The sequence below is a fragment of the Rhinolophus sinicus genome, linkage group LG05, assembly GCF_036562045.2.
Source record: "Rhinolophus sinicus isolate RSC01 linkage group LG05, ASM3656204v1, whole genome shotgun sequence".
Taxonomy (NCBI): domain Eukaryota; kingdom Metazoa; phylum Chordata; class Mammalia; order Chiroptera; family Rhinolophidae; genus Rhinolophus; species Rhinolophus sinicus.
The window spans coordinates 21,021,041-21,165,219 of record NC_133755.1 but is presented as its reverse complement, the minus strand read 5'-3'; the positions used below and the strand labels follow the sequence as shown (position 1 = coordinate 21,165,219).

The following is a 144,179-nucleotide window of genomic DNA, read 5'->3' as shown; positions in this document are numbered from 1 at the left end:
GAAGCATGCCTAGTCCAAGAAGAAGGATGAAAGGTAGAACTATACTTTACCTTGGCAGGGGCAAGGAGTGGAGTCCAGCATAGTTTAAGGGAGGAAAAAGTGTTGAAACACTTTTGCACAGTTCTAAGACCACAACAGGATATGCCTTGAGAATTGGGAACTATACTTTGGTAGGTCATTTTGGTGACTCAGAAAACCCAAGAGCTAGGATCCTTAGGTTCCTGGTAGAAGGGAAAATAAATATCCCCCCTGAAGGAAGATAACACCATCTAAGGCCTCAAATTATTTCTGTAAGCAATTTAAAAAGAAAATGACCTGATAACTATCAGAAACAATGAGATGCACCAAGAGATAAAACAACATAATCTGGAACCAGCAGAAAAAGTAGATCCACAGAGATATCAGATGTTAGAATTATTAGATATAAACTGGAGAACTATTATGCTTACTAAATTCATGGAGATAAATTTGGAGCTTAAAAATTTCATCAGGGAACTAGATACTGTGAAGAGTGACATGTCAGGAACAAGAAAAAGATATTTACTCTTGTCACTCCTATTTATCATTGTACTGGAGGTTCTAGCAAGGACTATTAGGAAAAATAAAGAAATAAATAATAGGCATTTAGATTGGAAAGGAAGAAGCAAAACTATTTACAGATGGCCTTGTTTATAGAAAATCCTAAGTAATTCACCAAGAAACTATTGGGACTAATAAACAAATTCAGCAAGGTTGCAGGATATACTTGCAAAGGAAAAAAAAAAAGACAGTTGAAGGGGCTAGAAATTAAAATAGATTTAATTAAAGAAATTAAAATGAGACATATCAAAGCACAAAAATCCATTGCATTTTTATACAGAGCATTCTGAAAATGAAACTGAGAAAGCAATTCAATTTATAATGGCATAAAGAAGAATAAAATACTTGGATATAAATTCAACAAAAGAAGTGTAAGACTTGTATGTTGAAAACTGTAAGACATCAGTGAAAGAAATGAAACAAAAATCTAAATAAATGGAAAAATATCCCATGTTCCTGGATTAGAATACTTAATGTTGTCAGGATGGCAATATTCCCTAAATTTATGTACAAATTTCCCCAAAACTTATCTACAAATTTAACACAACCCCTATCAAAATCCTAGCTAACTTTTTTCCAGAAATGGATAAATTGATCTTAAAGTTCATGTGGGAATGCATGGGACTCAGAAGAGCCAAAAACAATGTTGAAAAAGAACAAAGTTGTAGGATTTATAGCTTTTCATTTTAAAACTTACTACAAAGCTATAGTAATTAAAATAGTGTGGTACTAGCACAGGATAGACATATAGATCAATGGAATAGAATTGAAAGTACAAAAATAATACCTTACATTATGATAAATTGATTTTTGACAAGAATCTCAAGATAATTCAATGGTAAAAGAATACTCTTTTTAAAAAAATGTTTTTGGGGTCATTGGAAATCCATAATCAAAAGAATGAATTTGAATCCTCACCTCACACCATACATGAATATTAACTTAAAATGGATCATAAACCTCAATGTAAGAGCTAAAACTATAATATTCTTTGAAATAATAGGAATGAGTCTTCATGGTTTTGAATTAAGCAATTTTTTTTTTTAGACGTGACACTGAAACACAAACAACAACAGAGAAAGTGCGGGAAAAGGGGATCAAATACATGGTGATGGAAGGAGAACTGACTCTGGGTGGTGAATACACAATATGATATATAGATGATGTATTATAGAAATGTACACATGAAACCTATATAATTTTACTAACCAATGTCACCCCAATAAATTTAATCATGTGTGAGTATGTACGTGGAAGTGATAGGGGAGGGAGAAAAGGAGGAACAGAGACAGATCTACTCACGAGAAACTCTGATATACGGCGAATTAAGAGAGGTGCTACTGAAAAAATAATAAAATGGGATGGAGAGGAGAGAAGGAGAGATTAACTTTGGGAACATCAAGAGAAGCCCCAGGGCAGAGATGTGCTAATGCTGGCTTTGGCTGATGAAAAAGACTGTCAGAGTGCACACGGAGTTTTGAGGAGGGAGGGTAAAGAAAAGGCAGTATTGATAAGGGCATGAGCATAAGTGGAAGAAAACAGGGAGGGCCCCAGAAATGGTCTGGACATCAATATGGCCAAAACATGGGGGGACAGGGAGCATTCTTCTCTGAGATAAGGTTGTAGAAGGCTAAGACATTTGGATTCTATTCTCTGTGATACTGAAGATTTATTGAGCAGAGCCATGATATGATTATTAATGTCTGTTGGTGAAGTAAAGAAAAAAGATTGAACAGAAGTTTGGAAGGAGTACAGGGTCAAGACAGAAATGATCTTATAGCATAGAGGAATCTCCCCACCAATAATCAATAAATAAGTTGCTGACAGAGGAGAGGAAAACAGAGCAGCATATTTGAAAGACAAGAAGTGAATTGCTTTTAATAAACTATTTAGGCCTACTGTGTGCCTGGAGCCCAACTAATCCCTCTTTAGTAAAGATCTAGACTAGGGCAAACTTTCACTTTAATATTTTATTCATTGTTCCTGGGTTGCCTTTGTGACACTGTGAGTGGGACTCGGATGGGTTGGGTGGAGGTACATGCTTGTTGAGTATTTTGAGTTACACTCTATATGCTGGAACAAGATGACGAAGGCCCAGCTTATCCCTTTTTCCACTAGGTTGCAGTGGTACAGAGGTCTTCCTGAATCTCCTGCCTTTGTTGACGTTAGTAATTCAGGGCTCTCAGGGACCCAACACTTTCAGAACTAATAGAAAGGAGGTGAGATTTAAAAGCAATCTAAAAGCAGTCTTTACATTGGTGTGTGTGTGTGTGTGTGTGTGTGTGTGTGTGGTGTATAGAGAAACTCAGTTGGTAAGACTGTCAAGAGCTGGAAAGGTTTTCTGTTTTGTCTTTTGTATGTTCCTGCTATGTTCTTATCTCTTGGATGATATTCCTCAGTTTGCTGGTACTTGTTTTTCCGCCCACCTCCTAAGTGATCTACCATCAACATCTCTTCCTGCTTCCAAATTTTTCTGGTAGCCTCCATGGCTTCAAATTCCAATTACAGACTGATGACTCATAGATCTTTATTTTCAGCCATGACCCTCTCTGCAACTGTATGCTCAGTATCTCTACCTGTGATTTGTCCCTTAGGCACCTTGAAGCTAAGATGTCTCAAACACAATTCCTTATATCCCCCAAATCTGTGTCTTCTCTATATTTCCATGAATGACAGTATCAATTCTATCCACCAATATAGAAACTTAAGACATATCCTTAGCTGTTGTTTTCCTCAACCCTGTGGCAATGTGATGGAAAAGAAGTGGGGAGAAATAGAGATGGGAAGTTTGACAGTTAAATCTTTCAGTAAGATTTACTGCAAAGGGAAGCAGGGAGGTGCTGAGTGGTGAGAGAAGTAGGCAGGGGCCAGTTCTCAAAGGGCCACATAAGAAATTTGGACTAGATTCTGGAGGCATGAACAATCCATCCATTGGAGGGTTTTAAGGATGGGGCATATATATTATAAGCTTGGGATTTTAGGAGACTTAATATGACTGCAGTGTGAAGAATGGATTGTAGGGGCTCACATTTGAGTCAGGAAGAATGTCAGGACCTGTATGCAGATGGGGAAATGATGAGAAGACAAAGGGGAGAAGATGAGGTCCAGAACAAGGGCCAGGTGTGGGGGCAGCAAGGTAAAGTTGGAGTTTTAGCTGAAGAATCCTTGGAGGATGGCCACTTGGAGGGCTAGTCCTACTTCAGCTGGGGAGACAGTGAAGGGGGAAGGCTGTGTGGGTGTGAGAACATTTAGGGACAAATAAACTGGCCCATGAGGATGAGGGCCGGTCTGGGCTCTGACTCATCTTTTCCCTTTAGCATGGTTAGAGTTTATTTTGTGTGCTGAGAATACAAGAGAAATAATTAGGGGATGATGAATAAAAGTAATTTTGGAATAATCTGCAGAGGACAGAACTTAATATTAAAAATTGGTGCACAACAGTTGAAATAGGAACTGAAAGCAAAGGATTGTTTCCTTATGAACTATAGTTGATTATTCACAAATCCTTAATGTCCTCTTCAAGAAAGTGGATCAATTTCTATTTCCAGCTGTTGTTTATGGCCCAGTTACACTGTACGTGGATACAACGTTGTTTTGTATTGCTCACAAGCCAGTCTGTGAATCATTCCTTGAAGATAAAGGGTTTTTCCAAAGAGGTAATGTTAATAAATTCAGAGTCCTTCTCTGCTTATAAAAGAGTGGAAGGAGAAACTGAAAAGTCAGGAAAGAGAAATTGGTCATATAGAGTGTCTCTGCTATCAGAGACTTGGAATTATACCAACCAAGCAAAATTTGTCATTTTTGTTGGAATAATTAGAATAAGGGAGGAGAGAAAAGTTGATTTCTTTTTCAGTGTGACCATGGGACTGATAAAGGAAAGTGTGATGTGACAGAGAGTGCAAAGGTCAGTTTCCATTATGCTCTTTTATGTTCTAGAAAAAGTTACTCTATTACTATTTGTGAAATTTAGGTTACTGGGGTAGAGTTTGGAATAGCCACCCTCCTACTTGTGTAGTAAAGTGGAGGTGTTCCCCATTATCTTGGTTAAACAACAAGTTTTTTCCTTAAAAAAAAATCAATATAAAATTTAGCAACTTCTTTCTCCCCATAAAAAAACAACTCATTGAAGATTAAACTTCCTTTACAAACTCTTCCACTTCACATACACGTATGATCCTCATTAGTGAACATCCAGACACATTTGCTTTGTTACATAGTTTCAGGCACTGCATTTAAGAATAATTTAGTCACTGAGCTCTATTGCCTCACCTGCTTTGCAGGTGCACTGCAAGAAATGGATCCTTAGTCTTAGGTGGTCAAGTCATTTCAGTAGCTGAGGTTGCTGCTTAAATTGCCCATAGGTATAAGCATTTAAAGGCAGCATTTTCATTTTTATATATTTGGTGCAATTGTTCAGAAGTATTCTTCTTAAGCAACCAAGCTTTCTATTTATTGACATGCCCTCCATAAATGCATCTAAGCAAACAGAAAAATAGATCTCAAAATTGTTTAGTCAGATGCTCTTGGATAAGAAAAGAACACAATGATTTCCTAAGAGGCAGAGGACCTAGGCTATAGCTAAGTTTAAAGAGAGGATGGAATGTCATTTAAAATGGGATCTTGACAGCTTCACCGAAGTACATAATTATGCTCACTGGAGGCAGGAGCCACACGATCCGCAACCCTCACTGCGCCACTTGCAGGCTCAGCCACCATCTTCTTGCTAGCCCCCATTTTTCTGCTAGCATAGCCACAGCAGTTATATTAGTGGCCAATGGCTCACTGGTTATAGCTGACAGCCAACTACCACAGCTGATGGTGATCCAATCACCATTGATGGCTGTTTACTACCTGAGCCACCACCTTTCCATGTGAGGCTGAGAGCCTGGAAACTGCACTCCTGGCTCTGTCCCCCACTCGCTTTTAAGTGAAGACCCATTTTATCGTATTAATGTTACAAATGTGGACAAAGTGTTCTAGAGATCTAGGCATCAAGCATTGCAAAGATCTAAATCTTAATGACTATATCTCTGAAATTCAGTTAAAAAAAAATCAATGATTGTCAGTAACTTTGGGAGAGCAGGCCCTCAAATGTGTCTCCTCTGTAGCTTCTAAATCCTATTGCTGAGCAGTCTCAATTCTATTAATGTCTCATCCTAACATCAGAATTGCCCTTCATACATTTTTGTTCCTTCCCTTCCTAGTGTTCTAAAATTAATGAAAAAAGAAAAACTAAAGAAATGACCCTGAGTCAACAGGCCTGCTAGATCTTGTTATTTTGTTAATTGAGAACCTAGCAGCTGGTACTGTTGCCTTTCATGGAAAGATCAGGAGACTTAGGTGCAAATTTCCATTTCAAATATAATTTTCTAAAATGAAAGTGGGATAATTTTTAACTTAATAAACTGTGTTTTGTTTAAATGAAGGAATATTGACACTCAGTTAATACTTTAAATCATGTCAGTACAATGAATAAGTCAGAGGAATGGTGTGAATTTTAATTTATGGTTTATTCCAGTAAGAATGGAAATTACTGCTTGTGTTGCTGAAATAAAGGAAAAGGAAATGGGCTTCCTACCCTTGGAAAATGTGGCGGCTCCCACCAGTTGCAGGTAGTGTATTCTCGACTGTCTGGTGGATTCCAAGCTGGTTTGTTCCAGATGTTTGGAGGGTTGTTCAGTCTGTGTCAGAAGGTTAGATACAGGGAATCCTTTTGAACATTGTGTTATTTTTGTATTATTACTATAACAAATTACTGCAAACTTGGTAGCTTAAGACAACACACATTTATTCTTTTACATTTCTGGAGGCAAAAGTCTGAAATCAGTTTCACTGGCCCAAATCAAGCTGTTGTCAGGGCTGCACCCCACTACCAGCTTCTAGAGTGGCATTGCTTTCATTTCTTGGCAGGTGGTCATTTTGTCTATCTTCAAAGCCCACAGTGTAACATCAAATCTCTCTCTCTCTCTCTCTCTCTCTCTCTCTCTCTGTCTCCTGAGGCCATCACCTTGCCTTTTCTGTAGTAGCATCTCCCTCTGCCTGTCTCTTATAAGGATAAATAATCCAGGATAATCTCCCCATCTCAAGATTCTTAATCACATCTACAAAGTCGCTATTACCATATAAGGTAACATTCTAGGTTTAAGGAATTAGAACCTGTATATCTTTGGGGTCATTTTGCAGTCTATTACAGTCATGAATCCTTCTGTCCTTCCTTTCCTTGACTGCCTATAATGTATCCAATGCTATGATGGTCCCTAAAGACGTATAGATCAATGAGAATTTATCTCTACCCTCAAGAAAGTCAGTTTAGATGGGGAGACATATATACATATAATAATGGCTGTAAGGCATAGACACCACTAGAGAGGTTTACAAGTAGGATTTTCATAATTTTGAGGAGGGATGATTAATTCTCAGTGAGAAGCTGGGAAAGCTTTAGAGATTGTCCTATGAGAATATTTTAAGTGGAACACTAGCTCTGCAATCCAGAGAAGGGTGATGAGGATGAAAACATGAAAACTGCCATCTGAGGAATGATTAAATAACCTAGAAAAAAGAAAACTTGTTAGAGGATATTTATGGAAGGAGAATTGTTCTAACTTTCAGTTGCATGGGAGAGAAGAATCAGTATTAATGGGCAGAAACAATAGGGAAGCAGATTTGGCTCCACTTTAGAAAGTACTTCACAGTACTTCCCCACAAGATAGTGCATGCCCATCACCGAGAGTGGATAGGCAGGGCAGGGTGGTTGTCTGCTGGGATTGGGGCAGCGTGCACTTGTATTTTTTAAAGGAGTTTAGGATGGACATCCTCCAAGGAAGCTTTCTGAATCACACAAATTAAGAAGATTTCAAAATAACTTGGAGATCTCGTGGGAATACTAAATCAGTCATGATATGCTATGGTAACACAAACACTGCAAAATAGGTTTATTTCTTGCTCACGTTACGTATCCTTTTTAAGTTGATAAGTGGCTGATTTATATTGTCCCCATTCAGGAACCCAAGGTGACAGAGGCTCCATTTGGAATGTTGCTGGTTGCTGAAGCAGGGCAGGGATTCTATAGTGCCTCACACTGGCAAGCAGTTAAATACTCCAGCCTTAAGTCACTGCCCTATATTACATATGCTCCAAATTATTACCCACAACCTACCATATATCCTACCATATATCTTGAAGGGAGAGAACTAGAAATACAGGTGAATAAAACTAATGTCTACCATAGCCCACTTTCCAGACACTAAATATTTGGTTCACTTTCTTCCTCCCCCACACAGAATGCCTCCATCCACTCCACAAGAGACATTATCCCCAAACCAAGACTAGAGCCTCTGCATGTAATCCTTATGTGGCTCTTGAGTGTGAAATTTATGAGCTAAAAACACAACTAATCTTCTGCAACTTGACCTGAGTCCAGTGGTGGAATAGGGATAGCATAACTATAATAAACATTTCCATTCAGAGAAAAAAAAAAAATGGGAACAGCAGATATTGATATGTAGCAATTCTGAAATCCACGAGGGTAGATATTTCTGAGAGCCCTTTACGCAGTGGTGGTCTGTAAAGACACAGAGATGAATGAGAGTTTGCACTTAGCCTCAAGAAACTCAGTTTAGATGGGGAGATATGCACGCATATAGATGACTGGCATGCAAGAGAATTTTAAAAATAGTGTTTTGACAACCTTAAGGAGGAATGGTTAATTCTCAGTGAGAAACTTCGGAAAGCCTTAGAGATGTGTCTTATGAGACTGTTTTACGTAGAACATTCCTAGATTAGGCCCTAGTCAGGCTGTCTGGGAGGGCTGTGTAGTCCAGTCGCTGTAGCCCGGGGCCCCACCCTCAGGGAAGTTTCTTCCCTTGATATTAGTTTCATTGGCCACAGGTGAAATGAGCATTGGGAAAGGGTGTGAACGGTTTTCTCAGACCACTTGTTGTCTCTAGCTATTTGGAGTCCTAGGGTTGTTATAAGCTATATATACACAATGAAATACTATTCTCCAGAAGAAAAGATGAAATAGTACCATTTGTGACAATATGGATGGATCTTGAGATTATACTGCTAAGCGAAATAAGTCAGACAGAAAAAGTCAAGAACCATATGATTTCACTGATGTGTGGTGTATAAAACCGAAAACAACAAAAGAAAAAGAAAAACAAATGAAGAAACAAAGCTCATAGACATAGACAATAGTCTACTGTTTACCAGAGGGTAAGAGGGGAAAGGGGTGGTAGATGAGGGTAAAGGGGATCAAATATATGATGATGGAAAGAGAACTGACTCTGGGTCAAACACACAGTGTGATATATAGATGATATTATTGCAGAATTGCACACCTGAGAGCTATGTAACTTTACTAACAATTGTCACCCCAATAAACTTTAATTTAAAAAAAAAATTTTTACACAGTCAGTGACTCCTTCAGTCCAAGCCCATGCTTCCTTTGATAGTTCAGATATCTCAAAAATGTAGTAGTCTATCAATTTGATTAAAATCAGTCTCAAATGCTAAATAGGCATATCTGTATTTCCTTCTAAGATATAGTTCTCAGATTTTCTATATTTGCTTTCTTATCCCGATATCTTAATTGCAATGGCATATACCTTGAGTTTCTTGGACTTCAGAAGGAGAACAACACTTTTAGCACATTTTCCCTGAGTTATTTTATCTAAATGAAAGAATTTCCTGGTGGCACACCTATAATAGGATTATTTTGTTTGAGATGCCTTAATTCATTCATAGGTGTAAACCCTCAGGTGTATGGCTCTTGATGTGATTCTTTCTTCAAGCCAGATTTTAATTGTTTCATTTCTCAAATTTATCTTTACTGTTGAATTTAAGAAGCAGGTACCTTTTTCAATCCTGCTAGATTTTCAATATTTCGTTTTGTTCCAGTTTTGGGGAAAAAAGCCAATTCTTTCATGAGCTCATCTTTCTTGTTCTTTTTAAATTAAACGTATTGGGGTGACAATGGTTAGTAAAATTATATACGTTTCAAGTTTACATTTCTATAATGCGTCATCTATATATCACATTGTGTGTTCACCACCCAGAGTCAGTTCTCCTTCCATCACCTTATATTTGACCCTGTTTTTCTCTTCTACCACCCTCCTCCCCACTTACCTTCTGGTAACCACTAAACTATTGTCTGTGTCTATGAGTTTTTGTTTCTTTATTTGTTTGTCTTGCCTTTGTTGCTTTCAATTTTATATTCCACATATGAGTGAAGTCATAGTGGCTCTTGACTTTTTCTGTCTGACTTATTTTGCTTAGCATAATAATCTCAAGATCCATTCATGTTGTCACAAATAGCAGTATTTTATCTTCTCTTATGGCTGAGTATATTCCACTGTGCATATATGCCACGTCTTCTTTATCCAGTCATCTATCGAAGGACACTTTGGTTGTTTCCATGTCTTGGCCACCGTAAATAATGCTGCAATGAATATCAGGGTACATATATCTTTATGGATAAATGTTTTTAGATTTTTTGGGTGGACACCCAGGAGATGGATTGCTGGGTCATATGGTAATTATATTTTTAATTTTTTGAGGAACCTCCATACTGTTTTTCATAGTGGCTGTACCAATTTATATTCCCACCAACAGTGTATGAGGGTTCCTTTTTCTTCACAACCTCTACAACACTTATTATTTGTCTTGTTGATGATAATCATTCTAACAGGTGTGAGGTGATGTCTCATTGTGGTTTTGATTTGCATTTCCCTAGTAGCTAGTAAAGTTGGAGCTCATCTTTTTTTTGTAATTCTTTGTCAAAGTAGCAATAAACACATTCAACTCTTGTTCTGTTTTCAAATTCTACATACAAGTTCACCGAGTACATGATTGCCTCCCGAGTGACTGTTACCTATAGTTTTACCAAATGGTACACAACTAGGTAACTGAAGTCCCATCTTTCCAGCCTCCAGTATCAGTTTCCTCACTTCCCACTGCATGCTGTTTCACCCAAGGCCACAGATTTTAGATTATTGTTTAGTAACAACGTTTATCCCTTCTGTAATCAATATCTGTATCAGTCAGAACAGGTAGATTATGTTACAGCAATAAACAAGCCCTGAATCTCTGTGGCTTAAATCTATAAAAATTTACTTCTTGTCCATTAGTTCCCAGTCCATTATGGGTTGGGAACTCTCCAGAACATGTCTTCTGTATGATGATTCAGCAACTCACCTCCATATCAACATTTGCCTCTATGATTACTCCAGTAGTGGGACAATAGGGTGGAGTGTTGAGCCTTCGCAATTAAAAGCTTCCATGGGGAATTAAAATGCGTGACTTCTACTCTACATTTTTTGACGAAAGTAAGCCACCTTTCACCTTAAGGAACTCAAGAAACATTTCTAGTTGAGGGCAATGGTAACATGGAATGGGTAGTGGAAGAAGGAAGTTATAGATACTTAATCATGGATCAGTTGTAGAAATGAGGACTCTAGTAGCTATGGATGTTTCCTTCTGAAGTACCTCCAAAGTAGCTTCCATATCAGTTTCATTTTACAGATAAGGAAACTAAGATAAACAGAATTTCAGTAACATGCCAAAATTCACAAAGCTGGCAAGTTGCTGAGCCACGCTCAAGCAAGATCTATCAGACTCCAAAGCCCATGTTTCTTCAATTATACTTAGAAAAAGACAAAGCAGGAATATAATTTAAAGGAAAGTGGGTAAATGATTGGTACAAGGAAATGATGATATAAGAGAAAGTGTTCATGTAGAGTTTCAGTTACCTGGAAAAATCAAGACAAAACTCAGTAGGATAATTTTGCCATAATTTCAAATCCTGTGGCAAGGAACACAGAAGTCTGCAAGGAAGGAGAGTTTTAGCTGAGGTGCCTTCTAGCATGAAGGGCAAATGAACCCATCACCCTTCCCTCCTCAGAAAACCATTTCTGTGCCTGTGGTTGTTACGTAGGTAATGCTAGCACTGAGCCCAGCACCAATCCCACAGAACAACAAAGCCATGTGTTTTTCAGGCACTTGGCAATTCTCAAGTGTCATGCCGTTGCTAAGTGAGCAGGAGGCTAAATGCTTACTTGGGATATTGTGGGGTGAGACTTCAAGGGAATCTGTTAGGCACAATTTTGAATTCTCTTCAATCTGGGATGGTGCTCAAAATGATCCAAGACCACAAAGAGCATTTTTGGGTCTCAGCCTAATCTTGTTTGGAATTAAGGATGCTCCTGGTGCTCTGGAGAAGCTGGAGGGCACATCTGGAGGTTTGCCTGGCTGCTCAAAATGCCCAAGAAAGCTCTGCTGTTTTATCTTCCTAAAGCACTGCAGAAGAAGTTCCCAAGCTTGTGAATGGAGCGTCAATTCCAGGCTTTGTCCCTTTGGGAAAGCAGAAATCTTTGAGCCTTCTTTAAAAACAGAAGATTCAGAGTCAAGAAACAGAAAAGCTTTAATATGTGAGGGAACTTCTCACAAAACGCCTCTTTCAGAATGGGAGACACTGGGTATTAATAATACTGAGGTGTCCTCATCAAACTCCTGTTGCTTTGTATAAGGCCATATTTTGGTAGGTGCTCAGAGGAACTGGATAGAGTTAAGACAAGTATAAAAGGGAGTGCTCCAGGCTAGAAGACAGCAGCACCCACTGCTCTCCATCTCTCCTTCTGGGCGTTGCCCTTACAAATTGCCCCCGGGTTTTCACTTGGCTTGGGGAGTTGCCACCACTACATATAACCCTCAGGACAGGGTTCCCTATAGAAGACTCTTGGATCACCTGCATCGGTGTCACCTGGAGTGACAGATTCCTCATATCTAATCCAGACTCCCCTGGCATCTGTATTTAAAGAAGCTTCCCTGATGATGTTACACATTAAAGTTGAGACCCACCTCTGCAGGGGCTTCTCCTTGCCACCCAGTAGTAGCAGTTACTATTTATTGAATGCTTATTATGTACCACACATTATTCTAAGAGCTTTATCTATATTATTTTATTTAATCTTGACTCTGTTCCTCAAGGTAAGAGCTATTATTACCTCCAGAATTATTATAGAAGCCGAACCTGAGGCACAGGGGAAATAATAAATAATGTGTTCCAGGTCACACAGTAATTAATGGAGTCAGGATTTGGACCCAGGGAGTCTAACGACAGAAACCATGTTCTTAGTCACTGCATTATACCCTGTGAATTTATCCTTCTTTTTCTGACTTTGGGCAAGGCAAATAAATTTTTTTAAATATGAGCTTTCCTAAGAGATGAAGGGAAATTGCATTTCCGAGGGGTATTTCTTTATCCCTACATTACAAGACTGCGCATGGTTGGTTTGGTTGGCATAGCTTCCCTGGCACAAAGTCCCCATTCACTTCCTGCCCCTAACTTGGGAGGAGACGGGTTGCCCCCACTCTGCTCCAAACTGCCTTCCACCCTGACTTCCTGCTGCCTTGCAGGGACCCCAGCTCCAAGTCGGCAGGTCCACGTATCTCCTCATATGTACATCTTGGCCCAGTGTTTGCTTTGGTTTTCCCACCTAATGAAAGACAGTGGGTCCTTAGACAACCTTCAAGGACTGGCCAGCTCAAATCCTCCTTTCTCAGAGAAGCTACCAGGAAACCCACAGAGGACATTTCTCCTGAAGGTGTCAGGCCCCCTTTTCAGCCCTGGACCAGCTTTCTGGGTTCTTCTTTTCTCTCCTGTAGCAAGTGGCAGCCCTTAGTTACCTCTCTCTTAGAGCTTCTCTAACTGGAGAGGTTCAGTTCTCTTTATGACAAGTGGTGTGTAGGACTCAGTTTCCTCATTGGCCTAAAAGCAGAAACACAGCCTTTTTCCTCTGAAGAGTTTTAGTGCCATTTGTTACACAAGCAGGGCACAACATGCGGTTTAAGGAACCTTACTCTTACGTTGTTGTGCCTGGTGCACAACTGTTCGTTCTCATCCTGAGACGGACTTTCGGCTCCCTGTTTCCCCTGAGGGTGAAGTCTCATCAGCCTCTCTCCAGCTCTTATCAATATCAACAAGGTAAACACAGTGCAGGCTCCTTGCCAGGCAGTTCTCTCTGTCCCAAGCAGGGTGCTTGCATTCCAACTACTTTAAATCACGTTACCAAGCTGGTGTCCTACTCAGGAAGGACTGCTCTTGGACATTTGCTCTCAAAAGTCTTCCCTGCCCATTTCTTCCTGAGATGAACTCCTCAACTCTTAGGTCAGGTATGAGAGAACAGCCCTATTCTATTTTATCATCACTGTTACTGTAAATGGGATAGCTTCACTTAAATATTGTGATACTCTCATAATTAAAATTCTACAAAATTAAATAAGATAAATTAAAATTTAATTAACCAATTAGTTAAATTAATTCATTAAAATGAATAAAATTAAATTAAGTTCTGTAAAATTAAAATCCTGACTATTTCCCTGAAAGAAAGCCAAGAGTACAGGAGAGGGTGGTGAGGCCACACCGGGCCTCATGATTGAGCCTTCGTGTCTTAACGGACATTTCTCCAGGAAGGACAAGGAGGAAACCTGCTACTGTTCTGGCGTGGGAGGTTACTGAGTGGTGTGAGGTAGCAAAATCCTGGGGAAGATGGAGTGGGCCTTGGGGGGCACTACAGCGTAGGGGCTGAAGAATGGACTCTGGAGTCGGACAGGCTGGATTTGAATCTGGCTGTCCCATTTAACTAGCTGTAGAAACTTAATGTGGACAAGTTCATGAATTGATGTGTCTCAGGGTTCTTATCTGTCGAAGGATAAAAATCATACCTACTTTGTAGGGTTATTGTAAAGACTAATGAGTTAATACACGGGAAGTGCAAAGGGCAGTGCTTGGCACGTAGGAAGTGCTGTATAAATGCTAGCTGCCTGAAGTCCACAGGCCCAGAGAGATGGATGCATCTGGGGAAGAAGACAGAACCTCAAAAGTGGAAGGACTTGTAGGACGATCAAAAAAGCATCTGCTCAGCTGCTAGTGCAGAAAGTCAGGAAAGGGTGCTTGGAGACAGGGAGGAAAATGTCTATCTGGAGGAAGAAGGGGGCCAGGGACTCCCCTGAAAGGAATAAATGGACAGAGAAGTCATGTTGTACACCTCGCTGGTCCTGGAGGAGTATTGGGAGACCTAACAAAGAGAGAAAGGAGATACTGAGGATCTCATCAGACTTGCATTTGAGTCAGCCAGAGACCCTTTGGCTTGGGTAACCAGAAACTTGGCCAAGGGTTCAAACTGATGGAGTGACGAAGCCTTAGGTGCCCAGGACACTGTGCCGAGCCATGCTGAATTTCAACCAGATTTATTACTTTAAGATGAAGAAACTCTGTTCAATAACTTCTTTAGCACTTAGGAAGATATTTAAAATTTCCTCTTTTCCTTGGCAAATGAAAAAATTACAGTCTGGTCTCAGCCAAAGTTCAAATTGTGAAGAGAAGCCACCTTGGCAGTGTTTCTTAGGTTTTGATCTGGCCCAGAAACACCTCTTCATCTGGGGTGGAACCTGGCAGCTGCATGTTTAAGGTGGTCCCACATGATTTGGCATTTACCAAAAAGTTTGGGAAACACCTCCCAGTGCTTCTCACTCTTGAGTGGACACATAAATCACCTAGGGGATCTTGTTAAAGTGCATATTCTGAAGGTTTGAGATGGGACCTGGGATTCTGCATTTCTAATCAGCTCCCAGGTGAGGCTGCTGCCTCTGGTCTAAGGACCGAGTTTTGAATAACAAGACTGAGGGCAGGTACCAAAGTCCAGGAACTTGCAAGGAAATCCTGAAAAGGTTGCAAGAGGAAATGAGGAATGGGAGAATTGGATGAGATGTAGCTGCAAAAATCACCTGACATACACAGGTAGTTACAGAGTCCTGGTCCCACCCTGGATTCACTGAATCAGAATGTCCAGGGGAGGATTTTGGGAGTCTGTGTTTTTTATAAGCGTCCTAAGTGATCTGTGTCATTAGACAAGTTTAGGAAACACTGACAAGAGTGTTGAGGAGAAAAACAATTAAAAACTAGTAAGCTAGATTCAGACTTTGATTTTATAATGGAAATCTGAAATATCAGGGAGGTTTTCCCAGTCACCTGTAATTGTTTTACTCATTGCCTGAAGGAATTTTCAATTTTACTGAATACTTGCTGAATGGTTTACAAGCAAATTCACATTGTTTTATGGCTTTAAGTTCAGAAGATGATAGGAAAACTTTGGAGATGAGAGAAAGTGGTAACAAAATATTGGGACAAAATATCTTGGAAAAATGTGAGTTCCTGAGAAATGTGAGTTCCCAGAAAGAAAAGTGGCATTAGCAAATGAAACATTAAATGCCTAGAGCATGTTGTATTAGGGAATCATTGAAACCCTGGGACACTCTGGATTTTATTAATAGTTGTGGCCTTTGAAAATCAGTGTTAAACATTAAACACCGGAAAAATGTCTTCAGGGATGCTTCACAAAGTTGAAAGCCTTGGTTAATGAGGTAGCCAATTACATTATGTTAGGGGTCACAGAAATGTTTATAAATGTGATCCTGAGAAAAAATAAGGGAAAGGAAGGTTCTACGTCAAAGAAGCTCCCCCACCCCAAGCTTAGAATGGAGAGTTGATCTCATGAAGAAAAGTGACTTTGAGTCTTCTGAGAATACTTGGTGTAGCTCCGTAAAGCTCAGCTAGTGGTGTAGGCTCAACCTCAAGGTTTCCAAACATCATTGTCATCTTCCACTTTTTTTTTCTTATTTTGGTAAAATACACATAAAATTTACTATCTTAATCATGTTTAAGTGTGTAATTCACTGGTAGTAAGTACATTCATACGGTTGTACAACCATCACCACCATCCATTTCCAGAACTCTTTGCATCTTGCAAGACTGAAACTGTTTCCATTTAAACATTAACTCCTCATTTCCCCCTCCTTCCAGCCCCCGGCAACCAACATTCTACTTTCCATCTCTGTGATTTTTACTACTCTAAGTACCTCATATAAGTGGAATCATACAGTATTTGTCTTTGTGTGTCATCTTCCATTTTTAAAAACTTTGTCTTAACTCTAGTTTCTCTCTCGTGCTCCCCCCTCATGTATATGCACCATGCTCTCACATATTCTTCTTCCTCGTCTTACCACTCTTTTCTCTTCTGCAAAACGTTTCAGAATGTTGATACAAAACACACATTAACAACATTTTTGTTCTCACTAAACTGTCAAGGATTATCAATTGTAATGGATATTTTCCTAGTGGGCTGTTAATTTTTTTTAAAGTTTCTGTTGCTTTTATTAGTTTCAGGCATACAAAACAATGTACTAGTTAAACATTTACACTCCTCACAAAGTGATAATCTCCCTCCCCCAATATACTACCTCTCTGACATTGTATATAACTGTTACAATTCCATTGACTCTATTCCCTATGCTGTACTCCACATCCTGTGACTATATATGTATTAAATTATAGTTGACATTCAGTATTATTCAGCTTCAGCTTCAGGTATACACTGCAGTGGCCAGGCATCTACACCACCCATGAAAAATATGGAACGCTTCATAAATTTGCGTGTCATCCTTGCTCAGGGGCCAGGCTAATCTTCTCTGTATCATTCCAATTGTAGTATATATGTGCTGCCGAAGCAAGCATGGGGTGGGGAGGGGTGTTAATATTTTAACAGAAACAAATTCTTAGCAAAGAAATAAATCTCAGACTTCGTGAGTAAATGAAACATATTTATGTTGGATGGGGAAATAAGGGCAAGGGTAAAAATTCCAAGGCCCAGGCCACAACCCAGACCAATTAAATGAGAATCTTGAGAGTGGGTTCCAGGTATCAGTGTTTTTTCCAGTTCCCTCAGTGACTTCAATGCGCAGCCCCGGTTGAGAGTCGCTGTCCAAAGTAGGCTCGAAGACAGTGACTCTCAGTGATGCCTGCACATAAGAATCAATTGGGGAGCTAAAAATATGCCCAGTACCTGAGCCTGTCTCAGACTAATTAAATCAGAATCTTTAGGGAACAGAGGCTGGACAATAGTATCTTTATAAGAGCTCCCCAGTGATACTAATATATAGCCAGGGTTGAGAACTGCTGAAATAAAAGGTGGACATTTTGAGAAGTTAGTAATACATTCATCATTGTCTTTAAAGCAAGCCATATAATTTAGTTTATGCATTAAATTTTTCAACCTTAAAACGAAAAATAATTTTCATGCTTCATGTATAGTTTCTGCTTGTGGAAAAAAACGGAATGATACTATAAAGCAAAGTGGTGAAAACAGTGTAATACTGGATTATAAAGGAAATATGGAGCAGTATCAGCCTAGAAAACTCAGAAATCGGCCCTATTTTATGTTACAATTTTAGAAGTTCTTATTACAAAAGTAATTTGCTTTTAGTGCAAATCAAAAAATGGAAATAAACAAATGATAATAAAAGTGATCAGATATAACCACTGTTAACTTTTGGATGTGTACAATTTCTTTTTTTCTATTTTTTATTTCCATATTTAAATGCATGAATATTGTACATAGTTAAAAAGAACTTTATTGTGGGGAATTTTGAACTTACACAAAAGCAGCCTGAATAGTATAATAATCCCCCATTTCCCAATCACTTCATTTCTAAAATTTTCAACTCATGGTTTACCTGGTTTTATCTAAAATGTTTCCACTTCTTCCTCGCTTGAATTGTTTTTAAAGCAAATCCAAGACATTTTATCGTTTAATCTATCAATAATTTTTTCAGTTAAAATATTATAAATATTTTTTCATGTCACTATTTTTCTATCACTCACTTTTAATGCCTGTATAGTATTTTGTCCTATGACTGTATCATTATTTACTTGGACAAGCCCTTATTGTTGGACATTAAAATTATTTCTAATGTTTTATTATTAAACAAACCTTTAATTAATATCCTAGTAAGTGAATCTTAGTGTACATTCTTGATTATTTAGCAAAATCAATTCTTAGAAGGGGAACTGGTGGCTCAAAAATTTTGCATGTTTTAAACATTTTTTGGCACATTTAATCAAATTGCCATGTTCTGTTTGTTAGAAATGAGTCATTAGGTCCAACCTACACTCAATGGAGAGGTATTACATAAGGAAATGAATAATAGGAAGTGGGGATTATTGGGAATCAATTTAGAAACTATCCATCACAAGTTCGATGTCAAAGTTTGAAGCTTGACTTATCTCTATGAACATGATATAAACATAGTTATTTTATAGTCTGTATCTAATATTTCTAAAATTTCTGTGGGCCTTTTTATGTTGACTGTTATTTCTGCTGGTTCCATCTTACGGCATCTTTTTTCCTTGCATGTCTGATTATCTTTGATTACGTGGATTATCCTATCATTTAAAAAATATTTTTAGAAAGAATTTGAGGTCCAGGAAGATATTGTCATTCTCTAAAGAGAATTTTTAAAAATTTGGTTTTGTTACATTATGGTGGTATGGGGGAGAAATAGCAATTTGGATTCACCTTGATCCTAGTTCAGGGCTTGAGATTGTCATATTATCTAGATAACTTGAAGCTATTTTGCAGTCCATGTAAAGGCTTCTTTATTTCTAGTTTATTCTTCCTCCTGAAATATAAGCTTTCAAGGTTTCAGTACAAGATGGGGGGTTGTTTCCCAAGCTCCCACTCCTTCTGTTCTAGATTCTGACATTTGTATTCTATTCTCTAAGGCATGACTCTGCCTTTCACTTACCACTTCCAGACAGATGAATGTCCCCAGGACAAAAACAGTCCCCAGGACAAAAACAGTCCCAATTGCAGGGATCACCTTCTTAGATTTCTGTCTTCCTAGATCTTGGTCCAGTAATTACTCTACTCTCATGTTAGCTCTTTGACACTTAAAAAAAAAATGTTTTAAATATTTCACTACTTTTTAAAATCTGTCTTCAATGGAAGGGTTAGTCTGAATAATCCAGTCCATCATTCAGAAGTTGAGGTCCCAGGTTGCTTTTCTTTAAGTGTTACCACACAGGTTTGTATTTCTAAACAATGTTTTATTTAGAAAATACTTTTAAAATGATTTAAATAAATGGAGAGATATATCATGTTCATGGATAAAGAGATTCCATATTGCAAACATGTCAGTTTTCCCTGAATTGATTGTTTTTATAGATTCAATTTACTTCTAAAACCAACTAACAAATGAAAATCTCAACAAGCTCACTCATTATTTAAAAGGGGCAGAGCATTTAAAATGGGCATCCTGGATTTAAAAGGGGCAGAGCTAAGATTTCTTTGAACACTCTTTGGTTGACTTTAAAGTCCTTAGTTTTTCTTTGAGAAATAGTGGTTACATTGCATTTGATATCAGCAAGACACTTCATCTTGGGGAGAAGGAAAATGAAACACTAAGGCAGTGAGTTGCTTAAAGCCATACAGAGAGTGATGGTGAATCCAGGATTGATCCCAGCACTCTTAGGTCCTGTTTTGGGGTTCATTCTATCAAGCCATGCAGGTGCTTGATTATGGTAGGAAAGAAGGATGCTCTGAGCCCATCGAGGTCTCCTGCACAAAGTTCTTCCTGGTGGAAATGCCCCCCCCTGCAAAAGTTTGCACTCTGGACGGTTATGCACTTTTTGTCTGGCTTCCCTGACCAAACTCAAGCCTGAGTCTCTCTGCCATGATCTCAGACCTTTATATTACCCATCTCTTGTTTGCTATCTCATACATGAGAATAACTAAGAAACTACACCAAAGCACACGTTTATGAGTCAGCTCTTTACAGGAGGTTTTTAAAGAAGTTTCCCTTGAAATAGAAGTCAGGCTTTTTGTTTTAATGGCTGACTGTAAACACTTAGCTTGTACTCATTAATAAAGCAAAAGAGGAAGGTTGCCAGGCCAGGGCAGGGAATGTGGAGAGGTGACCACAGGTGACAAACGATTCAGTGGGAAGCAGGCTGTGTTCTTTGATCTGGTGAACCAAGGCAGTTCTCTTTGAGTCACGGTTGGTGCCCAGCAGCCTCAGGACACTGAGGGGAGCATGAATCTTCACAGTCCTCTTTCTCCTCCTCATCCCTATTCCACAACCTCACAGTGTTCTGGGAATATGCTCCGAGTTTTCTTCTTTCCACACCTTCTCTCATGAAGTCCCCTCTGTCAGGGATACTTTTCCTGATTTTTCTCTGTAGTCAATTCCTATTCCTTCTCTAAAGTCAAGTTCAAATTCTCCCTCCTTTAAGAACAACTTTTCATCCCTCACATGGAGAATACCGCTGTCCTACTTCAGACCTCCCAGTGCTTGGTGTCTTACAATGTTCCACTAAATGTTGCCCTGTTTTGCATTGAGTTCTATGTCTGTCTTAGCTGCGGATCAGAAGTTCCTTAAGGACAAGGGATCCTGTCATCGCACCTATCTTCCTCTAGTGCCCAGTACAATACTTTCCAGGGCAACATCGGTGGTTAAGGAACACCAAGCTGAACTCCCACAACTGGATCTCCAAACATGGGGCCCAGCATTAAAAACACTTGGAAGGCTTTCCACTACCTAATTTCTGAGTGCCTTCTATCTGAAGAATGTTATACTCTCCTCACAGCCCTCAGCTTCTTCCCTTCTTTCTATGGCTCTGCTTGGGGGAGAACCCTTTCATCTAGTGGTCCTTTTATTTAAATTTTTAAAAATTGTATTTATTTATTTATTTATTTATTTTTTCAATTACAGTTGACATTCAATATTAGTTTCAGGTGTACAGCATAGTGATTAGACATTTATATAATTTACGAAGTGATCCCTCTTGTGATCCCCCCTCAATAAGTCTAGTACCTACCTAGAACTATACATAGTTATTAATTATTATTGACTATATTCCCTATGCTGTACTTTATGTCCCCATGACTATTCTGCAACTGCCAATTTGCACTTCTTAATCCACTCACCTTTTTCACCCAGCCCCTCTAGTGGTCATTTTAGAGCACATGGTTGGTGCTGGAGCATAAAGAAATCCTTTTTCTTTCTTGGTAAAGATCTATCTGGGATCCTGGAAGAGTAACTTCTGTTCTCTGTTGACTTCAGGGTACTTGAACTTGGTTCTCACAGGGAGTTGAAGGATAACTGTATTTCTGTGCCTGAAGCTGTGGAACTGACCAACTTGGAGAGGAAATAAAGACAACAGAATGAAGCACAAGAGGAGGGGAACGAGAAGGGCTAGGTGCTCCCCCATCTTTCCTCCCTGAGGACATTAGAATGGAGTCCTTGGAGACATGGTTGCAATGGGCTATGAAGAAACGGAAAGGACTTTAAGAGAAATTTGGAGGCAGACTAGGATGAAGGAGATGACACCAGAAGTGGTTTTCAGAGCGAGGACAGTTAATGGCAACCAAAGCCAGTGGCTGAGTAGTCAGAGATTTGCTAATTCTGAGACCAGAAAATGGTGCAGACACTGAGCTTAGATTCTAGTGGCTTCAAAGAGTGTTACTGGGACCCAACCAGAAAAAGGCTTGATTTTCCAAGAGACTGAGAGGACTAAGGAAAACATTTATGGCTTTGGACCGGAGGGTGACCTAGAAAAGGGAAATACCACATGAGGTTATAACCCTCAACCCTGAATTGACTTAATTTCAAAGTAGTTTTAACATAGAGTAACTTTCTAACAAAGCTATAAATTTACTTCTGGACTAAGCAGTTCATTGCTGGAAAGTGCATGATGAAGGGAGAACTGAGGGAGAGAATATCCTGCAATTCTCACCGATGCAGACAGAAAGTCACCCAAACAGTTAGTGAAATGACTTCAGGGCTTTCTGCATTTTGTCAGTGGGTGCACAGCATCAGGGCTAGATCCAGCGTGTGAGATGGGCTCCGTTTCAGTCAGTCTCACATACACGCCTTCTTGGATGTGCAGAAATGGAGGATTTCATTGGGAACTGTCTAGTTGGGTATAGACCACCACTGTCCTGTGTCCTGCTTAGGATCACCTGAAATTGTCAATCTAATTTTGAAGATCAGGATTAAGATCTCTCTTAGAGCTTTCCCCTTCACGGTTGTGGGTCCTTGCTTTTCATCGCTTTGAATATTTTGTGCCAATCCCTTTTGGCCTGCCAAGTTTTTGTTGAGAAATCAGCTGACAGTCTTATGGGAGCTCCCTTGTAGGTAACTAACTGCTTTTCTCTTGCTACTTTTAAGATGAGCTTCCCAGACAAGAAAAAGCTTTGAATTTTCATTAAATCACTCTAGATGATGGTTCTAAAAAACTTCCAAAGAGCAGAAAGTCACATAAAAAAGGTAACAAATAAGAACAGCATCTGATTCCTTAACCTCAACATTTAGCAACTAGTGGAAAAATGAAATTCTGAATGAAAATGTTTTTTAACCTAGAATTTTGTATTTGATCAAAGTAAAGGTAGAATGAAAGCTTTTTTTTCATATTTAAGATACCAAAAAAAATTTACCTGCCATATACATTTTATCAGAAATTTATCAGAAAATATGTTCCACCAAAATAAAGGAATAAATCAAGAAAGTGTTCAGGAAACTGAGGGTTGCTAGATGGGTGGGGGTGGGAATAAGGGGGATGGTGAGGGGATTAGAAAACAGTCAGTAACCACAAGACGGCCACGGGGTTTTGAAAATTAATTTGGGGAATGTAATCAATAATGTTGTAAAGATTTTGTAGGATATCCGATGGACACTTGTCTCATTAGGGAGACCACCTCAGGGATGATGTAGATGCCTGATCACTGCATTGTACACCTGAAGCTGAAGCTGAACAATAATGAATGTCAACTACAAGTTTACATATATATGTGTGTGTGTGTGTGTGTGTGTGTGTGTGTGTGTGTGTGTGTGTGTGTATGTATGTATACGTATATGTATATACTTGCAAGAAGCGGAGTACAGCATTAGGAATAGAGACAGTGGAAATGTAATGGCTCTGTGCGATGTCAGAGGGATAGTGGATGGGGGGAGGTGGGTTCATACAGTATGAGGGATATAAATGATAAACATCTAAGTATTACTTTGTCTTATGCGCCTGAAACTAATAAAAAAAAGAAAAAGAAAAAGAAAGAGTTCAGGAACTAGAGGATCCAGTTTAGAATAGCACTAATGGGAAGTCCCCAAATTATAGCTGTGCAGCAGTCCTAACGAAGCAACCTATGCAGAGAAGCAAGAGGTTGGGAGACTCTGGAATGGTTGGTTGTGCTTGCAAGAGAGAGAGAGAATGGTACATATACAAGAGAGGCAAAGAAAATTCACTGTTTATATAATTGGAGACCCTGAAAAAGAAAAACAAAACAATGAAGTAGATCTAATATATAAAAATTACAATTCAAGAAAAATCACCTGAAATAAAAGAAAACCTCCATTTACATGTTAAAAGGACACACCAGGACTTTGGGAAAATTTTTCCAATCATAATTAACTCTAGACATATCCTAATAAAACTGCTATATCAGAAAGGTAAAGAAAAAAGTCCTCTGGGCCTCTAGGTAAGCAACCAAATCACTTACAAAGGGAGTATCAGGGCTTCATCAGACTTCTCAACAGCCACATTCAATGCAGAAGTTGTTGAGGAACTTCTACATAAGGAAAGAAAGTGTGAGCCAGTGATTTTTATAGCTATCCAATTTATTCTTCAAGAATCAAGGATACATAAAAGCTGTTCTGAACATGCAAGTACTTGTTATCTTATCCTGTGCAATCTACTAGAAGATAAGCTTCAGCCAACAAAGAGATGACTGGAGAAACTTAGGCCAAAGAATGGATCAGATGAGCATTGAATACATTCAATAGTAGACTTAAGACTAAATCGAAGGAGGAAATAAGAGTAGGAGAATGGTATCTAAATGTTATGTGTCTGATAAAGTATAAAAATAAAAAGCAACCACAGGGAGGTAAAGTACAGCATAGGGAATATAGTCAATAATATTGTAATAACTACAGAGGTCTGACAGTTCAGTTCACAAACTTGTTGCAATGATGTTGCTAACCTTTTTTTTTTGATATCAGAGGGATTATTCATTATGAATTTGTACCAATCGGACAAACAGTTAACCAAGTTTACTATTTGGAAGTGCTGAAAAGGCTGCGTGAAAAAGTTAGATGACTTGAACTTTTCACCAACAATTCATGGCTCTTGCATAACGACAGCGCATGGCTCTATCTGTGTTTTTAGGGAGTGTATTTTTAGTGTGTTTACTGGGAGTTTTTAGCCAGTAAGCAAATAACTGTATTGGAACACCCTCCCTATTCACCTGATTTGGCCCCCAACGACTTCTTTCTTTACCTGAAGATAAAGGAAATATTGAAAGGAAGACATTTTGATAACATTCAGGATATCAAGGGTACTATGATGACAGCTCTGATGGCCATTGCAGAAAAAGAGTTCCAAAATTGCTTTGAAGGGTGGACTAGGTGCTGGCATCAGTGCATAGCTTTCTAAGGGAAGTACTTCGAAGGTGACCGTGGTGATATTCAGCAATGAGGTACGTAGCACTTTTTCTCGGATGTGTTCGTGAACTTAATTGTCAGATCTAGAATGTATAGTGTCAGATGGGTACTAAACTTATCGGGGGATTCAATACATAAGTTATATAAACATCTAATCATTACAAGCATGTTGTACACCTGAAACTAATATAGTATTGTATGTCAACTATAATTGAAAAAAATATATATAAAAAAATGAAAACTATAAGAAACTATGAAAAGAAAGAGGAAAGAAGAGGGGAAGTAAAACAACCTAAGTGATTGCCACACAGTTTTAATTAAAGAATGTAATGTAAAGCTGTCAAATCCAATAGTAGAAGCCAAAATAATATAAGCATGCTAAGATATGTACTAAAAATATTCAATGCTATCCTAGTAGAAGAGTTTCCCTAGTTTCCAGATTTGGGTTTCTTAGTACCATTTCCCACAAAAAGGCAAAAGACACCTTGGGGAGATGGCTGGTCTCAGGTCTGGAGCAGAGAATGTATAAGATAAGCTCAAACTAACTTATTTTGAGAAAGCAAGTGAGCACTCAAAGAGTAATGGGATCGTGTCAAAAGGATACGGGCAGCTGGAGGGCTTCCACTGGCCAAAGGTGGGGCAATTTGAAAACCAAAAAGTACAATGACTATAAATGATTAAAACATATTAAACATATACAAATCAATGAATCTCTAATCAAATTGAGAAAAATCCCAAACAAAGAAAACCTTGCTTACTAGCCATTGGAGTGGCTATGACAGCAACTTCTTACTCTGGGCATTAGTCATGAGAGGGAAAGAGTCAAGCACAGATGTAAGGGGCGTATATCAGGAAAACAACACTGATTGAGGTTTTAAGGGAAGAGCTTCCTTACTGAAGAATGCCTGCTAAAAAACACAATGAGTTGGGGAACTGGAGAGTCACAAAGGATCACTGCCCAGACCTAGAGCTGGTTCCAAAGGGAAAAATATGAATTTACAGGGGTGGGATCTGGTAATCACCACCTTGCCCCAGTGAGGAAATCAACATCCCAGGGGTAGGATGATCAGAGGCCATGTGCTCTCTCCAGATTTGATGCAATTTGATGCACAATGTTTAATCTAATTAGATCTAAGAAATACAGGAAATAGGATACAGGAAAAAATTTAAATAAAACCACAAGGAAACATAGACAAATCCAGAATGTATAAATGTTCTACAAGACAATTACTTTGGTCTCTTTAGTAAGAAGGAATAAAACGGAGGGGGTGGCTGTTCTCACTTAGAAGAGATTTCAGAGATACATTCACCAAATGCAGTGTGTGGTACTTGACATTGGTGTGAATAAACCAATTATATAAGGTATTTTTTTGGGGGGGAAACTGGGGAATTTAAATATAGACTAGGTATTAGGTGATATTAGAGAATTATAAATTTTATTAGGTGTGAAAAATGCTATAATGATTATGTAGAAACAGGTCCTTACTTTCCAGAGATGCCTACTGAGATATTTAGGGATGAGGTAGTGTAATGTCTGTTATTTACTCGAAAACACTTTAGCAGATGAAAACTAAAGGAAGCAAATATTGCAAAATATCAACAATTTAAAAATCTATTTGATGGGTGTATGAGAGTTCATTATGCCATTTTCTCTGCTCTTCTATATGTTTGAAAGTTGCTATAATAAAATTTTTTTTTAATGTTTTGTAGCTAAGGGTGTCTGACAACTGACATGTTTGGCTGCCTGAGCACGTTCCTGGTTTGTCTTTGAAATTAGTGGAGAGTTAACCAGAAGTTATTGGCCTGAGTGATGGAATTGTTCCATCACTGGCTGTGAGCTTGAGGCCCTTACTCACAAGGTTCAAAGGTGACCAGCAGGACAGCTGGCTAGGACAAAGGTCACAGGCTGGGACCAGGTGTCCAAGGACTTCTTCCTCTGTTCCATCCTGCCCTGAAGCTTCAAATTCTGTCTCAGTGGGGGTCAAACTGTCCTGGACAGAGTTCCAGAAGCAGTGGAGTAGTCATTCAGATGGCATTTCACAGCTTGTGGCCCCCCCCCCCAGCCCATTAGGGAGGTTCAACTGGGATCAATTATTTGTCTGTTACCCTGAGCCCCAAGAGTCATTTACCCTCACATGCTATGTCTCTGGCCCAATAGAAATTTGGGTGAAAGCATGGTGCCTTTATAGAACTAAATCACTCTCTTTCCCTGAAAACACTAGATTTGAGGAAAATAAAGACTTTGGTATTTAAATAATTGACACTCTAATTTTTAACCTTAGTGGATTATATACAGATTCACTGTAGTGTATACCTGAAAAATTGAGGTGATCCTTCCATTTAGAGATGAAGGTGCCGAGAAAGTAAGAAGTTCATTGGTAGAACTAGGGCTAGAACCCAGGTCTCTTCATTTTGAGTTCAAACTCTTCAACTTATCATACTTCCTACTCAGTTGCTTCAAATTCTTTGCCTCCGTCCAAATCCTTTCCTGGTGCTACAGGAATTTTTTCAGATGTTTCTGTCCTCTTGTACTTTGCAACCTACTTTGATAAACATTTAAAAGACCAGCCTGTGCTTTACTTGGAAAATTGGGGGAGTCACAACACCTGTAACAGGGCAGTGTATAGAGAGGGCAAGTAAGTTATGAGTGGTGATGTCTAAGAATGCTGCTGCCAAAAGGCACAGTGAGGCTGGTGGAGCCTTCAGGCAGTATCTTGGTGGGGTCCTCGAATTGTAGTCAGTCTTGTAGGGCAAGAAATTTGGTCTTGTCCGTGTTTCCAGAGAGCGCAAAAGTGTCCAGGCCCAATCCACCCAACTGAAATTAGCAGTGTAAACCTTTCTTGTAAACCAGAATGCCAATTTTTTTCTTTTTTTTTTTTGTCAGAGGACGTGCCTATCTAGAGGCCCAAATATTTGTGTCTGCATTCAGGGCATTCTCTCCCGAAGGGACATAGAATCACCACAACCACCAGCATTTTGCCTGGTGAATTTTGAATCAGAGCACAGGATGCTGGGTAGCCTAGGAGGGCAGAGTAACTAATGTGACCGCATCATCAACCCATCAAGTTCAGTGCATTCACTGTATCTCCTTTGAACCAGGTGGGATTAACATTTATCAAAACTTGCTCTTTGGTTCCTTTTGTTCACATACGTTAATACAATTGATTAGATAACAGGTTTTTCCCCCCTTAAGTTTATTCATACTTTGATTTGATTCCTAGGTCATTCTTTCTGCTTTGATCAAGCAATCATCATGCTCCTTTAGGTAGAGATATCATCCATTTCATGAGACCTTTGCTAGTTCATCTTCTAGATCGTAACTTAGTTCAAATGCCAGGGGCATTTCACTGTAGTTGCCAGCCAGGCACCAAGAAAATGGGAAGGGCTCTAGGTCAGTGGTTCCCAGACAGGGACCCCAATTGGGACTACGAATATGAGAAAGTTCTCCCCAGTCAGAAGTCATTTAGGAAGGTCTGTCAAAGGCCTTGATGGCTCTGTCAGTCATTTCTCCATCACTGCTGCCAGTACTTCCATCTCTGAAGGACCATTTTGAATAGGACTCACATGTCACCCATCACCTTGGCAGAGCTGTCTTCTCTCTAGGAGCCCATGTGGAGTAAAATGACCTATAAAAGGCCCATAGAATGTCATGCACATTTGGAGTAATGGCTATACCACCAGCAGGATTCTAGGGTTATTATTCCTACTGTATAGACAGCAAACTTGAGGCATGTAGATGTGAAGTGAGGTGAGATGGTGTGAGGTGATAATATCCAAATATAATACTATTATCACAAATCAATGGAGGAACTGACACTAGAACTTAGAAACATATGCTACCATGTTTTCAACTCTAAATTACATTCCCAGAAGCTGAAAATAGCAAAGGAAAAAGTTGACAATTCTAAAGATTTCTCACGGTTAGTTTACAGTCGGGAAGACAAAAGTTGAGGGCCAAAGAAGACCTATGTGAATTCAACTAAATATGCACTTGGGGAAGAGGGAAAACACCTCAATTTTGGCATAACAATGGCTTCCTCTTGTCTTCCCCATCCTGTTGCCCAGTGTCAGAGCCCACACAGCCTCTCAGGGGCTGTGCCAAAACTTCTGTTGGTCTGGCTGCCTCACAAGCGGGTTCAATGAGATGCCAAAGAGTATTTGAAACAACCTTCAGCTTGTGGCCTCTGCAGATGCTCTCTCTGACTTGTCTTTCCCACCAGTCTATTGGCTGTGTTTTGAAATCTTGCTTTCTGACAGAAAGAATCGCACTATGAGACAATAGCTGCCTTTATGCTTTGATCGTACATTCTCCCTGGGTCCAAATTGGGCTATCTCTTTGGGGAGAGGAAGAGAGCATGAGTTACTTTCCAGGTAAGAACCATCTGACATCAAGCCCTTTTTGTGTCAGGTTCCACTTGAGGTTTGAATACACCCTGGCACCACAAATTCTGATTCACACCAAAGGTAGAAGGTTTAAGGAAATGACAGCACAATGAGGCCTGCTGGTGAGGTCCAAAATGGCCACAGGCTTTTGTTTGAAGAAGCTATAGAGAGCCCTCCTGATGATAAAGCTACTTCAGATTCCTGGTGTCAAATAAGGCCATGGGGCAATGAGCCCAGAACTTGGTTCTGCAGCAGAAGTTCCAGCTGCTCACTTGCAGGACTGTGCCAGTCCACGGTGATGTTTCACTGGGCGGCCATGAAATGTCAGTGTCAGGTCATCAACTGTTCTTTATATAATTGGAAAGACTTTTTAAATTCTATAATTGTATGTTCCATTATACTTTCTTGATTTCAATTATTTCTTGTATGAAATAATTACGATGGAAAACGTTAGTTAACAAAATTGTATTCAATTAGCAAAGTAAAAATTCTTGGCTCCCAATTTAAAAAAATTAAGTATAGCTTGTGAAATTTTAAAGTGTAAGAACACTGTTTTTGTTTTTCCAATGAAAAATCGGTTCCCCAGAAACTTGGGACTGAGAGTGCTTTTTAGAAGAGGTGGCTTTAAAGCTCATTGCTTCTAGATTCATTCAGCTCCTACTCCCCACATGAACTGTTCCTTTATTAGACTTTATCTGCACGCAGCCTTGACCCAGATTTTTCCTTGCGTGAACTTTCTTCTCCAAGAACACAATGAACTTGGCCCAGAAGAGCTATGGTCTGTGTCCACCCCCATAGCTTATATCCTTTGATGTTTGTACTTCCCTTACTAATGGCCTGTCCATTCTCCTTCAGGACACAGAAGGGGATGTCTCCTGTCCTTTCTGATGATACTTTTGGCTGATGAATAGGGAAAAGGATCACATTAATACATAAAGTGTCCCATGAACAGATTCTGATTTGATGATATGATTTGAATCAACCTCAAATATCTTCCAAAAGGACCTGCTACCATGTCTAAAATCCTCACTGAATCATTATTTAGGGGTTTTCCAGAAAGAAAGATAAATTTTTTTGATGTTTGATATCACCTGGGAGTAGTAGCACATTTGCATAGTTTAATAGAGCTCAATAGCCCACTATCATAAAAGAATTTACTTGATCAACACTTTCATATCTCATCTAGAATATCACAGGGCCCTGAGGGAATCGGATAGGGGCAGGTAGGTTCTGACATAGGTTTGAGATGAAACGTGCGTCAGAGTTTTCTTTTCTAACTAGCTTATCTTTCCATTCTGGGTAGAGTAGTTTGCTTAAGATGTGTATGGTACTGTGTGTGTGTGTGTGTGTGTGTGTGTGTGTGTGTGTGTGTACTCATGAATAAAAGGACAGGAGCTGAAAGAAGTGATTACATGCCCCCAAATGTGTGGATTCAAAGCATTAGCTGCAAACTTTGCTTGCCTCACAATTCTGTCTGGGGCATCCCTCAGGATGAGGAGCATTCCTAGTCCGAATATCTGTGGGGGTGGGTGGGTAGAGTCAAATTGAAGCACCAATTTTATATACCTAAATATTTAAAAGTTATAAATCAAGCCAATTGACTATTCAATAAAATATGTTCTATCTTTTTAACTTGACAAATATATAGTTGATCCTCATTATTGTGGATTCTGTATTTTCAAATTTGCTTCCTCTCTGAACTTCACTTGTAACGTCCAAATCAATACTTGCAGCACTTTCACAATCATTTACAAACATGCACAGATGGTGAAAATTTTATGTTGCCCAATGTGTATGTCCCCAACTGAGGTCAAACAAGTCAACACTTTCCCTTTTTTAAAAAAAATTGAGATATAATTGACTTATGGCATTATATTAGTTTCAGGTGTACAATATAATGGTTCCATATTTGTATATATTGTGATATGATCGTCATAAGTCTAGTTAACATCCATCACCACACATAGTTACAATTTTTTCTTGTAATGAGAATTTTTGAGATGTACTCTCTTAGTAACTTTCAAATATACAATATAGTAGTATTAACTATAGTGACCATGCTGGACATTATATCCTTAGGAGTTATTTATTTATAACCGGAAGTTTGTACCTTTTGACCCCCTTCATCCATTTCACTCACCTTCTATCCCCTTTCCCCCAGCAATCACCAATCTGTTCTCTGTATCCATGAGTTTAATTTTTTGTTTGTTTGTTTTTTAGATTCAACGTATAAGTGAGATCATATGGTATTTGTCTTTCTCTGACTGATTTCACTTACTAGTGAAATTAATAATGCCCTCAAGGTCCATCAATGTTGTCACAATGGCAAGATTTCCTTTTTTCCCCGCTATGGCTAAATAAAATTCCATTGTATATATGTATATATCACATTTTCCTTATCCATTTATTCATTGATACTTGAGTTGTGTCCATTATCATTCTTTTTAACACTATATACATTGTTTTATATTATAGAAAATTTCAAACATACAAAAAGGTAGCAGAGTATAATGAATTTCTATATTAACTAGTTATCAAGATTTTGGTAAGGGGGGAGGGGGCTGGTAGATGAGGGCAAATGGGGTCAAATATATGGTAATGAAAGGAGAACTGACTCTGGGTGGTGAACACACAATTTGATATATAGATGATGTATTACAGAATTGTACATTTGAAACCATGACTAACCATTGTCACCCCAATAAATTTTAATAAAAAAAAAGATTTTGTGACAGGTTTTAAAAGGATCACTCTGTTTGCTGTCTTGAAACAGACCTTATGCACAGGCGTAGACTCATGAACTCTAGAATCAGAGAAACCAGTTGGGAGGCTGTTGTGATAATCCATGCAAGAAAAATAGTGATGGTGGCTTTCACTGGTGTTCTGGTGAAGGTTATAAGAAAAGAGTTTAATTTTGAAAGTAGAGGCCACAGGATTTGCTGAGTGACTGAATACAGAGTGTGAGAGTACTCAGGATGATTTGTAGTCACTGTTTAAGTTATCATATTTTTTTGCTCTTACTCTCTCTTTGGTCTTAGTGTTGATTTATATGCATTGAATACATATGCTGCAACACTGCTTTACTGGAAAATTTCTGCGGAAAAGCTGTGAGGTTAAGGTCAGAATGAGGGTTTTCATCTTCAAAATTGAAGAATGCTTAATTGAAGAATGGTCTAGTTCTTAGCCTCTCTCTGGAACTCTGCCTAGCTTGATTCCTTTCGATAGTGGGAATTTACTTTTATATTGCAGAGCATTGGTTAACTATGTGAAATGTTTGAAGTCAGTCTGGCTGTGCAGCAAGCATAAAGGGCAGAGGCAAGCTTAGTCCCATTTTTACCATATAATCCATTTTATTTGGCTTTTGTCTTTCGAAGTTCAGGTGTTGAAACAATCCCTTGTTCTTTATTTATAACTCCATGGGTGGCTTGGTCTTCCTCACTGTATTGTGGCTTTAGACTTCTGACATAGTGACCCAGGGATCCAAGGGCAGTTGTTTCAAGTCCTGGAAGCAGTATCACTTTTTATGATCCAGTCTCAGAAGTCACACAGGTTCCCTTATTCACACCATATTCTGTTGATTACCAGTTAGCACAAATTCTTCCCAAATTCAAGACTCTGGGAGTAGCAAGATTCTTAGAAAAACACATGGAATGGGAGATACCACCATGGTCATCTTTAGAAAAGACAATCTGCTGCAATCTCTTTGTAGAAAAGAATGATGTAATAAACATATTAAACACAACTTAATGGTTTGATAAGAGATGTGGATTTTATGAACTTTAATTTTTTTCTCATTGTTTTCCCCTTTTGTATGTATGGCACTTAAATAGCAATTTCACTGAAAACCATAGCACTTATTTTTCATTATTCTTCATAGGATCTCAGATTTTTTTTTAAAGATCTTTATTAAAATATAGCTAACATACAATACTATATTATTTTCAGGTATACATCATAGTTATTGAACAGTACCCACCTAGCACTATACAGAGTTATTACCCCATTATTGATTATATTCCCTATGCTAAAGAAGTGATCACCATAAGTCCAGCAGTGATCTGACATTGTATCACGCTATTACAATATTATTGATCTTTTCCCCCTTTTTAAAAATTTAAAAAAATTTTCAAGTAGAGTTGACATTCAATATTAGTTTTTATTAGTTTCAAGTGTATAGCATAGTGGTTAGACATTTATATAATCTAGGAAGTGATTCCCCTGACTACCGTGTTTCCCCGAAAATAAGACCTAGCCGGGCCATCAGCTCTAATGCGTCTTTTGGAGCAAAAATTAATATAAGACCCAGTCTTATTTTACTATAATATAAGACCGGTCTTTATAATAATGTAATATATAATATAATATAATATAATATAATATAATATAATATAATATAATATAATATAATATAATACTGGGTCTTATATTAATTTTTGCTCCAAAAGACACATTAGAGCTGATGATATGGCTAGGTCTTATTTTCAGGGAAACACGGTAGTACCACCTGGCACTATATATAGTTATTACCATATTATTGATTATATTCCTTATGCTTTACATCCCCATGACTATTTTGTAACTACTAATTTGTACTTCTTTATCCCTTCATCTTTTTCATCCTGCTCCCACCCCCCCTCCCATCTATCACCCCAGTAGATCTAGTACCCATCTGACACCATACATAGTTATTACAATATTATTGACTATATTCCTTATGCTCTACCTTACATCCCCACGACTACTGTGTAACAACCAATTTGTACTTCTTAATCCCTTCTCCTTTTCACCCACCCCCAACCCCCTTCCATCTGGCAACCATCAAAATGTTCTCTATATCCATGAATTTGTTTCTGTTTCTTCTGTTTATTTTGTTCTTTAGATTCCACTTATAAGTGAAATCATATGACATTTGTCTTTTGCTGTCTGACTTATGACACTCAGCACAGTACACTCTAGGTCCATCCATGTTGCAGGTGGCAAGATTTCCTTCTTTTTTATGGCTGAGTATTATTCTATTGTATATATGTACTACCTCTTCTTTATCCAGTCATCCATTCAGGGACACCCAGGTTGCCTTCATATCTTGCCTTATGTAAATAATGCTGCAATGATCATATGAGTGAGCATGTCTCCTCGAAGTAGCATTTTGGGTTTGTTTGGATAAATACCCAGAAGTGGGATTACTGGGTCTCTTGTTATAGTCTTTGTTTTAAAATCTATTTTGTCTAAGTATTACTGTTACTACCCCAGCTTTTTGTTTACTTGTTTCAATTTTCATGAAATATTTTTTTCCATCTCTTTACTTTCAGTCCGTGTGTATCTTTCGATCTGAAGTGCATCTCTTATAGGAAGCATATGTAAGGGGCTGGTTTTCTTATCTATTCACCTCCCATATCTTTTGATTGGAGCATTTATTCCATTTCCATTGAAAGTAATTGTAGATAGGTATGTAGTTATTGCCATTTTATTATTCATATTTTTGATTTTTTTTTTCATCTTAAAGAAGCACCTCTAAGATTCCTTGTAATACTGGTTTGGTGGTGATTAACTCCTTTAGCTTTTTCTTGTCTGGTAAGCTCTTTATCTGTCCTTTGACTCTAAATGATAGCTTTGCTGGGTAAAGTAGTCTTGGTTGTATGTCCTTGCTTTGGATCACTTCGAATATTTCATGCCACTCCCTTCTTGCCTGCAAAGTTTCTGTTGAGAAAACAGCTGACAGACTTATGGGAGCTCCCTTGTAGGTAACTATCTGCTTTTCTCTTGCTGCTTTTAAGATTCTCTCTTTGTGTTTAACCTTTGGCATTTTAATTATGATGTGTCTTGGTGTAGGCCTGTTTGGGTTCATGTTGTTTGGGACTCGCAGTGCTTCCTGGGCTATTTCCTTATCTTATTTGGGACTCTGTGCTTCCTGCGCTTATATTTCCATTTCCTTCACCAGGTTAGGGAAGTTTTCTGTCATTATTTCTTCAAATAGTTTTTCAATTCCTTGCTCTCTCTCTTCTCCTTCTGGTCCCCTATAATGTGAATGTTGCTATGTTTGACGTTGTCCCATAGGCCCCTTAAATATTCCTCATTTTTGTGGATTCTTTTTTCTTTTTGCTGTTCTGGTTGGGTGGTTTCTGCTACCTTATCTTCTACAACGCTGGTTTGATTCTCTGCTTTATCTAATTTACTACCGATTCCCTGTAATGTATTCTTCATTTCTGTTATTGCATTCTTTATTTCTGACTGGTTCTTTTATATGTTTTCTATATCCATTTTTATGTTTCCTACCTCTTTGTTGAAGTTCTCCCTGATCATTGAGCATCCTTATGTTTGGAACTCTGTGTCTGGTAGGTTGCTTGTCTCCATTTTGTTTAGTTCTTTTTCTGGAGCTTTGTTCTGTTCTTTTATTTGGGACATGTTTCTTTGTCTCCCCATTTTGGCTGCCTCCCTGTGTTTGTTTCCATGTATTAGGTAGGGCTGCTATGTCTTCCAGTCTTAGTAGAATGGCCTTATGTAGTAGGTGTGCAGTGGGGCTCAGGGGCACACTCTTCCTGGTCATTTGAGCCATGCACTCCAGGTGTGTCCTGTATGTGTGTTGTGTTTGCCCTTTTCTTGTAGATGAGACTTGGTTGCTATTTGAACATCAATTGGAGGGATTGACCCTCAGTCTCATTGGTTGTGAGGACTGGCTGTGACTACAGTGAGGGAGTTGTGGTGCAGGGTCAGACCCTACAGAGCAGGATCTGCCTCATCAAGACTCTGGTGCCTTCCTAGTCTGCCCCTTGGGTGTGTTCTTGGAGGCGACTGGGTGATACTCCAGCTCCTTTTGAAGCTGTCCACTAGGGGTGCCAGCCCCAGGACCACCTTGGAGGGGATCTGCTGCAGATAAAATTCAGCTGCAGCCTATGGCCCACCGGGGCCACAACTAGCTGCCAACTGTGCTGTGCTTGGAAGTGCCTCAGGAGGCCAAGCTGCAAACCAAGGCTGGCTGTCATGAGTGCCAGGCTTAGGGCTGCTCAGCCAGAGGTACAGGACATGCTCATGCCAGGTGCTGCTTGTCTGGGTACCACGAACTTATGAGAGTCCTTGGGAAAATCTGCAGTATGAGTTAAGGCAGTCGGTTTGTTCAAAAAAGCCACTGGAAGCAGCTGGGTATGCCTGAAAGTAGGTTGGGTGGGTTCTTGAATCACCAGGGTGTGGGAACAAATGGCCAAGACTCAGATATGGCAGCCGCCTGCATCTACATGCAGGGAGAAGGAAAAGATCAACAGAGAAACAATGGCCTTTGTCAGTCTTCCGTTCAGGAGAAAGCTGCCCTGCCAGCTCCCATCCCAGGCCAGACAACTAAGTCCCCCACCATGTGTCCCTGCTGCCTTTCCAGCTGTTGCCCCAGTAGTGGAGCTCAGAGCAAGTCCTTGTGCGGTACTTTTAAGAGAAGTGGCTGGGAATCCAGCTGCCCTCTGTCTCACTCAGTCACATTCTCCACTGGTTTTCACAACCAGAAGTTATGGGGACTTCTCTCACTGGCCCTGGAACCCTGGGCTAGGGTGGGACTGGGACCTTTCACTCCTGGGGGAAGGGACCTCCACAGCCGAGATATCCCTCTGAATTTTTAATGGTCACATGCGGGTCTGGGACCAGCCCGTTCTGCATCTCTGCCCCTCCTACCAGTCTCGAGGTGGCTTCTACTGCATGTCCTTAGTTGTAGGGCTTCGGTTCAGCAAGATTGTAGGCGATTCTCAATGACAGTTGTTTTGTAGTTTAGCCGTAATTTTGATGTGGTTGTAAGAGAAGGTATGCACAGCATTTACCTACTCTGCCATTTTGACTGCTGTTTCCATTATCTTGACAATTGTAAATAATGCTGCACTGAACATGGGGGTGCAGATATATATTCAATTTAGTGTTTAGGTTTTCTTTGAATAAATACCCAAGAGTGGAAATGCTGGATCATATGATAGTTCTATTTTTATGCCAGTACCATGCTGTTTTGATTACTGTAGCCTTGTAGTATAATTTGAAGTCAGGTATTGTTATACCTCCCACTTTGTTCTTATTTCTCAAGATTGTTGAAGATATCCGGGGTCTTTTGTTATCCCATATAAATTTTAGGATTATATGTTCTATTTCTGTGAAAAATGTCGTTGGTAGTTTGATAGGAATTGCGTTGAATATATATATTGCCTTAGGCAGTATGGACATTTTAACTATATTAATTCTTCCTATCCATGAACATGGTATGTGTTTCCATCTATTTGTATCTTCTTTCATTTCTTTCTTCAGTGTCTTATAATTTTCTGAGTACAGATCTTTTACTTCTTTGGTTAAATTTATTCCCAGGTATTTTATAGTCTTTGGAGCAATTGTAAATGGAATTGCTTTTTTAATTTCTCCTTCTGATGTTTTATTATTGGTATATACAAATGCAACTGATTTCTGAATATTAATTTTGTATCCTGCTACTTTACTAAATTCATCTATCAGCTCTAATAGTTTCTTGGTGGAGTCTTTAGGGTTCTCTAAATATAGTATCATATCATCTGCATATAATGACAGTTTTACTTCCTCCTTACCGATTTGGATGCCTTTTATTTCTTTTTCTTGTCTGATTGCTGTGGCTAGAACTTCCAGCACTATGTTGAATAGAAGTGGAGAAAGTGGGCAGCCTTGCCTTGTTCCTGATTTTCGCTTTTTAGTTTTATGTGGTCCCTCCTTTTTATTTTTGCTTTAGCTGCCTTTGCTTTGGTGTCAGATCAAAAAAATTATTACCAATACTGATGTCAAGGAGATTACCACCTATATTTTCCTCTAGGAGTTTTATGGCCTTAGGTATTACATTCAAGTTTTTAATCCATTTTGAGTTAATTTTTATGTATGGTATAAGATAGAGGTCCAGTTTCATTCTTTTGCATGTGACTGTCCAGTTATTCCAACTGTCTGAGATTATCTTTACCTCATTGTTTATTCTTGGCTCCTTTCTTATAAATTAATTGACCATATATGTGTGGGCTTATTTCTGGGCTCTCTATTTTATTGTCTTGATCTATGTGTCTATTTTTATGCTAATATCATACTACAACCTGATTACTACAGCTTTGATTACTACAGCTTTGTAATACAGTTTAAAATCAGGGAGCATTATACCTCCAGCTTTGTTCTTCTTTTGTGGTTCCATAGAAATTTTAGGATTGTTTATTTCTTTGAAAAATACCATTGGAATTTTGGTAGAGATTGCATTTAATCTGTAGATTGCTTTGGCTAGTATAGACATTTTAACAATACAAATTCTACCAATCTAAGCACATGAAATATTTTTCCATTTAGTCTTGTCTTCTTCATTTTCTTTCATTAATGTCTTCAGTTTTCAGTGTATAGGTCTTTAAACTCCTTGGTTAAATTTGTTCCTAGGTATTTTATTATTTTGATGCAATTTTAAATGGTATTATTTTCTTAATTTCTCTTCCTGATAGTTCATTATTAGCATATAGAAATGCAGCTATTTTTTGTGTATTGATTCTATATCCTGCAACTTTACTGAATTCATTTATTAGTTCTAACAGTTTTTTGGGTAGAGTTTTTAAGGTTTACTATATATAATAACATGTCAAATGAAAATAGTGACACTTTTATTTCTTTCTTTCCAATTTGAATGCCTTGTATTTCTTTTTCTTGTCTAACTGCTCTGACTAGGACTTCTAATACTATGTTGAGTAAAAGTGTAGAAAGTGGGCATCCTTTTCTCATTCCTGATCATAGAGGAAATGCTTTTAATTTTTCACTGTTGAGTATGATGTTAGTTATGAACTTGTCATGTATGGCCTTTATTATGTTGAGGTACATTTTCCTCATATCCACTTTGTTGACTTTTTCTCATAAGTGGATTTTGAATTTTGTCAGCTGCTTTTTCTCCATCTATTGAGATGTTCATAGGATTTAAAAAAAATTTAAATTAAAGTTTATTGGGGTGACAATCATTAGTAAAGTTACATAGGTTTCAAGTGTGTGGTATATAAAACTGAAAACAACAAAGGAACAAGACAAACAAATGAAGAAACAAAAACTCATAGACACAGACAATAGTTTAGTGATGACCATATGATTTTTATCCTTCATTTTATTAATGTGATTTATCACATTGATTGATAGGTGGATATTGTACCATCTTTCCATCCCTGGAATAAATCCCTTTTGATCATGGTGTGTGATCCTTTTAATGTATCATTGAATTTTGCTAGCTAATATTTTTACATCTCTGTTCAGCAGAGATATTGGCCTGTAATTTTCTTTTCTTGTGGCATTCTTGTCTGGTTTTGGTATCAGGGTAATAATGCTGGCCTTATTAAATGTGTTGGGAAGTGTTCCTTCCTCTTCTATTTTTTATTAGAGTTTGAGAAAAATTGGTATTAATTCTTCTTTAAACGTTTGGTAGAATTCATTAGTGAGGCTATCTGGTCCTGGACTTTGTTTGTTGGGAAGTTTTTGATTATTAATTCAATCTTCTTACTAGTAATTGGTCTGTTCAGATTTTTTATTTTTATTTTTTATGATTCAATCTTGGTAGATTGTATGTCTCCAGGAATTGATTCTTTCTTTCAAAGTTATATAATTTGTTGGTATATAATTGTTTGTTATAGTTTCTTATGGTCCTTTGTATATCTGTGATATTGCTTATAACACCTTCTCTTTCATTTCTGATTATTTATTTGAATTTCCTCTTTTTGCTCTTGGTGAGTCTAGATAAAGGTTGTCAATTTTGTTTATCTTCTCAAAGAACAAGTTCTTAGTTTCATTGATCTCCTCTATTGTCTTTTCAGTCTCGATTTGATTTATTTCCACTCTGATCTTATTATTTCCTTCTACTAACGTTGGGCTTCTTTTATTAGTTTTCCAGTTTCTTGAAGCATAAAGTTAGATAGTTTATTTGAGATCTTTCTTGTTTCTTTTCTTGTTTTCAATTACAATCGACATACAATATTATGTTAGTTTCAGGTGTACAACACAGTGATTAGATATTTATATACCTTAAAAAGTAATCACCCCGGGTGGCTGGATGGCTCAGTTGATTAGAGCACGAGCTCTTAACAACAAGGTTGCCAGTTCAATTCCCACATGGAATGGTGGGCTGCGCCCCCCACAACTAGATTGAAAATGGCGACCGGACTTGGAGTTGAGCTGCTCCCTCCACAACTAGGTTGAAGGACAATGACTTTACTTGGAGCTGATGGGTCCTGGAAAAAGCACACTGTTACCTAATTTAAAAAAAAAGGTGATCACCCCATAAGTCCATTAGCCATCTGACACAATACATAGTTATTACAATGCCATTGACTATATTCCCTGTGTTGTACATTACATCCCCTTGACTATTTCTATAACTGGCAAGTTGTACTTCTTAATCCCTTCACCTTTTTCACCCATCCCCCAACCACCCTCCCATCTGGTGACCATCAATTTGTTTTCTGTATCTTTGTCCCTGCAGCCCCTTGTTTTTCTTGGGTGTAATCCTTGCTGGTTTTCACAGCCAGATGATATGGGGACTCATCTTCCTGGCATTGGTGCCTCAAGCTGGGGAGCTCCGTGTGGGGCTGGAACACCTTGCTCATCGGGGAGAACTTTGCAGCCATGATAACCTTCCCAATTCTTAATCACCACACCGTGGGTGTGGAACCTGCCATTCCACATGTCCGCCCCTTCTAGCCGTCTCAGTGTGGCTTCTTTTTATACTTCGTTATAGAACTTTTGTTCAGCTAGTCTTCAGGTGGTTCTCAATGATGGTTGTTCCATAATTTAACTGTAATTTTGACGTGATCATGGGAGGAGGCTAGCACAGAGTTTACCTACTCAGCCATCTTGACCAGATGTCCAGCCTATGTTATTCTTCAGATATACATTGTGGTTGGCACTAATTCTAAAGAATTTCTTTAATTTTTAGCAGGGTAGTCATGACTTGTACTTCCTTGTTAGCTTTGCAAACAGTTATTTTAAAGAAAATATTGGTTCAGTCCAGTCCATTGGTTATTTTTCCCAGTTCAAGCATTCCAAAGATTTGAGGAATAAGAGGTACAAGGAAATTTCTCTAGGATGGCCACTCTGGAAGTCCATTTTGAAATGGTTCTGTTTATATTATTTTTCACACCTTACACAGGTGAACCATTTTTTTATCTTTTATACTATAATTTTACTGTACCATTTCTATGTTTAGATATGGTTAGATACACAAATACTTACCATTGTGTTACAATTACCTACAGCATTTAGTACAGTAATATGCAGTACAGATTTGTAACCTAGGAGCAATAGGCTATAACATTAACGCTTAAGTGTGTAGTAGGCTGTACCATTTAGATTTGTGAAAGCGTACACTATGATATTTGCACAGTGACAAAATTGCCTAATGACACATTTCTCAGAATCTATCTCTGCCGATAAGTGACACGTGACTGAAATAGACTTGTGTGATTTTCTTTTCTCTTGAGAGTGTGTTTCACTTCATTGATGCTTCCTATGCCAGGTAATTTTGGATTGTGTCCTGGACATTGTGATTGTTGAGTCATGGAGATTATACATTGTATTTGTATATTGTTTCCTTTGTTTTAGCAGGTAATTTCTTTGGCTGGGCTTGAACTTTGAACTCTGTTCTTATGTCTCTGTTCATAAACTTTGTCTTAAGCTGAATTACTTTCTGTCTGTTTTGCACATGTGCCATTCAGGATGTGGGTAGACAGAATCTGGGGGTTTTCCTCTTTGGCTTTTTCCTTTTCAGGAATGTGGTAGCTTTTGTTGCTGTTGTTTTTTTTGTTTTGTTTTGTTTTTTTAACATGTGCCTCTGCTGCTGCTGTATGCACTATTCAGACTGCACTTAGCCCAGGGTTAAAGTCTCAAAAAAGAGAAAATTATGTTTGTAGCTGTCCATTTCCTCCCTCTGTGTGAATGTGAACTCCTCATCAGTATCTGCCTGCAGATGTTAATTTTCTAGTTCCTCCAGGTAAGTTTTTTCCTCCCAGGTTTTATCAGTACTCTGCTGTGTGTGTGTGTTTGTGTGTGTGTGTGTGTGTGTGTGTGTGTGTGTGTGTGTTTGGAGGGGGGAATCAGAATTTTAAACCATCATGCCTGGAAACAAAACTCACCTTTATTTTTGAAGGATATTTTCACTGGATATGAAATTCTCGGTTGAAAAAAATTCTTCTTTCAGCACTTTAAATATATCATTTCATTGTCTTCTGGCTTGCATAGTTTCTGAGAAATCTGTTTTACTTACTATGTTTGTTCCCCTGTCTTTTCTTTCCTGGCTGCTTTTAAGATTTTCTCCTTTTTTACTGGTTCTCAGCAATTTGATTATGGTATGCCTTGGTGTGATTTGAGTATGTATGTTCTTTTTGCTTGGGGTTTATCAAAGTTCTTGGATCTGTAAGACGGAATTTTCTTCAAATTTGAAGTTTCCAAATATTCATTCAGTTATTTTTTGTCTTCTTCCTTTTCTGGGATTGTATTACATATACGTTCGACTTCTTGATATTGTCATTGATACAGGTCACTGAGTGTCTATTCTTTCCACTGCTCTTCTTCCCCACTCCATTTATTTTTTCTTTGTGTGCTTTCTTTTGGATAGTTTTGATTACTATGTCTTCAAATTTCTAATCTTCTCTTGTGCATTGTCTAACCTATTGTTAATCAAATCTAGTGAATTTTTCATTTCAAACTTTTTTCATTGTTAGAGGCTCCATGTTTATATATTCCGTTTCTCTCATTATGTTCATTTTTTAATCTCTAAGCATATTGAGCATACTTAAAATAGGTATTTTAGAATATTTGTCTGTTAATCCATCATCTCTGTCATTTCTAGGTCGGTTTCTAGTGATTGATTTTCCTCTTGGTTATGTGTCACATTCTTCTGCTTCTTGATGTGTGTGGTGAAGAATTTACTTTAGCCAATGAGAGTTCAGGTTTTGTCCTAGCAACTTGAGGGATAGCCTCTAAACTGTTGGGATAAAGAATTTGTTGACCTTATCCCTAGTTCCTGGGAAATTGCCTCTAAATCTGTGGAATTTCCTGAGTTACAGGAGTATCTTGCTATTCATGGGATCCCTGATAGTTTATACTAACTAGATGACCCAGAATGGGGGTTGGCTCTGACAAACTATGTGATTAGAGGTTGGGGCTTTGACCAGTGTGATATCAACCTGGCCTATGGGGAGCAGAAGGATGCTGGAGATTGAGTTCAGTCAGATGACCAATGATTCAATCAATTGTGCTTACATAATGAAACCTTAATAAAAACTCTGGGCGAGCTTTTCTGGTAGACAATACATTGCATATTGCCACATATGACATGCTAGTGGATCCTGATTCCATGGGGAGAGGACAAGGAAGCTTCACATTTGGAACCCTCCCAGACCTCACCTTATGCATCTTTTCATTTGGTTGGTTCTGATTTGTTTCTTTTTTTGCTATAATAAGTATAATGCTTATTATAAGTATAAGCATAATGCTTATACTGAGTTCTAAGTATAACTCAGTATACTTAGAGTATACTGCTTTCCTGAGTTCTGTGATTTGTTCTAATGAATTATTGAAACTGAAGTGTTAGTGGGGTCCTTCAAATTTATAACCAGCTGTTTAGATGTATATGTGGTTTGAAGACCCCTGAATTTGCTGGTGTCTGAAGTAAGAGCAATCTTGTGGAGGGCTGTGTCTTAAACCTGTGAAATTTGGCTCAACTACAACAGCTGGTGTCAGAAGTCAATGCAACGTGTTTAGTAATTTGGGGGGTGTTGGATACTGTGAAGGCTACATTGTTACTTGTCTGGATTTAATTGTCTTCCTTTCAAGAGGGTTTGGCTTTGTTAAATCACTTGTGAATCATTTCAATCCCTTTGGAGGATTGATTTAACATTTTGTTAGGGGTCTAGCCTTCACTCTAAAAATTACTACCACTAAAGCATGACCTTCTGGGTCATTACTGAATGTTCCAGGTGAGTTCTCAATCTCTCTCTCTCACACACACACACACCACCATACCACACCACCTCTTGTACTGTTTTCCCCAAAATAAGACTTAGCCAGACCATCAGCTCTAATGCATTTTTTGGAGCAAAAATTAATATAAGACCTGGTCTTACTTTAATATAACATAAGACCCGGTCTTATATAATATAAGCAATTTTTGGAGCAAAAATTAATATAAGACCGGGTCTTATTTTAATATAAGACCAAGTATAATATAATATAGTATAATATAATACAATACCAGTCTTATTATATAATATAATATAATATAATATAATATAATATAATATAACGTAATACCAGTCTTAATTTTTGCTCCAAAAGATACATTAGAGCTGATGGTCCGGCTAGGTCTTCTTTTCAAGGAAATACAGTCTCAATCCCCTACACACTGGACCACTATTCACCTGCCCTTGTCCCAGAGCCAGGTCCCAGACAACTGGAAATAGTCCCTAAAGTCAACAGCACATTGAAATTATTCAAACTAGCCAATCCTAAGCCTGCTGATCCTGCCTTGTCCATTTCTTCTGGTGGAAACCACAATAAAAACTTTTGTCCATGTTTTCCTCTCACTCCCTCTGCCTCCTGACTGAGCCTGGTTCTTCCCTATGTGGGCTTGTGTGGCGTACTATGCCTCCTATTTCTAGGGATCTGTGAGTATAAACTTTGTGACAGTCATTTCTGTGTCTGCATGTCTCACCACACCTGATTAAAACAAATCTCAGGCACCATTAAAACACACACAAAGAGTAAATACTATGTGATTAAATTTACATAAAGTTCAAAAGCAGGCATAACAAATTATGGTGTTAGAAATCAGAGTAGGGGTTATTCTGGGAGGAGATGGAAGGAGGCATGAGGGGAGCTTAGGTTTGCTAATCACCTGAGTGTTGGTGACAACATGTTCAGTAAATCAATCAAGTAGTATGTTACAATTTGGGCACTTTTTCTCTATATGTAATAAAAGTTGCATTATTGGTTCCGGTTCTCTCTCTCCCTTTATCCTGTCCTTTGCCATGTAACTTTGCAATACCTTCTCACTGTGATTCTGGAATCTCCCATGTTAACTTAATTTGGCCAGTAAAATGAACAAGAAGTAAGAGTGTACTAGTTCTTGATCTGAGCCTCAAGAAGTCTTGTGTGTTTCTTATACTCTTGTGCATCTATTATCAAAATTATATAGACATGTTGAGTAGCTCACTCATCCTAGGATAAGAGCCGTGTGGAACAGAGTTGCCTCAGCTAAGATTCCCTATCGAATCCCAGCCTGGAGTAGGGCTCTCAGGTACTCCACAGATGAATGAATGAGCAGTCAAGATAAGCCAAACCCAGCCCAGCTCAGCTGACTCCCATCTGATTCACAGATGCATAAGCTGAAGATAATTGGTTTTATTAAGTTACTGACTTCTAGGGTAGTTTGTTATGTTGCCAAAGCTAACTGGTACATTAGTGAAAAAATAATAATGAGGCCCAAAATTGGGCAAAGTTAGGGGAAATGAGAGGAGGGAATTGAGACAGGAGAAATTTCATTTAAAAAGAGTTATTCCATTGAGTTGGGTTTGAAATGTCACACTCCTCATTCTCCTGATACACATGGCATCAAAAAATCTATAGTTTCGTGCATCTATATGCCAGTGTCCCAGACTATGGCTATTGAAGACAGAGAAGAGGTCACAACCAGGAATGCCAGAGAGAGGATGTGGCTGTGGATGGGGCATGGAGGGAAAGATACGTTGGTTTAGCTTTGGGCACGGTTGAATTGGAGGTCTCTGAAGGACATCCAGGTGGAGTTGTTCAGCAGGGAGGAAATGCAGATCAGAAGCTCAGGTCTTTGCTGGAGATCTATATTTGGGCATTCTCAGCTAGCAGATGGTAACTGAGGAAGCTGCACTGTAAAGCCAGGGCAAAAACAGCTTCAGGAAGCTGTGAGAGCCAATCCCTGGGGTTACTCCATGAAAAGTGCTTCAGTCAGTAGAGGTGTTTCTTCTATGGTCATCAATTGAACATTGAAGCATGATTACTATTTAATTTATAACTTAACAGGGAGATGATAACTACCTCTTGGTCAGCAAGCAAAGGATGCCCTGTTGCACTAACGGGTCACCAAACACCACATGTCCCAGAACTGGGCAGACGGGGCAGCGGGCCTTTCATTGGAACAGCCAGTATAACAGGGCAGGAGTAATGGGGGGAAGTATTGAGTGGGGTTCCAGAGAGACAGTGAGTTGGAGCTAAGGGGGAAGAATGAAGAAGGCGCCCAAGAAAGGGGAGAGAGAGAACGGGAAGGACCGGAGTGGTGTCCGAAGTAGGTACCAGAGGAAAAAATTAACAGGGATAAAGTAATCAAGGCAGATGGCACAAGATGTACGAGAGCAGGTGGGCAGAGGAGGCCAACACGTAAGGAGGAAGCCAGGTTAAAGAAAGAAGGATGAGAGGAAAAGGGGCATAAAACACTGGAGGAAGGCAGCCAGAGAAATCTGGATGCTGACTCAGAGAAGGCAAGAGGAAATAATGAACGAGGTAGGAAAACGAAGGGGTCGAGGATGAGAGAAGAGCGGCGAATAGAAGGAAGAGGGAAAGAACCACGGCTGGGTGTTCAGAGCGCAGCAGCATTTCCAATGGCACCATCATATATGGCACTCGTCTCAACCGCTTGAGACGCTGGGAGAGGGCGTCTCACCGGAGAAGCACTAGACGTTAGCCTGAACCCGGCCAGCTCCAGGGTTCCGCGGAGCAGAGCTTAGGGCGGGCGACAGGGTCACTACTCTGGGCGGCAATGTGGGCTTCCACGCTCGAGCTCAGCGGATGATCCTCTGTAACAGGCTGGAGGCCCAGGGGCGTGCTCAGCCATGCATAGAAAAATCGCAGAGGAATTAAAGCCCTGGAGAGGTTGATACCTGTCTGAGGGCATGGTGGTGCAGAGATGGCAGTGATGCTAAGAGTGGCGAAGGAGGGCGGCACCCCCTTAAAGGGGCTGGTGGACATGGGAAGTGCCTAGAATCGAAGGGCCCAGGGTCGAAGTAAGAATGCAGAGTTGGGGGGAGGGAGCGGGCGGGGAGTGGCGGAGCACAGGGAACCAGAGGGTTGGGGAGATCCTGGCTTGGGGTTGTCGACGGTAGGTGCTGCCTAGGGTGGGGGCGCGGAGGATGTGTGGGGCGGGAGAAAGACCCCGGCTAAAGCATCCCTGTGCTTTCTCTCTTGATTTCCTGGTCCCAGAAGTTGCAGCTTCAGAGGTTGATGGGTGAGGAACAAGTTTTTGAAAGGCAGTCTAAGAGGGGACCAGTGGCAGGCGGTGGAGAGAGTGGCCACGTGTGTGGAGGTTAGTCAAAGGCTCGGGGGCCCCAGAACACGTTTTTGACCCCACGAAAGCTTCATCCTTCGCTCCACCCTGGCTCCTTCCTGAAGTGCCAGCCCCGCGAAAGGGGCTTTGCCATTGAGACGAGACAGGGCTGGCCGCGCCCAGGTGGGAGGCAGGATGGAGGGCGGGAGCCAAAGCTGAAGGGGCGGACACAGGGTGGTGTCTCGCGCTCCATAAAGGGGCGGTGGGGGCCGTGCTGTCCTCTGCTCACTGGTGGGGAACACGGCGCGATGCCCCTTCAATGCCAGCAGAGCCCGGTGCTGGCAGGCAGTGTCGCATTGGCCGCCCTGGGGGCCGTGCTAGTGTACTTGGGAGAGCCCTCCGGCTACGGGAAGTACACTAGGAGCCCAATGCCCGCGGCGAGCCGTCTGCCCGCCCGCGCCGCCTGGTTCCTGCAGGAGCTGCCCTCCTTCGTGGTACCGGCGGGGATCCTCGTCGGGCAGCCCCGCGCTCTCTTTGGCCCGCCTGAGACTGTGCTTCTGGGACTCTTCTGCGCACATTACTTCCACAGGTAGCGTTTCCCCTCTGCTGACGCGGACTGGTGTGCACCGCCAGGCTCCGCGGGTCCAGGAGCGCAGCGCGCGGCGCGCACCAAGGACCGCCGGGGGGCGGCGAGGGCCTCCGCCCGGGGCAGGGAGCCGGGCTTGCAGGGAGCACCTGTCTGAGCCTGGGCTGCGGGCGGAAAGCGGGCGAGTGGAGAAGCGGTCTCTGGGCAGACGCCGCCTTCACTGCCCCCGGCCGGTGAGCGTCTTGTTTCCCCTCCAAATCCTCTGACCGCTCCGGGGAAGGAGATCGAGCGGGGCGGGAGGCGAGTCGGTAGCCCAGGCTGGGCAGAGCTGTTGACCTGGACAGTTCCCTGTCCAAGTGCGCGCTGTGCCGAGTCACCTGTGGCTTCTCTCCGCTCCTCCTACCTCCCACGCCTTCGCTTTCTTCTTTCACCTTTCCTGGGCTGGGCAGGGGCAGGCTGGTTCTGAGCTCTTGAGAGAGTTGACGTGTTGGCACCTCTCAAAACAAACTCGGCTCAAAGGGACCGATCAACGTAATCTTTGCGAGTCTGAGGAGGGAGGTCGGCAGAGCCAGACTCGGACTTCATTGCGGGGAAAGAGAACTGATGGGAACCCACTTGTCTGAGCAAGAGACCCACTTCTCAGTCTCCACCCGAAAGGGACAGCTCTCACCACAAGCTCATCTACCTTTCCAGTTCCCCTGGGACATAAGTGTGCGTGGGTAGAAGTTAATTTGAGAAGAGCTCAAATGTTCTTCTAAGTTAAAAACCCCGAATTCGGGAGAACTTTGCCATCTGGTCTGAGAAGGAAAGACAGGGAATAAACCAAGGGCTTTTAGGATTCAAATGACTGCTAACTCCCCCTCCCCCCCCAAAGACGCACAGGGGAAGGGAGGAACACACAATGAAGTTACCTACCACGCCCAATCTTTTAGCATCTATTGTCTCATCTAACCCCAGTGGTAATCTTGTGAGATATGCATTTATTACGTCTGATTTACAGACAAAGACAGTGAGGCTGAGTAAGGTTAAGTGACTGAATGAAGATGATACCATTAGTGCTCAACCAGATTCAAATCTAAGCCTGTGAAACTCCATGGTTCAATACCTTTTCACCACGTTAAGCAGGCAGATACTCCAAGCAAGGAGAAAACAGAGTCCATAGACAGAGAAGGTTACCAAACAAGGTCAAGAACTTATCTTTGGATAGAGAATTACTAGGATCCAAAGATCAAGGAAATCTAGATTAGAAATCAGGGTAAAGAATGTCTCTGGAAGCTAAAAGGCGTCTCTCTCTCTCTCTCTCTCTCTCTCTCTCAGGGGAAAAGTTGATGCCCCATCTCAGGAGAAGGAAGTATTAGAGAAAGAATTTTCAACCTGTCTTTCCTTATAATCCTTTCTAATCCTCTGGATCTTTTTTATTGGTCAAGATTTAATATTTGTGCAATTTTAACTGAATTCTCACTCTTTTAAAAAACAAGTTTTGGCAAGCAATAAAAACCACAATTTCAGAAATGGGTGTCCTTTCCACAGATATTTACCAAAAGCCTATTATGGACAAAGTGTATGTCTAGTTATTAACTACTTTATTGTACCCAGATTGAGATGTTTTAATTTGCGCAGAAAGAAGGATGTTGGGTGCTGGCAATAAGAGGCCAGATTTTTTTTTTTAATTACCACAGTTTATTCAGATTTCCTTAGTGTCTACATAATGTCTTTTTTTTTTTTTTTTTCTGTTCTAAATCCCATCTACAATGCATTGTTAAACTTAGTCATGCTGTCTCCTGAAGCTTCTCTCCACTGGCAGTTTCTCAGACTCTTCTTGAGCTTGATGACTTTGTCCACACTTACTGAGAGGGAATTACTCCTGGTATCCTTCAGGAGATGCATTTGCTTACATGACTTGAAATTCTTCTGCATGGGAAGTGGGTCTCTTCTCTCTCCATTTGTTTATTTATAATTTTTATTAATTTCAGGTGTACAAAACAATGTAATAGTTAGACAATTACACTTCTCACAAAGTGATAACACCCCCAATCTACTACCCCTCTGACATCGTATATAGCTGTTACAATTCCATTTACTCTATTCCCTACGCTGTACTCCACATCCTGTGACTATATATATATATATATATATGAAATTATAGTTGACATTCAGTATTATTCAGCTTCAGCTTTAGGTGTACAGTGCAGTGGTCAGGCATCTACACCGTCCATGAAGAGACCACCTTTTGATTTCACTGTTTTTGGAACGGACATTTGACAGAAAAATATGATTCCATCAGACAATTATTTTTATCTTCAAATTTACTACTGCCTGTTAGCACTATAAATAATATTTTTTATGAAATCATTTCATCTTAATGATTAGTATTTTCTGAGAATCTTAGTAACATAATTTTTAGACTTGTTTTTAAAACCAAAAGGCACTTTGCACAATAAATTATGACTGGCACATTAAAAATCCAAAGAAATAATTATTACTTATGAAATGAATATCAACATACTCTTCATCTTCTTCTGGGGAAAATCTAAAATATCAATAAAGGATTTGAGTATTGATTCTGCCTGAAGGAAAATTGTCTACTGAAAACTCAACTCTGAGTTGTCCCTGAGGCATGAATATATGATGTTTGCTCACCTTTCCATTTCTGTGAACTCTTTCTTTTTTGTATGAAAGCACTGCAGTATTGGATCTGTTGTCATTTTGAGTGCTTATGAGGTATTCTGCTCTGTGCTAAAGCTAAACACTCTATATGGATTATCTACTCATCCTCATTTTCACCCATTTAGGTGGGCGCCAACATCACTCCCCATATTACCATTGGGAAACTGGGGCAAGCAAAAGTCACACAGTAACTTGGGAAACAGGATTCAGACCCAGAGACTTTGATTCCAGAATTCAGGATCTTAGCTACCATGATAAACTATTTTATACTTGTACTTGCTACCTTGTCCTTGCCTTTCAAAAACAGTATTTAGGCTTAAAATCTTTTTTTTTTTTTAAATTCTAAAAATAATGAATGTTCACTAAAAATACAAAAAGTAGAAAAACACCATAATTTCAACACCTAAGTTTATCAATGGTTAATGTTTTGGAACATTTCCATCAAGGCTTTTTATTTTTATTTTTTAAACTTTATTTTTCAATTACTGTTGACATACAATATTATATTTTCAGGTGTACAACAGTGATTAGACATTTATATAACTTAAGAAGTGATCCCCCCAATTAGTCTAGCACCCCTCTGACACCACACATACCATGTTTCCCCGAAAATAAGACCTAGCTGGAACATCAACTCTAATGAGTCTTTTGGAGCAAAAATTAATATAAGACCCGGTCTTATATTATGTTACATTATACAAGACCGGGTAAGTAAAATTTACTTATTTTACTTTTAGTAAAATAAGACCCGGTATTATATTATATTATATTTATTATTTTATTATATTATATTATATTATATTATATTATATTATATTATATTATATTATATTATATTATATTATATTATATTATATTATATTATATTATATTAAAGACCAGGTCTTATATTATAGTAAAATAAGACCAGGTCTCATATTAATTTTTGCTCCAAAAGACACATTAGAGCTGATGGTCTGGCTAGGTCTTATTTTTGGGGAAACACGGTAGTTATTACAATATTATTTGACAATATTCTTTATGTTGTACTTTACATCCCCATGACTATTTTTATAACTGGCAATTTGTACTTTTTAATCCCCTTTACCTTTTCTACTCATCCTCCAATCCCCCTCCCATCTGTCAACCATCAGAAAGTTCTATGTATCTATGAGTTTGTTTCTGTCTTGTTTCTTCATTTGTTTATTTATTTATTTAGATTCCACCTATAAGTTAAATCATATGGTATTTGTCTTTCTCTGTCTGATTTATTTCATTTAGTATAATACCCACTAGGTCTATCCATGTTGTCATAAATGGTAAGATTTTATTCTTTTTTTATGACCATTTACTATTCCATTGAATATATATATATGTACCACATCTTCTTTATCCATTTGTTTATTAGTGGACACTTAGCTTGCTTTCATACCTTGGCTACTGTAAATAATGCTGCTGTGAACATAGGGACGCGTACAAATTTTTAAATATTTTGTTTTGGATTTCTTCAGATGAATACACAAAGGTGGAATTGCTGGGTTATAAGGTAGTTCTATGTTTAATTTTTTGAGGAAACTCCATACTGTTTTCCATAGTGGTTGCACCACTTTATAAATCCACCAACAGTGCATGAGGGTTCCATTTTCTCCACATCCTTGCAACACTTGTTTGTTGATTTATAAACGATAACATTCTGACAGGCATGAGGTTCGAGCTTGTGGTTTTAATTTGCATTTCCCTGATGGTAAGTGATGTTGAGCATCCCTTCATATGTCTGTTGGCCATCTGTAGGTCCTCTTTGGAGAAATGTCTGTTCAGGTCTTCTGCTCATTTTTTTAAAAATGTTGTCACGTTTTTATTTTAAAAATCATCACTGTATCTATATCTATCTATATCTATCTATCTATATATATGTGGGTAAACTCTATAATAATATACACCATTACGACTGAATCAAAAAGTGATTCAGAGGAAATGGACTGTGAATGTGAAACAGTTTTATAAATATCTTTATATATATCTACCAATGTATCTTGTTGATATTTTCCTTTTACGTATATACAAAGAATAACATATAATAAAAACTGATGGCTAAAATCCTCTAAAATTATCCTTTCAATAAGTATAAAAATAAAATTCTACACATTGTATGATAGTTCAATGGCAGTTTTGTTTTTGTTTTCTTTAGAGATACATAAAAAATGGTGTGTCTAATAATTGATAATTTTGTACATTTTGTGAAATATGGTACATCTAGATTGAACTACTGCAGCAATATATATTTTTTTGAAAGCTCATAAGAGTTTATTTGAGCCATACTGACAATAATTGTCGGGAAGCAAAGTCTCAACAGATTGAGAAAATACTCCGCAAAAAATGCAGCAATATTTTAACTGGTTTCTTTATCTCCTTCCAATTCATCTCATCTATTCACTGCAGATTTACCTTCTAAAGTACCAACCTAGTAATTCTGTTTGCCTTTTCAGAGAATGGCAGTGCTTGTCCTTTAAGTACAGGTTAAGATCTGTTATGGACTGAATGTTTGCATTCCCCTAAAATTTGTGTATTGAAGCCCTAACCCTCAATCTCAATGTGATGGTATTCAGAAGTGGGGCCTTTGGAAGGTAATTAGATTTAGATGAGATCTTGAGGATGAGGTCCCCATGATGGGATTAGCGTTTTTATAAGAAAGGGGAGAAACACCAGAGTGCTCTCTCTCTCTCTCTCTCTCTCTCTCTCCCCCCCCCCCATGTGAGGGTACAGCAAGAATTTGGCTGCAAGTAAGGAAAAGGGCTCTCACCAGGGAATTGGCTGGCACCTTCATATTGGACTGCCCAGCCTCCAGAACTGTGAGGAATAAATTCTGTTGGTTAAGCCATCCAGTCAATGGTATTTTATTACAGCAGCATGAGCTAAGATGAGATATGAACTCTTTTAATAGGATACAGAAGGGGCCCTCCAAGATGGAGATTTTATGAATTCCATTCAACACGTACCCAGCACACCTACCATTCTGTATCCAATTCCCTCAACATCCGCTGCACCCATCCACCTCTGTTCCTTTGTTTATATTACTCTGTCTACTCAGATTGTTCCTCTTGACCCACACCCTGGTCTTTGCCTGAGGAAATCCCACTCCTGTTTCAAGATCACCACCTCCATGAGGCTTTTCAGATTGTCTTATTTATAAATGAATTGTCATTTTACTGGGAAAACATCATCAGACATTGATTATAGCACTTATAAAAATTAGTCACATCCAATTGTTCATTTTGAACACATCTGTGTCTAAATCATAGCTTATTTAGTTACCTCTTCTCTACCTTTTCACCTGTCCAGCATACTGTGTTCAACACCAAGCAGGTACATAATAAATTTTGTTAAGTAAGTATTGGATTTATTAAACTCTTCTATCAGAGTTCAAAACCCAATGTTAAAATATATTTAAATATATTTAGAAACACAGTTTTCTCCACAAAGCTAATACAGTTTGAACCTTCAAACTCCTTCATTTCAACATGAGAATCTCTGAACTTGGTTGGATAGAGGTTACTAACAACGAAACCACAACAGCAATCATAACGATTCACTGTGTACCAGGCCCTGAGCTGAACATTTTACAGGCATCAGGGCATGTAATCCAATAAGAATTCTATTCTATATATTAGGACTTGCATTTTATTGGTGAGGAAACAGGCTTTGAGGGGTCAAGTAATTGACCCATGGTCACTTAGAGAGAAGTAACAGAGTCAGCTGTCAAACCCAAATCTGTTTGAATTTAGTTTGTACTCTCAGCCTCCAAACTATATTGCCTCTTAATACATGTTTTTCTGTAACGTTTTACTCAGCCTTTATGAAACATAAAAATAAAAACACAAATGACAACATTTGGAGCTAGGCGTTACAGCAGCACAATCCTCATTATATCTGTTTGATTAGACTTGGCCCTTCTTGGATTATGAGTGTCTCTGACTATAGCATGGAATGATTTTTCCGCAATGCTGTGATGTTCTCCAATTAAATATACCATCATAAAAAAGATACATAAGCATGTCTTCACTTTCTGCAATTATTGCATAAATCCGATTTTCCACTGATTTCAACTTCCTTAAAAATGCTTCACCTAAGAATATTTCACATAGATAATTGTGAAATTTTCAGGGGAAAAAATCAAAACTTAAATCTTAGACTTGGATGACAGTGCCTTTAAAGATATTTAAAGACTGAAAAAAAAGTCCATGTACCATTAAACTAAATCAGATGAAATTTAAACAAATGAATAATACATTCCACAATAGAGAGGAAAATGTAGGCAGTTTATGTAAAGGCATATTCAGAGAAGCAGGGTGATGCCCAGTGCTTTTGCAAAAGCATCTCACCTGCACAGGTATGTCGATGCCTGCACCTCCGCCCTAACACTCAGGTTCACCCTGTACCTCAGGGCCAAACCACTATGCTGTACACCTGAAACTAACATAATATTATATATCAACTGCAATTGAAAAATAAATAAAAATTAAATTAGAAAAAAAAGAGCAGGTGTCTTTGTCTCCTGCAGCCCTTTGTCTTTCTTGGAGACAATCCCTTCTGGATTCATAGCGAGATGTTTTGGGGACTCTTCTCCTGGCACTGGTGCTTGGGGCTGGAGAGCTTGGTGTGGGGCTGGGCCCTGTCACCCCTCAGGGGGAACCTCCACAGTCAAGATATCCATCTTGATTCCTTTTTTTAAAAATATTTTTGTATTTTATTTTATTTTTTTATTAGTTTCATGTATACAAAACACTGTAATAGACATTTATCATTTATACCCCTCACAAAGTGGTAACCCCCCTTCTCCAATCTACTACCCCTCTGACTTCGCACACAGCCATTACATTTCCACTGTCTCTATTCCTTATGCTGTACTCCACTTCTTGTGACTATATATTAAATTATAGTTGACATTCATTATTATTCAGCTTCAGCTTCAGGTGTACACTGCAGTGGTCAGGCATCTACATCATCCCTGAGGTGGTCTCCCTAATAAGACAAGTGTCCATTTGATACCCTACAAAATCTTTACAACATTATTGGTTATATTCCCCAAATTGACTTTTGTATCCCCGTGGCAATCCCTCTTGACTCTTAATTGCCATACCATGGATGTGGGACCTGCCCCTTCCACGTCTCCACCCCTCCTACCAGTCTCGTGTGACTTCTTCTTTATATCTTTAGTTATAGGACTTCTATTTAGCAAGACTTCAGGTGGTTCTCAGTGATGGTTGTTCTATAATTCAGTTGTATTTTCAATATGATCATAGGGTTTGGTGAGCACAGAGTTTACCCACTCCACTATCTTGACTTGAAGTCAAGGCTTTTAGGTTTTTTTTTTCAAAGTGGATTTTCACACATGCTTGTTATATTGACTGTACATAGGCTTTCCTTTTGCTTGATTACAAAACAGTTTATAATAAGTATTTTCACACATTATCATAGAGTTTTGCTAAATATAATCTTAATGGCTGCTTGTGATTTCATCTCATGAAAAAATGATAACTTAACCTGTCCATTAATTTATAGTTGGACATTCAATTTTCCCCTTTTTTTGGTAGGAGAGGAGGAGCTTGGTTAAATAAACCCACGATGTGCATTTTTGCCCCTAAATTATTTTCAGAAGTCTGCACTATATTCTTAGTCAAGATTCCCAGAAGTGGTTCCAAGCCTATGAGCATTTTTGCTTTGAGACTTTAGGAGTCATGTGGCTTGATAATGAGGGTACGTTAAAAAAAGCATCAGGCTGCCTTGGCTTTATCCTGTCCTGTACATAGCTATGACACAGAATCTGATGGAGGGACAAGGGCTCAGGAAGAAAGTTGGCACCGGTGTGGCTTAGACTAGACTCTTTTGCAAAATGTCCTCTGGGGACTGTTCAGAACAACAATGTATCCTGTTAGATAGAAGTTAAAACTCTTTCCACTTTTCTCCATACAAGGGTGGTAAACTGGAATGCAAGTTCCACAAGGGTAAAGGACTTTTGTCTTATTTTTTGCCTGTGTCCTGAGTGTACAGAAAAGTGCTTATACATAATTCATACTCACTAAAATTTGTTGAATGCATGAACGATTGCTGCTTCTGACATCAGTACAAGCAGTTAGAATTGTGGGAGAGCTAGCAATTACTTAGGAATCATTGCTGAGATTGCGTGGCTGTGTTAAGTCAGATAATTCTCCTCCCTTCAGAATCTATTGTTGTGGATGTTTGGATGGTTTAGCCACATGAAAAATGACAGCTGTAAGCATGTTGCCTAATCCCACTGCCAAGATAGTTTGAAGTTTGAGTTATCTCACCTCTCATTGACCTTGATTACAATCCTGAAATGATCCTTTGTCCACTGTCTCTAACTATTTTCATTTCCCCAAGAAACCTTGGTGTCCCATGCAATGATTATCATATCACCTATACCTATAGCAGCTGATGTTTATTCAAGACTTGACTGTAACCTTAGTATCTGCATGAAAAAGAAAAAGAAATCTCTTTTCACCAAAAGGTGATTGTATTGTGAAAAGTTGCTGGGCAGTGTGGCCTTCCATAATATACATGCAGAAGCAGAGTGGAATACATATGTTAGAATCTGTTTGAATTTAGAGAGATCTTTCTTGAGCTTTAGATGCTTGAACCAGATGACATTTTCTAATTAGCCACATAAAACAATGGCTTCAATATGATACCTTCTGCTTTATTCATCAGTTCATTCTCCAGCAGCATGAATTCTTTCCCATCCTTCAAGACTCAGATCAGGTACCACTTCCTCCAAGAAGCTTTCCCTGAATCCTTTTTCCTCTGTAAATCCCACTGTGATGCGTTTCCTTAGGCTTGCATAGCAGCCAAGGTGGGCTTCCATGAGCTGCTTCACACACTGGATCATAATGATCTGTTTTAAGGAATGTCATCCTCATCTGTCCAGCCTGCCCATTTTACAGAAGCAAAGCACCAAAAGGTTTAATCAATTAGAGGCAAAGAGGGGCCTGGAACTTCAGTCTCCTGATGTGCCCTGCCAATGTTTTCCCAATTTCATAAGAGGTGAAAAAAATCTCAAATATTCAGAAATAATCAAACATCACAAAGGAAATTACTCATTGGCTGAGAACCAAAATGATGATTAATGCCCCCATTGGAAATCATCTAGACAAATCTCCCGTCCTACCAATAGAGAGGAAAGGCCCAGGCAGGATAAGGCACTTATCCTGGTTACTTAATCATGTGTTAAGGACATTCATGAGGCATCATTTTGATTAATGAAGATTAACTGAAGGCTTCTTTAGAATGGGGGTCAGCAAACTTTTGTAAAAAGCCAAATAGTAACCATTTTAGGCTTTGCAGCCATAGAATCTCTGTCACAACTTCTAAAATCTGCTGTTATAGCATGAAAGCAATCACAGACGATATGTAAACAAATGAGTGTGATTGTGTTGCAATAAAACTTCATTTATAAAAACAGGCAGTGGGCCATAGTTTGCCAGCCCCTCCTTAAGAAAGCCACAAATAATAGAGCTTTATAGTCAGTGCTCTGGTAATTCTATAATAAAATTTTGTTAAATTCTATAGTAAAGCAGTGGGTATATTTTCAAAAATTTCTGCTACATTTAAGTAGGAATTTGGGAGTAGACATAATTTTTTGAGAATTTGTGGGTTCCAAGTCCTTTATTTGAACATTGTGGGAAACAGTAGGCATCTTGGAGTTTACATTGTAAATAGGATGACATCCTAAGCACATCTGAAAAATATAGAGCTATGTTTGCCAAAAATGCAAACAAGCGTTAGAGGTCTTGACCATTTCACTTTTACCACATTGAAGAAGGAATCAACTTATTGCTCATTTAAAACACACCTCAATGTCTCTTCAAAAGAACAAACAGGATAAGGAAACAGTGATCCAAACTGGCCAAGTGATATGTACAAAGTCACATGGCAACGAAGGGCAGAGTTCATAGGGGCTTGAACCCAGCTGTCCTGATTCTTTTTGAGCTCCACATGTTCAGAATTGTGCTAAGTCCTGTGGGGGACACAAAAGAAGGACAACACCTGGTGCTTGCACTGCAGGAGGAAGGCAGAAAGCACCATCATTGCATGTCTATCACTCTTTCTGGTGTGAAAGTGGTGTGGCAGCAGTGTCAGTCTGAGAGGCCCAGAATGGTGGGAAAATGCAGACTGAGGGACATGAGGACATATGGGAGACCGCAGTCATGCCATTGAACATGCTAAAGTCTTTGGTGCCTGTCTGTGTGTGAGTATGCATGGAATAGAGGGCAAATGGGTGGGTGGGCTTTGAGGGAGCCCAATAAATGGCATCCTTCTTCCCCACCCAAGTTCAGAATCAACTGAGAGCTAGACCTAGGAATTAGACAATTAGAGACAAATGACCACCCTTATTAGTACTGAAGCTGGTTTGGGAGAATGCGTATTACATTTCGGATCATGCGGGCCTCCTAACACTGTACCTCAAAAATACTCAGCAGCAGCCATGGCTGAACAACCTACAGGCCTTTCCCATGGGGCCTGCCTGTCTGAAAAGAGCAGAATGAGAAAAGGGCTGAGCTGTGCCTTTGAGAGATCATGCTTTCAAACTTACCCAGCAGACAATTAATTCACTGCTTCCCTGAGGAGGAATGGGTGAGGGACGGCGGAAAGGCCAAGAGCGGTGCTCTAATGAAGGGCCCTCAGCAAGCAGGACGGGGAGCATAAATGTAATCTGATATAGATAGAATACAAATGTTGTCTACCTGTTGATTTTATTCAGAGCCTGGCAACTTGGTTCTGGCAACACCCTGTTCTGCTTTTTGACTCCCCACCGTGCGTGGCAATGGGGACATGAAAGTTCGGACTCAAGTTGTTTTAAAAGTTTCTATGCTCAACCCAGGAGTCTTGAATGAGCATCAGTTCAGCATACGAGCTCTAAATTTAAAAACCCTCTGAACTGGGGCCAACATTGCAATTTGCCTTCCATTTGGTAATGGAAGGGAATAAAGGAAGGGGAAACCATGATTTATTGAGCTCTGGGTGTTCCAGGAATTATGTTACGTGTTTTACATTGGTTATTTCACTTTGTCCTTGACACAATTGCTAATATTAATCCTACTTCGCAAGTGACGGCACTGTATCGCATTCCTGTGATTAGTGGCACTGAGTGGGAATGATGGGCAAGCACTTGAGTTGGTCCTCAGAAGATGGTCTATTCCAAGATTAGCGGGTGGGAATGTGATGTTTAGTCAGTTTAGCATGTTTGGTGGCCTATGACTGGTGGAAAATTGCCCTCCATATACTCCTTGTGGAATCTTTCCTCTTTAATTTCCAAGTATCTTTTGTATCTATGCCATAACATTCAATTCTACCATCCAAGCCTTAAATCAAGCTCTAGGCCATTTTCAAAATTCTCCCGTTACGTTGACCCTTTGAAGATGTTGAAGATCCCTTAAAATGCAATCATGTTACTTGGTAAAGTGTCAACACACAGATGTGTGTATCCTTTAAGTATCTGTAGAATCCATGGGGATGTCACCTGCCTCATTCTTGGTAATGGTAGTTTATGTCTTCTAACTTATTTTCCTGATCTGTCTAGCTAGAGCTTTATCAATTTTATTGATCTCAAGGAACCAGATTTTTGTTTTATTGAGCTTCTCTATTGGGTTTTCTGTTTCCTATTTATTTTCTCTCTGCTTTGATCTTTATTATTTCCTTCCTTCTGCTTATTTTGGTTTTGCTCTCCATTTTCTGTTTCTTGAGGTAGAAGCTCATGTTATAAATTGAGACCTTCTCCTTTTTCTAATGTAGGCATTTATTGCTTTAAATTTCACCCTAAATACTGCTTTATGGCACTTCGAAAATTTTATGTTGTTTTCATTTTAATTAATTTAAAATATTCTAATTTCTCTTTTGATTCTTCTCTAATACATGGGTTATTTGGAAAGGTGCTAGTTTCCAAATATTTGGGGATTTTTCAGATATTTTCTGTTATTAATTTCTGATTTAATTCCATTGTGGACAGAGAACATATTTTGTATGACGTAAGTCTTTTTAAACGTTTGGAATTAAAACTTGTTTTGTGATCCAGAACTTGGTCTGTGTAAATATTCCTTGTAAACTAGAAAAGAATGTATATTCTTCTGTAAGTGTGTGCTAAAAATGTCCAAAGGTTAATCTGACAGTGCTTTTCAAATCTTCTATATCTTGATGATTTTTCTGTCTAATTGTATTATCAATTATTGAGAAAGGAGTATTGCAATGTGTGATTAAAACTGTGGACTTGCCCATTTCTCCTTATAATTCTATCAGCTTTTGCTTCATGTATTTCGAAGCTCTGTTATTAGGTACATACACATTTAGGATTTTTATGTCTTCGATGAATTGGTCATTTTATCATGATGAAATATTCTCTGCTGTGAATATTCTCTGTGAATATCCTGGTAATATTCTCTGCTGTGAAATCTACTTTTGTCTGATATTAATTCAGTCAATATAGCTTTCGTTTTACTAGGGTCAACATGGTATATATATTATAACATTTTACTATTAATCTCTTTCTGTCTTTAAATTTAATTTGTGTTTTCTGAAGGCAGCATGTAGTTGAGTCTTGCTTTTTGCTCAACTTTGACAATCTCTGCTTTTTAATTGGGGATGTTAGAATGTTTATTACATAGTTTGGTTTAAATCTATCATATTGCTATTTGTTTCTATTTGTCCTTCTGTTATTTGTTTCCATTTTCTCCTTATCTTCCATCTTTTGGATTGAGTGTTATTTTATTCCATTTTATATCTTTTGTTAGCTTATTAGCTATAATTCTTTCTTTCGCTAACTTGCTTAGAGTTTTATAGAATGTATACTAAATATACCACATTCTACCTTCAAGTGATATTACACTTCTTCATCTATAGTATAGTAATATGAAGTAATATACTTCCATTTCTCCCCTCTTGATGTTTATGTTATTGTCATTTGTTTTACTTATACACATGCTATAAAACCTTCAAAATATTGCCATTATTTTTGTTAACAGTCAATTATCTTTTAAAGAGATTTAAGTAATGATAAACATATTTGCCTATGTAGTTGCCATTTCTGATGTCCTTCACTTTTAAGGGTTAATCCATATTTCTCTCTGGTATTATTTTTTTCTTTTACCGGAAGAACTTTACTTCTTTTAGAACACTTCTTTCAATTATTGCATATCTAAAAATATCGTTATGTCTCCTTTGTTTTTGAAGATATGTAATAGAGTATAGTATTCTAGCTTGACAGCTGCTTTCCTTCAGTACTTTAAAGATGTTGCTCCACTCTCACCTTGCGTGCACTATTTCTAACAAGAAACCTGCTGTCCTCCTTTTCTTTGTTCCTCTGTACATCTGTCTTCTCTCACTACTTTTAATATTTTCTTATCACTGGTTTTGAGCAATTTGATTATTATATTCCTTGGTGTAATTTTTTTTCACATTTCTTATGCTGAGGTTCTTTAAACTTCTTGGGTATGTGGGTTTAAGATTTTCATCAACTTTGGACTGTTTTGTACATTAGTCCTGATTTCCCCCCCTATTCTTCTATTGTTCAGAGACTTTACTTACATATTTATGAGGCCAATGTACATATGAAGCTGTCTCACAGCTCACTGATGCTCTTTTCATTTCTTCAGATTCTTCTTTTTTTTCTGTGTGTTTCATTTTGAATAGCTTCTATTGCTATGTCTTCAAGTTCATTATCTTTTCTTCTGCAATGTCTTATCTGTTGTTAATTTCATCTGGAGTATTTTCGTCTCAGACATTGTAGTTTTCAATCTCTAGAAATTTGATTTTTTTTTATATCTGCGATGTCTCTATGTAATTTATGAATACATGGAAGGCAGTTATAATAGCTATTTTCATGTCATCGTTTTCTAATTCTAACATCTGTGTCATTTTTATGTCAGTTTTGATTGATTATTTTTCTCAAATGGGCAGTGTTTTTCTTCTTTGCATGCCTGGTAATCATTGATTGGATGATCAGACCTGTACTTTGTTAGGTGTTGGATATTTTTGTATTCCTATAAATATTCTTGAGCTTTGTTACTTGCAAATAATTTGATCCTTTCAGGTCTAGATCTAATTGGTTGGGTGGTTCCAGAAGAGTGCTAGTGCTAAGCTAATTAGTCCCCTCTTTTGAGGTAAGGCCTTTCTGAGTATTCTATCCAATGCCCCATGTTTTATGAGTTTTCCTGTCTGGTGGGAACAGGCTCTATTCCTAGCCACATGTGAGCGCGGGCACTGTTCCTTTTAGTCATTTTGAGTGATCCTTTTCTCACATAAGAGCACTAAGTAATACTTTGCTGAATATGTGGGGAGGACCATCTGCAGGTCTCTGTACAGCTCCCTCTTTTTCAATACTCTGTCCTGATAATTCTAGACGTTTTGATCTACTGAAATCTAAGTTCTGTTTACTCAGCTCAGGAAATCTTCTAGCTTCTGTCTGAGATCTCCTTCTATGTAAAGGAAAATTCTCTCAAAACACTAAGCTAGGATATCTATAAGGCTTACTTATTTTTTAAATTTTCTGTCAGGGATCCTTGTCCTTCATTGCTTGATGTCTAGTGTCTTGTAAATCATTATTTCATGTAATTTGTCTTGTTGTTTTACATTTTTGTTTTTCACCCTAGAGGGTAAATCCGGTTCCTGTCATTCTATCTTGACTGGAAGCAGAAGTTCCTCCAATGGGTTTTAGCATTTATTTTTGCTAATTTTATCATCTGCAATATTGGTTGATTTGTTGGTTTTAATAGCCTCTGCTTGTATTCAATGTTATGCTTAAGCCCACTGGTTTGTATTTCTAAACATTCCACCAATTAGAGTGTCTCTGTGTTAGTCGACTCAGGCCATTACAACAAAATATGATAAACTTGGTGGCTTATCAACAACAGAAATTTATTTCTCAGAGTTCTGGAGGCTGAAAGTCTGAAATCATGGTGGCAACAAGGTCTGGTTCTGGCGAGGTACCTCTTCTGGGTTGCAGATGTCTGACTTTTTGTTATATTCTCACAGGGTGAAAAGAGAATGAGTTAGCTCTCTGGCCTCTTCTTAAAAGTGTATTGATCCCATTCATGAAGGCTCCACCCTCATGACCTAATTACTTCCCCAAAACCCTACCTCCAAATACATTGGGGATTAGATTTCAACACGTGAATTTTGAGGAGACACAGCCATTCATTCCATAATAGTCTCCTTTTTTTCATTGTAACCCTATTGCCTTTTCCATTCTCAGCCTTATTATGCAATGACCTTTGGGTTCCATGTTATAAGTTTCTACTTGTGGAGAGCTAAGCGTAATAGGAGAATGGTGGCTTCCTTTACTCAAGTCCTGTGGCTCCATGTAGCTGTGGCTGGCAAGGTGGCCCTAAGGTTATATAGTAGGGGATAGAGTGTGGGAGATATCAGCAGATGCTTATGAATGACAGGTGTGAAAATTTCATATAGCAAGTTCTGCTACAGAGACTTCAGAAAATGCTTTTCCTTTCTCTCTCTCTTTTTGTTTTTTTTTTGTCAAAGTGAACAATGGAATAGTGATATAGGAGGGAGATATGCTGAGGCAGATCTATCTTTGAATGTTGCGCCCATTCATTAAGGCTACTGAGTTTCAGGACAATATTTAAATGGAGATGGAAATGTCTTAAAAGTTCTCAGAATAATGGCAACATGTAGGCCTCATTGCTGCATAGCTGTACAGAGCTGTTACTTTCCAAAAGCAATCAGAAGCCCTGAAAACCTTGGCTAGAATATGAAGCCAAACAGCTGGAATTAGGAAGCCATGACTTTTTTTGCAAACAATAAGAAATAAAGGAGACAAAATTGCAGCTTAGAGAAATGATGTATTTGTATTCCACAGTGAATGTGCCTTCTCCTCAGCCTGCGTTAATAGGTTTGTTGAACTTTGTACTTCAAGCTAAAAACCACCCATATCGCCATTTATAATTTATTAGTTTGGTCAGGACCAGTTAGCATGAATGGCTGAGCAGGTATGCCTACACAATACCAAAACCCACACCAAATGTATCAACTTAAAGAAAAAGAAAAGAAACTAGTTAATCAAATGAATTCATAGTTACTTAGGCCAAGAGGTTGACCAATCTTCTTTTTATACTCCGATTTTGATCTTCTAGGGTATGTATAAACAAGCAAACAAGTAAATAAATAAATACATAAATAAGGTCAGCGGTCAGTAGCCTGTTTTATTAGGTAGAAAGCTGTATCTCAATGGTGATTACATTTCCATTACTCAGAGAAATCCTCACTGTTTCTTAAAACCTTGGTAACTCATTCGATGTTCAGCTTGAACTTTTATTTTGAGATAGAAACAGGAAGAAAAAGGATAAATGAGTGAGTGAGCAGTTTCAGGGTGTCGTAATACTACCAGGACACAAATATAAAGATTTGAAAACATTTAAACAGAAAACTTAAAAATAGTGTACCATATTTTAGGTCTTCATGAGCTAATCATCTCAATGTTTTTCATAATTTAAAAAGATCGGCTGAATTACAACCGATGTCAACCACAAGAGGTTGACTATGGGACCTGGCTGTCCTCACTTCCAGGGCATCAGAGCAAGATTGGAAGAAGTCCCAGGAGCCTTGGGGGAAGCTTCACATTGAATTTTCCCCATGGCACTGCCTGTGATAGAAAAATAACCACTCTATTGCAGAGTGGTAAATGTGGTTTTATTGAATAGAGCCTTTCTTTTAGCACTAGATTTAGCAATCTAATTTCTCTGTGTGGACACAGACTTTGGAGAAGCCAAAACATCTGGTCAATGCCAATTTGAAAAAATTAGTTAAATCTCCCATTGGAGGTTATTATGTCTGTGGTTTTTAACTCTGCACATTTGAATCATGTGCGGGAACTTTTAAATGCTACTAATGCTCAACGTCCGATGTCTAAGATTCTGATTAACTTGTCTTCAGTGTGCTTCTTCCCTTTTAGTGTTTCTAAAGCCCCTCAGGTGATTTGATTGTGCAAGCAGTGGTGAGAGCCTGTGATATAGACAAATGCCCATGCACCTGCTTCATTTTTCTCACACAGTGACTCAATAACATAACCTCTGGCACTAGCAGCTCCACTCGACTTGAATCCCAGCTTTGATATTTCATAGCGGTGTGACCTCGGGCCAAGTTAATCTCACTGTGCCTCAGTTTCTTATTTGTAAAATGGGGATCATTACAATAATACCTATCTCCTAGGGTTATTATAAAGATTAAATGACCTAATATATGCAGAATACTTAGAGTATTACTTGGAACACAGTAAGCACTATATAAATATTAGCTTTCTATAGTCCTTTGCTGGTATTCCCTTTACTGGATGTCTGAACTAAAATTAATATTTCAATGGTGCAATATTACTCTAATGAGGTATATTAGTTCCCTGTAGCTGCTGTAATTCATTACCACAAACTGGGTGGCTTAAAACAACAGAAAATTTTCTCTCATCATTCTGGAGGCCCAAAGTCTCAAATCAAGTTGTCAGTAAGACTGTGAGACCTCTGGAAACTCTAAAGGAAAATCTGTCCCTTGCCTCTATCAGCTCTGGTGGCCCTTAGCATTCCTTGCCTTGTGGTTTCATCTCTGTGCTCTTTTCATTTCGCTTTTTCCTCTGTAGGTCTTTCTTCTCCTCTTCTGTCCCTTTCCTGTATAAAGAAACATGTGACTGCATATAGGGCCCACCCACATGACCCAGGACAGTTTCTTTTCAAGATCCTTGATTTAATCACATCTTTTGTCATATAATATTCACTTTTTTGCTATAATAAAGTGATATTCACAAGTTCTTGGGATTAGAGTGTAGGCATATCTTGTTTGAGGGCCACCATGCAACCTACTATGCAAGGTCATAATACACTGTAAGCAGATGGGATTTATTCTGTGTTTAATCACCTTTGCATTGGCCTGCACATACCACTCTCTAATGTGTCCAAAACCATTGTTTACAACAGATATTATCTGAGCATACAAACAAGTGACTGTTCAATGTCAGTGTTTGTTATTTCTTGGGGAGGACTCAGGAAAGTGGGCCAAGGGCTCAGAGGATTCGGTTGGCTCAGTGCCCTTTGGCATACAGAGAGGCTCCCACCAGGAAAGACATCTTGATGGGTTCTGCTCCAAAGGGAATAATTTGGGGGAAACTCTATTTTATGATTAAATGCATCCTAAAACCCTCACCAATTCTGGCTTTAAACTTGGAAAAGTTTGATGCTTATTTCAAAAGAGAGCAGTATGATAGTGCATTTAATCAGGACTCTCATACCAAGTGACAGAAAAATCAATTCAGATAGGCTTAAGTAAAACCTGACCTTATTAACTCTTATATCTGGAAAATTCCGACTTCAAGTCCAGACTGCTGCTTTGGTTCCAAAGATACCATCAGGACCTGGCTTTTTCTCCAAGTCTTGGCTCTACTTTTTTACTGGCTCTATTCTCAGAAAGGCTAGCCTTTGGTGGTAGTAAGACAACTGTAGCATCTGAGAGCTTACTCACATGTCCTGTGGGCATTTGAAAAGAATGTTGTGTATTCTGCTGTTGTTGAGTAGAGTGTAATATAAATGTGGATCATATCCTGTTGATTGATGATGTTGTTTAGTCTTCTATATCCTGATTTTATAGCTTTTCTAGTTTTCCAATATATTGTTGAGAGAGGGGTGTTGATGTCTTCAACTATAATTGTGGATTTGTCTGTTTTTTCCTTTCAGTTCTCTCAGTTTTGCTTCACATAACTTTCAGCTTTGTTGTTTGGCAATACACATTGAGGATTACTATATCTTCATGGTGGATTTACACTTACTTATCATTATATAATGTCTCTCTTGGCTTCTAGTAATTTTCTATACTTTGAAGTACATTTTATTTGAAATTAGTAGAGCTATTGCTGCTTTCTTTGAATTTATGTTTACATGATATATCTTTTTCTACCTTTTTACTTTCAACCTGTCTATGTTGTTATATTTGGAGTGATTTGTTGTAGATAGCATATAGTTTAGTCTTATTTTAGCCAATTCTGTCTTTTTTTCTTTTTAATTAAAGTTTACCGGGGTGACAATTGTTAATAAAGTTACATAGATTTCAGGTGTACAATTTGTAATGCATCATCTATTATCACATTGTGTGTTCACCACCCAGAGCCATTTCTCTTTTCATCACCATACAATTGATCCCCTTTACACTCATCTACCACACTGTTCCCTGCTTACCCTCTGGTAACCACTAAACTACTGTCTGTATCTATGAGTCTTTGTTTCTTCATTTGTTTGTCATGTTCCTTTGTTGTTTTCAGTTTTATATGCCACATATCAGTGAAATCATATGGCTCTTGACTTTTTCTGTTTGACTTATTTTGCTTAGCATTATAATCTCAAGATCCATCCATGTTGTTGCAAATGGTCCTATTTCATCTTTTCTTACCGCCGAATAGTATTCCATTGTGTATATATACCACAACTTTTTTATCCATTCATCTATTGAAGGACACTTTGGTTGTTTCCATGTCTTGACCACTGTAAATAAAGCTGCAATGAACATTGGAGCACATATGTCTTTATGGATAAATGTTTTCAGATTTTTTGGGTAGATACCCAGGAGAGGGATTGCTGGATCATAAGGTAATTCTATTCTTAATTTTTGAGGAACCTCCACACTGCCTTCCATAGTAGCTGCACCAGTCTGCATTCCCACCAACAGTGTATGAGGGTTCCTTTTTCTCCACAGCCTCTCCAACATTTGTTACTATTTGTCTTATTGATGATAACGATTCTAACTGGTGTGAGGTGATATCTCATTGTGGCTTTTATTTGCATTTCTCTGATGATTAGTGACGTTGAGCATTTTTTTATATGTCTATTTGCCATTTGTATGTCCTCTTTTGAGAAATGTCTCTTCATATCCTCTGCCCATTTTTCAACTGGATTGTTTATTTTGTTGTTGTTGTTGTTGAGTTGTATGAGTTCCTTATAATTTTGGATATTAGCCCCTTATCAGAGGCATTGTTTGCAAAAATCTTCTCCCATTCAGTTGGTGGCCTCTTTATTTTGTTGATGGTTTCTTTTGCTGTGCAGAAGCTTTTTAGTTTGATATAGTCCCATTAATTAATTTTAGCTTTTACTTTCCTTGCCTTTGGAGCAACTCTGTCTTTTAACTGGTATATTTAGATGATTTAAATTTAATGTAATTAAATTTTAATGTAATTTAATTTAATGTAAATTTAATGTAATTACTGATATATTAAAGCTTAAGCCTGTCATTTTATTTTGTTTGTTCTATTTTCCATCTGTTTTCTTTTCCCTGCTTCTTGTGGATTACTTGAATTTTTTAAAAAATCCAACTTGACTTATCAATTACATTTATTATTTATTTTTATTTAAAAATACACAGAGCATGTCCCAAAAATGTATACACATTTTAAGACAGGAAAACTATTAAAATTTTAATACTCAACATATACTGATAACAAAAGATGATTACAAGTCATGTTTGACTTCTTCAGCTACAAGAGGTGCTCAAAGTGGTTACCATCAGTGTCCAGACACTTCTGATTACAGCGAACTACTGCTTGAGCAACATTGACCAAAGTGTCCACTGGTATATATTTTTTTGGCACCCCCAGTATTCCCAGCTTTGTTGAAATATAATTGACACATAACATTGTATAATTTTAGGATGTACAATGTGATTATTTAATATATGCATATATTGTGAAATGATGACCACAATAAAGTTAGTTAACACATCTATCACTTCACATAGTTGCCATTTTTCTGTGTGTGGTGAGAACTTCTAAGATCAACTCTTTTAGCAAGTTTCTATAATATGGTATAATATTGTTAACTGTAGTCACCATGCTGTACATTAGATCCCCAGAACTCCTTCATCTTATAACAGGAAGTTTGTAGCCTTTGACCACCTTCACCTATTCCTTCCCCCACCCACCCCCCCGGCAAGCACCAATATTTTCTCTTTTTCTATGAGTTCATTTTTTGTTAAGCATCCACATATAAATAAGATCACACAGTATTTGTCTTTTTCTGTCTGACTTACGAGGTCGGACAATTAAGTTCGCGAACTCATCCTAGAAAAAGTGCTACATAGCTCATTGCTGAATATCACTATGGTCACCTTCAAAGTACTCCCCTTGGGAAGCTATGCACCAAAGCCAGTGCCTAGTCCACCCTTCAAAGCAATTTTGGAACTCTTTTTCTGGAATGGCCATCAGAGCTGTTGTCATAATACCCTTCATATCCTGAATGTCATCAAAATATCTTCCTTTCAATATTTCCTTTATCTTTGGATAAAGAAAGAAGTCATTGGGGGCCATATCAGGTGAGAAGGGTGGGTGTTCCAGTACAGTTATTTGTTTACTGGCTTAAAATTGCTTCACAGACAGTGCCATGTGAGCTGGTGCATTGTCATGATGCAAGAGCTATGAATTGTTGGTGAAAAGTTCAGGTAATCTTTTTCACGCAGTCCTTTCAGCACTTCTAAATAGTAAACTTGGTTAACTATTTGCCCAGTTGGTATGAATTCATAACGAATAATCCCTCTGATATCAAAAAAGGTTAGCAACATCATTGCAATAAGTTTGAGAACTTAATTGTCAGAACTTGTATTTCACTTAATATAATACTCTCAATGTTCATCCATGTTGTCAAAAATGGCAGGGCTTCCTCCTTTCTCATGGCTGGAAAAAAAAAAAATATATATATATATATATCACAGATCACCTTTTTAAAAAATCTATTCCACCATCAGTGGATATGTAGATTGCTTTCATGTCTTGGCTATTGTAAATAATGCTGTAATAGCAATAAACATGAGGGTGCATATATCTTTCTGATATCCTGTTTACATTTCCTTTGAATGTATACTCCAGAGTGGGAATGCTGGATCATAAAGTAATTATACTTTTAATTTTGGGGGGGCCCTCCATAGTGTTTTCCATAGTGGCTGCACCAATTTACATTCCTACCAACAGTGCACAAGGGTTCCCCTTGTTCTACATCATTGCCAACACTTGTTATCATTTATCTTTTTTGACAATAGCCATTCTGACAGGTGTGAGGTGATATGTCATTGTGGTTTTGATTTTCATTTTCCTGAAGATTAGTTATATTGAGCACCTTTCCCTCTACCTATTGGCCATTTGGATATCTTCTTTGGAAAAATGTATATTCAGTTCCTCTGCCCATTTTTAAATTGGATTATTATTATTATTATTAGCTTTGAGTTATATGAGTTCCTTATGTACTTTGGATATTAACCTCTTATCAAATATATGGTTTGCAAATATTTTTTCCTATTCTGTAGATTGCCCTGTGCAGATGACGTTTACTTTGATGTAGTCCCACTTGTTGATATTTGCTTTTGTTGCTTGAGCTTTTGGTACACATCCAAAACATTATTGCCAATACCTCATGTCAAGGAGCTTTTCCCCTGTGTGTGTGTTTTCTAAGGAGTTTTTTTTTTCTTTTTCTTTTTTTTTTATATTGGGGAAGGGGAACAGGACTTTATTGGGGAACAGTGTGTACTTCCAGGACTATTTTTTCCAAGTCAAGTTGTTGTCCTTTCAGTCTTAGTTGTGGAGGGTGCTGTTCAGCTTCAAGTTGTTGGCCTTTCGGTCTTAGTTGTGGAGGGCGCAGCTCAGCTCCAGGTCCAATTGCCGTTGCTGGTTGTGAGGGTGCAGCCCACCATCCCCTGCGGGATTCGAGGAATTGAACTGGCAACCTTGTGGTTGAGAGGACGCACTCCAACCAACTGAGCCATTTGGGAGCTCAGTTCAAGGTGCTGTGTTCAATCTTAGTTGCAGCCCACCATCCCTTGCGGGACTTGAGGAATTGAACTGGCAACCTTGTGGTTGAGAGCCCACTGGCCCATGTGGGACTTGAACCGGCAGCCTTCGGAGTTAGGAGCATGGAGCTCTAACCGCCTGAGCCACCAGTCCGGTCCCTTTTAAGGAGTTTTAAGGTTTCAATTCTTACATTTAAGTCTTTAGTCCAGTTTGAGTTGATTTTTGTGAGTGGTATAAGATAGGGGTCCAGTTTCATTGCTTTGGATGTGGATATACAGTTTACCCAAACCATTTATTGAAGAGACTACCCTTTCCCCATTGAATATTCTTGGATTATCTGATATTAGTTGGCTGTATATATGTGGGTTTATTTCTGGGTTCTTGATTCTGTTCCATTGGTCTACATATCTGTTTTTATAACAGTACCATACTGTTTTTATTACTACAGCTTTGTAATATAGTTTGAAATCAGTAAATGTGATGCCTCCAGCTTTGTTCTTCTTTTTGAGGATTGCTTTGGCTCTTCAGGGTCTCTTGTGGTTTCATACAAATTTATATGCTCTTTTTTTCTATTTCTATAAAAATGACATTGGAATTTTGATAGGGATTGAATTGAATTTATAGATGGCTCTGGATATTATGCACATTTTAACAATAGGAATTCTTATCCATGAATATGGGATATCTTCCCATTTGTTTGTCTTCTTCAATTTCTTTCATCTTACAGTTTTCAGCATATAGCTCTTTCACCTCATTGATTAAATTTATTTTTATGTATTTTATTTTTTGACGGTATTGTAAATTATGTTGTTTTCTTTATTTCTTTTCCAGATAGTTCGTTGTTAGTGTACAGAAGTACAGCTGACTTTTGTATGTTGATATTGCATCCTGCAACATTACTGAATTCATTTGTTCTCACTTATTAGGCTCCCTATTGATCTTTGCTGGTATGTGTGTGGGGTGGGATGGGACTGGTGTCACTGATTTTTTTCTGTGGTGTTTGGCTGTACTAGAACAGATATTTTCTTAAAGTTTTCATCTTGCCATGTTGCTCCTTTTCCTGGTTACTAGACTGGAGAAAGTAGGCTTTGTTGGGGTTTTTTTTTGTGTGTGTCCGTTGGCACTTAGTGTTTGCCAACTTCTTCAGCTCCAACTCCAGGATATATGAGGCAAAAAGAAAACCCAGAAAACTGACTGCCAGATTGTTCTTCAAAGTCCAAGATCTCTAGCCTGTGTGACATCTTTTCTCTACCTTTTGTAGTCTTCTTATGTTTAGTTTACAGACAATGTGCAGGAAATTAGTTGTATTCCTGTAAATGAAGTTATGGTGCATATTTGATATGCATGGTATAGTATCTGAAGATTTGTATGATATGATATAAACTGTTTAAAGCATATGATAGATTCTTTCATTCATTCAATATTTATTCTAGGCCTACTCTGTGCCAGGCACTGTTCAAGGCACTGAAGATACAGTGGTGAACAGAATAGATAACATTCTTTTCCTTAGGTAGAGCATGCATTCCTGTGAGAGGAGACAGACAATTAGGGAACAAAACATAGTTTGTTACATTTGAAAAGTGCTATTGGAATAAGGAAAGCGGGTTTAGTGGGACAATGAGTGCTAGAGGCATTGGAGATTTGGAAGGTGGTCAGTAAAAATAACATTTGAACAGAGACATGAGAAAAAAGTGAGACCTGTGTATATCTGGGGAAGAGCTCTTCAAGTAAGTGACAATGGTCTGAGGTGGCACATGCTGGTCCTGTTCAGGTAACAGCAGGGAGGCCCGAGTGGCTGGAGTGATGTGGGCAAGGGGAAAAGTGAAATGAGGTCAGAGATATAGTTGGGGAACCAGACTGTAGGCCCTTAAAGGCAATCATAAGGATTTGGGCTTTTCCTTAGCCATGAGGGGGGTTTTCAGAGAAAAACAGTTTGATCCAGTGTACAGCTTTACTTTATCTGCTTTATGGAGGACAGACTACAATGAAGGAAGTACAGGTCAAGTGAGGAAGCTTTTGCAAACATCCAGGAGAGGTTTAACGATGGCTTGAACACAGTTGGTGAGATGTGGCCAGATTCTGGAAATATTTTGAAGGTAGAGCTGACAGAATTTGCTAACAGATTTTTATGTGGAGGATGAGAGATAGATAGAGAGATAGAGATAGAAAAGTCAATGATGGTTTAAGGTCCTTGGTGTGAGTAATTGGAAGAATGAAATTGCCATTTTCTGAGATGGGGTGGACTCAGGGAGGTACAGGTTTTGGGGAGAATGGGCAATGAGGGGCTTGGGTTTGGATGTAAAAACTTTGAGATATTCCTTAAATTGGACGTCTAGTAGGAAGTCGGCCATTAAGAGTCTGAGTTCAAGCACTGCAGACATCCTGACTGGAGACAAAAATTTGGGAGTTGTCATTCTACACATGATATTTACAGAAATGAGACTAGACATGATTAAATATACAGTGGCTGTAAATAAAGAAGAAAAGAGTCCTGAGCCCTGGGGCACTCCAGTATTTAGAGGTCAAGGGAATGAAGAGAAACCAGCAAAGGAAAATGAGGAGAAATCAGTGAAGTAGGAGAAAGAACCAAGGGAAAGTGGTGTGCTGGACGCTGAACAAAGACAGTGTTTCCAGAAGGTAGGATTGATTTCCAGAAGGAGTGATTACCTTGTCAAATGAAAAGAGAGCTGAAAATTGACTCTTGGATTTGGAAATGTGGAGGTCTCTGGTGGTCTCCCCAAGATGAGTTTTTATGTGGAGGAGGGAGTGAGGAAAGAAGAAGAGAGAAGACTTAGAAATGGCAGGGGTAGACAACTCTTAGAGACATTTTGCGGTAACGGAAAGAAGAAAAAAGGGAGGAGGTGGATGAATGGGGAGATAGGACTGAGGAAGGAGTTATTACTATATGTAACAAGTAAATATATACATAGAAACCTTGTCTTTAGATACAGAATTTTTTTGATTGACAAGCCTAAAATTTCATATAGTGAAAAGTCTTCAATAGGCTCGATAATCTTAGTAATAGCATTTCTATTTGAAGAAGACTTAGTTAAATATGAGTTGGTCTATGCAAGAAGTATAATTTTAAAGGTTGTTTCTTTGGTTTAAATTGGATTTGCAATTTCAGTTAACCCTTTCCAATGAGTCCCATCCCCCATGAATATTTACTTAGCAGTGATAGGAAAGTTTAGATCGACAGAGTAGTTATCAGTCTCTGTATCAGAACAAACACAAAAGAATGAAAATTTACATTAGAAATGTAAGAGGGATTAAAGTGAAGTGGTCTCAAATCAGGGAAACTGAGGCTCAGGTGATATGTTGGCCGTGGGATCTGAAAGTGTAACTCACCTACAACCCTCCACAGTACTAATTTCAGCCTCTTGGGTTACTTTACTCTCTTCCCCTTCCTCTTCATTGTTTGTATTGCTTTCTACATTGAAACATTTATTCTGAACTGCTTCCAGCTTTCCAACATCAAAATCATTCAGCTCAGAAGAATTTTATTTGTTTTCCAGGACGCCTGGCTCTCCAGCGCCTTGCGCCTGTGCTGTGTGTTCACCAACCTCCTCTCTTTTTTCTGCTGGGAAATCCAGCAGAAATCCAGCAAGGCTGCATTTCCCAGGCTCCTCTGCAGTTGGGTGGGGCCAAAGGAATGAGGGTGGGAGTGATGCACGCCCCTTCCAGCCAGCAGCCGGCCCTTAAGATAACCTTACACTACCCTCCATGCTCTCTCTCTTCCTTTGTCTGCCCGCCAGAGGGTGGAAGATGCCCTGGAAGAGCCTGGCTCCGGAATGATTGCGGAGCAGATTGATCAGCACATCTAAACAGCTGTGTACTGTGGCCTGAGCAGGAAATGAGTTTTTATTACGCGTAGCCTCTGATACTTTGGAGTTGTTTATTATACTCGCGAGCCTGTCCTGATTAATACCTACTCTTTTGGGTGAGATACGATGAGTATTGACTGTATTCAGATTTAGACAGTCCAGAGGGTGGGAGTGGGGTGGATTCATGATGTAATTTGAAAGCATGGCTACATGCACTATGTCGTGGGTTTTTGGAAGGCAGGGACTTTATCTTTTGGGCCTGTTTTGGGGCGTTGTTGGCATGAACAGGGCCACAATGGGAGGTAAACAACTATTTTTTAATAGCCTTTCTGTAGTCTTCCAGAACCCTTTTCCTCTAGGAACTTAAGCCACCTTTAGGCCCTCAAAACTCTCATAGAGTATAAGTGGGAGGAGAAACAAATTATTCGGCAATTATCCTGTGTCAGGCATTTTTTTCTGCATCATCTTATTAAATTTTACAAGAATCCAATGAGGTAGTCACGATTAACCTTAGTTTATAGATGTTTATAATCAACTATAGTCATTATGCTTTTTGACACTCAGTCACAAATTTGGCCAGTGGAACTCCTTTCCAGTTGGCATTTATGTAAATTTGACAACCCCTGTCTCCGCTTTAATCTTCAGTTGTTGCCTTGCTTTCCAACACAACAAACTGACTCACCTTGTACTTTTCCTGTCCCTGATCTGAAATGAGCTATTTCTCCATGGTTCCCACTTCCTTTAGGGAATGGTATTTACAAAAGACCGTGTTGCCCAGTGTTCTTGTTGCTGCCATGTGTCATGACTCCGAGGTCTTTGAGTGGGCCAGTTATAAAAGTCATGAATCCATTTGGTATTTCCAATTCAAATTTAACATTACAACTTTTCATTTGATTTTATGGTTGTATCTTTTTCTTTTATGCTGAAAATCTTAGTTCTTCATCACAATAGCATGTTTACTTGTTTGCTCTATGGACAATACTCATAAAATAATTTATAAGCTATAATACCATTATTACTGATAAAGAAAAAATAAAGTTTATTATTTCTATGCCAATCTTTCTTTCTTTAGAATGTGTTCCTCTAGGATATATAATCAGAATACTGTGTTCAAAAGTCACTTGAAAGATTGTTTTTATGTGTGTGCTGGTGTTACCAATTTTACATACAATTGGGTTCATGTTTCAGTTCATTTTCAATTTTACAATTTGCTCTTTCTTCACTTTTTGATATGGTTTTATTTTTTAAATATGTAAAGGCGTTTACATATGGTCCAAATTTCAAAACCATGTACAAAGGTAAGTTCAGTGAGGTTTTACTCCATCTCAAGCTAATCTTTTCCACCCTTTATCTTCGCCCCTCCTTCTGCCCTCTATAGCGAGCATCCTTTAAAATTAGTTTCTCATTTATCCTCTTCGGGTTTTCTTTTTGGCAAAAGTAAGCAAGTATGGCCACTTTGGTAAACAGTTTGTCCACAGTGTGCCAATACCTCAAAATGTTAACATAACTGTAAGACCCAGAAATTCCACTCCCAGGTATCTTCCCAAGAGAAATGAAAGCATACATTCACATAAATCTTAGACATGAATGTTCATAGCAGCATTATCATAGTAGCTAAAAAGTCGAAACAATCCAAATTTCTACCAACTGACAAATGGGTAAATGTGGCGTGCCCATACAATTGAATATTATTCAGGGATAAGAAGGAATGAAGTACTGATAGATGCTGGAATATGAATGAACCTTGAAAACATTATGCTAAGTGAAAGAAGTCAGTCAGAAAAGACCACATATTATATGATTCCATTAGTAAGAAATCTTCAGAATAGGCAAATACTTATAGACAGAAAGTAGATTAGTGTTTGCTAGGGACTGGGGGACAGGTGACATTGGGAACTACATATGAAGTTTCTTTCTGGAGTGATGAAAATGTTCTGGAATTGGATAGTGGTGATGGTTGCACAACTTTGTAAATATACTAAAAACCACTGACTTGTGCACTTTTAAAAGGGTGAATTTTACCTCAATAAAACAAGTGATATATGTATATATGTATACGTATGTTCTTATTTCCTTTTCTTGATTACGAAAAGGTGCCAACTATAGATAACTATTTTGCAGCTTTGTTTTTTCACTGATAAATATATCTTGGAATGTGGATGAATCCTGACGGAATTAAGCTGAGTGAGAAAAACCAATTTTAAAAGATTACATATGTATTATTTTATTTGCGCAATCATTTTGAAATGACAAAACTGTGGAAAGGGAGGACAGATCAGTGGTTACCAGGGACGGGGAGAGGGTAGGCATATGGCTATGGCTGTGAAAGGACAGCACAGAGGGCTCTGATGATGTTGTAATAAGAAAATATACTGAGTTTAAAAGTTTCATAAAATATTATTTTCTCAGCCTTATACAAATACATTTAAAAACTCGAATGATATTTGTGATTTTCTATGAAAACTTAAATTTTACAGAATTTATCAGGAAGCCACAGAAGGCATCTAAATAAATTCATTACCATGAGAGAAATAGAGATATTATCAACAATACTAACAACCCCTCCTTTCAATAATGCAATCCTAGATAGATTTCACAAAGGGCTTCTACCAAATGTTTAAAGACTGGGTAACTACTAATGCTATTTATGCCATTCTAGAGCATGGTCAAAGAATGAAGTCTTCCAGATTTACATAAGGAGAGTGTAACATTATTTGCAGATGCTGATATATCTGGTATGTCCAGGAAAATGTACTGAAACACTATTGTAAATAATAAGGGAATTCAGGAGATATCTAGGAACAAAATTAATATTTAAAAAAATCAAAGGCCTTCTTCTAAATTAGGAGATGTAATTAAAAAATAAGTCATGGGGATGTGTAGTGCAGCATGGGAAATATAGTTAATAATGTTTTAATAGCTATGTGCAGTGTCAGGTGGGTAGTAGACTTGTTGGGGTTATCACATTGTGAGTTCTGTAAATGTCTGATCACTATGTTCTGTATGTCTGAAACAAAACAAAAACAAAAAACAAAAAAAAAAGAAAGAAGGCGTGTGTGTGTTTGTGTGTGTGTATGAAAAAAGTTGTAAATGGAAAATCCCATTTATAAACTAATTAAAAACATATAAAAAAAAAAGAAAATCCCATTTATAGTAACACAGATTTTTAAAAACCTTGGGATTCAATGAATAAAAAATGTGCAAAATCTATGTGAAGAAACTTAAAAACCTACTGAGGGACACACACAAAAATACATGAATGAGTGGAAAGGAACCACCTGCACCTGAATAGAAAGGTAATGTTAACAACAACTTTATAAAGATAATGTTAACAAAAACACATTTACTGAATTCTTATCATTTGTCCTGTTCTAAGCACTTTGTATAATACTTGTACTGACTCACTTAATTCTCACACCCCTATGAGATGGACAGATAAAGAAACAAACACAGCCACAATACTTAAGTGACAAGGTCAGACAGCTAGTCAGTGGAAGAGGCCTGCAATTTAACCTCTGTGCAACACTGTCTGAATTCTTCTTAATGAACTTAGAAAAATATTAAAGTATACAATTCAGTGGTGTTTAGTATATCGTAAAAGTTGTGCACCATCACCACTATTTGATTCTAGAATATTCTTATGACCCCACTCCCCCCTCCCCAAAGAAATCCTGTGTCTAATAATAGTCACTCCCCACTCTTCCATCTCCCATCTGCTGGCAACCACCAATCTACTTTCTGTTGTTAAGGATTTGCCTGTTCTGGACATTTCACATAAATAGAATCACGTGATATGAGGCCTTATGTCACCAGCTTCTTTCACCTAAGATATTGTTTTTTAAGGTTCATCCATGTTGTAGCATCTATTACTACTTCATTCCATTTTATGGTTTAATAATATGCCACTGTATAGATTTAAAACATTTTGTTTATCCATTGGTTGATGGACATTGGGTTGTTTCCATTTTTTTTGCTAATATGAATAATGCTCTATGAACATTTGTGTACAAGTTTTTGTATTAACATATGTTTTCATCTCTCTAGATACCTAGGAGTGGGATTTCTGGGTCATATGGCAACTCTGTTTAACTTTCTGAGGAACTGCCAGACTGTCTTTCATAGCAGCTGCACCATTTTGTATTCCCACCAGCAATGTATAAGGGTTCTAATTTCTCCACATTCCTACCAACACTTGTCATTTTTTTTATGATAGTCTTCTAGTTGGCTTGCAGTAGTGTATCATTGTAGTTTTGATTGACATTATTGATGCTGAATATCTTTTTATGGGCTTATTGGACATTTGTTTATCTTTTTAGGAGTAATGTCTATTAAAGTCCATTTCCCTTTTAATTGGGTTCTTTGTTTCTTTGTTGTTGAGTTGTAGGAGTTCTTTATATATTTGGATATTAAATTGTTATCACAAATGATTTGCAAATATTTTCTCCCATTCTGTAGATTGTCTATTTACTTTCTTGATAGTGTTCTTTTTGCACTGAAGTTCTGAATTTTGAAAAAAGTCTAATATATCTATTTTTCTCTCTCCATAACTTTTGAAGGAGTCCCTCTAGTGAATTTTTCATTTCAGTTGTACCTTTCAACTCCAGATTTCTATTTGGTTCTATTAACCTAAAAATAAATAGCCAAGTGAGAGGCAATAAGTGTTTATTTGAGATTCAAAGAATAGCTATTTAGAAGCACTGATTCAGGCAGAAACCCAAATAGTGTTCCAATTAGGGGGTGAAAGCAGGGTTTTTTACGAGAAAGGGAAGAGGAATAATTACATGAATAGGAGGAAGGAATTTCTATTGGTGTTAATAAGTCAAGGAAAGAACTTCTGTAGATGCAAATAAAGAAGTTATTCTTTACCTGTGCGTGGTGGTGCTAATTCTAAAGACTGTCTTTAATTTTCAATTTGGTAGTCAGGATGTCTACTTTCCTGTTAGCTTTGGAATTTATTTGCAAGTACAGACAAAAATATTTGCAGTGGTTGAAATACAATGTTGGTTTTGCCCAGTTCAAGTTGTTTTGCCCAATTCAAACATTCCAAAGGTTTGAGGAGTAAGATGTACAAAGCAGTTCCTCTGGAATGGCTGCTCTAGGTCTGTTTTAAAATGGCTCCACTTAGGTCAACTTTTCACAGTTCCTTTATATAATTTCTAACTCTGCATTGATATTTTCTACTTGATGAGACATCATTCTTATACTTTAGTTCTTTAGACAGGGTTTAAACTCTTTGAACATATGCTCTTTGAATATATTTAAAATAGTTCATTTGAAGTTTTTGTCTAGTAAATCCAGTGTCTGGGGTTCTCAAGCACAGTGTCTATTGATTGCATTTTTCCTGATATGTGAGTCATACGTACTCTTTTGTTTCTTTGCATGTCCCATAGTTGTTTAAACTAAGTGTTTCAAATAATATTATGTGGCAACTCTGAGAATCATATTCTCCCTGATTCCCAGGATTTGTTGTTGTTGCTGCCTGTTGTAGTTTGCTTAGTGACTTTTCTGAACTCATTCTGTGACGTCTGTGTCTTTGTTGTTGTAGCCACTGAAGTCTCTACTTGGTTAGCTTAATGATCAGTTAATGATTGGACAGAGATTCACTTAAACACCTGGGACCAACACGTCCCCCAGTCTTTGCCAACAGCCTTTGTGTGCATGTTAGGGGACTCCTTCAACAACCACCTTGTAGTTTACAACTCTGCTATACCCTCACTTGCTACCTGTGCAGACCTCAAGGTGAACCAGAGATGAGAGCTTAGGACATTTTCAGGTCCTTTTTGAGCATGTGCATGGCTATCTAGATGCCCAGGAATATATCTGATCTTTTCAAAGCTTCCGTGTGCATCTCATTCCTCAGCCTTTCCTTCTAAACTTTTTGATTAGTCTGTAATATGCCCCACTTATGATGCATCACCTCAGGCCACTTTGCTGTTAAGACAGTCGGAAAATATCCTTTTCCCCCCCAGAAACTTTCCACACTGGGTAAGTCTGAGGTGAAATAAAGACAAGCCTTTTGAGTGGAGCCTGCCAAGGGACCACCAGACAGGTAAAAGGATGACTTCTCTTTGGGAATGAGGCTTTGAAAGGGTTCCTGCCCTGTTTTGATCCCCCCAATTCTGGGAACACGGGCTGTTACTTTTCGAGGTATGTGGAGCTGAAAGTGGGAGATGGGACAGGGTAAATTAAAATGCCACAAATTTATTGCCTTTACTGAGATTCGGGCATTTTCTTGTCTAAATGCTCCACAGGTTGCTGCAAGCCTTTGGCTAATATTCAGAGTTCTGAAAAAAACACTGATCCTGACTTTTATTTTTGCCAGTTTTTTTCTTTGCTTTTATGAATGGGTGATCTTTTGGAGGTTCTCCGTCTGCCATTTTGTTTTCTTAACTAATTTTTAAATTTAAGAGTAATTCTAAAATTTGGGTGTTCGTAAATTGGTTTTAAGTTCACATGAACAAATAAACAATCAAGAGTAAACTGAAAAATCCTCAGAAAGTTTAATGGTGTAAGAATGGCCCAACCAGTATTAAGACATATTTTAAAAGTACAATGATTAAAACAGTGTAGTTTTGGTAATAGAGAGCTCAGTGGAACAGAATCAAGGTTCCAGAAGAAGAACCAATATATATAATTTAGTGTATAATACCACTGGCAATGCATGTCAGTGAGAAAGAGATATTTAGTAAATTTACTAGCATTGGGAAAAAAATGGGTTGGATTCTTATCTAACTTCTTACAACAAAATAAATTCCAGATGTATCAAAAGTTTAAACATAAAAAAATCATTCGAATGGGAAAATTGGGAGTGAAACAAAAATTATGTCTGAGTGGGTACAACACTCTAGAAACAACCCAAGTATCTATCAAAGTAAAACAGATAAATACATATGGTATATTCTTACATGAGAATAATATACAGCAATAAAAGAAAATGAATGATAGCTATGCACAGCAACATGCTTGAGTCTCAGAAACACAATAATGAGTTAAAGAAATAAGACATTAGAGAATGTGCTGTCATAGAGTATGATTCAATTTACATGGAATTAAAAATGAGCAAAATAAACTATATTTTTAGGGATGCATACAAATGTGGTAAAATTATACAGAGGCAAAAGGAAAGGATTTTTATAAAAATCAGGATAGTGGGTGTGGTGCTGTGACCAGGGAGGGACCCACAGAAGGCTTTGGGGGTGATGACCATGTTCTATTTCTTGACTTGGTAAGTGACTATATGGACATTTATTTGATGGTCATTCGTTAAACTATTTATACAGTTTTATGAACTTTTCTGTATGACTGTTACATTGCACCATAAAAGAATAAAAATTATAAAGAGGATGTATAGTGAGGTCTAGAATTTAGCATTATACCTTGGGCAATATTTTGAGGCTATTGATATTTTTTAAAGTTCTTTCCCTAGATTCCTCTAGATTCATAATTCCTAACATTGAGATAAGTTTCTATTTTCGGAAGGGATTCTGCAGCCATTTTATAGGAAATGCTACAATATCAGCAATTAGATTATATAAGAGAGACATGGAAAGCCATATGGTCAAGTGGCTGATATCAAAATGCCATTCCATTACCAGATGGGGTAAGCCAGGCTTTATTTTTCTTCCTGTACAATCTGGATTTTACTTCTTACTTATAGAAACCATCAGCATCCAATCCTGAGCTCCTAGGATTAAATTTATTAACTTCTGGAATGTGCATGACGTTTACCTTTCAAGGCTATTGTAAAAATAAAATAAGACAATACATGGATTTTAATGAAACAAAACAAATAATATCATAAATGCTTCTTTTAGAGCCAGGTAATCATGTTCTTTCATTGCAGAATTCTAAGGGAAAATGTTTTTTTAAAAATCGGTTTGATGTGATTATCTGTTTGTAATGTTTTCCTCTCATTGATTTTTTTCTTTTTTTTTTTTTTTGAACAACGGATCCTGGCTTGACCCTTCTCCCCCATATCCCAGGACATTTGTTTACTCATTCCTCACTAGAGGGAGGCCTTTTCCAGTCGTGTTACTTTTCAAAGGCTTCGTCTTCTGCATGGGGAACGGACTCCTGCAAGGCTACTGTCTGACTTACTGTGCTGAATACCCTGCTGAGTGGTACACAGACATACGGTTTAGCCTGGGTGAGTAAACCTGACCACTTTCCATCCAACACCACTCCCCACAGTGTAAATCACCATCACCTCGTCCCTCCCTATTACAGTAAACTCTCAGTGATTCCATGCTGCCCCTCTCTCCTCCCTTCTCTGGTCTTTTCTCCGTACAGCAGCCTGAGAGAGCTGTGAAAAACACCATGCCATTCCCCATCTCAAAACTCTCCAGTGGATTTCAGGATAAAATGCACATCCCTCACCACCGCCTATGAAACCCAAATGACCTTGGCTCAGCCCGGTGTCCCGACCTCCTTTCCTGCCTCCATCCACCTTATTTTCTGTGCTGTAGCTTCAGTGGCCTTCCCGCTGGGCCTGAAATGGTCAAGCTTGTCCTGGCCCAGAGCTTTTGTGCAGACCACTCCCTCTGCTTAGCATGCTGTGCCCCTATATGTTCATGGAGCTTGGTCCCTCTCTTTATTTAGGTCTCTATCAATTATGCCTCCTCAAATAGACTTTTCCTGACCACCTACCTAAAATCATAGAAAATGCTGACTGTTGAATTTGTTTCCTTATCTACGAGAGGAACTGAAGTCCAGGAAGGTTCAACTGTTTGTACATGATTTTGGCTCAGGCCAGAAATACGGCAATTATCCCCATTTCCTCTTTTTGCATCACACATCACATTCTGTCCATCATGTGGCACTGCTGCCTCTAGTTCCAAAACATGTGCCAACTTCTTCCAAACTGCACTCACTTCCTCCTATTCCATGACCTCTTGCCTGGACCACCACAGTGACCTTCAACCTACACTTTCTGGCCTCCAATAACCAACCACTTCTCCACACAACAGTCAGAGTGAACATTTGAAAATACAAACAACCAGAGGATTAATTGTGTGAAGGCTAATACATATGCACCAAGGAGTATTCTGGAGCCACAAAAACAAACAAAGCAAAGTAAAAACAAGAAGTGTCTCCGTGTGCTCATGTGGAGAGATCTCTAGAAATGTGGTTAAATAAAAATAAAGTGTGAACAATGTAGCTAACATGCTACATTTTATGTAAAAAGGGGAGAGAAAGAAAATGTGTGTGTATCTGTGTGTAAAATTGGAAAAGGAAATATTGGATTAATATAAAAGGAAACTAATAATAATTTTAAAAAGGTTACTGTAGGGTTTGGGGTTAAAAGAGTGGGATGGTAGGCAGAGTTCTTTCGATACAGCTTTGTCATTTGAATCATGAAACTTCATAACTTAGTTAAAAAATCTAAATGGAAGAAAGGTCCCTAAAATTGAGAACAAACAAAATAAATGTAACTAACTGTATATTAAACTGGTAACATAACCATACAGGAAAATGATTTATGCCGATTTATAGGAAATACAGGGAATAAAGAAATAAGTTAAACACCATCATGAGGAAGTAAGACAGTTTTATCCAGAAAGGAGTGAATTCTGAGGGACAACTATGTGGTCTTTTCAAGAAGTCAGTGTCTCCCTCTCCCCTCAAGGCAGGGATTTGGGCTAGATTAAAAGAGCCTTAAAGGACATAACAACCATACGCCAGATGTGGTCCTATATTGGATCTTGGTTGGCACAAACCAGCTATAAGAGGTATTTGGGGGACATCTGAGGAAATTGGACTATGGCTTAGATATTATATAAGATGAAAATCTGGAAAGGTATGCACTGAAGTCTTTAATGGTGATAATTTCTGGGTGGTAGGAATAAGGTGTCTTGGTTTTCTTAGTTTTGCTGATTAGTGTTTAATCTTCCACACAACATATGTATTTCTTTTGTGATAATAGTAAACAGAAATCAGATCCTATTTCTCTCCTGCTTAAAACCTGCCAGTGGTTTCCTATTGCACTTAAAAATCCAAACTTCTCACCATGGCCTGTAATACTTGATGTCACTTTTTACTTATCATTCTATTATATATCGCCTCACTTCTCCCTTATCTCATAGCTTCAATTGCAATGCCTTTCTTCTGTTTCTTAGACCTGTTCAAACTATTCTAACCTTGGGGCCTTTGCACCTGCTGATGGCGCTACCAGAATGCTCTCCCTGAGATCTTTGCATTTTTATTTTTCAAATCACAGGGCAAATGCCAAATCTTCAGAAAAGCTTTCCCCAGTTCATCTAAAGTAGAAACACCTCCACCCTACCCCAATTCACTCTCACTCTCATTATCCTACTTTGATTTTCTGTTTTACAGTAATAATCATGTGATTTTTGATCTTTAAATTATTTAAATCCATTTCTGTGTTCCTCCACTAAAATTTAAGCTCCATTAGAAGAGGCACGTTGATTTTTTCTCACTATTGTATCTCTGGTGTTTAGGACAAACTTCCTTGTACATAGTAAGTCCTCATTAAATATTAGTTGAATGACTGAATAAATGAACATATGAATTAGTCTCATACCATCCTTGTGAGATAGGTACTATTAGAATCTACATTTTACAGATGAGAAAACTGAGGCCGAGAGAGGTTGTGACTTGCCTAAGTACATACAGATATCTAGTCCAAGTTTCCTACTTTTTCCACTGCTGTACATGCTACTACCCCCTGTCTCTCCACCTTTACTCCCTCACCACTGGCATCCCTCCCCAGGTTCCTTTTCTCTTAGGCCAATGATCTTTTGACTAGACAAGATTGAAAATCATTGTTTCATATCATAGCAATTGAGGTGAGAGTAGATCTGACTGTTTTTATTCAACTGTTCTTGCTTTTTGCCTCATGTATTTTGATCAGCACAAAGACACTTTGTTGAGAGGTGAGGTTGGGCATGTTTCTGGTCTGTAATGATATGGCTGTTGGGATGCAAGACCAGCATCCCTGATCCTGGCTCTTCTCACCTCAGACCAGAGCCCTTTCTGTACCAGTGAATGGGAGGAGAATGTGTGTGAGTTGGCAGTGGTAGAAATCAGTTTGCTAGGTGTCAAGCTCTCCAGTCTAACTCACATTACTTTCATGAGAGTGGATATTATCAGTCAGGAATGCTCTCAGCAATGCGTCACAGGAAATCAACTCATGGTGACTTAAATAATTAAGAATATATATTTCTTCCATAACAAGAAAGTTCAAAGGTAGTTGGCTTCGGCATTCCTTTAGCTGCTTGCTGATGTCACACAGTACCTGGGATCTTAATGACATCTGCTCTACTATTCTTAGCATGTTCACCTCTGGTCCTCATGATAGTCACTTCATGATTACCTGACAGGTGCTGTAGCTCAAGGCATCACATCTGGCGACGAAGGAGGAGGGAGCTAGTAGAGGAACTGGCTCCATCTGCCCCTTTTATCAGAAAAGCAAAAGATTTCCAAGGAAGCCCCCAGAAGACTTCTCTTTACATCTTCTCATCAGAACTAGGTCACAAGACCACCTTTCAGCCTTCTGGCCTCTATAGTGAAGATGGAAAAGGAGAAGGGGGTGGAATTGGCTGTGGAGTTATAGTCAATCAAACCAAAACTGTGATTTGACTATTTGTCAATGAACCAAAGGCTTGCTATTTATTCATTCGTTTACTTGCTTATTTAAGAATTGGACAGTGGTGCTGCCTCCTTCTTTCCTCTCCCACCTGTCTCCATCACGTGACACTATGCACTTCCTGTTTTTTGGTCTCTGCAACAGCACAGCCTCTCCACTCAAATTTGGGACCAGCACTAATTGCTTCTCCCACCTACTTTTTTTTTTTTTTTTTTTGCCATATCTTAGTAACATTCTTAGAATTCAAAATCAAATGCCCTTCCCTTCATTTTTAGGAAAAAAACTTAGCTTGTGAGAAAAACACCAAAATCAGGGTACATTTTTAACTTCCTTCCTCTCTCTTCTTTGCCCAGGCCTCTTCTTATTTATTTTGGGAATGGGAATCAACATTCATAGTGACTATATATTGCGCCGCCTCAGGAAGCCTGGAGAAATCATCTATAAGATTCCACAAGGTAATATCTCCCTTGCCCTCCGGATTCCCACTCTTCCTTGGGAGCCTGTCTTAGGGACAGGCTATGAGTAACAAATGACACGATGTATCCTGCTTTGCCCCAGACTTCTCCTCCACATCCCACCCCACCCCACAACACACTTGAATTTCTGATCTGAACCCACAAGTTCAAGAGCGGTATAAGGGTTCTCAGGAAGGTGCAAGATCACAATACCCTGAAGATGAGGGGGGTGTGAAGCTGGGGGCAGGAAGGAGGCTGCGACCTCACTGTGGTAGGTAACATTATCATATGCTCTATTAGGGTTCTCCAGAGAAACAGAACCAATAAGATGATAGATAGATAGATAGATAGATAGATAGATAGATAGATACATACATACATACATACATACATACATACATACATAGATATAGATACAACTATAGAGGTATAAAATGATTTATTATGAGGAATTGGCTCATGTGATCATGGAGGTTGAGACGTCCCATGATCTGCTATCTGCAAGCTGGAGACCCAGGAGAGCTGGTGGTATAAGGTCCAGTTTGAGTGCCAGAGAAGACCAAAGTCTCAGCTCAAAGACAGTCAGCAGGGAGAGTAAATTTTCCCTTACTCCACCTTTTTGTTCTGTTCAGGCCTTCATTGGATTAGACAAGGCCCACCCACCTTGGAGAGGGCAATCTGCTTTTCTCAGTCTGTCAATTCAAATGTTGATCTCATCCAGAAACACCCTCATGGACATAATCAGAAATAATATTTTACCAAATATCTGGGCACCCTGTGGCCCATTCGAATTGACATAAAAGATGAACCATCATGTACACACAGAGTGTCAGCCTTTCCTAGATTAAGAAATATAGCTGAATCATACATGATCAGCAAATTTGTCCTCTCCAATGAGTCTCACTAGACTTATCTAGTGAGTAGTCGGGGGTAATAAGTGAGTTTCCTGACACTTGTATTTCTTAAAGGTGTAGAGAACAATATTTACTTAATCAAAAATTTGGAAGGGAGGTGTTACAAGTACAGTGAATTTTCAGAGATAAAGGCACAGAATATTTGAAATCCTAACTGCTCCCAAGAAACCAGGGTATGAGTTGACAAATACAAGCAGTTGGGAGTGAATCGGTCCAAGTAATCCTTTGACATTTTTAGGTGAGTATTTGTATTAGTGGCTCCCATCCTTTTTCATGTAAATATTAGGTTGGTACAAAAGTAATTGTGGTTTAAAAGGTTAAAAATTATTGAAAAAAACCGCAATTACTTTTGCACCAACCTAATAGAACACTTTATGTTAAAAAATTTCCTAAATTGAACATGATGTTAGTGCAGATTGACATTCATTGATTAAGAAAATAATGACAAAGCTACTGTGAATTCAAAAGCACATTTAAATGATCGTAAATGTTTCTAACATCATAACAGTATCTATATCAAACAAAAATAATACCATAGGTTGAAATATATATGCATTTGCCATATTCAGAGACAATTTATAGACCCTTTGCAATACAGTGGTTTGCAATGCAGTGGTTTCTCCCAGGGTCCGGGGAATCACAGGTTGGAAACCGCTTATGCAGTGTCATCCTTACGGAAGTTTAAGGGTGTCAATTTTTTAGATCTTCACTTAATAACTAGACAAAGAAGAGCAGAGAAAGCTCTTAAAAGCTAGATTGGCAAGGTTAGTTTCCAACGATTGAGTTATGTTAGAGAATGATTTAAAAACAAAATATTCTTTATATAACTATGGAATGAAAACTATTTGTGTTAAGTGAACTTTCCCAATTTAGTGTGGGACAGAAATTTTGAGTGTAGATATATTTACTATGATTAGAAATGTGTTGATTTCTAATGTAGTTCTGATATCAGAATATTTGGTTGGATAGAAAATAAACCTTACAAAATCAGTGGAAGCAGACCTCATTAGCTTTGCAAGGGCAAAACCGTGCAGGTCTTACTCCGTCCTTTAAACTGGAACGGAGTGTACTGTGTTTCCCCGAAAATAAGACCTAGCTGGACCATCAGCTCTAATGCGTCTTTTGAAGCAAAAATTAATATAAGACCCGGTCTTATTGTAATATAATATAAGACCGGGTCTTTAATATAATTTATAATATAATATAATATAATATAATATAATATAATATAATATCGGGTCTAATATAATATAATATAATACTGGGTCTTATATTAATTTTTGCTCCAAAAGATGCATTAGAGCTGATGGTCTGGCGAGGTCTTATTTTCAGGGAAACATGATACTGCTTTGCAGAGGTGAGAGGGCAGATGCCAAAGGAGAATCAAATTACTTCTCACATCAATTCAGGTTTTTATGACTGTTTTCACATAGTGTGTTGTTTTGCCCTACTGTGAACGTGAAATATGCTGACCAGCTGTGTGGGTGTCCAGAAAAAGAGTGAGAAGTTAAGAGGTGGCCTGGAAATGTTACTTAATAAAATGAAACAAAACCTGGACCTCCTGCCCCTCGTCCTCATCCTGTCCGGAGCCAGTGGTCCAGCAGTTGTTAAATATTTGGGTGAAGCCCATCAAGCAGTTGGGGCCACTCCTCACGCTTCCAGGATATTCTGCTGTTGCTTTGTTTTCCTTTCTCCCCAAGAAGAATCCACCACCCTGTGATGACTGGGAAGAGAACCTCCAGCCTCACATTCATTCTAGCTGCCCTTACATATTTCAGAACAAAGAAGAGGGGCTTTCATGTCACAGTGATCCAGGTCTGTTGATTGACTTTTTGATTCTTCTGCACGCAGGTGGCTTGTTCGCATACGTTTCTGGAGCTAATTTCCTTGGCGAGATCATTGAATGGATCGGCTTTGCCCTGGCCAGTTGGTCCCTCCCAGCACTTGCATTTGCGTTTTTCTCATTTTGTTTCCTTGGGCTACGAGCTTTTCACCACCACAGGTAAACTTTTCAATCAAGTTGGCAACATCCACTTAGCTTTCTTCTCCAAACAGGCTTTTAGCACCAAGTCAGATGTAGAAACCTAAGACATTTCGGTTTATAAGGTAAAGTAGATGGGATAATCAGGACTGGCGAATCTGACCTGTTGGGCTTTCACTGCAGTAGGAATTTAGCTGGATGACAGTAGCAGTAACACATTTTTGTTTTCTATGAGCAAAAAAGAACCTGTACAGACAAAGGCACTCCAGGGAAGGTACCCTGTTGAAGAAGGCTTCCCAGAGGGAAGTGCCTTGTACCCATATGAGTTAGTTGTCCCAGGAGGCTCTGTGCCCTCCTAGCAGGCCTCGCTGGCAGCGGCTACTGGTTGGTAGTGGGCTACATGTAAGAGTCTAGAGATACAAGAAGGAGCTTCCATTTCCATGCTTCACATCAACTCACTTTCGCCACATCTCTCAAAGTATGTTCCGTGGGTAAGGCCATGGGCAGCAATATCCAGAGCTTCACAGATCATTCTGAGGTACAGCCACGATAGAGAACCCCCGGGGAAAAGCACTAGATCTGTGCCGAGTGTGGCTGCTATTTTTAATTCTAGGTTTGGTGCTAAAATTTCAGGTAATCACAGAGCCCTGGAAATTCCAGGATCATTTCTCCTATCTCACAGGAATCTGTGTCATCTCAGGCTTTATTTTGGTACTCTCCTCCTTTCCCTATTCCCACCCCCACTAAATCATAGCCAAGGTCATTGCTGGCTTCCTGGGAAGATAGAGTAAGCAATTACTTTTGTGTAATTTCAGGACCGTCCCATCACCTGGAAAATGTCACGAATTTGCAGGGTTTTAGAACCTTTTCTCTGTAGGTCTAGCCTAAAGCTTTCCAAAGTCCCACCTTCCTACAACCCCTGCACCTGGGATGGGGTGGGAATAAAAGTTAGCTAAAAGTATCACTGCAGGGAAAGGCTAACTTACTAAATTGTTATCAGGCTTTAAATGCAAATTTCAGATCCTTTCTCTAAAACGGCTTTTGTAGTTGGAGGAAAGAGAAAGCCAATGGTGGGGGGGGGGAGAGAGAGAGAAAGAGAGAGAGAGAGAGAGAGAGAATGTCCACAGGGAATGGACTTGGAACCAGGACCCAGGGGGAACCCCTTAAGCTCCTGCACAAGTGTTTTAGTCCAGCTAATAATTAATTTCATAGTCTTGAAGGTTATACTAAGAATGGGTTCTTTTCCCCAGAGTGGACAAGCAGAGACTTGTCAGAAAATGAAACAACAGCTCTTCTCATAACCTATTTCTGCCACCTCCTTAGCCTTGAGGTGGGGGAGGGTGCCCAGCCTGTAAAACAGTCAGTGTAACAGTTGTCCCCACTTCAGGCAGAGGCCGAGGGGGAGTGGGGAGGAGAGGGCATTGGCCAGCAGTTGGAGGGTCCCTGAGAAGCATGGACTCAGCTGGGCTCGCTCAGGGGAGGGACAGCAATTCCACCCAGAGGGTTCCAGCTGGTTCAACAATAAAATCCAAATTGAGGCCCTATCCTGCTATGTCAGCCTCCCGAGAGGGAGGGGCAGAGGGCTTCTTTTTCACAGGGCTAACTGGGCTTTACAAGAGGGAGCTCACCAAACCTCTAATCATAATCCTGAAATCCAGACACCTCTTGTAACATATTACTACTATTTGTCTCCCAGTTCAAACTAAGGTACCTAGAGTGTATCATCTTGATTATAACTTGAGAGCTACCAGCTTCAACTAGTTAAGGGGACTGCCTGGTCACTTAGGAGAAAGTCTTTTTATAAGACATACTAGTCTCCCAGGCCTACCCGAAACAGATCACCACACCCTGTGTGGCTTAAAACAACAGAAGTTTATTCTCTCATAGTTCTGGTGGCAGAAGTCTGAAATCAAGGTGTGGGCAGAACCATGCATGCTCTCTTTGCTGGCTCTAGGGAAGAATCCTTCCTTGTCTCCTTTTCCTAGCTGCTCGTGGAGGCTGGCAATCCTTGGTGTTCCACGGTTTATGGCTGCATCACTCCAGTCTCTGCCCCTGTCTTCACATGCCTTTCTTCCCTACATGTCTGTCTCTGAGTCTCTTCCCTCCTTCTTATGAGGACATCATGTTGCTTTAAGGGCCCACCCTGCTCCACTGTGACCTCATTTCAACTTAATAAGTCATAACTGCAATGACCCTATTTCCAAAATAAGGTCACATTCTCGGGTACTGGGGGTTAGGACTTCAGCATATATCTTGGGGGAACACATTTCAACTCAATACAAGATAACATTTTCTCAGCATTCCCAGGCCTCATGAAGAGATATTTTCCTGGGAACATTTTTCTAGGGTTAACCTTGCCCATAGCTTTTGAGGATCTCTGCTTTCCTATATTTTCCAGTTGAATCCATTGAGTACTTCTTTCTAGTTATTACATTATTTGTGGTAAAATATACATAGCACACAATTGATCATTTTAAGTGTATAAATCAGTGGCATTCAGTACATGCATAGTGTTGGGCAACCATCACCACTGTTCTCTGGTTATTTTTATTTCTGAACACAAGAAACTTCAACATTTATAAAAGATAGGATGCAGCAGACAGAAAGAAGATGGACAAATGGCCGTCAGGAAGAGTCAGGCCCTGAATAAGTGTAGGTTGATTTGTAAGAAGGATTTCAGACACAGCAAATCTCAACTATTGACCTTGAGTATATTTATATTTGCTTGTCTTTTAGGTTCTACCTCAAGATCTTTGAGGACTACCCGAAATCTCGGAAAGCCCTCATTCCATTCATCTTTTAAAGAAACCAAAAAAGGAAAAAAAGGGAACAAAGCTCCCACGATACTGTAAAACCGTCAAGTTGCTTAACCTGTAATGTTTAAGGTTCCAACATGTACATACATACATATACATGTACATAATAGTAGGCCTCTTGCCGTCTGACAGCTGGCCGGGAGAATCTGCATGGCACCCACTTAGGGTGTACTCTCACCCTCCCAGGGTTCTCTATCCTGACCTCCTGTGGAAGCTTCAACAAGGTGCTTAGCTACTTCTCCTGCGTGCAAAGCTACCTTATGTGTTTTGTCTTTGTGTGATCCAAGTGCATGTGGCTTTATACCTGCTCTCTACCCATGTAAGACAGCTCTGTAGTCGAGAAAGGTTGGGGTTGAAGGCAGTGTGTATAGAATTTATGCAAGATACATATTTTACACCTATACAAATTAGCAGAGATTTAAATTCTGAAGCCGCACGGCCCCAGAGAAAATCTACGGCCAAATGAAAACACAGTCCTACCTTCATTTTCTTTAGTTAATGGTGAGAGATGTGACATGATGAGGTAGACTTTTAATAGAGGAGTCCTCTCTTCATATAGCTGTAAATGTCACCACCCAGTGACCCCATTTTAAACTTGCACGTTGTCTTAGTGCCTCCGTCTTCCCGAAGATATTTCATCATCCCTGTCAGAGAAATCATAACCTGACTCAGAAAACTAGTGTGGGTTTTATTGAAGGTCAGGCTTTAATGACCACAAAGAAAAAGACTTGACAGTAGATGGCTACTGAGAGAGTAAAGAAGTGTTTTAGAGTAGCTACTGTGAACTGTCATATCCTTGGAAACTGGTGGAAATATCCAAACAATGAGCAAGCGTCAAATAAGGAAATTTCTGAGTAAGATCAGATGTTACTTGCCTCACCAGTGACCGTGAAGCACATCAGAAGCAGCCAGCAACTTTTCTCTTCTGGAATTTCTTCACCACAGTCCTCAGGCTCTGATCAAGAAGGTGTATCTTGAGCAGTAGTCCTCAAAGGTCCGAAGAGCAGAGGCTGAAAGCTGCAACCAGAAGCAGGAACCTGGGCAGAAAACCTGTTTTATTTGGCTTAGACAGTGTTTCACACATAGTTGGATTTTCTTTTCATTACATTCAAAGTTTCCAAAACTCAAACATGAGGAGGTTTCTACATTCATTTTCTTTTTTATTTTATTAAATTTATTGGGGTGACAATTGTTAGTAAAATTACATAGATTTCAGGTGTACAATTCTGTATTACATCAACTATAAATCCCATTGTGTGTTCATTACCCAGAGTCAGTTCTCTTTCCATCACCATATATTTGATCCCCCTTGCCCTCATCTCCCACCCCCCACCCCCCACCCCCCTTACCCTCTGGTAACCACTAAACTATTGTCTGTGTCTATGAGAACCATGTGATTTCACTGATATGTGGTATATAAACCAAAAACAACAAAAAAACAAGACAAACAAATGAGAAACAGAAACTAAATACATTCATTTTCTTTTAAAAATTGGGGGATCTGGGCCCATGGAGCCTGCTACGAAGTGGGACAGACCAGTTAGTTCACATTAGAATTTGCAACCTCTGTGGGGGGAATTAGCCTATTATGAGTGCTGAAACATTAGGGTCTGGAAGGAAAGGGCTGAAAACTCAGAATCAGAAGGTATGAAGATATTTGTCTTCCTCTGGCCTAGGTCTGTAGCAAGCATCAGTAATATTTAGTAAGCTCTTTTGAGAAATGAGCACCAGTTTTATCAGATGTGCTAACTGCAGAAATTCACTATATGACACATAGGTGGGGAGCACACAATGTGATATATATATATATATATATATATATATATATATATATATATATATATGGGATTATAGAAATGTACACTTGAAAACGATATAATTTTACTAACCATTGTCACCCCAATAAATTTAATTTCAAAAGACACATAGGACACTCCAAGATCTGAGGATAATGTAGATTACTGAAAAATACAAATTGTAATCATATAAATGTTTTTGCTATTCATTAAATGTCTCTCAAATCATGGATGCATCTAATTTTGTTTGAATTAAAAGACCCCTGGACTCAGGAAGATTTTTATAAGGTACTGAGCTGTATTTTTTCTCCCCTCTTTTTTTTTTTTTTTAAAGTGTTACTTCTCTCTTCATTTTGCCAACTTGAAATTAGGGGCTTTGAGCTGAAAATAAAAAAGAAAAATGATTTACAGTGTTTCTCCACCGCAGTTCAGAACTCCAAGGAGGTACGATAAAGGTTCAGGAAAATGTGCTAAGGTTAGCTGCCAGCGCTAGTGTTCAGGAATACACGGGGGTGGTGGGGCAGACACATTCTGTGAAATGAATCTTAAAGTGTAACCTGGGCTCTGTGAAATGGGACGTCCAGTTTTCTCCATGACATTGAAACTGCCTCTTAAATCCTTTGTCTTACAACCATACAAAACTTCTAGGCCAGTCCTTGAAATGTAATAAATGCTCAATAAATGGCAGTATTATTTGCCCAGTACTTGTAATCTCAGGACAAAACTGCTATTTAGTAATTGTGTTTTGTTTGTTTGTTTGTTTGTTTGTTTTTTGCTACTAAAGGGTGCTCTCTAGAATTTTATTTTGGTCAACCCTGATTTAATAAGGTAACTTACATGTTTGGAAATTAAAAAAAGAAAACCCTATTGTCATTTCAAGTTAATATTATCATGGGCCTTCTTAATTTCAATAGAGTGTAGAATTAACTCTGTGTAATCTTAAATCTTCCCTTGATAACCAAGGTATTGTTAGTGCTCGAAAGCCATTGTTTTCAATCCCATTTTTCTATGCTTAGGGCTAGGGTATGTATGTAGATTGAATGCAATAAAGTCTCAATGCATGCTTATCACTCGTCGTATTTTTCATTTCTCCTAAAAATAGTTCAACAAAAATAGGTTAATTTAGGTTTCTGTGGGGTGGTTTTTGGTTAAAATAATATGACAGTGTCTTAGCTAACAAGATACTTTGTTTTGCTCGTGTGAAACTTGCATGGAGTACATGTTTTCCTGCTGACCATGTAGAAGATGTTGTAGCGTTTTGTGTGTTTTTCAGAATTAAAGTGCCAAAGCACACTTTAGACTCCAGCTAGTCCCACTCCTTCATGTTATAGGTGGAGACACTGAGACCCACAGAGTAAAATGCCTCCCAAAGTCACATAGCTGGTCAGAGCAGCCATCTTATCATGTACTTTTAAGGATCAGAAGTCTTTCTTCTTAAGGCACATCAGACTTTTCATAAGACAGACCCAGCAAATTCACAAATGGTTGTAAATTTAAGGCCTGAACACACTTATTCACTCAACGAACATTTACTGAGTATTTGAAATAGGAAACATGGTAAAGGGTGGGAAGATATTATTGAATTAGACACGATTCTTGCTCTTTAGGGGTTGTCATTTAGGTTTCTGGAGAAGTCATACAGAGAAAAATAGCCAGAGCGTCGGTGCTGTGCCACAATTCAGATATCCACCAACTATCATGCCCCTTGTGTGGAACCTGTTCTCACTCTGTACGGAGGATCAGGCCGATGCCCTTATCACGAACCTGTCTGATAAAATGAAGGTATAATAGAGATCTCAGTGTACTAAAGATGACATTTGTGTTCAGTCTGGAAAAGGTTTCAAGTCACAAATTCCCCTTACCCCCAAAAGTTACCTTCATAAGGAGCAACGTTGGCTCTGCTGTAATCCTGAAGGAGAAAAAACCTCCAATGTGAAATTTGCAATTAAACAGTGATTTAGGTGGTTTAAACCCTTTCAGAAACAAATAAATAAACCTACGATTTTATTGCCCTGTAGTTTTGCAATGGCTGTCCTGACTTTATGTGGTAACCTCATGGTCATCACACCAAGGAGCAAGGGAGAAAGCTCTTGGCATGTGAAGGCATGGACTCATGAAGAGTCCTTTCTTCTCGTGCTGGCCTTTTGATTCTCAAATAGGCTGTGGGCTGAGGTCCAGGCATGGCAAATAAGCACAGTAACAATAAATGTAAAGCAAAACCTTCTAGAGAAGGCTGTTGATAGTTTTATAGCATCTACACTATCCCATGATAAAATAAAAGGCATGACGCCAGATGGTAATGTGGGTGCTTGGACGATTTAATAGCCATTGAGTGCATTTGAGATCTAAGAGATTTTATCATTCTCTCTATAAGTCCCCTGAGTTATGATCTTAAAAGTTTCTATATTACTTGTATTGCTTCTCATTTCTTCCCACCAACCACAGCTTGGAATTTGGATGAATGAAATATGTTATTGGGGAAGGTTAAAGTATGTACTAAGCTGTGTTAGTTCCTTTTGTCCCAACCTTCTTGGGTTCAGGATTTGGCTTTGCTCAGTGTTAGTCAGAGTCTAGGTGGAGGATATCCAATATGCCTCCCACATGGCAGGTTGGCTGGGAGGAAGAGGAGAATGGAGGAAGAAAGTGGAAAAAGCTGGGGAGTTATGTCGGAAGAGCAGAGGTGGGATGGGGGAGGGTTGACAATAAGGTAAGGCAAAGGGCCTTGGGAGAGAGGAACTCCCACTGACAGAGTGGGCTTCTTCCCTTTTCCTTGTGTCCAGCCTGATCCCTTCCTTATCCTCCCAAAGAAAGAAGTCCGAGAGAGAGAGAGAGAGAGAGAGAGAGAGAGAGAGAGAGAGAGAGGATAAGCTCTTCTTATAGCTCATTTTGCATAAGGGAAGAATCTGAGTTTGTTAAACACAGCCAGATGGCTGTGCCTCACAATAAAAAATTTAACTGTCTATTCACCTCGTAAAGATGGTCTTATGTCTGTGCATCAGTGACACTTGTGAGGAAGATTTGAAGGAATTTTTCTGAGAGGTGTATACAGTATCCAAGTTTGGTGAGGCCAATAGGGAGATGAGAGCATGCAGAGAAATGAGCGTCCATCAGGGTTTTCCCTTTTCATGGTCTTTATTTTCTTTTACTCCAGAGGCCCCAAAGAAAATGATCCTTCCTTACAGGGATGCATTCGTTTTTCAGCATTGACTAGTAAGCAAGTACCATAAGATCAACTAAGTTTCATTAACTCATTCATTAATGCATTAATACATTGATTCATTAATGTAAGATTCTTATACAATATGGAGGTGCACATTTGAATGTAAAATGTATTAAGTTATACAACTCAACACCAAAAAAACAATTCAATTAAAAAATGGGCAGAGGACCTGAAGAGACATTTCTCCAAAGAGGACATACAGATGACCAATAGACATATGAGAAGATGTGCAACATCACTAATCATCAGAGAAATGCAAATAAAAACAACAATGAAATACTACCTCACTCCTGTCAGAATGGATATCATCAATAATTCAGCAAGTGTTGGTGAGGATGTGGAGAAAAGGGAACCCTCGTGCACTGTTGATAGGATTGCAGAGTGGTGCAGCCATTATGGAAAACAGTATGGAGTTTCCTCAAAAAATTGAAAATGGAACTACCTTATGACCCAGCAATTCCACTCTTGGGTATCTATCCAAAGAAATCCAAAACACCAATTTGAAAAAAATATATGCACCCCTATGTTTATTGCATCACTATTCACAATAGCCAAGATATGGAAACAACTGAAATGCCCATTGATAGACGATTGGATAAAGAAATTGTGGTACATTTATATAATGAAGTATTACTTGGCAATAAAGAAGAATAAAAATCTTATCATTTGCAACATGGATAGACCTAGAAGATATTATGCTAAGTGAAATAAGTCACACTGAGAAAGACAAATACCATATGATCTCACTTATATGTGGAATCTAAAGAACAGAATAAATGAGCAAATAAAACAGAAATAGACTCATAGATACAGAGAACAAACTGATGGTTGCTAGATGGGATGGAGGTTGGGGGATGGGTGAGAAAGGAGAAGGGATTATGAAGTACAAATTGGTAGCCATAAAATAGTCACAGGTATGTAAAATACAGTATGGGGAATATAATCAATAATGTTGTAAAGACCACAGGTAGGACAATTAAGTTCGCGAACTCATCCTTGAATAAATGCTACGTACCTCATTGCTGAATATCACTACGGTCACCTTCGAAATATTCCCCTTGGGAAGGTTTACATTGATGCCAGCACCTAGTCCACTCTTCAAAGCAATTTTGGAACTCTTTTCTGGAATGGCATTCAGAACTGTCATTGTATTACTCTTGATGTCCTGAATATCATCAAAATGTCTTCCTTTCAATATTTCCTTTATCTTTGGGTAAAGAAAGAAGTCATTGGGGGCCAGATCTGGTGAGTAGGGAGGGTGTTTCAAATACAGTTATTTGTTTACTGGCTAAAAACTCCCTCACAGACAGTGCCATATGAACTGGTGTATTGTCATTATGCCAAGAGCCATGAATTGTTGGTGAAAAGTTCAGGTTGTCTACAAAGCAATCGCAGTTGTTAATTGCCTGTGCTAAACTTGGAGGTGTGTGGGAGAGGCCACAATGTGAATCGAGGATGTCGGCTACCAGTACGAGGCCTGCGGTAACTCTGCAAAAAGCCAGGACACCCAGAGGCCTGCTGCCACCGACCGGCTCCCTTAAGGTTCAGCCACTGATAAAGTCACATTTGGTACCTGAGTTAAGTGAGGCAGGGTCTCTGGGAATCACTAATGTGGGAAGAGTTGTGGTTACCAGGTTAATATAGACTGATTTTTGCCAGTGTTGAGCCTCAAGTGACTCAGCAAAAGTCTCAGAGAACACAGAGGCTGGTCTCTGCCCACCTGGGGCCTGTGGACTCTGATAGTTTTCCACGAAAGAATGCAATGAGGTAGGGGCTGGCTGCACACGGAGAAAGTGCCTCTGGGGGTGCATTTGGGTGGGGCAGCGTCCCAGCTGAGTCAACAGGACAGAGATTTGGCCTGAGGGGGTGGGATCAACATAGGAAAGATGGCGCCTGCCTGCCAGCTGCATGGGAAGAGGATCTCTCAGAGGGAAAATGCTGACTGTCCTCCAGTTCCTCTCCCTGAAGCTACACTCCTCATTCTGCACCCTGTATGTCTCTGAGGCCTCCCAAGTCACTGTCCTCTGCTGGAGCCCAAGGTGAGTACCTGCCAGCGAGTGAGTCTGTGCACAGGCCATTTAAGAGGACGTCTGGGTTTCCTGTAGCCTTTCATCCCACCCAAACAGTTGGAATTACCACTGTTTTTCTCAGCTAGATATTGTGAAGGCTCTTCTTTTGGCACCAGTACTCCAGGCTGGGGAGCCTAATGTGAGGCTGGGGTCCCTTGCTTCTCCAGGGAAGCCTCTGCGGCTGAGGTATCCCTCCTGATTCTCAACCGCCACAGCGAGGTTTGGGGCCTGTTCTGCGTCTCTGCCACTCCTACCAATGTGGACGTAGCTTCTTTGTTATATTTTCAGTTATAGGACTTCTGTTTGGCTAGACTTAAGATGGTTCTCCAGGTTGAATGTTTTATAATTTAGTTGTAATTTTAATGTGTTCATTGAAGGACACCAGCACAGATTTTATCTACTCCACCATTTTGGATCTCCCAGACAAAGTAGATTTTAGAGCAAGGAACATTAAAAGTGGTAAAGAGAGATATTGCATCATGGTAAATAAGCCAATTCATCAAGAAGATAAACCAAAATTTGTATGCACCCCCAAAAATAACAGAGCTTCAAAATATATAAGATAGAAACTTATATAACTGAAAGAAGGAGAAATGAAGAAATCTCTAATTGCAGTTGAATTTCAACACTCCTCTCTGTGATATTATCCATACCCTTTCAAATAACCTATATGTCAAAGAAGAAATCACAAGATAAATTAGAAAATATTTTGAATTAAATGAAAATGAAAAACATGATCTATCAAAAATTGTGACTCAGAATGTCCACAACTGGTCCTGATATAGTAATCAGGACTGTATTTATGACTAAGATACCAGAAAAAAAAAGGACGATGTTTATATGTTGAACAATAGACAGTGAATGACAGTGGTTTTTGAAGAAAAGGGACATAAGCAAGGTGAGCCCGCAATTTCCTCAGCTTATTGACTAGAGAAAATTTGTAAGCCACAGCATAGGGGAAGGGAAACCTAAACAGAGGCCATGGTCTCCCTGATGTGACAATACTGAGTTGAGGATTTGGGAAAACCAGGGAAGCTAGAATTCTGAGGGCAGAGATATCTGGGGGAGTCTGGGAAGTGTTCAGAGAGGCAGTCCTAAACTGGGCCCTCATTATGTTCATTATGAAACTAGAGATGAATTTTAAAGATGGACAAATCTTCCAGTAACGTTTAATTGAAAATTTGGGGCCGAAATTTTTTTTAAAATGAAAACAAACCCTGTAGTCTTCTATGCAATAGTTATTTGGATTCTAGGGACTCTGTCTAATCCTTTTCTGCTCTTCTCAATTCACCAGATGTCTACTCTTCCCTGCAAATGAAGCATTCCTCTTCTCAAATTCATAGGTGCTAAGAATACTCTAACCCTCCCATCTCCCACTTGGCTACTAGCAAAATTCTAGCAGTGCATAATGTGGCTGAAATGCCAACACATTTTGTCAACAGTTCTAATGCACTTTCTTCTTCATTCTAAAAGACTTAGAAATATATTAGGTAAGACCATATTTGTTCTTTCGATGCCAGTTTAATAGATTTTTCATTTTCCTTTAGTCTATAATAACTGTAGCAAAAACCTAGCTGCCTGGTAGTCTCTGAAGACAAGTCATATCAAACTTTTAATTCATTAAGCAAACTTATATTGAGACAACTGGATAGGCACATGCAGGAGAATAGATGTGAACCCCTGTCTCACACAATAAACAAAAATTAACGCAAAATGAATCATAAAGATTCACTTTATGATTATGTTAGAGCTAAAATTATAAAACTCACAGATGCAAACATAGAAATAAATCTTTGTGATGTTGGGTTAGTCAATGATTTCTTAAGATACAACACCAAAAGCACAAGCAATAAAGGAAAGGTTTTGTTTTTTTTAATCAAACTTGAAAACTGCACTTCCAAGGACACCACAAAAAAGGAAAATGGCAACCCACAGACTGAAAATATTTGCAAATTATGTAACTGATAAGGGACTTACATCCAGAATATATAAAGAACTCTTACAACTCAATAATGAAAAGGCAGCCCAATTAAAAATGGACAAAGGATTTGAATAGACATTTCTTCAAAGAATACAGACAAATGTCCAATAAGGACATAAAAAAGATGCTCGATATCATTAATCATTAGGGAAATGTAAATCAAAACCACAATGAGATACAACTTCACACCCACCAGAATGACTATAATCGAAGATACAGACAATAAAGAGGATTGATGAGGATGTGAAGAAATCAGAACCCTCACCCATTGCTGGTGGGAATATTAAATGGTGCAGCATCTTTGGAAAACAGTTTGGCAATTCTTGAAAATGTTAAATATGGGGTTACCATATAACCCAGCAATTCTACTTCTAGGTATCGACCTGATTTTAGTTGGGTTAAAGAACCAAGTGACCTGAAATGGCATTTTAATTAAATATATCTTGGCAAGGATTAGTTTGTCTGGTGAACCCATTGTCACAAGGCAGAGCAGGATGAAGAAATGAAAGCAGTGGACTTGAGACTGAGCAGTGCTTGGCATGCCCTCTGGTGGGAACCACTTAGATGTGCAGAAAGGGCTGTGGTCAGTGAGAACTCTGGGAACCCCAGGGACAGGTGAGAGAGGCCAAAAATGAAATAAAAAGTAAACTTCAGGGAGAGGGATTTGATTAACAATAAGGAAAACAAACCTGGCTGTGAGTTCCCCATCACTGGAGTATTCAAGAAGAGGCTGGAAGATGACTTGTTGGGGAAGGTCAGGTTGAATGTCATTAAAGAACATTATAAAGAAATTAAGAAAAGGAACAGTCACACACACACACACACACACACACACACACACACACACACACACGCACGCTTTTTCCTGAGTTTTCTGTGGTATCATTTACCTTCAACCTAAAGAACTCACTGTAACATTTCTTGTAGTTCAAGTGTGGTGGCGACAAATACCCTTGGTCTTCCATAATTTGAAAACATCTTTATTTCACTTTCGTTCTTGAAAGATGTTTTTGGGAGATACAAACTTAGTTAACTGTTGTTGTTTTTTTTCCTGTCAGTGTTTCTCTGTATTTTGCCCTCCTTGGTTTCTGAGGAGAAGATGTGCTCATTCAAATAGTTGTTGAATGTAATGTCATTTTCTCAGAAATTAAATTTTATAATTTTTTTTTGGTCTTTGGTTTTCAACTGTTTGAGGTATAGTTCTAGTTTATTCTGGTTAGGGTTTATGGAACTACAGAATCAGTAAACTTAAGTCATTAGCCACATTTTGGAAGTTTTGAGTCATTATTTCTACAAATATTTTTCCTGTGTTCTTCCCTTTCCCTCCTCCTTGTTTAACTAATTTACACATACGTAAGACTTTTTGAAATTGTTCCCCATATCCATGAGGCTCTGGTCATTTTTTTCTTGTTGTTCAGATCATATACTTTATATTGAGCCATCTTCAAGCTACTGCCTTCAGAGGAAAGCCACAAAAAATGGAAAATCATTGTGTTCATTGCTGCAAATTTCAACTCTCCTCCAAAAATTGCCTGCTTTTGTTTTGTCTGCAGAATCTGAGGTAGTTGTTTTTTTCTTTTGTCTAGATATTATAACTCTTATTTACAGCAAAATCGGGATTTTAATGTTCATTTCCCAACACAGTAAGCAGAAACTAAGTAATATTTTACCTTGAAGTTGGAACAGATTTAACTTAATCCCTTACAATTTACACAATCATATTTACAGGCAGTTCTTGATGAATTAATAATCATAATGACTTAAAAATGTCTATAAAAAGAATTAAAGAAAGGTTAAAAACTGTTCATTATATCACGCTTATTAATGAAGAAAAGAACTCATACATTTACAACATTTTTCATTGATTTGCTCTTAGTTAACTAGAAAGACCTTTCAAAGACCTTTCAATGCCTTGGTTTCCTTATCATTTAAAAAAAAGAGTTAGATTATATTAGCCTGTCCTGAAAAATATTCTACAGTGATATGTGAAGTTGCTTGCAAAAAGGTTGTGTGGTTAAATATATTTGGGATCTGTAGGATTAAACAAAGTTGACTAGGGTTCTTTTCTGTAGTATTTTTTTATTTTATTATTAGTTTCAGGTGTACAAACACGATTAGACATTTACACACCTCACAAAGTGATAACCCCAACAAGTCTACTACCCTTCGGACACTGTATGGAGCTATTACAATACCACTAACTATATTCCCTATGCTGTACTTTATGTCTATTCAATTACAGGTGACATTCAATATTATCATTGTATTAGTTTTGGTGTACAGCACAGTGGTTAGGCATTTATATGATTATGAAGTGTTTCCCTGGTAAATCTAGCACCCATCTAGATTTCTGTATTTCACATCCCCACGATGCAGTCTTGTTCAAACCCTTTAATATGCTAATACATGTAAGAGTTTCCAAAAAGAGGACAAGATTGATATTACTTTAGTTTTGCTTTTGTCTCAGGCTTTAATATGGGTCGTCACGCTACTGGTCCTGTCTTTATTTAAAATCTTGGTATTTCTTTCATCATGGATATTTTTACATGAATTTGTCTTTTAAATGCTGTGTTAGAATATTATTTATCTTGATTACTGAGTTTTTTGGTGCCTCTTTAAATTTTGCACTGGAGGCAAGTGCCTCATTCTCCTCCAGTCGTGATGCTGACAGCTGCTGAACTGATGGATTTGTTAATACAGCTTTGTATTTCTTAAAGCATGAAATTAAACAAATTATCAACTTACAAGAAACTTTGTGGCTTAGCTCCTATCTTATGAACCCAATCTCCTCTCTTTTTCTATTTTACATGAATATTCTGTCACATGAATATTCTGCAATCAACCCCTTACCCGCAAGCTTTGTTCCTCTTCCACCCAAACCAAGACTGTCTCCCCATCCCCATTTCTTCTCTTCAGCTAATCCAAGTTCTTCCTCCACATTCTGCTCAAGTCTCACTTCCCTTTTACAAGCTCCCCTGACCTCCAGAGGGAGGCCAGACTCCCCTCATTTTGCTGATTTGTTGTTCAGGCATTTCCCAGTGGTTCCACACAACTTGGTCCTAAATTATATGCTCCCTAGGATGATTTCTTGATCATTTTATATGTGCATGTCTTGTCCCCTCTGTGGTCCAGAACACATATCTCACTTTTCTGTATCCTTTTAGCACAAAGCTTGTGTGAAGTCACACAGGACTCACTAACTGCTGTTGACTTGATAGATTGCTCCAGAATTCCCTCAACTCACTCTTGTTCCCTAGAGTCTTTGCTCTTCTTTGGTTCTTATCCACAAATCTGTGAAGAGCCATAATCTCAGTTTCATTTGGTTTCAGACTAAACCTATACTCATCAGCTTTGAAGTGAACTCTAAATTCTAGGTGTCAGCATGAGGCAAAATTTTGAAGGCATTCCCCCCTAAGAATGTGCAAGTTCATGAACACTTTCTGGCAAACACTCCTCAACTCCCCACATGTAGATCTAATGCCTGTGGTAGATGGGGTCCCAATCTGCCTCCCACAGATATAAACAGCAGAACTTTTCCTTCTGGAAAATGTAGGTATCTAACCAAGGATGTAACTGATGGAGTAGTGGGTAGGGTGGTGTGTGCTTTTTCAACACTTCTCTCTATTCTATAATATAAGCTATTGGTGAGAACCTAACACCACTCCAGGCCTCCTGCCCCTCATGCTTATATCTGTACCAAGTGACTTTCTATCTTATCTGTGTGAAATGTTGTAACGAGGAGCAAATTGATATTTGAAGAGCTCTTAATAGCTTACTGAAGGTTTTCTCCAGCAAACAAACATCTGAAGCTTAGATGGAAAGCAAAGGGCTCTGGAACCAAGAGATCTAATAAAGGGAAATCTGATGTAATTCCTCTCAGGCTTCTTTGTATTAAGTTGGTCTTCAATACCAGAAACAGAGCCCATATTTTGTGCTAAGAAAATCATAATCAATAGGACAGCTAATTGATTCTCTGAGTCTTTCTTTTGACTCTATTCCTTTTATTAACAAGTGCCTCATCCTGCTGTAGCCTGGAATAAAGCAGAATAATCTAATGCTGGTTTGCTAACTAATTGATCCTCTTCAGAAGGGCCAGTTCAGGGCCTTTTGAACTGGCAAGAGACTGTCAAAGCTGATGTCTCCTGGGTTGGGCAAGAGCAGGAAAATGCCTGGGGAAGGTTGGACTGCTTTTAGCTGCTTGTCATGCTGTTTTTGTCCTCACGGTGCCTGTATTGTTGTAAAAACACCCGTCTTAGAAATGAGATTTCCTATGTCAGCTGTTTGTTCAACTAGCACTGGCCTTTTGCAAGCTCCCAAGATCCCACAAGATTAGTCACTATGGCCACAATAGGCTCCCCAGGGAGTTACACAGAGGAAACACTCCAGGCAAAAACACGGTTTTATTGCAGTTTCCCTTTAAATACTTAGTAAGGTGGCTGACCACTCCGCTTCAGACTGGGTTAATATTGACACCAAAAGCAGTAGAGGGGCCTTTTGATCCCCTTGCTCTGGCCACTCCCTTTTCTTAGCCTCCCAGGTAAGGAAAGGTGAAGAGAGGTAAAAATCAAGGAAAAGTCCATCAAAGACTAAAGGAGGAAAGGGTTTTCCTGCTAAAGTCTGGCTCAGTGATCACCTAAGTCAGCTTATATGTGCCTCTCACTATGGTGCCCAAAACTTCACAGCTGGGCAGGGAGTTTCTAAACAAGAGGAAACACCCAAATGATCTTACAAGTCATCCAAAAATGACTCATAAGAAAATGAATGCTAACACCCTAGAGAGATCAGTAGAAATAGGGGGTTGGAATCCTAGGCTACTGAGCATATGACCAACCAGTTGTGACCAACCTGCTAACACAGATTCACACAAGATGTACATATATGTACAGATTAACCCATGGTCTTGTGTGTATCAGCAATGCATTGTTTTCTGTTTTTTTTTTTTTTTTATAAGTAGTATTTCATGCTATGAATATACCACAAATTATTTATCTCCTTTCACATATTGAGACACTTGTGTTGTTTTCATTTTTGGCTATTATGAAAAAAGCTACTACTGATATTTTTGGAAAAGACATTTTGTGGACATATGTTTGCATTTCTCTCAGGTATATACATGGAAGTAGAAGTTCTAGATAATAGGTAGCAGTATGTTCATCTTTATTAGAAACTGCTAAAGAATTATCCAAAGTGAATGTACCATTTTATACTCACACAACAATGTGTGAAAATTTTAATTGTTCCACATCTTTGCAATTGTATTGTCAATTTTTTAAATATTAACTGTCCCAAAGGGTTAGAAGTGGTATCTTATGGTATTTTTAAAAAATAAGCTTATGAAGATATAATTTACACACCATAAAGTATGCCTATTTTTAGCTGTACAGTTTGATGAGTTTTAAAAGTTTACACACTTACATAACTACCACCACAACCCATATATAGTATACAGAGGGTGCAAAACAATGTACACACATTTTAAGAAAGGAAAACTGTATTAAAATTGTAATACTCAAAACATACCCATAACAAAAGCTGAATGAGTCACGTTTGACTTCTGCAATTATAAGAGATGCTCAAAGTCGTTACCATCAGCGTCCAAACACTTCTGATTATGGTGAACTACTGCTTGAGCAATGTTGACCAAAGTGTCCACTTGTATATATTTTTTTGACATCCCCGGTATATACTGTAATATATAGGATATTTCCATCATGTGGAAATTGTGCCCCCTTCCAGTCAATAATGATTCCACCCTCATCTCAACTTCACATAACAACTGCAGTGTTTTTGTCCCTGTTGATTAGTTTGTCCTTTCTAAAATTTCATTTGAATAAAATCATAGTGTGTACTCTTTTTTTATTTATTCAGCATGACGTTTTTGAATTATGGCCATGTTGCTGTGTGTATCAATAGGCTTTTTTTTTGTTTTTTTGTTTTTTAAACAGTAGTATTCCATTGAGTGAATGTGCCACAATGCATAAATGTTACTCATTCACTTGTTAATGGACATTTGGATTGTTTCCAGATTTTGGCTCTACAAATAAGGCTGCTACTAATATTTGTGTACAAGTCCTTTTTTTTTTTTTTTTAAGGGGAACAGGACTTTATTGGGGAACAATGTGTACTTCCAGGCCTTTTTTTTTTTTTTCCAAGTCAAGTTGTTGTCCTTTCAATCTCAGTTGTGGAGGGTGCTGTTCAGCTTCAAGTTGTTGTTCTTTCAGTCTTAGTTGTGGAGGGCACAGCTCAGCTCCAGTTGCTAGTTGCAGGGGGCACAGCCCACCATCCCTTGCGGGAGTCGAACCTGCAACCTTGTGGTTGAGAGGATGCGCTCCAACCAACTGAACCATCTAGGAGCTCAGCGGCAGCTCAGTTCAAGGTGCCATGTTCAATTTTAGTTGCAGGGGGCGCAGCGCCCTTGTGGGAGTCGAGGAATTAAACTGGCAACCTTGTGGTTGAGAGCCCACTGGCCCATGTGGGAATCGAACCGGCAGCCTTCGGAATTAGGAGCATGGAGCTCTAACCGCCTGAGCCACTGGGCCGGCCCTGTGTACAAGTCCTTGTGTGGACATAGAAGCAAGGGGATAATAAAGACAGGTAGTAATGAATTAAAAAAATAAAAATATTTTTGATAGGCTCAACATACTAAAAATTAGTTCTTTGGAGAGAAAAACTAGACAAACTGCAAACAAGATTGATTGTGGGGGGGGAAAGGAAGGCATATATATATATTTTTTAATAAAAAAGGGAGACATAATTATAGATAGAAAAGCAATAGGACAAATAACAAAATCTTTATGTCAATAAATATGAACATTTTTTCTAAAAGTATAATAAAACAAATATCCAAGAAGAAAAAAGATTAAATAAATGAATAATAATAAAAAACTTTAGAAGTAGGTACAGATGATCAAACTAGGACTCAGAGAGATGAAAAGGTTACATGGTTTGTAATAACCAGAATCTATACACTAGTGATGACAATTATGAAAATGATTGGTTAAAAATTGCCACACCCAAAAGAAGAAAGATTTACAGGTAGGTTTTACTGAACTTTTTTAAAAAAAGATTTTAATTGAAATATAGCTAACATACAATATTATATTAGTTTCAGGTGTGCACCACTGTTATTCAACATTTATGTACCCAAAGAAGTGATCACCATAAATCCAGCAACCATCTGACACCATACCACACTATCATGATATTATTATTATTAGTTTCAGGTGTACAAAACAATGTAATAGACATTTATACCCCTCACAAAGTGATAACCCCCTCCCCCACTCTATTACGCCTCTGACACCGCGTATAGCTGTTACATTTCCATTGTCTCTACTCCTTATGCTGTACTCCAGTTCCTGTGAATATATATATATATATATATATATATATATATATATATATATATATATGGTATTGAGTTGAATGAGATTTTTATAAATTTTGGATATTAACCCCTTATCAGATGTATCATTGACAGATATCTTTTTCCGTTCAGTAGGATGCCTTTTTTTTATTGATGGTTTCTTTTTGCTGTGAAAAAAACTTTTTAGTTTGACGTAATCCCATGTTTATTTTTTTCTTACTTCCCTTATCACAATATTATTGACTATATACTCCATGCTGTACATCACATCCCCTTGATTTATTTGTTTTACATGTGGAAACATGAACCTCTTATTCCCCTTCACCTTTTCCCCTGTTTAAAAAATTTTCAATTACCATTGACATTCAATATTATTTTATATTAATTTCAGGTGTACAGCATAATGGTTATACATTTATATAATTCAAAAAGTGATTTCCCTGGCTAGTCTAGTACCCACTTGGTACTATACATAGTTATTATCATATCATTGACTATATTCCCTATGCTTTACTTTACATCCCCATGACTATTTTGCAACTACCAATTTGTATTTTTTAATCCCTTTGTCTTTTCACCCAGCCACCAACTCGCCTCTGCTTCACCCCATCTATCTCCCCAATAGATCTAGTACCCATCTGACATCATATATAATTATTACAATATTATTGACTATATTACTTATGCTATACCCTACATCCCCATGACGACTGTGTAACAGTTCCTTCCCCTTTGCACCCAACCCCCCAACCTCCCTCCCATCTGGCAACCATCAAAATGTTCTCTGTATTTATGAGTTTATTTCAGGTTTGTTTATTTATTTTGTTCCTTAGATTTCACATACTCGTATAAGCAAGATCACATTGCATCTGTCTTTCTCTGTTTGACATGCTCCACTCAGCACAATCTTGTGCTCCATCCATGCTGCCGCAGATGACAAGAACCCATTCCTATCTATGGCTAAGCAATATTTCACTGTATGTATGTACCACCTACTCTTTATCCACTCACCCATCTATGGACGCCCAGGCTGCCTTCATACCTTGGCCATTGTAAGCAATACTGCAATAAAGATATAGATGCACATGTCCCCTCGAAGTAGTGTTTTGGGTTTCTTTGGATAAATACCCAGAAATAGAATTATTGGGTCCTTTTTTGTCTCTTGTTATAGCCTTTGTTTTAAAATCTGTTTTGTCAGGTATAAGTATTGCAACCCCAGATTTTTTGTTTCCTTTTTCATGAAATATCTTTTCCCATCCCTTTACTCTCAGTCTGTGTATATCTTTGGATCTGAAGAGAGTCTCTTGCAGGCAGCATATATAAAGGTCTTGTTTTCTTATGCATTCAGCCACTCTATGTTTTGATTGGAACATTTAATCTATTTACATTAAAAATAATTGTTGATAGATATGTAGTTATTGCCATTTTATTATTCATATTTTTATTTCTTATTTTTAATTTAATTTAATTTAATTTTTTTGTCTTTAAGTTGTCCCTCTAAGATTCTTTGTAATACTGTTTTGGTTGTGATGAATTCATTTAGCTTTTTCTTGTCTGGGAAGCTCTTTGTCTGTCCTTTGATTCTAAATGATAGCTTTGCTGGGTAGAGTAATCCCAGTTATAGGTCTTTGCTTTTCATCATTGAATATTTCGTATCAAACCCTTCTGGTTTGCGAAGTTTTTGTTGAGAAATCAGCTGACAGTCTTATGGGAGATCCCTTGAAGTAACTAACTGCTTTCTTTTGCTGCTTTTAAGATTCTCTCTTTGTCTTTAACATTCGGCATTTTAATTATTATGTCTCTTGATACAGGCCTCTTTGGATTCATCTTGTTTGGGACTCTCTGCACTTCCTGGGCTTGTATGTCTATTTCTTTTGCCAGGATAGGGAAGTTTTCTATCATCATTTCTTCAAATAGGTTTTCAATTCCTTGCTCTCTCTCTTCTCCTTCTGGTACCCCTACGATGCAAATTTTGGTACACTTGAAGTTGTCCCAGAGGTCCCTTAATCTATCCTCACTTTTTAAATTCTTTTTTCTTTTTAGTCTTCTGATTAGGTATTTTCAGCTACCTTATCTTCTAAATCATTAATTTGATCCTCTGCTGCCCCTAATCTACTGTTGATTCCCTCTAATGTATTCTTCATTTCAGTTATTGTATTCTTCATTTCTGCCTGGTTCTTTTTTATGTTTTCTATCTCCATTTTCATGTTTCCTATCTCTTAGCTGAAGTTCTCTTTGAGATCATTGATCATCCTTATAACCAGTGTTTTGAAGTCTGCGTCTGGTAGATTTCTTGTCTCTATTTTGTTTAGTTCATTCTCTGGAGCTTTGTTCTGTTCTGTTATTTGGGACATGTTTCATTGTATCCCCATTTTGGCTGCCTTCCTCTATTTGTTTCTAATTATTAGGTTGAGCTGCTGTGTCTCTTGGTCTTAGTAGACTGGCCTTAAGTAGTAAGTGTCCTGTGAGGCCCAGTGGCTCAGTCTTCATGGTAAACAGAGCTGGGTGCTCCAGGTGTGTGGATTGTGTGTGTCCTCCTGTTGTAGTTGAGCCTTGGCTGCTGTTTGCATGTCAAGGAGGGATTGACTCTCCAGTTTATTGGTTGTGAGGACTGGCTGTGACTACAGTGGGGGAGCTGTTGTGCAGGGACTGACCCTGTGGAGCAGGATTCACTTCAGCAGGGCTTTGGTGTCTGGCCAGTCTGCCCTTTGGATGGCTGTGTCATGTTGGAGGTGGCTGGGTGATGCTCCAGCTCAGTCTGAAGCTGGCCACCAGGTGTGCTGGCCTCAGGGCCTCTTGGGAGGTGACCCACCACAGAACAAGTTCAGCTGCAGTCTGTGCTCTGCCCTGTCCCACCTGGCATTAGCCACAAAGTAATCTAGATAGCGGCCACCTGTGCTGGGCTTGGAGGTGCCTTGAGAGGCTAAGTCACAAGCTGAGGCTGTCTGCTGTTAGTGCTAGGCATAGGACTATTCAGCAAGAGGTACAGGGCATGCCGAAGTCAGATATTGCTTATTTGGGTTTTGTGAACCTTTGAGAGATTTTAGGAAAGTCTGCATCATGAGCCAAGACAGGCCATTTGTAGAGAAAAGCCACTGGATGTTGTATGGGTGGGCCCAAAATTTGGGTGGAGTGAGGTCTCAGGGCATCACCAGGGCAGGGCAAACACAGTGTTAGCTAAGTTGGAGACTCAGATATGGTGACCGCCTGGGTCTGTATGCTGGAGGTGAAGAGGGCTCAACAAAGAAAGAATAGATTCTGCCAGCATTTCTGTCTGGGAGAAAGCTGCCCCTCCAGCCCTTGCCCTGCAGCCAGACAACTCAGTTCCTCTCTGTGTGTCTCTGGTGCCTTTAGAGCAGCTGCCCAAGCACTGAAGCTCAGAGTGAGTGAGTCTGTTAGTGAGTAAGTCTGTGCACAGACCCTTCAAGAGGAGCACCTGGGATTGCAGCCACCCTCTGTCTCACTCAGCCACAATTTCCACTGTTTTTCATAGCCAGAAATTAAGGGGACTTCACTCCCTGGTACTTGAACCTTAGGTTGGGGAATCCTTGTTCCTTCCGGGGGGGGGGGGCGGTGGGCTTCTGCAGCCGAGCTATCCCTTCCAATTTTTAATAGTCACATGCGGGTGTGGAACCAGCCTGTTCCAACTACCAGTCGCAAGGTGGCTTCTTCTATATGTCCTTAGTTGTAGGACTTTGGTTCAGCTAGACTTCAGGCGATTCTCAGGATGGTTGTTCTGTAGTTTAGTTGTAACTTTGATGTGGTCCTGAGGGAAGGCAAGCACAGTGTTTATCTACTCTGCCATCTTGACTGAAAATCTTTTACTGAACTTTCAAGGGACAGAGGATTTCTATCTCATGCATATTATTTAAAATGGAAAGCTACACAGTTTAATGAGACTAGAATAACTTTGATAGTCTACTTATAAATAGAGATAAAAATCTCAAATAAAATACTTACATAATATATATTTATAAATAACATATTTCACAATAAGAGAGATTATTCCAGAAATGCAAGGGTCGTTCAACATTCAAAAATTTATTAGTGTTATTCTTCACATTAATAGACGAAAGAAAATGCCATGTGATGATTTGAAGAGGTGCTTAAAAAGCATTTGAGAAAAGTCAATTCTAATTCATGATTAAAAAGAAACTCTTAACTAAGAATAAAAGGAACTCCTCTTAACTTGACAAATAATGTTTTTGAAATACTATAGCAAGTATCATATTTAATAGCTAAAACTCAGGAATAATAAAAGTGTGCTTACCTTTACAATTTTTAACCCAGAAATGGGTTCTCGCCAGGAATTGTACTGGCTGGCACCTTGATTTTTGATGCCTCAGTCTCCAGAATTGTGAGAAATAAGTTTCTAAGTTTCAGGTATTTTTTTATATTCATATTCTACCCAGAGTAAGGTGTTTTTGTTACAGCAGCCCAAACTGACTAAGCCACCAAGTAAGAGGTTTTGCCCCTGTGTGGATGTTCCTCAGCTGACCACTTCCTCCCTAACCCCCTTTTCTCTTTTGGTGTTTGTGATTTTCCCCTCTTGGTTTTCCTCCTCCTTCTTGGGTCGTTAATTCTCAGTCTCTGCTCCTCTTTCTCCTCATTTTGCCTCATAAATATTGGTGAATTCCCCAAGAGAATGTCCTCAGATCCCTGATTTCCTCTCCCAAACTTGGTAGCCCTAAACTTAACTCACAACCCTCCTTTCACACCTTGTCCTCCTGTAGTCACCACGTCAGTGACTGGTCTTGGACCTCAGCTGCTCCCCAACATTAGGGATCTCAGCAGTGTTCGAATGATTGGCTGAATCAGAGTTTGCAAACCATGGAGCCTCAGTGGTATTTTGCTGGTTTAAACTAAGTAGTGTTTTCAATAAATGAAAAATAACACAAATTCAGGATTTCATCTACTCTTGAAACCTGAATTTCCACTTGACAGCAATAAGTGGAAGCTGAATGGCAGCTACCCCCTTTATTCGAGGCATGTGCCATCCAATCTGCTGTGCAGTTTACTATGGTCCCCAGTACTGCCTGTTTTTCTTCAAGAAGATACATGGCATACTTTGCTTTTTTTATTACCTGCACAGACTTTGTACTAAGGTATGCCATAAATTTGTCTGGAAACATACTGGTGATTTTTTTTAAAAAAATAGTGCTGAATTATTCATTGCATGTGCAAAAAAATATAGATACTATTGCAATAGTATAGGAAATGTAGACTGTACATTTCTCCAGCTCAACCTTTATATAAAGGAAAATGAAGTCAAGTTCCTTTTAGTATCTGTAGTGGCTGCTTTCTGCCCCAGCTGTTATTAATTATAAACATGGCAAGTAAGCTGCCAGATTAGTTTGTGCTTGTACAGCATTTAAAAGGAGAACTTAGAACATATTTGGCACAAGGACCATGGTAACGCCCCACCACCCCCATCCTGCCACTGCCACCGAGCTCAGTGATCAAGTCACCCAAGTTTGCTCAGTGATTTCTTGGTCAGATTCATTTATTTGAGTCAGATGGGTTATTGCTGAGTAAAGGTCTCAAGGTCATCAGTTTTAACAGGAGCTATGTGTCACTTTTCTATACCGCAGACTCCATCCAGTGAGGGTGAAGTCAGGCCCTCAGGAAGCTGGACAGTCACTCACTTTTCTTGGAGTTTCAACTCCTTCCTGAGCTGTGCCTCCTGGAAAAGATGGTTCCAGGCTTTGGAAACACTGGGTCAAGGTTTGGTAGCCCGGGTCCATGAAACAGGGATGCCAAGGGCATACACCTTAGTCTGAAGAACTGCTTCTTTAAAAACAAAAGAGAAAATGATGTTTTTGAAAACTCCAAACAAAAATTTATTGTATTATTAAATGAGGGATAGATAACAGGAAAAGATTATAAACAAAGAAAATGGCTACCAAGTGATAGATGGTTTGTTTAATCCATTTCATTTCCCTGATAACATTTTGTAGGTGTAATCAGGTTCTGCTCAGCTAACACGAAGCCACAAATCATATTGTATGTTAGTAGTTTGCTAGTTATATTTACGGTCATATTTTCCCACATATAAATATCTCCAGGAACCTAATTGTTTCAGGGGTCTTTACTCCCTCAAAAAAGTTTTTGTGTCACTCTCCCTTTCCTCTCATAAAACAAAGGACATGTTTTAAGACTAGATTTCTTTTAAAAGGTCTGCATATAATATTTTTTTCACTATACTAAGCTATGTTACATAAAAGTTTGTTACGAGCCAAATACACTCATATTTCAACAAAATAGAGTTTCTCTGCAGGCACTGAGATTTTAGTATCCTATTAAATGAAATCAGCTCCACACTGAATTCTCCTCCCCAAGCCACCATGTTTCTGAGCTCTTACTACTTTTGGCAACAGAAAAAAATCGTCACTCTTTCAGTAATTCAGGCTGGACAGGTAGGGGAGTAACACCTGGTTTCCTCAACTTAAGCCAAAGAATTAAGTTAGTCTCACACAGCATGATTTGCTGCTTTAACCTGAGAGTCTTACTTCACGCCATGAAAGGTAGGGCTTGAAAGTATCAAAAGAACTTGACCACTTGCTTCAACTTCCATTTGATCTCGGCAGGTCTCCTTTAGCAAAATGTGTACAAAGTTGACTCTTGATTCACGAAGAAAGCAGAATAAAATTTAAAAAAAAAAGGATAGGGAAAGTAAGCAAATATTGGGAGAAGGGACTTGGAAAGGAAACATTTACTGAAAACTGACTAGATAGCCAGGCATTTTGTGTATTTTATCCGATTTAATGTCATAAAACCCTGACAAGTAGGTATCGTGCCCATACTATTGATGAAAGATATGAGACTTTGAGGGACTGACTGGCTTACTCCCAAGCCCATTCTTTCTGTTACTGCCTGGAGAATGAGGAAAAATGAGAAGAAACAAGTTTGAAGGATTATGATCCATTCACTTTGGGGATTTATTGAGAAACTGGTGCAAGGGAGGTGGTAGGGCTTGAGGGACTAAGACGAGGATGACAGGCTAAGAAGTATCACTTTAAAAGGCTGAGAATCAAAAAAAAAAAAAAGGCCCAGGGATATCTGGCAAACCTCCCAAAGGCACAGGCTTATGTTTTGATGGCTTGGGAGTGTTTGGAAGGTTTTTGTGATTCCTTGATTTAGCCTGATATGAATGGTGAGTGGTACAATGTGTTCTCTCCATGTAAGAGCAGGAAGTAGACAGGTGCCAGACATAATTTGACTTGAGTGTTAAAAAAATGACTCTGCTTGCTTTGTGGAGAACAGATAATAAGGGCTCAAATATAGAACTAAGCAAACCAGCTCGAAGGCTAGTGCAGTGGTCTAGGCAAGACAGGGTGGTGGCAAGAGCTAGTGTGGTAGTGATAAAGGTGGTTGGGTTTATGTTATATTTTGAAGGTAGAGCTAATATCTTGGCTGATAGATTGGAGATAATATGTGAGACCAAGATAAGTCAAGGAGAATGCCAAGATGGCTTATTTTGGCCTGAGCATTGATTGAAACTGTGATGGGGGACTATCAGAGCAGAAACATTTTTGAAGAGGTAGAAGATGAATTAAGTCCAGTTGATATAATAACTTTGAAATATCTATTAGCCATTCAAGTGAAATTTTTGGAAAGACAGTTGGATATATAAATCGGAAGATACTCTATGAGTTGGATGTCAGGGCTAGAGGTATACACAGAAATCTAAGGCATTTAAATCCATGAGATTGGGTGAAATCGCCGTGGGAATGAAGAATGAGATGGAAGAAAAGAGGTCTATGGACCAAGGGCCACTCTGGCTTTTGTGTTAAGAATAGCCACCGATCTACCTTGGAGCCATCCACAGTCTCTCTCCCTTACACCCTGCATCCCATTCATCAACAAATCCCTCTTCTAACCACTCCCACAGCTGTCACCTTGATGCCAGCTGCCAGGAGCACTCCCTTTGATGACTGCAGTAGCTTTCTAACTTTGTTATGGCAGCCCCAGCTGACTAATACAGATGGTAGTGACTTCTTGCAGTGCCTGATCTCTGGGTAATAGTACCCCTCTCCCCGTCCCTACTTTGATCCTCTAGTCCTTTTAATGCTTTTAAACAATATTTCCTGTATGAAATTTCTCTGAGCTTAAAATACCTAAGGTGATTTCCATTGTTATGACTAAATCCTGACTGGTAACCTATTTGCTACCAAGTATGAGGGCACATCATGTTGGATCAAACTGCTTTTATTGATAGAGGTGCAATTGCCAAAGATTTTGAAATCTCTGTGTTATCTTGAACAGTTGCAGTGGTTACTGTCAGTTTGCTTGTTTAGTTTACTGAAATCTGGGCTTGGCAATGGCCTAATTCAATGAAGTTGAGGTGTCACAAGCTCTTTGGTGCAACAAAAAGGAAGAAATCCAAAGGCTTAGAGACAGGAAGGTGGAATACATTTTTTAGGTGTGACCCTCCCACATTCCACTATGTCCTCAGGAAGACCTAAAGCACTGAACAATGCACTGATGAAGGAAAACCATAATTCCATCTATCTCTTGCTAGCTGGGGATAAAATTGATAGATATCGCTTTGCAAGACACCCCCAGAATGGCTGAGACCAACAGGCAGCACTTAACTGCTTGATACAACATGGGCCCAGTTACTGAAATGGTCAGTAGGGCTGAAACAGCAATCTGAATGTGGTGACTTATTGTGGCTATTTGATCAGTGTCCTTAGGACTGATATATGGGCAGCCAACTATAGCAATAAATATAACCAGAAACATTTGAGATCTGGAAAAGAGACAATGATCTTGTGTCACCACAGTAGAATTGTGTCCTCTCACCTTGATCCCAGACTCAAGGCAGTTCAGTGACTTGGAGCCTCTTGAATGAAGGAGAGACTGGGCATCCTTGAGGAAGGAGCCTGTGAGACTCCCACAATTATAAATAAATATTCCTCAAGATTTCCCTAAAGGACCTGCACCCATATATCAGGATGACAGTGAACTGAGGAAATAGAAATAACAATACCTTTAGGAATTGTAGACAATTAATGTGAATCCCTGGGGACTTGAAATACATCTACAGCCTGCCAGAGTGGGAGCTTATGGAATTTTGGGTAATAAATAGAGTTTTAGTCTAAATCCATCTCATAGTGGGCCTAGAAAGCTTTTGAATTTACCTCAGGTCACTTCCTAAGTTCCTGAATCCATGATTGGAATAGATCCACTGGTAACTGGCGGAATCACCATGTTGGTTTCCTGACTTATGTACAAAGGGCTATTAAGGTAGGAAGATCCAAGCACAAGCCACTGGGATTTCCTCTCCCTACACTTACCTGGATGCATTGCAATAGTTAATGCCACCATTAAAGACGAAAGATGCAGGGATGGTGATTCCTTTTATATTCCCACTTAACTTGCCTGTTGGCCTGGCCAGAAGACAGACGGATTTTGGAGAATGACTGTGCATTTTTGGAAACGCAATCAGATGTGATTGCAATTACAGCAATGATGTAGCTGGAGTAGGTGCCATGGGAGACTGAGCCACCTGTTCATCCAATTTACTTATGTTTTGGAACCATTTCTACTCAGTTATGGCATGATGTTGTGCATGCCCAATGCTGTAAACTAGGATTCATAAAATACCCATCTCATAATGAACAGCTGTGACTGAATTGTACTTTGGGCCCCATTTAGTCATTCAGCCTCAACAAGGGCTCAATACCAAGCCAGAAGCTGTTTCTCAAAGGAGGATAGACATGTGAAGAGGAGGACATAGCTTTGATCCAAAATCTTGGGGGTTTGTACTTGTGCTGGCGCTTGCCAGACGTTCCTAAGGGCTCCTTATCTGCCACAGACACCGTGAGTGCTGCAGGATCTTCTGGGTTAAAGGACCCTGTGGCCAAGCAGCTTTCACTAATTGGACTAATTGCAGAGGTTTCTCTTGCTCTCATCCTAATTCAAATCTGGCAACCTGGTAGATTTCTCAATAAATGAGCCAGAGTAACTAACACACATAAATGTGGCATGTATGTAGCATGACCTGACATTCCGATTTGCCCAAGCCAGCCCCAGTCGACCTTAAAAGATAAAATCTCCACCAACACAGAGTCCTGAATGTTTTATTCTCCTGGACAAACGCTTTCATTCTTATATTGATTTTCACCATTTCACTATCCTGGAAAAATACTTTGACTCTTTTATAGAGGTTCAATATGTTACTCCCTTGGGCACATATTGTGACTCTTTATAAATCTTTAATATTTACTGGGTAAATACCTGTCCTCTTTTGAATGTATGCTATCAGCACCCATTTCAAACGGCCTATTTGGAAAGTATCTAGTTTATGATGGCAAAGTTTAATCTCACCATTTTTATTTTTTTGGGGGTATTGTAAGGGCTCATCTCCCCTCTGGGGCCTCCTCCCCTAATGACTTCAAGGAAATTGTCAGAGGATTCTTTATGTAGGAAAGAAACATTGATGGTAGTCAGTGTAAGTTGGTAAACACTGACCATCTTCCTCCCTACAAAGCAGTTTTTGCAAATAGGAGTCTTTTTTTAAAAAAAACTCCAAGTCTCTGGTCTTATGTTTCACTAACAGCCTCCACCTCTGTATCATTCTCGTGCACGTGCTTTTCTAAGTCTAGGGCGTGGAAAGTCTTGGTTAAGGAAATAAATTTAAGGTTTCAATTTTGGGGCATCTTTACAAAAGTCACACACTGGAAGGAGAACATTGGCCTCCAATCTATTGGCCATTTTCCCCATGGAATGAATAAAGGATGTACATGTGGAAGCTAGAGAAGCATTACAACGAAAGAAGAGAAGGAAATAGTTATCGGATGTAAAGCACAGCATAGGGAATACAGTCAATTGTATTATAACAGCTATGTATGATGTCACAGGGGTAATAGACTTGGGGTTATCACTTTGTGAGGGGTGTAAATGTCTAATTATTATGTTACTTTGTACACCTGAAACTAATAAAAAGGAATTTAAAAAAGAGCAGGAAGCTGGGAGTGGTGGCAATCTGTAGGAAGGGAAAGTGATTGAGAAAGCATGGGGATAAAAAGCCAGTGAAGTTATACCATTCTGCTGCTTTTCTACCCACAGAGCAGGGCATTCAAGATGAAAACGATTTGTTTGGAAGGTAACACACCACCTACATTCAGCAGGAAACCAGACCCAGTGTAGGTGGTCTACTTGCTATCCTACTATGGTAAACTGACTGTCCTGTCAGTGTAAAAACTAATTGTGCTGGCTCTTGTTCTCACTTTCCAACACTGAACCCTCAATCTCCTGAAAAGCACCCACTCCACCTCTGCAGTGTGTTACTTGTCCATTCAGTTACTCCATAATTCTCACTTCCTCTTTTCTTCTGGTTCCACTCAGTGCTGTATGAAGAGGCATAGCCATAACTTCTGAGGCCTTCTGAGCTGTCTTCCTTTTTCTCTGCCACCTCTGGGGCTGTGGCAGCCCAAGCTGAGTTACATTCCTATTCATTAATCTAAGCCAGCACCACACTGAGCCGTATGGGTGCCTGGGGCCAGAGGAAACATGCACACCCCTATGACCATGTTTTTACCTATCTTTTGATGTTCCCCCACCCAGAACATGAAAGAACTTGAATATTGAAAACGGATAAGCAGGTGCATTAAAACTCACATTATTTATTTATACTTCCCAAAATAATTTATTATAATTTTACTTTCCTGGCTTTGATGGAAGCAAAGTCATCAATAGTATCTCCAAAAATCTCCTCCAGGGATGGGGGAAAACTAATAATTAAAAACTATGGCTCCATGCCTATATAGTAATTGAAACTATGACAGTGGAACCAAGAATTTACATTAGGATAAAGACAGTCTATTTAATAAATGGTGCTGGGAAAACTGGACAGATACATGCAAAAAAGAATAAAACTGGACCACCTTCTTACACCATATACAAGAAGAAATTCAAAATGGATCAAAGACTGAAACCATAAAACTCCTAGAAGAAAATATAGGAAGTAAATTTGCAGGCATTACCCTTAGTAATATTTTTACTGATATATTCCCTCAGGCAAGGGAAGCAAAAGAAAAAATAAACTTGTGGGATTACATCAAACTAAAGTTTTTTCACAACAAAGGAAACCATCAATAAAACAAAAAGACATCCCACTGAATGGGAGAAGATATTTGCCAATGATACATCTGATAAAGGGTTAATTTCCAAAATTTATAAAAAACATAACAAAATAACAAAAAACCCAATTGAAAAAAGGGCAGAGGACATGAAGAGACATTTCTCTAAAGAGGACATACAGATGGCCAACCAACATATGAAAAAAATTTTCAACGTCACTAATCATTAGAGAAGTGTAAATAAAAACCACGATGAGATACCACCTCACTCTTGTCAGAATGGCTGTCATCAATAAATCAATAAACAACAAGTGCTGGTGATGATGTGAAGAAAAGGGATTCCTTGTGCTCTGTTAGTGGAATTGCAGACTGGTGCAGCCATTATGGAAAACAGTATGGAGTATCCTCAAAAAATTGAAAATGGAACTACTTTATGACCCAGCAATTCCACTTCTGGGTATCTACCCAAAGAAATCCAAAACACTAATTTGAAAAAAATATATGCACACTTATGTTTATTGCAGCACTATTCACAGTAGCCAAGATACGGAAACAACCAAAATGCCCACTGATAGACGATTGGATAAAGAAACTGGTACATTTATACAATGGAATATTACTTGGCCATAAAAAAGAATGAAATTTTACTATTTGCAAAACATGGGCGGAGAATATTATGCTAAGTAAAATAAGTCCGACTGAGAAAGACATATACCATATGATCTTACTTATATGTGGAATCTAAAGAACAGAATAAATGAGCAAACAAAACAAAAAAAAAACAACTATAGCTCATCATGGCGACATTGGATTCCATCTTTATTAAAAATTTGGTATTTGTTCATCATGGATTTTTTGCGTTTATTTTGATTTTTAAAAATATTGCATTAACATACTTTTTAATGTTCATTGCTAAGTTCTTTTGGTACCCTATTAAATGTGGCACCAAAGGCTAGTGCCTCATTTGCCTCACCTTTATCCTGGCACTGATAAAGCTACACTGTATTCTAGGTCAGAGGGGGCAGAAAGTTTGTCTACTGTTGTTAGCAGATACCTGGATGGATCGCTCAAACAGGCAAATTAAACATGTGCTCTGGGCACCTGCAAAGTAGGCACAACAAAACCCCAAAACAAACCCACACTGAACAAATGATTGCAATGAGAACAAGCTTTTCCTTTTTAACATTTGCTCTGTTTGTTTTCTCCCCTCCCCTCCCCACACATATTTTAATTTTTCTGAACCAGTTGAGAGTATGTTGTCCATATCATGTACTTTTCTTCTTAAATGCTTCAGTGCGAATTTCCTAAGAACAAGGATGCTCTCTTACATCATCACTGTACAATGATCAAAATTAGGAAACTTAACATTGATATAAGCCACAATCCATATTCATTTGTACCAGTTGTCCTGATAATGTGGATGATAGCTATCCGCTCCCCACCCACCAATCCAGTATCCAATCTGGGCTCTCACATTGCATGTACTTGTCATATCTCTTTAGTGCGCTTTAATCTGGAACTGCTCCTTGCCCTTTCTTTGTCTTTCATGACCTTGACAGTTTTAGCTATATTTTAAGAAAAATCTTTAAAAAATAAGTGTGGACAAAGATTCTTGCTGGAACCTATACCATAAATGTTTAATGATGGACCAACCCATAGCATTCCTTAATGTTTGGGGATATGTATAATTAATGGCTACTGGGATGTCTATTTATAACGTGGGAAATACGCTGATCCCAGCTTAGGGGGGTTGATAAGGTGGAGACAGGGAAGCTTCTGGGGAGGAAGCATTCCAAGCTTGTGAGACAGATAGGAAAAATGAAGGAAAGGGAGCCAGGGGTCAAGACTCTTAAACACACACACACACACACACACACACACACACACACACACACACACACCACATAATTTACTTTAGAATAAAATGCAAACTTCCTAACAGAGTAGGTAGATCTGGCTTCTGCTTATTCTGATCTGACTTGTCGGACACTGCAGATGTTATCCAGGGGTGCAGGGGCCTTCAGATAGGAAAGAATAGGGACGTAGGTTCTCATGAGGCTGGGAGGCCAGTCATTCCAAGGAAGAGTATGTGAATAATACGCACACGAGGCTTAAGCTGAAATCAATATGCAAGTTTCACAAAGTCTGGAGGGAACAGGCAGGGAGTGGGATGGCTGGGGACACTTTTGGGGGTTGAGACTCAGAAGGGGGGTACAGAGCAGACACCAGGGGGCAAAGGCAGAGACACACTTGTGGGGTTTAGCATAGATGGGTGAGTCCACGGAAGAAGCACAGCATGGTGACTGCCAGTGATGTCGGTGCATTCAGCCTCCTCTGCATTCCCGGGTCCAGCACATGTGTAGGGGTACCAGGAAGACTCAAGACCTCAGGAAGGATTGTAACTGAACTGTGGCCATTACCTCATGTTCAGGGAAATAAGTCCTTTGCAAAAGTGAATTGTCCAGTAATCTGAATATCAGAACAGTGGAGTAAAAATATGAGTTTGACACCCGTTTTTAAGTTCCAGTCCTTCCATTTACTAGGTATGGGCTTGTTGAAGTTACTTGCCCTCTTTGGAGAACACATCTGTAAAATGAGGACAAAAGCATCTGTACTGGGTGCTCTGGATTGGGTCACCCAGTCTCCATGACAGCATTGTTTTCATTGGAGAGGCTGGAAGACTAAAAACTACATTTCACAGGCTTCTCTGTATTTAGAGTTCAGGACGTCAGTTTGATTTTACCAATTAGATATACTTGTGTGACTTTTAGAACGTTAGAGGTGAAATGGAGGCCATTTTCCCGGAAGGAAAGTTGTAAAAACACATGGCACTCCTACAGATGGTTCCAGGGTCCAGTCTCCACATTTCTGGGGGTAGAGAAAGTGTGGTAGTATGCATACATTCTAGATCTGACTTTGAATCCCGATTCCAGTGTGGGGTGTCCTTCTCCAATTTTAGGAGCATTAGAGGCCATCGGTTGCATAGTGGCTTTTTGTTCTATAGCTACAGTGACAGTCTCAGAGAAGTAGGTCCCATGGTGGATCAGTTCTGTATTTCTGTGGATGATTCCAGAAAGACCAGTCTGGAACCTGATCCTTAAGCCCTTTCCTGATTTGAAAAGACCTAATTCTCTGAGTCACAGCCTTTCTTGCTTTCAATACTCAGAGTAGTTTCTATTTCCTGAACCGAAGAATGGGATCCAGAGAAAGGCATGAGGGGTGTTGCCTGGGCAAGGCTGGCATGAATAAGCCTCACATAGAATACGGCATTTACCTTGATGAATACACCGAGGTCCAGGATGGGCCCTTGGCTTACCATCTTAGGACCCAAGATACCAGGATTGATGAGCCTTGGAAGCTGACTCATACTAACAAAGCTCTCAAGACGAGGATTTATGAAATCAGAATGCTGATTTAATAATTTATAATAAGGAAGGCTCCAAGAAGACCAGATGCCTGACAAGCGCCTCTGCCAATTATGGTCAAGCCACATCAGAATTCAAACGATCAAAGGCTGCTCAGTGATCAGGCAGCAGGAGCAAACGAAGAGCGACACAGGGGTGGACTTGCCTCTTGAGCCAGACTGACCAAGGGTCCTGGGCACCCTCTCCACTGGATAGCACTTGAGTGGACTGTCAAAAAAAATGTGTCCCTGAGCTCCTCCTTTTCTGTGCTTTCAAGGAAGATCAACCTCCCTTCTGACCTTAAACATCCCCATCAGGTTTCAGCCAAATTTCTGAAGGCCTGGCAGGAATTCTGCTTCTTAGGTGATGCTGTATATCTCTATTCTATTCCATTAATAGTGGGTTCTTTGCTTTGGATCTCAAAGAGTAAACTTCTTTCTCCAATTTCTAAGGTCTTAGAGAACAAATTCCCAAAGTACGTACTTGTCAGGGTTGTTGTAAGGATTAATTAAGGAAAATCAATGTATATATTCAACATACATACTATAATATCTGGCACACAGCTGCATACACAGTAAACATTCATTTTCCTTTTATTCTTTTTCCTTCTTCACCCAGATTTGAGAAAAACTTTAATAATATTAAATATTTTAACAGAAATCTTTCTAAAGTAACTTGTTTACTCACCTGCCTTCTTAAAGAGAGAATACCAAACTAAATTTTGCTTTTTCTTATTGACTTTTGGTCATCAATATAAATAGCCATTATTATACAGTGCTTTACTATAATGATACTTTCTGTGGTTCATTTGGATATATATTAACTTGTTCCTGAACCAAACTGGCCTGCCCATATCTTTGTTTTTCTGGTTCCCTATCTCCTACTTAAGATTTATAGTCTCTTCCTTTAAAGTCAGCTTGTACTTTGTTACTTCTGGGTACTGCCAATCCACTTGTCTTTATCAAAGCACCAACTATTTTAATATAATAATACTAATCTGCTGTAGCATTACAAAATCAGGTATGAAACCTTGTCAGAACTGTATATAAACGAAGCACTGCTAAAGCTCTGAGTGAGCAGCTAACAGCGTTGCCTTTGGGCTCCTGGTGGATGAGAGAAATTCCAGGGAGAGTGGCTAAAGGTGGAGAAGAAGCAGCAACTTGGAGAGGCCCTGACAAGGTGAAGACAGGGAGGCCAACCAACAAGGACATGCAGGTGTCATAAGTCTGGCCCAAAGGATCCTAATACCGGGGGTCAGTGCTAACGAGTGGAGCTGAAGTCCTCCTGGACCAAAAGCTATTTTCTCTCAGCAGGAATAGAGACTGCCTGCCAATCCAGGGGAATATTTGCCATAACAATGTGAAGCAATGCAGGGAGCAGGGAGAGGAGCTCAGATAAATCAATAAGACAATTCTTTTTGAAATTACCATGTGGGATTTTAATCCTATAGCCTACACCGAAAGAGCAGAATTTCTCTTTGTAGTTCCCAGACTTGGTTTTTGGCACTACACCTGTTCTTTTTCAAGCCAATCCTGTGTGTTACCAAGATATGAACATTAGCACTTGTTCTCCTGGCGTCTTAACCTTGCCTTAGGTACAGAGGTGAAGGCCCTGAGTCAGCAGTCCTTACAAGTCTATGCTGGATGGGAAAATGTAACTGGGCTTCCAAGAGAGGGCTGGAAAGTATCACAAAGACAAGATGTGGAGATGCAGGTGGGCCAGGGGGATATTGCAACGTGAACATACGAGGTTGCGCAATTAAGTTCGCGAACTTTCCACCATGTAAGCACACATACTCATAGATTGTACCTCCTTAGGAAATCTTCCAGCCAGAGACTCAACCTGGATTTACTCCTACAACAGGACCTTGCCTTAGTTTCTGTCTAATCTTCACTACCTTGAGAAAAGTATGCAATATCTGAGTAAATCAGCTTTCATCAGGAAGCATAAGCTTAATATTGATAATGAAGAGTAAACTCTGACTTTTACAAAAAGGACTGTATTTAGCAAAATATCTCGATATGTCATTTTTTGACATGAAAGAGTAGCCCTCGGAGAATTTTCTGGATGGGCTGGCATCAATCAGAGAAGAGTAAACCATTCTGCACAAATAGTGAAAACAGTGTTGAGTGTCCAAGAGCAACCTAAGAGGAAACAAGGTGAGGGCAGCCCCTACCCCCTCCATCTTCCTTCTCACACCAAAGACACAAGGAATAATCTGAGGAAAAGAGAGAGGGTGTGTTGGGACAGGACCTAGCCAGATGCACACATCTGAAAAGGGGAGGCAGGTGAGAAGTTCGGTATCCAATCTTGGGGAATTTGTGGGGGCTGTACCTCCCTGCCAGTGTCCCAAGATCTTCAATAGAAACTTCCATCACAATTGCCTGTATGGTGGTGCTTTGGAAAAACCAGGAAAAGGGACTGAGTTCCAGGTTTGGGTTGTGGCAAGGTGGAGAAGAAAAAAAACAGCAGGAGAGAAGATGGTGCAGAATTTAAGAATTCTGTGAAAGAAGTTGGATCAAATGACAACCAGGACACATATAAGCCTCTAAAAATTCCCAGTGATAGTAGTGGACTGATAATGCAGAGTGCTCATTATATCCAGGGTCAAGTTCAACCCAGTTGTAATTAAATATCAAAGGACAGACGACCTGAGTGGGCTGGAGAGCGTGAGGCACCCAGGGTCAGTGCACCCAGGGCCTGCAAGGTTTGGCTTAAAGAGGAAGATGTCACGTACAAGGCAGTGTAATGGAGACCCTTGTATCCTGCACTTGGAGCAGATATTTCAACTTCTTCATATTCCCCTTGTCCTCTTGAAGGTGCTAATAACTTTCCAGAAGCCAGATATAGAAGCTTCTCTTCTAGTATTCCCTAGACTCTTTCCCTCCCACACTATGTTGTCTGACTGGCCGGTGTGGTTTCCTGCTAATTCCTAAAAAGCATTCTTGCTCTTCCTTCCTATTGTACACAACAGGAGGTGATGTCAATTCATGCTTCTCCAACTTTAAAAAACATATGGTACCTCCTTTTTGTTCTTTAGGTCTTAAAAGACCTTTGATGGAGAGCAATGAAATTCCATCCCAGTAAAGAAGCTAATTGCAGGGTTTAAAATACTTGATGAAAACCCTGTCCCTTGAGAGGAGGATATCTTCCAATTAGAAAAAAAAAATCCTCAAGATGAAGTCATGCAGCTAGGTGCCTGGTGCCCACATGAGGCTTCTAAGGGCTCCCTAACTGGGTTTGAGCCATGTGGTATAAACGACGTCTTGATATGAAAGAGGACAAAGCTGAACAGGGGAGTACCGTGCTTCCCTGAAAATAAGACCCAGCCAGACAGTCAGCTCTAATGCGTCTTTTAGAGCAAACATTAATATAAGACCTGGTCTTATATTGTATATATAATATTGTATTATATAAGACCGGGTCTTATAGTAAAATAAGACCGAGTCTTATATTAATGTTTGCTCCAAAAGACACATTAGAGCTGATTGTCCAGCTGGGTCTTGCTTTCGGGGAAGCACAGTACGAACAATCAAATAGCTATGTGTGCTCTCTGGAAGGTTTGATGTGGCTGTAAAATGCTTCCCCTGAAAGAATGGAACAGAGTACTTGTGAGAGTTTTGACACCAGGTCATCTAAGGATTTTAAGAGCCTTAGTCAGAATCAGAAATCCTTATTCATCAGAAAAGATTTTGTGGGTGAAATGAAAGTTTTGAACTAAGTTCAACTTCATGAGTAGAACAAGAGTAAAGTTTATAGTAAATGAAGCTTGGTAAGTTATAGCAGCATTATTCACAATAGCCAAATGGGAGAAGCAACCCAAGTGTTCATCAACAGATAAATGGATAAACAACATATAGTATACATATACAATGGAATATCATTCAGCCTTAAAAAGGAAGGAAAGTTTGACATGTGCTCCAACATTGATGAACCTTGAAGACATAAAACTAAGTGAAATAATCTAATCACAAACATGCTGCATGATTCCACTTATATGCAGTCCCTAGAGGACTCAAATTTATAGAGACAGAAAGTAGAATGGTGGTTGCCAGGGGCTGGGGGACAGGAGAATGGAAGCTATTGTTTGATGTGTGAAAAATTAATAAACAGAAACCTCCTTTAAAGTGAAGTAGGGAAGCCAGAAGGGGGAGCTCTCATGCTCCATGTTGACTTTGAAGCACTGTAGGGGAAACTGGAATAGCTCTTCCAAACTCCCTGTTCCTCTGTATAAAAGAGCTTCCTCTTCTCGATTTTAGTGAACTTGCAGGTGGCCCACTATGATTGCATGCTGTAGTTTTCAATTCCTTGTTCGTTCTGAATAAACCCATTTTGCTGGATAAATATCTGGCTGACTTTTTGTTTATGGTCCACAAATTGATGCAGTTTCAGCATGGAAAGTTGAAAAAGTTCTGGAGATGGGTGTTGGCAATGGTTGCACAACTATGTGGACATATTTAATGCTACTGAACTGTACATTTAAAAATGGTTAAGTAGTTATGCAAAATGGAACAAGAATCTCCCATTAAAATGGTCATAATTGCTGGCTTGTTAAAATGCTCAAATATTAGACATACCAGAAGAAAATTAGATATTATATAATTCCAATAATGTTTCTACTCCCAAAAAACATGGGGTTTGACCATAAAGCAATGAGAGAGTCTGCAGACTCACATGCAAAATTTATCTCACTGTGTTAGAGTCTCTCATAATTATCAAACAACTCCTGATTTGAGGTGTGAATTCTCCTTGTTCCTTGACAGTTGTTCACATGGTGATGGCAAACAACAAACAAACAAACAAAACAAACCAACAAAAAAAGTTAAGTGGTAAATTTTATGTTATGTATATTTACCACCAAAAAAATCTTAGTGAGAAAGATATTGTGTTATTTGTGAAGATTTGCATTTCTTAAAATTACCGTGTTTCCTTGAAAATAAGACATGGCCAGACAGTTAGCTCTAATGCATCTTTTGGAGCAAACATTAATATAAGACGCGGTCTTATTTTCTATAATATAAGATGGGGTATAATATAATAATATAATATAATATAATACCCGGTCTTATATTAATGTTTGCTCCAAAAGACACATTAAAGCTGATTGTCAGGTTAGGTCTATTTTCGGGGAAACACGGTATGTTTTTCAATGTATGTTCCATGAAAGCACTCCTGAGAAAAAGATTCTGTTGTTCAAATCAGCTAAGGAACCCCATATATACAAAGGACAGTAAGCACAGAAAAGTCTCTGACAAGTCCTGCACTGAAAATTATTAAGCTTTATTTAATGCAGCATTTCACATGTGTATTTGACCCCAGAACACATTTTTTCAGAGAGCCCTTAAACACTGTTAGAACTGCTATTCTGCAAACTATCCATTTGAAAAGCACTATTTAAATCTTCCTCCAATGTATATAGGAGATGTATACGGAAAGTAATGGGTGGTTTTCTTCATGGACTTTGGAAGCTCAGTTCTTTATAGATATACTTAATGAACTTTGTGATTAGCAATTAGAGATTAATTAACTTGTTATGTTTCATTAGTTCAAGAAAGAGACCATAAATAAAAAGCTCTCAGTGTGTAGATAGGTTCTCTGACCTACCTATTTGATAACTAGTTGCTTTGGATTTTGTTGATAATGGAGGCAACCATTGTCACCTGGAGTGGGGATCGGGTGGGGGGATGGTAGTGGGGTGGGGTGGGGCAGCTACCTGGACTTCAGGTTTGTGACTTGCAAATAAAAATCAGTCAGGTAACAGTAACTGTCATACAACTGGCTTTTTTATCTGCCAGGGCCTTCTCTTTACCCTGGCTGATGTAAGTAGTGTATTAATCCAGCTTGGATAGAGAAGCTACTGTAAGAAATAATCTTGCTTTCATAGCATTTATTTCATGCTAGGAATTTCCCTGCATCTCCATCTGGGAATAGTTTCAGAAAAAGAAATGATCTCACAGTGTATCTTATTCCCACAAATCAATATTTTGGGCAAATTATGTTCACCTACTGAATTTCATATTCCCCATCTCTAAAATAAATAGCTTAGATTAGATTGCAATAGTTCCCTCTAGCTTGAAAAAAAACTACTACTTTTCTTTTCTTCCAGATAAGAAGAGTAATTTTCCTTTTTCTTGACAAGTCAACATTTCTTTCTCTACCTTATGAAGATTTTGAGGTCTAGATTTTCCTGTTTATAAGTATTTGCAATTTGCATACAGTGTTTACATTTTATACTTACAAAACACTTTTCTTAACAGTTCTGTTGTTCTTCTGCCACTTTTATTGCCAAGTTTTTGACAGAGCGTTCTTAGAAAAGGTGGAAGTTTTAAAACTTTAGCTATTTTAGAAGAGAATAGAACTTTTAAAAGTGAAATAAAGCAAAGCTTTAAAAACACCTATAAATGGCAACATTCGAGGACAACCATTAAAAGAATTGAAGTGGAGTGTAAAACTTCCAATAGTGCCATTTGCGACAACATGGATGGATCTTGAGATTATTATGCTAAGCGAAATAAGTCAGACAGAAAAAGTCGAGAACCATATGACTTCACTGATATGTGGGGTATAAAACTGAAAGAAGGAACAAGACAAATGAAGAAACAAAAACTCATAGACACAGACAATAGTTTAGTGGTTACCAGAGGGTAAGTGGGAGGTGGTGATACAAGAGGGCAAACAGGGTCAAATATAAGGTGATGGAAAGAGGATATATAGATGATGTGTTACAGATTTGTACACTTGAAACCAATGTAATTTTACTAACCATTGTCATCCAAATAAATTTTAATTTAAAAAAAATTTAAATTATGGGGAGGGTGCAGTTTCCTAATAAAATGTCCAATTATTGTAAAAAGAAAGAAAAGAGGAAGAAATGGAATAACAAAACAAAATAAAGCAAAAATAATAAAGTAGCCCAATATTTTTAAAAAATGGAGGAAAAAATCATAGAAAAGAAAGCACACAGTAGGAATAAGGCCTAATATTTAAATAATTAATCAAATGTAAATGACTTAAATATGCTAGTTAAAATAGTCTTTTCTCATTTATATGTGGAATCTAAAGAACAGAATACATGAGCAAACTAAACAGAAATAGTCTCAGAGATATAGAGACAAAACTGACAGCTGCTAGTTGGGAGGGGGGAGGGGGGGAGAAGGTAAAGGGATTAGAAAGTACAAATTAGTAGTCACAATGTTGCCACGGGAATATGACAATTTGGGGAATACAATCAATAACGTAAAGATTTTGTAGGGTGTCAGATGGTCACTTATCTTATTAGGGAGACCACTTCATGGACTGTATAGATAGATGCCTGACCACTGTGCTACACACCTAAAACTGAATAATATTGAATGTCAACTATAATCACATATATATATATATATATATATATATATATATATATATATATACACACACACACACATGTCGTCACAGGATGTGGAGTACAGCATAGGGAATAGAGTCAATGGAATTGTAACAGCTACCGTGTTTCCCTGAAAATAAGACCTAACTGGAAAATAAGCCCTAGCATGATTTTTCAGGATGACATCCCCTGAACATAAGCCCTAATGCGTCTTTTGGAGCAAAAATTAATACAAGATCTGGTCTTATTTTCGGGAAAACACAGTGTATATGATGTCGGATGAGTAGTAGATTCCATCTGACATCGTATATACTATGTTTCCCCGAAAATAAGACCAGGTCTTATTTTCCCAACATTCAGTAGATTGGGGGACCATATCTGTGTCACCACTTTAACCCAGAAAGGGGGTTATCACTTTGTGAAGGGTGTAAATGTCTAACTATTACATTGTTTTGTACACCTGAAACTCATTAAAAAAATAGTTTTAGAATGGTTTTGAAAATAGTAACACAAAATTCAACCATGTGCTTTTATAAAAGATACATGAAGGTTGAAAGTAAAAAAAGATAGAAAAAGATAAAACACACAAATTCTACACAAAAAGCTGGTGACAAGATTAATTTCAGATAAAATAGACTTACAGACATAAAAGCATCTTTAGGAGTAAAATGATCTCTACATATTATTTGAAAAGCTTAAATCATTACAGAGATGCTTCGACATAGTTTTAAAAATGTAAAGAAAAAATTGATGAGATACCTAGAATTACCACTAGAAATGGGTGAATTTAGCATCAGAGTGGAATGTTTCAATTAAAAAATGTGCAATTACTGAGAAATGGAACAGACAAATATTAGGGCTGTGGTTAGAATGAACTGTTAAAGTATGTTATTTCACTTACAAAATTTGGCTGAGTGCTTCTTTAGTGTTAGGCACTATTCTTGATTTTGGGTTAAAGTGGTGACACACAGATGTGGTCCCTAATCTCATGAATCACAGTCTAGGTCCTAGTGCAGTATGCAGAAGGGTGATAAGGACATGCCCTCACCATGTCATGGAATTTGGGGGTATATGTCATGTACTTTGGACTTAGGCCTTACTTGAGTCTTGTCTCTAGCACTTAGGAACTGCATAATTTGGCACAGGCATTTAATCTCAGTCTACTCATCTATAAAATAGGGTGTCATGCCCATCTCAGGGTATAGGTGGTTGACATGATATAATGTATTTGAAGCTCTTAGCACAATGCTTGGCATAAGTTCTGAAAAATTGGTAGCATTTATTATTTATTTCACAAAGAGTTTTGGTTCAATAGTTGCTGCTGATCCTGGTGATAAAGTTTTAATAACAATCTGATAAATAATGGTATTCTGTAGATGAGTATCAGATTGAAGAATCTATTTTCCCATGAATCCTAGTTTTCCGATTTTTAAATTCTTTTAAACCAAGTTTATAGTTTTGCATATTTGAGGCTCACAGTTAGTGAGCCTAAATGCTATGGCTACTTTTAACAGTTCATTGTGTGCTTAGAATTTCAGAGGCAGGGTAATGCAATGGGTCTTATTTAGAATTCTGGTCAAAATCATCACTTTTCTAATGGACACATCTAGACATTCTAACAACATATTTGTATAAAACTCAGAATCCAAAACTATTAACCCTTTTTTAAAAATAATTATTTTATCAGTGGCTGCCTGTTTATGAACTGTGACTTCACTTTTAAAATCTAAGCACCAAATATAGCCAGGATTCAAAACAGGTATCAGGGCATTTCTACCCTCTGTCATTCATTTAATACATTAATAAATATTTACTAAATTCTTCTTAAATGTCAGAAACTTCCTATGGCAGGCATGGAGGAAAATACAAATATGAATAAGTCATGATTCCTACCCTAGAAGTTCTGACTGTTTTGTGGGAGAAATAAGACAAATATAAAAAAATAGCTCTAATTTCCCTAAGAACAGGTCTACTCTCACCACCTCTATTCAACATTGTTCTGAAGATAATAACCAAGTAATAAGGTAAAAATTTTAAAAAGGGAAAGAAGCCTAAGTATTAGAGATGAATAATTAAAATACTTTATCTCAGACAAATAAAAATACTAGAACAAATGAATTTACTAATGTCATAGGATACAAGGTCATTATACAAAAATCAACTGTATTTCTATATATTAACAATGAAGCATTAGAGAATGAAAATTTAAAAGCAGTACCACTTAAAATAACATCAAAAATGTGAAATACTTAGAAATAAACATAACTAAAGATGTTTAAGTTTTCTACACTGAAAATTACATAGCATTGTGGAGAGACATTAAAGATCTAAATGAATAGGGAGATATACCATGTTCATGGATTAGAAAGCTCAATATTGTTAGGATGTTAATTTTACCCAAATTTTCTATAAAAATATAGTCCCAAACAAAATCCCAGTAGCCATTTTTAAAGTAGAAATTGACAAGCTGATTTTAACACTTACAAAAAAATTGGAGAAACCTAGAATAGCCAAAATCATCTTGGAAATGAACAGTTTTTGCTTAACTTCAAGATTTATAAAGCTCTAATAATTAAGATAATGTAACATGGGCATAAGAATAGACAAATGGAGTCCAGAGTCCAGAAATAGATCCATACATATAGGGTCAATTGATTTTTAACAAGTTTCCAAAGGAATTCAGTGGTGTATGAAAGTTATGTTACAAATGATGCTGAAATAACTAAATTACTGTATGGAAAAAATGAACCGCAGCCTTACCTCATATGATGCACAAAAGTTAATTTGATGTGGATCACATACAGAAACATAAAAGCTAAAAGCATAAAGCTTCTATAAGAAATCATATGGGGTGGCCAGATGGCTCAGTTGGTTAGAGCGCAAGCTCTGAACAACAAGGTTGCTGGTTCAATTCCCACATGGTCCAGTGATCTGTGCCTCCCATCATTAGACTGAAGACAATGAGCTGCCGCTGAGCTGCTGGAGGGATGGCTGGATAGCTCAGTTGGTGAGAGCGCAAGCTCTCAAAAACAAGGTGGCCAGTTCAATTCCCACATGGGATGGTGGGCTGCGCCCCCTGCAACTAAAGATTGAAAATGGCAACTGGACTTGGAGCTGAGCTGTGCCCTCCACAACAATTGAAGGAAAACAACTTGGAGCTGATAGGCCCTGGAGAAACACACTGTTCCCCAATATTCACCAATACAATTTTTAAAAAAATAAATCATAAAATATTTTTGTTACCTTGGAGTAGGCAAAATTTTCTTAAATAGAACAACATTTGTTAACCGTAAAATAATAAATTGGACTGAAACAAAATTAAGAACTTTTTTATCAAAAGATACCATTAAGAAAATAAATAGGCAAGCCACAGACAGAGAAAATATATTTGAGATGCATGCATATATAGTTAAACTCAAATATATACAGAATTTCCACAGTTCAATAATACAAAGACAAAAACCTCAGTTTAATAGACCCTTCACAAAAGAAGATATACAAATGGCCAATAAACACATGAAAAGATGCTCAACATCATTAGTCATAATAGAAGTGAGAATTAAAACTACAATAAGATACCACTTTATACCTACTCAAATGGTTAACATTAAAGAGACTGTCACACCAAGTTTTGGATAAGATATGGAGTAGCTACAATTCTTATACATTGACAATATGAATGTAAACTGTTGTACCCACTTTGAAAAACTACCTAGCAGTTTTTTTGTTTGTTTGTTTGTTTTTTTGAAGTTAAGCATGCATCTATTCTAGAATTCTATCCAGAATTTCTACCACTGGTTATTTACCAAAAAGTGAAAACAGATCTACAATAAAGATTTTACATGAATGTTCAGAGTAATTGTATTCATCATAGTTAAAACTCAGGACAACTAATATTATCAATAGAGAAATGGATAAATAAATTGCAGGGTATTTTTACAATGCAATACCATTCAGCAATAAAAAAAAAACAATGAACAACTAGAGAACAGAAAAGCATGGATGAATCTCAAAAACAGTATGCCGAGTGAAAGAAATCATACACAAAAATTCCATACTGTATAATTCCATGTATATGAAATTCTAAAACACACAAAAGTAAGCTATAGTGATAGAAATCAGAACTGTGGTTGCCATTGTTGGAGGGTGGAGATTGACTGGAAAAGGCCACTAAAGAACCTTTTAGAATGATAGAAATGGGGGGAGTAAAATGAATGTATTCATTTGTCAAAACTCATTGACTTAAGTTCTATGCATCTTATGGTATACAAATTAAAAAATACAATTCTATTACCACCAGAAATTATACCTATTCCTAAATCACAAATTTAAACATCCTTCTTTTGGACTACATTCTTCTTGACATCATGAAGCCTTCCACTTTGATGGCCCCACCATTTTTTCTTTCTCCTAGCTCTTGTTCTTCAATTCCTCTCTAGCCAGGGTGAAGTCCATAGTCCATTGTTATTATTCCCCCCTTGTAGATACCCTCAACTTTTTTGCCTCTTGTCCTTCTTTTCCATTTGCCTATTGCAACTCAACCTTACATAAACCAAGCCACTACCTGTTCTGTGCCTACCTGTCTGCAGCTGAGTGTTTCAGGGCAAAAATCCCACAATTGGGTATATTCGATGCTGTAGAGAGGCACATCCCCAGAGTGGGGACTCAAGCCCTGGGCTAACAAGGTTCTTGGCTTCACATAGGAAAGAATTCAAACATGAGCTAACATAGAGTGTAAAGTGAAAGTAAGTTTATTTAGCAGAGAGTAAGTAAGAAAGAAAAGGCCACCCTGCAGACAAAGTGGCAGTCTCTAATTGCTGGTGGAAGAGAGACCCCCTCCATCTGCTGGGCTAAGGTTTATATGTATTTCTTGTTTCCATGGAAAACTTCTTGGTGTGGGGAACTTCTGCAAGGTACAAGAAGAATGGGTAGGTTTACCTTTAACTTTTGGAAAGCACAGCCTGTGGTTATTTTATAATCAGCTTAATTACGGAATGGCCATAATGGAATCTTTTTGCTCAATACGCTTTGAATGGTCCTGTGCAATTAACTTCAGCCTTCTGTGTCTGGCAGCACACAGGTAGCGGACTTGGAATCCAATCTCCTAGTTCCTTATTCTGTAAAAATAGTCCTCATGCTCCTTGCCTGTATTAGATTGATATGACTTTTCAGTTTTGTGATGATGACCAATCTTACTCAAAGCTCATTATGTCCAAACACACTGCCGAGATAAGCTCATTCTTCTACTGTCCTCAAAAAATATTTGTACATTCTCCAGTTTTCTGGAGAATGTACAAATATTTCCATTCCATTCTGTGTTCCTCTCAGCTGATGACCTTGCTTTCCGCATTCCATTCTGTGTTCCTCTCAGCTGATGACCTTGCTTTGTATTAATTTAAAAAAGAAAACCCTAAACAGTATCTAATGTGGAAACACTATCCATTTCTCCCCACTACCAAATCCAAACACCTGGTGGCATTACCACCTAATTTCCCTCCTCTTCTGTGTCTGGGAAGAGGTGTCCCTTCTCTACAAAGCCAGCTTCCCATTTGTGCTCTGGGTCCCACCCTCTTTGCCTTGTCAAGATGTTTGTTCCTTTGTTAGGGTTTTTGCTTTCACTCTCTTTAACCTTTAGCTCTCTATTGGATCCATGCAATAAATATTCAAACATTTGTATACCACCCTTGTTATTCGCACTCTAGCTATTGCCCCAATTCTTTGCTTCCCTACTTAGCAGCACTTCTACCAAGAGCTGTCTGCATCACCTCCTCACCTCTTATTCATTCTTCAGGGTATTCACTTTTGGCTTCTGCCCCTCTACTCCATAGAAAACAATTTTGCTAGGTTACTTCATGCTGCCAAAGCCAGAGATGATTTCTCTGTACTTTTACTAAATCTTTCTGTGGCGTCTAGGCTGTTCACCATGTCTTCTTTCTTGAAATACTGTTTGTTCTCTTGGCTTTAATACCATAGTCTCCTGGTTTTTCTCCCAACTCCCTGGTCTTCTCAGACTCCTTTGCCAGCCCCCCCCCCCCAACACTTCCTCTGTACCCCCTTCACCAACCTTTCTGAACTCTAATATTTGGATTTCTCAGGGAGCAGTCCACGGCCCTCTTCTCTTCTTCCTTTTAGTCCTCATCCCATTCATTCTCATGACTTTTGATATTACTTTATAATACTATGACCCCTAAATGATTACCTGTAGCTTCAAGTTTCTTTTGGTCCCCAGACTCTTATATTCAATGACTTATTTGATATTTCTGATTTGGATGGCTCACAGAACTCTCAAAATTGAAATGTCCTGAAGTCAACATTTGATTCCCCCATTCTCACTCCTGCATCATTCTTCCTCTTCTGGGAAAATTGCTCTCAGTCAGAACCAGCTCTATTGTTCCTGCTACTTTCTTCTCATTCCTTGCTCCCTCTCCCCCAACACACATTCTAATTTACCACTGATTGGTATTGATTCTATCTGTAAAATATGTCTTGAAATTATTGTGGATATGGCCATATCCATCTAACCCAAGCCACCATCATCTCTTGTTTGACTCCTGCCTAATCTCTAAATTGGGCTTCCTGTTTCAGCTCTTGCCCCACTTCAATCCACTCTTCATGTAGCAGCCAGAATGATTACATAAATGAGCATAGAATAATGTCTCACACTCACATATAAATTGCCCATCCCATCACTGAAAACTGTCAATGGCTTATTTCACTTAAAACACAATCTAAAACCTTTGCGTGGTCAGAAGGCCCTCTATGACATAGCTTTCCTCACCAACCTCCCCCGCCCACCCAGCCCAGCACTGCTTTTCCACTCACTCACTACACCGGTTTTCCTATTCCCAGTAGTATCTCAAATACCAAATTTTCCCATCTCAAGGAACTTGTATAACATGTTCTCTCTGCTCGGAACATTTTTTCCACCACTTTGCCTGGATAACTCAGTTCCAACATCACTTCCTTTGTATGGCCTTCTCTCTCTTTTTCTATAAGAGCCCACTTTGTAAATATGTATTTATTTCTGTGTGTATTGGTTTAATGCCCGTTCTCTCTAAAGATATTTAACTTCCATGGAGGTAAGACGAGTGTTCACCACTGCATGTCAGTGATTACAGTTCCTGGACCATAGCAGGAACTCAATAAATATTTATTGTTGAGTATAATGTAGATAATGATAAATTCTCCAAACTCAGGCTGGGATCAATTGTTTATTTTTCTATGTAACTGTCTCTAATCCCCCAATTCCTAATAAAGGCAGGATGTATCATTTCCTCCAAAGTTCTATTTTATATAAATATTTATATTTACAAGGCTACTAATGGTAGACATTACTAATGTTCACTAATATGCCATTCTCCTGCACTTAAAGTTACAGGTGGGATTATGTTCTTCTACTATGTTAGATTAAGTTATTGTTTCCAATGTCTGTTACCCCACTATGTGATCTGATCATTATACTTCTGACCCTTTACCATCAGGCTTGCTCATGTGACCTGTGGTGCCTCTTCCTACAGGAGGATTATATTTCTCTGATATCAGATATAGGCCATGTGACCCATCTTGGCCTAAGAGTGTAAGTGAGGTATGCGACTTCTGAGCAGAAACATTAAAGCCGTTGCATCAGTCCACAAACTTTCTTTTCCATCTATCATGAGACGGGCGATATCTCATATAGGGGCTGCTCCTTCAGCCTGGATCCCAGGGCCTTAGATGGTCTTCAGACAGCATGTCACATGAGCGAGAAATAAATTGTTGTCAGAGTTTAGCCCAACTGAAGATGAAATATAGACTGACTTCCTTGAAGTTAGATGTGGCCAATGTGACTGGTTTTGCCAGCAAAATGTCAGCTCAAGTCACATGTATCACTTCTAGATGGGTTTTGCTTGATCATATCTCTCTAGGCTTCAGAAGTCATGCCCCTGGGTCCAAAGGCAGTGGAGCAGTAAAGAATCAGGAACAAAATGTAGAGAAGATGAGATATCGAAGACTTGGTAAATCACAGAGAGAGAATGAGATTGCCTGGGAGATCTATTGTACCTAACACAAATGGGCCTTGACTCTGTCATCTAAATCTTTGAACTGCTCAGCCTTTTCTTGGGTAGGACCTAATCTGCAAGGGTCTTGAAGTCCTGGATGTCAGGACCTGCTCCATTCCTGGAAATTAACACACATTGTCTCCTTATAACCACCAGGTAAGGAAAACATTATAAATATTATCTCCATTCGACAGATGGAGACATCAGTTCAGAGAGCACAGGGATCTTGTCCATGGGTGCAGAGTTGGTGAGAGGAGAACCTGGAATTTGAACACAAATGTTAGAATTCGATTCTCTCTCTCTCTCTCTCTCTCTCTCTCTCTCTCTCTCTCTCTCTGTATATTAATGATATTGCATATATCACTACTAATCTCTTAGTATTCCCTTCTCTAAATCTCATCCCTAGGATCATTTTCCTTAGAAGCTCTTCCTACTGGCCTGGTGTTAAATGACGTTTTTTCAATCTTCTGGAAACAGTTCCTTTGTAAGAAAAAAACTAGTTCTTAGAAGTATGATGAAAGTGGGCAAACTTTGAGAAGCGAAAGAGCAAAACCTTCTTTCCGACTCCCTTCAGTCACTCCAGAACAAGCTCCCAGGAGGAGTCCATGCTCCCTATGTGAGACAAGGGATCACTAGATTGGAGCCACAGGCCTGAGACAGTCCTCCCAGGAAAGCTTCAGACACCTGAGGCATCCCCTAGTGTCCATCAGAATACAGTGAAATGCTCCAGAGAAGACGCCAGCTGCAGGGTCCCTCTCCTCAGAACGCTTCCCAGAAGTAACTGTGGGCTTCCCAAGCCAGAGAGCACACCATAATTAGGAGAACTTGCTGAAGCAGCCACAGCACCCACATCTCAGACAGTGCCACCCTCTGATTTTGCCTGCAGTTGCCATGACTGTGCTCAAGCTGATCTACCAGCTCTTCAAGGTGACTAATCGTTAGGTGATAGCTCTGTCAGGTGTTTTAGGGCCTATGTTCATTTGGGCATTTAGGAAGTTCTTGGTGGGAATTTGAATGGCATATTTGTGTTATGTTAAATTTTGTATAGAAACAGTGAGTTCCTGCCCTCCTCTTCCATGTTTCCCTTCTTTTCCGTGGATGCGGATAGGAAAGGCCTGGATCTCTAGGCCCTTATTAAGGGATAAGGCAGGTGATAGGCATGTGAAAATGGAAGCAATTTGGGCTCTTTAATTAATGTTATGCCAATTACTGCTTCTTGGAGTTGATATCTGCTTCTCATACCTCACCCTTGTACTCTGGAAAACTGGATTTTACCAATAGGAGTTGGGTGTATTGCTTTTCTCATTCTACAAAGGCCTGTATAGCACCATACTGCTTCCCACACAACGTAAAAGTGTTACCAAGGGAACCTCTGGGACCTTCTAGAGGAAAAGACCCTCCGCTCCAGTAGCCCAGAAATGCAGCTGCTCCTTTCCAGCAGGGAGGTGAGAGGAGATTGTCTTAGCTTTCCGTGGCTTTTCATGAAGGGCAGACAACCCTAGGGTATGACCTCCTTTCTGTCAGAGCCGATCCACCTGGTGTGGTGTAGTTAGATTGACACAGTGCCACTGGAAGCCAGGAAGCCACAGGGGTAGATAGATGTACCTGGTTCACCCCCCCTCTGCCTGGGGTTAGCTTTCTTTGTGCTACTTCCTGGATTCCTTCCTCTTCCTCTGAACAGACCAGTTTTCCCACTTGTCCCTTTCTCACCCTTCTTTATAGTCTTTACTAACCCATTTCTGGACCACTTCCATCCCTTAAGTAAACATTGTCCTCAAGCCCCTTCCAAAATGTTCCTCATGAGAGAGCAGCCTGCCGTCATGGCTCACAGCAGAGTCCCAAACCATGAGTGACTCTCATGTGATCTGCTGTTTTCTGAAAAGTTCTACTTTACTTAAGCCAGCATTTCTGGTACCGGGGCTTTATTTAAGGAGAACTCCCTTCCTGATTTCTGGGTTTTCATTGTTAGTTTTTGCTGTTTGATGTCTGCACTGGTCAGTTACCAGGGTCTACATGAGCTTCTCAGCCATGAAAACCACACGGGCGCTCAAGTAATAATCTTGGGGATCCAGTAGAGTGAAAGGAACACTGACTCTGGAATTAAAACCTAGGGTTCAAGTTCAAACTCTGCTCCTCACTCAGTCTCAGAACATATTTCTTCAGATGAAAATGGGGCTTATGATATGTATTTATGAGGCTACCACAAATTGATGTATATAAAAATACTGTAATACTGTACAAACCATATTCATGATGACAATGATGGAAGAGGAAGGAAAAAGGAGAGTAATAATAAGAATAAGCATGAGGGTAAGATGACTTTCTCTTCTGGGTGGGAGGGAAGCAGACTTAGGCAAAACCTGTGTGAAAAAGTGATGCCTTTCATTCAACCCTCTACAGCTAAACAGAGGTCATTGAGCAAATATTAATTGACCACTACTCTGTGTTACTGGGGGTACAAAAATAAGTAAGATCTGGTCTCTGTGTTATATGCCATAATAGAAGTAGGCATAAACTACAATGGAAATAGACAAGGGAGCGGTGAGTTTTCCTGGGTGTGTGTTGTGTGTGGGTCCCAGCCTATTAATAATCAATTTTGTGGTTGGACCAGTCTTTGTGATTTTTATTATGATTGCAAGACACACTTCAGCACAACTATCAGGAATCTTTAAAAAAAAAAAAAAAAAAGGCTTATTACTTACAGGACCCGGAAGTTACATGACACACTTGAGGCCACACAGTGAGGTCAAACTGAGAGAGATTGAGAGAAGAAAAATGAGACCATGAGCCTGGGGTTCTGCTTTTATTGGGGTTGAGGGTGGGGGCTTCGGATTTCATGGACTTATTCTTTATTGGTGAATTTGAAACATAAAAGCAGAGATCTAAAGCATGGGAAGAGAAAACACCCTAGTAGAGCAGCCCATGTGGTCAGTTATTGAAATCAATTAAGACCTAAAACAAAAGTGATGCCTCAGGTAGGGAGAGGCACCTGGCTGTTTATCTAATTATGTGGCTGGGAATGTGTATATTTAGTAACCCAGGGCAGGGCCACCTCTTGTCTGGGCCTCTGGTGGGGCTGTGAAGGGCCATCTCTTACCGTTCCTTGGTGTGTACTACCTTCAGGGTTGCTGGGCTGACTTCGTAGGAGTACCAGACTTGCCAGCAGAAAGACTTTTTGTTGTCTCCATCCCCCAGTGGATCTTTTGAAGGAGGCCACTCTACACATGGGTGGACAAGAGTCTCAGGCTGACAACATATTTCATAATACCACAGAATGTTGTAAACATTTTGAAAGGAGGCTTACTAAAGGGGAGATTACTTATACTCTTTATTTATATCTTAGGAAATGTTGATCCAAATAGTTACATGAACATAAGCATAAAATAAACTAGAGCACTTTCATTTTCAGACATTGTTTTCTTTTCTTTAAACTGTGATTACACTGATGCTGGACAAAAAGTGGAGTGTCCTGTGGTAAGTCACAGCTTGTTCAGACGGTGAGGCTCAGAGGACATGAATAAAAGGGCCACTGCACACTTGGGCAGGCTTTGCTTTTGGAAAGAAAGATGAGAAAAAAAAAAGTCCAAGTATTATCCCACACCATAATACCCTAGAATGTCAAAGCTGGAAGGGTCCAGAGTGTTTTA

The 144,179-nt window shown here is 38.8% G+C and overlaps 1 protein-coding gene and 1 non-coding gene across 2 annotated transcripts; one reads left to right on the top strand and one right to left on the bottom strand.

Moving 5' to 3' along the window:
- Positions 1 to 17,040: 17,040 nt before the first annotated feature.
- Positions 17,041 to 17,149, bottom strand: LOC141572039 (U6 spliceosomal RNA). Its single transcript, XR_012497050.1, has one exon. It is a non-coding gene; the product is annotated as a U6 spliceosomal RNA (small nuclear RNA).
- A 30,658-nt stretch (positions 17,150 to 47,807) lies between these two features.
- On the top strand, positions 47,808 to 96,068 carry SRD5A2 (steroid 5 alpha-reductase 2). Its single transcript, XM_019717416.2, has 5 exons — positions 47,808 to 48,149; positions 83,417 to 83,580; positions 87,393 to 87,494; positions 90,260 to 90,410; positions 93,126 to 96,068. The coding sequence occupies exons 1-5, from the start codon at positions 47,869 to 47,871 to the stop codon at positions 93,190 to 93,192; spliced, it is 765 nt and encodes a 254-aa protein (XP_019572975.1). The 5' UTR covers positions 47,808 to 47,868; the 3' UTR covers positions 93,193 to 96,068.
- Positions 96,069 to 144,179: the final 48,111 nt, after the last annotated feature.

What these genes read in the sequence shown, in the direction of transcription:
- SRD5A2 (XM_019717416.2), top strand. Translation starts at nt 47,869, where the DNA reads ATGCCCCTTCAATGCCAGCAGAGCCCGGTGCTGGCAGGCAGTGTCGCA. An exon ending in TGCGCACATTACTTCCACAG is followed by an intron (nt 48,150 to 83,416) that starts GTAGCGTTTCCC and finishes CCCATATCCCAG; the next exon opens with GACATTTGTTTACTCATTCC. An exon ending in CATCTATAAGATTCCACAAG is followed by an intron (nt 87,495 to 90,259) that starts GTAATATCTCCC and finishes TTCTGCACGCAG; the next exon opens with GTGGCTTGTTCGCATACGTT.